Source organism: Coregonus clupeaformis, chromosome 19, assembly GCF_020615455.1.
Source record: "Coregonus clupeaformis isolate EN_2021a chromosome 19, ASM2061545v1, whole genome shotgun sequence".
Taxonomy (NCBI): Eukaryota; Metazoa; Chordata; class Actinopteri; order Salmoniformes; family Salmonidae; genus Coregonus; species Coregonus clupeaformis.
Genome location: NC_059210.1, coordinates 57,850,914 through 57,993,939, shown reverse-complemented (window position 1 = coordinate 57,993,939; position 143,026 = coordinate 57,850,914). Strand labels below are relative to the sequence as shown.

Below are 143,026 nucleotides of genomic sequence, written 5' to 3'. Positions count from 1 at the left end.
CCCCCGCACATTGACTCTTACCGGTACCCCCTGTATATAGCCTCCCTACTGTTATTTTACTTTACTGCTGCTCTTTAGTTATTTGCTTTTATTTATTTTTACTTAACACTTTTTTATTGTACTTTTTTTATTTTAAAAAAAAAACGTCATTGTTGGTTAAGGGCTTGTAAGTAAGCATTTCACTGTATTGTCTACACCTGTTGTATTCGGCGCATGTGGCAAATAAAATTTGATTAGATTTTATATGCCAGTGAAACTGAATTATATGCACTCAAAAATGTAATTCCTCTGCTGGAGGTGTAAAACACAAAAGGGGACGTATTTGCATATGTTATGGTCTTGTGAAGGCTGGCTGAATTCTGGCAAAGAGTATGTTCTTTTATCTCAGCATGTCTACAGATTCTCCCTTCTCCCTGTTTTTGTTTGCTTGGAAATGTTGATACTAGAGACTGTTATCTGAAGAAACTGTGTAACCAAGCATTTATAGCGGCTAAGAAATGCTTTGCCATTCATTGGAAAGTTGGTTATCGTCTCACAATGTCAAGTTATGTATCACTAGATTTGATTTATTTCAAGATTAAGGGTATACTTTCATAAGGTCTGGATTCCTTATATGGAATACAGTACGACTAAAGGAGTCTGTATTGAAAACAAGCCCACGTCAGGGGAGATACCTATTTAGGAAATCCCTAGCTGCTGGGGTGCTCAGTCCTGGCCCTGGGGTTCTGCCGCCCTGTGGGTTGTCACTCTGGCCTTGGCCTAACACACCCGAAACCAATAATGAATGTTTCACTAAGATCCTAAAGCTGAGTGGGGTGTGTTGGGTTGGGGCGCTGCAGGGTGGTGGACCTCTAGGGATAGGACAGGGCGACCCAGCTATATTGTGTGTAAGTAAAATAAAGCTCTACAATAAAGCTCTATTAGTCCTATGAGATTAATTTAATGAAGCATTTTGCTGTTTCTGTGTGTTAATTTGAGGTGTATGTGCTTTTTTTTTGTTTTGTTTTTTTTGTTACCAAACCTTTCCCTTGGGAATTAAAAACATTAAAGGTCTGAACTGGGAAGGAAATTGTGTTGGGAGAGTTGAGTTATTGACTAGACTGGTGGGGGTCGGGCGTGCAGGCGGCTCGGGCTGGCTGGTCAGTCTGGCTAAAATTTGATATAGACGATGTCTTAATAAAGACAATCAAAAGTCTTTGTATTTTTTTCAAGAGTTGTTCATTTGTTAGGCTATTGGTTAAAGGTGCAACACAATATTTATTATTGAATTACCTTCGATCTAGGTCAGTCGTATTAATCACTTAAACATATTTAATAATGATCCCTTACCTAGATGACTGTGGGCATTTTTGCTTACTTTTTGTCTAAATAGAGACGGCATATTGCATTGTGTAAAAATGCAGGAAATTAGCTTTAGATGCCCATAACAATTATTTTCAGGACCCCCAGACTCCCCGCCAGGTTATGTCCCCCCCACTTCTAAAACCAATGTGGTGCTCCTGGAATCTACATTGTAAATTGGAGACACTGAGGTAAGGATAACCTTCATGGAGTTTAACTTACATTTCACTTGGGCCGGAATTCAAAACTGACATATTTTCTGGAATATTTATGTTGTGTATCTTTTCTCCTTAGGTTTCCTCAGGCTATCAGGCTGCAGCATCTCAGAAGAAGGCTGTGCATCTCGTTTGAGCTCTGAGGTCCCTCACAGTGTCAAGGTGATGTCGAGGTGAACAGATGTTAATTTTCCGTTGCAAAACGTTTTGCTTCAGTGTGCCTGTAATGAACGCATAAACAAAGATAAATACTAATTTGCATGATGTTTGATGTGAAACATGATTGTGAGGCGGTTATGCCCTCTGAAAACAACGTTCATCCGGATGGCTGGCAGTGACTTGAGTTTTGTGTTGGCAGATGTTTAGAATAAATATGTCATGGGGGTTGTCTTGTCCTATAACAGTAGAACTGCCCATGCACCTGCCAACTGACAGTTGGATGTTGAAAGACTCCTGTTGAACCTGATCGACTGGGTTTTCATGGGAAAATGTTAAAAACATGAGAAGGGTGTCAATTGCAGACACTAGGTGGAAATGTGCACAACAAAGAAACTCCACCTCCCTATTTATATAATGAATATGAATTCGGAGGACATAAATGATTAAATATTGAAGCATTAGACCTATCACTAAAAGCTTCAGTCATACAAAAGTTATACTTAACTGGTTCTCTAGCAAATTAGTAAGATTGTCTCACCCAATGTTCAAGAATGGCCTTTTTCCCTTTATTTAGATTACAACCTCTCACTTTCAGTTATTTTAAAAGGAAATAACGGATGGACATCATGAAAATGATCGGAGAGGTTGAGGGTAGAGGAAGTTCAGGTGTAAAAACAAACAAAATAGAATTATTGTAAAATTGACTGGGTCCATAAAATGTATATAGTATGTATAAGCTGGAAGTAGAGGCCTAAGCATTGTTGTTCACTAGTTTACTCCAATTAGGGAAGGGGTGGTGGGGTTGGAAAGTAATAAAGATAAATATATATTTTTTAAAGGATATGTATATAAATATATATATGTATGTGTATATGTATAAATGTAAAACATATGGGGGATTGGAAGTGATGCAGACAATTACATTGATGGAAGTTACAATCTGCAATATTAAAGCTGACCTACATTAAAAAAATAATATATGAACTCCACCTCCCTATATAACAGGCTCTGCAAGGGGGTGATAATTTGAGAGGGGAAGCACTCCATCTAGAATGAGTCTCTCTGGGGAGAATGAGGGGGGAAGCACTCCCTCTAGTATCTGTGAAGAGACTGAAGAGAGAGACACTGCTGCTAGAATGAGTTTCTCAGGAAGTGAGGGAGCAATGTCCCCTAAAAATAGTTTACCTGCAGAACAGGACACTGGCAGTGAACTTAAGAGGTAAGATCCCCAAATAGGTAAGTGTGAAGGAGCTGAGATTTTTTAACAACTCTCGTACAAACATGTATTGTTGTGATTTGTCTTTATTTAATGCAATAGATCAAGTGAATCAGACCTTTTGTTGGAGCCGAATTTACTGTATCACTAACCTATACCTAGCTGTTATGTGCATTAAGAGTGATGACAATTATAAGTAACCATAAAAAGCACAGATACAAAAATCTGAAATGTGTGCAAACTCACCGACACTCTTAGAAAAAAAAGGTTATATCTAGAACCTTTAAATGGGTTCTTCAGCTGTCCCCTTAGGAGAACGTTTTGAAGAACCCTTTGCAGTAGCATTGCGTGGGTAAAATCACTGGGGAAGCCAAGCCCTATGTGTTGTGATAATTGCGTTGTTTGCTCTATAACCTGTTAATTCATACAGTGGCTTGCGAAAGTATTCACCCCCCCTTGGCATTTTTCCTATTTTGTTGCCTTACAACCTGGAATTAAAATGGATTTTTTGGGGGTTTGTATCATTTGATTTACACAACATGCCTACCACTTTGAAGATGCAACATATTTTATTTTGTGAAACAAACAAATCAAATCAAATCAAATTGTATTGGTCACATGCGCCGAATACAACAGGTGCAGACATTACAGTGAAATGCTTACTTACAGCCCTTAACCAACAGTGCATTTATTTTAAACAAAAAAGTAAGAATAAAACAACAACAAAAAAGTGTTGAGAAAAAAAGAGCAGAAGTAAAATAAAGTGACAGTAGGGAGGCTATATATACAGTAAAATAAAGTGACAGTAGGGAGGCTATATATACAGGGGGGTACCGTTGCATAGTCAATGTGCGGGGGCACCGGCTAGTTGAGGTAGTTGAGGTAATATGTACATGTGGGTAGAGTTAAAGTGACTATGCATAAATACTTAACAGAGTAGCAGCAGCGTAAAAAGGATGGGGTGGGGGGCAGTGCAAATAGTCCGGGTAGCCATGATTAGCTGTTCAGGAGTCTTATGGCTTGGGGGTAGAAGCTGTTGAGAAGTCTTTTGGACCTAGACTTGGCACTCCGGTACCGCTTGCCGTGCGGTAGCAGAGAGAACAGTCTATGACTAGGGTGGCTGGAGTCTTTGACAATTTTGAGGGCCTTCCTCTGACACCGCCTGGTATAGAGGTCCTGGATGGCAGGGAGCTTTGCCCCAGTGATGTACTGGGCCGTACGCACTACCCTCTGTAGTGCCTTGCGGTCAGAGGCCAAGCAGTTGCCATACCAGGCGGTGATGCAACCAGTCAGGATGCTCTCGATGGTGCAGCTGTAGAATTTTTTGAGGATCTGAGGACCGATGCCAAATCTTTTTAGTCTCCTGAGGGGGAATAGGCTTTGTCGTGCCCTCTTCACGACTGTCTTGGTGTGTTTGGACCATGATAGTTCGTTGGTGATGTGGACACCAAGGAACTTGAAGCTCTCAACCTGTTCCACTACAGCCCCGTCGATGAGAATGGGGGCGTGCTCAGTCCTCTTTTTTTTCCTGTAGTCCACGATCAGCTCCTTTGTCTTGGTCACGTTGAGGGAGAGGTTGTTGTCCTGGCACCACATGGCCAGATCTCTGACCTCCTCCCCTATAGGCTGTCTCATCGTTGTCGGTGATCAGGCCTACCACTGTTGTGTCGTCGGCAAACTTAATGATGGTGTTGGAGTCGTGCCTGGCCATGCAGTCATGGGTGAACAGAGAGTACAGGAGGGGACTGAGCACGCACCCCTGAGGGGCCCCCGTGTTGAGGATCAGTGTGGCAGATGTGTTGTTACCTACCCTTACCACCTGGGGGCGGCCCGTCAGGAAGTCCAGGATCCAGTTGCAGAGGGAGGTGTTTAGTCCCAGGATCACTGTGGGGACGACATCATCGATGCACTTATTGATGAAGCCAGTGACTGATGTGGTGTACTCCTCAATGCTGTCTGAAGAATCCCGGAACATGTTCCAGTCTGTGCTAGCAAAACAGTCCTGTAGCTTAGCATCTGCGTCATCTGACCACTTTTTTATTAGCCGAATCACTGGTGCTTCCTGCTTCAGTTTTTGCTTATAAGCAGGAATCAGGAGGATAGAGTTATGGTCAGATTTGCCAAATGGAGGGCGAGGGAGAGCTTTGTATGCGTCTCTGTGTGTGGAGTAAAGGTGGTCTAGAGTTTTTTCCCCTCTGGTTGCACATTTAACATGCTGGTAGAAATGAGGTAGAACGGATTTAAGTTTCCCTGCATTAAAGTCCCCGGCTACTAGGAGCGCTGCATCTGGATGAGCGTTTTCCTGTTGATTAATGGCCTTGTACAACTCATTCAGTGCAATCTTAATGCCAGCATTGGTTTGTGGTGGTAAATAGACAGCTATGAAAAATATAGATGAAAACTCTCTTGGTAAATAGTGTGGTCTACAGCTTATCATAAGATACTCTACCTCAGGCGAGCAAAACCTCGAGACTTCCTTAGTATTTGATTTTGTGCACCAGCTGTTGTTTACAAATATACACAGACCGCCGCCCCTTGTCTTACCAGAGTCTGCCGTTCTGTCCTGCCGATGTAGCGTATAGCCTGCTAGCTGAATGTTGTCATTGTTGTCGTTCAGCCACGACTCCGTGAAACATAAGATATTACAGTTTTTAATGTCCCGTTGGTAGGATAACCGTAATCTTAAATCGTCCATTTTATTCTCAAAATTACAAATAACGCGGAAAAACACACATAATAGTACAATTGGTTAGAGGGCTGTAAAACGGCAGCCATCTTCTTCCGGCGCTGTTAGTAAAAAAAAATAATAATAAGACAAACAAAAAAAACTTGAGCGAGCATAACTATTCACCCCCCCAAAGTCAATACTATGTAGAGCCACCTTTTGCAGCAATTACAGCTGCAAGTCTCTTGTGCCAAGCTTAGAGAGACATACCCCATCTAGCCACTGGGATTTTTGCCCATTCTTCAAGGCAAAACTGCTCCTGTTCCTTCAAGTTGGATGGGTTCCGCTGGTGTACAGCAATCTTTAAGTCATACCACAGATTCTCAATTGGATTGAGGTCTGGGCTTTGACTAGGCCATTCCAAGACATTTAAATGTTTCCCCTTTAACCACTCGAGTGTTGCTTTAGCAGTATGCTTAGGGTCATTGTAAAATGCATGTAATACATGTAAAATGTATTGTCCTGCTGGAAGGTGAACCTCCGTCCCAGTCTCAAATCTCTGGAAGACTGAAACAGGTTTCCCTCAAGAATTTCCCTGTATTTAGCGCCATCCATCATTCTTTCAATTATGACCAGTTTCCCAGTCCCTGCCGATGGAAAAACATCCCCACAGCATGATGCTACCACCACCATGCTTTACTGTTGGGATGGTGTTCTCGGGGTGATGAGAGGTGTTGGGTTTGCGCCAGACATAGCGTTTTCCTTGATGGCCAAAAAGCTCAATTTTAGTCTCATCTGACCAGAGTACCTTCTTCCATATGTTTGGGGAGTCTCCCACATGCCTTTTGGCAAACACCAAACGTGTTTCCTTATTTTTTTCTTTAAGCAATGGCTTTTTTCTGGCCACTCTTCCGTAAAGCCCAGCTCTGTGGAGTGTACGGCTTAAAGTGGTCCTATGGACAGATACTCCAATCTCCGCTGTGGAGCGTTGCGGCTCCTTCAGGGTTATCATTGTTCTCTTTGTTGCCTATCTGATTAATGCCCTCCTTGCCTGGTCCGTGAGTTTTGGTGGGCGGCCCTCTCTTGGCAGGTTTGTTGTGGTGCCATATTCTTTCCATTTTTTATAATGGATTTAATGGTGCTCCGTGGGATGTTCAAAGTTTCAGATATTTTTTTATAACCCAACCCTGATCTGTACTTCTCCACAACTTTGTCACTGACCTGTTTGGAGAGCTCCCTGGTCTTCATGGTGCTGCTTGCTTGGTGGTGCCCCTTGCTTAGTGGTGTTGCAGACTCTGGGGCCTTTCAGAACAGGTGTATATATATATACTGAGATCATGTGACAGATCATGTGACACTTAGATTGCACACAGGTGGACTTTATTTAACTAATTTTGTGACTTCTGAAGGTAATTGGTTGCACCAGATCTTATTTAGGGGCTTAATAGCAAAGGGGGTGAATAGTTATTTTTTTCATTCCACTTCACCAATTTGGACTATTTTGTGTATGTCAATTACATGAAATCCAAATAAAAATCATTTTAACTTACAGGTTGTAATGCAACAAAATAGGAACAACGCCAAGGGGGATGAATACCTTTGCAAGGCACTGTAGCTTACTGCATAAACCTATTTGCTACAGTACTGTTTTTAATTGGTTAATGTTGCATAGGCTTACGTTTAAAAAAAAAGTCAAGTAAAAAATAAATCTGAGCGGTAGATCTCGGCATGCATTTTGAGAAAAGGTTGGTGACCACTGTTCTAGAGTTTTCCCTGTTAACACTATCAACGTTTTCCTTTTATTGTGGCAATTGTGATCGAATCAACATTAGCCACTTTTAACGAAACAAAGCAAATTATGCAAGAGATTTTGTTGTAGGCAGAATGCATCGGAGTAGGATTCTATTGGCATGACTCAGTCTATTTAGTACTCTACACAGACCAGTGAAGCATAGCCAATCAGAGCTGCAGTAGGCCTATATGCAAACAGACCATTGCCATATATGGATCTGTGCCATTTACTTTGAACTGGACTGTTTTTACAGCATGAGCGGTTATGAGTAGATGCACACGTTTTGAGATCAAAACGAGAGCTGCGTGTAGCCACGTGTGCACATTTTGTTCATATCCTTTGCTAGTTAGTGAGTTATTAGCCCAGTTATAGATCATTTTCTAGTCAGCAATAGGGGAGTGATTGCTTTCCTACAAGAGCACAAAACGTGTACATTTCTAGACATCTTTGAAAAGCGAGTCAGGCAAAGAGCTTTTTTTTGTCTTAAAGGGGCAGTGTTGTGTTTTGAGATAGCTTATTCAAGACTAAGTAGCCAATAAGCAGAGGGTAGAATAATTTGTTGACCCCATAACATTGAACCCAAAAGTGTTCTACCAGGAACCAAAAAGGGTTATCCTATGGGGACAGCCAAAGAACCCTTTTGGAAACCTTTTTTCTAATTGTGTACGTTGTAAACTCACATCCTGCTTTAAACAGGTTCAAGACAGACCGACCAGTCTCACCTGTGCCTAGCTGTGTCTCCATGAAGAGTGACAGGTCTATGCGACCTCCTATTGACTTAAGGGAGGGAGACTTTTCCATTGAGCAAAGGTGAGACATTGTGCTTCAGATATATTATGCTTTTTTCTGGTTTCTTCTGTGCAGGTTCTGAGGGAAGGTTAATTATTTCTGCTCCTATGGCTTTAAACAGGTTCAAGACAGACCGACCAGTCTCACCTGTACCTAGCTGTGTCTCCATGAAGAGTGACAAGTCGAAGGGACTAAATATTTACTTCAGGGATGGAGAAGTATCTACTGGGCAAAGGTGAACTGAGACATAACATATGGTGTTTGATTATGGCATTTCCTTTTATTTACAGTGACGAGTACTGAGTATACGAAGAAGCAGGACGCATACGCAGGAATTAACAAGGTCAAGGTTTACTAAACAATGATCAAGAGAAATAACAACGATAGAGTAAACTACACAAAGCTAAACAATCACAAACAACATCATCCAGAACAGTCCAGGGCTAAATAGGGGTGGTGACGAGATGATGAGGTGCAGGTGCGCTGGAGGTGATTAGGGTGCGTTGGGTTTCCATTCCGGTGTTGCCGAGGTGGTGCGCTCAGACCGGTGGCTCAGTAGACCGGCGAATCAGAGCGCCGGAGGGGAGCAACGGGAGGAGATGTGACAATTTACCATCTTATGTATATATACATAAATACATATACAAATACATATTTACAGATAAAGACTGATGTTATTGCGCTCTGTGCTCATTTTTACCCAGCAGTATCTCTGAGAAGAATGACCAGTCAATGGATCACCAACCCAGAGTCCTTACTGATGACAAAGTGTGAGTGATCGCAGTTTGCACTGCATCCTACCTATTTTCTATTAGTTTTATTCACCAGCCATGTGTCTGATGACATCTAGTTCCTTTACTCTGTGAAGTTCCAGATAATAGCCACCAATTAATCATTCAGGATGTCTAATTCAGCTTGTTAAAGGATTTGAACTGTCTAAAGGACACCGTCATTTACTCTGACATTATACTAGAAATGTAAATAAAGTAGTATGATGACTATAATAGTGAGACTGTACCCAAGGTTTAGTGTAACTATCAGGAGATACAGAGAGCATTGTCTCCCAGGAAAAGCACCACATGCTGTGGCTTAATCTTCACTTAGCCTAGCTAACTCTAGGATGTCAAACTGTTGGACTGTTTCATCATTGATCACATCCAGGTTAGAGTTTATATTTCTGTAATTCAATTCAACAAGGAACATCTTTCTTTTCCACATATAGGTACCAAACTGTTTCCACTAAGACCGAAGTCCAGGATAAAATGAAATCCTACTTGAAGAATAGGGCATATTCTTTATTTGAGGGCATTGAAGATCAAGGAACAACAACACCTCTTAACAACATCTACACAGAGCTCTGCATCATACAAGGTGAAAGTGGAGAGGTCAATTATGAACATGAGGTGAGACAGATTGAGACAGCATGCAGATTTCCAATAGAACAAGATACATCAATCCATCTCAATGACATCTTCAAACCCTTACCTGGACAAGACAAGCCTATCAGAACAGTGCTGACAAAGGGAGTTGCTGGCATCGGAAAAACAGTGTCTGTGCTGAAGTTCATGTTGGACTGGGCTGAAGGAAAAGCAAACCAAGACATCCAGATCATCTTTCCACTTCCTTTTCGGGATCTGAACTTGATGAGAGATAAAAATCAAAGTCTGATAGAACTAATTCATCACTCCTGTTTAGAAACAAAAGAATCAGAAATCTCAGAAAACGAAAATGTTGTGTTTGTTTTTGATGGTCTGGATGAATGTCGCCTTCCTCTGGACTTCCAGAATAATAAGATCTGCTGTGATGTCACAGAGTCAACTTCAGTGGATGTGTTGCTGACAAACCTCATCAAAGGGAATCTGCTTCCCTGTGCTAATATCTGGATAACCACCCGACCTGCAGCAGCCAGTCAGATCCCTCCTGAGTGTGTTGACCAGGTGACAGAGGTACGAGGGTTCAATGACCCACAGAAGGAGGAATACTTCAGGAAGAGAATCGGTGAGGAGGACCTGGCCAGCAGAATCATCTCACACATAAAGACATCAAGGAGCCTCCACATCATGTGCCACATTCCAGTGTTCTGTTGGATTTCAGCCACTGTCCTAGAGAGACTATTGGTTGAAGCAGAGAGTCAAGAGATCCCCAAGAATTTGACTCAAATGTACGCTCACCTCGTGATCTTCCAGTCAAAACTGAGGAGTCAGAACTATCCTGTAGAGCATGCCAACGATTCTCATTGGGATAAAGAGATGATTCTGGCACTGGGAAAACTGGCTTTTCAACAGTTAGAAAAAGGCCATCTGATATTCTATGAGGAAGACCTGAGAGAGTGTGGCATTGATATCAAGGACGCGTCAGTGTACTCTGGAGTGTGCACTCAGATCTTCAGAGAAGAGTCTGGGCTTAACCAGATAAAGGTGTACTGCTTTGTACATCTGAGTATCCAGGAGTTTCTTGCTGCACTATATGTGTTCCTCGTGTTCACAAACGACAACAACAATCTGATGGCTAAAGAGAAATCCCTCCGCAACAAAAACAGTCTATATCAAGATGCAGTGGACAAGGCCTTGCAGTGTGGAAATGGCCATCTGGACCTTTTCCTCCGCTTCCTTCTAGGCATTTCACATGAGTCCAATCAGCATTTCCTACAAGGCCTACTGACACCAACAAGAAGCAGATCACAGAGCAACAAGAAAACAGTCAAGTACATCAAGGAGAAGATCAGAAAGAAACTCCCTCTGGAGAGGTGCATCAATCTGTTCCACTGTCTGAATGAACTGAATGATCATTCTCTAGTGGAGGAAATCCAAAGCTACCTGAGCTCAGGAAGTCTCTCAAAATCTAAACTCTCATTTCGACAGTGGTCAGCTCTGGTCTTCATGTTGCTGACCTCAGAGAAGCTGGATGTGTTTGATCTGAAGAAATACATCAGATCAGATGAATCTCTTCTCAAACTTCTCCCAGTTGTCAGATCCTCTAGAACAGCCTTGTAAGTGCTTAGTCAAATTAAATTAAATTCCAGACAGCATGCTAATGTAACATAATAATGAACATCAAATGTAATTACTAGTTAGGCTGACAACTCAATCCCTAACGGGAGATTTTTTGTTGGCACCTGGGTATCTTGAGATGCACTTTTTTTTTTCACAGGCTGAACGAATGTAAACTCACCAAGAAAAGCTGTGAGGCAATAGCTTCTGTTCTCAAATCAAATTCATGCTGCCTGAGACTGCTGGACATGAGTGGCAATAAACTTCAGGATTCAGGAGTGAAGCTGCTCTCTGCTGGACTGGGGTATCCACACTGTAAACTGGAGAAATTTAAGTGAGTGACTTTGACTGTCTCCACTGGAAAGTGGATGTTGTAAATATAAAGATGTAACTTCTTCATGTTGTAAATGTAGTTATAGATTTGTGTGGATTACTTAGCTGGATCATCTCTTCCCAGGTTGAATGATTGCAACCTTACTGAGAAATGATTTGAGGTGCTGGCTTCAACTCTCTGGGTTCAACACCTCAAGTTTGAGAGAGCTAGACCTGGGAGGAAATACACTTGTAAACTAGGGAAACTGAGATGTGTGACTGTCAGATGTTGTTATTATGAAGATGTAAATTACTACTTAATATTGTCTATAGCATCATTAGCTAGGTTTCCATCCAATTGGCAACCGATCTTCATGCGAATATTCTATAATCAGCATAACTAAAATATGCGCTTTTTCCCACCAGAGATATTTCCACCAAATTCACTTGTTGCAGATAAAAGGCTGTGCGTGATGGTTTCCATGGCATTTTCAACTCTAGGCCTACTGATGGTTTTGTCACTACAAATGTTGCTTTATATAGTGAATGTAGCCACTCTGGTATTGGCACTTGCGCTCTAGCCAGCAGCTGGCAGATACAGTGCAGGATATAGCCTATATGCTGAGATAATTATGGACAAAAGAGGCACAGCAGCTAAGCATCGATCATCATGTCATCAGAATAAGACCCTCGATATTTATTGGAAAGGAGCATCAAGCTCATCACCTTGTGAAGCTCATAACTTATTTCATCTGTAGCCTAATAAACTGCATGCTTTCCCGATTTGTAGTGGGAGGACCACACAAAATGTGACTCCAAATGTACTTCGATATGATCGTTATTATATCAATATTTGCTTGTAAAAGCGTTTCCACCGCCATTTCCTGACTAATTTTACAGACACAAAAAGATCCCACCTTGTCTAGCGTATTTTGTTTAGTTGACATTTGGAAAGGTAACCGACAAAGTTGCTGTTTCCATCAGGCGGGTCGTGACATCTTTTCATCCACATGTAGTTTACGCTCATATAAAGGTTGGATGGAAACCTGGTTAATGTAGTTCTAGATTTGTGTGGATTACTTACTCCTCTCTCTCCAGATTGAAATATTGAAACCTAACTGAGAAATCCTATGAGGTGCTGGCTTCAACCCTCAGCTTAAACACATCAAGTTTGAGAAAGCTAGACTTGGAGGAAATTAACTCCAGGATTCAGGAGTGAGATTCATCTGTGCTGGACTTGAGAATCCACAATGTAAATTGGAGACACTGAGGTAAAACTATCCCTCATCAAATCAAATGAAGTTGTATTCGTTGCATACACATATTTAGCAGATGTTATTGCGGGTGTAGCGACATTCTTGTGTTCCTAGCTCCAACTTAGTTCAGTTTATTAATTCAACCATTAAAAAAAAAAAAAAAGCACACATAACACTTCAAAAAGCCATACATGCACATGAGTAAAATCATGGAGGATATACACACAGTAAAGACTGGGACTTATTTCCATTGTGGTCCTCTTACAGTGCAGTAATATCTAACAATTCACAACAATAAACACAAATCTAAAAGTAAAAGAATGGAATTAAGAAATATTTAAATATTTGGACAAGCAATGTTGGAGTCCGGAGTATAAATAATATATATGCATATACTGTATGTGTATATGTCACAGGAGGTTGGTTGCACCTTAATTGAGGAGGATGGGCTCATGGTAATGGCTGGGGCGCAATTAGTGGAATGGTATCAAATACATCAAACACATGGTTTCCATGGTTTCCATATGTTTGATGCCATTCTATTTGTTCCGTTCCAGACATTATTATGAGCCGTCAGCAGCCTCCACTGGTATATGTGATGGGATTATAGACATCATGGACAGTATGTGGATAGAATATTTAACATATCTGTAGAATACGTAGGATAGAATAGTATATATACAGCAATAGTTGAATAGGATGGTATTGACTAGAATACAGTATATACATATGAAATTAGTAAAACAGTATGTAAACATTAAAGTGACCAGTGTTCCATTAGTAAAGTGGCCAATGAGTCCATGTCTATGTACATAGGGCAGCAGCCTTTAAGCTGCAGGGTTGAGTAACCAGGTGGTAGCCAACTAGTGACAGTGACTAAGTTCAGGGCAGTGTACTGGCTGGAGTCCGGCTAGTGATGGCTATTTAACAGTCTGATGGCCTTGAGATAGATGCTGTTTTTCAGTCTCTCGGTCCCAGCTTTGATGCACCTGTACTGACCTCGTCTTCTGGATGATAGCGGGGTGAACAGGCCGTGGCTCAAGTGGTTGATGTCCTTGATTAATACTTTTGTCCTTCTTGTGACATCGGGTGCTGTAGGTGTCCTGGTGGGCAGGCTGTGTGCCCCGTGTGATGCGTTGGGCAGACCGCACCACCCTCTGGAGAGCCCTGCGGTTGTGGGCAGTGCAGTTGCCGTACCAGGCAGTGATACAGCCCGACAGGATGCTCTCAATTGTGCATCTGTAAAAGTTTGCGAGGGGCCCACTGCGGCCCTGTCGATGTGGATGGGGGCGTGCTCCCTCCACGATCAGCTCCTTCGTTTTGTTGATGTTGAGTGAGAGGTTATATTCCTGGCACCACTCCGCCAGGGCCCTCACCTTCTCCCTGTAGGCGGTCTCATCATTGTTGGTAATCAGGCCTACTACTGTTGTGTCGTCTGCAAACTTGATGATTGAGTTGGAGGCGTGCGTGGCCACGCAGTCATTGGTGAACAGGAAGTACAGGAGGAGGCTGAGCACGCACCCTTGTGGGGCCCCTGTGTTGAGGATCAGCGTAGTGGAGGTGTTGTTTTCTACCTTCACCACCTGGTGGCGGCCCGTCAGGAAGTCCAGGACCCAGTTGCACAGGGCGGGGTTCAGACCCAGGGCCTCGGGCTTAATGATGAGCTTGGAGAGTACTATGGTGTCAATGAGTTTTACTTAGTTTCACTTGGGCCCGGGATTTCATCCAAGGCAGTGCACTGGACAGCCGACAATGTGACTTTTAAAGGTTTATTTATGCTTGAGTGGACATGTTCTACATTTACAGTGAATGGGATCTCCACAAACTTTGGGAAAATATCAGCATTGTCGACTGTCCAGTGCGCTGCTCTGTAACGCGCCTTGGATTGAATTCCTCATGTCACAATTTCTATTTTTTATCTTTAACTCTGCATTGTTGGAAAAGGACCCGTGAGTAAGCATTTTCACTTTTAGTCTACACCTGTTGTTTACGAAGCATGTGACAAATACAATTTTATTTGATCCTGGCCTTGGTCTCTGATGTAGCATAATTGAAGACAATTTGTATCGTTGTCTTTAGAGTATGTACTATTATCACATTAAATTATGAATCGGGGCACCAGTTCGTTATTATTGATCAGTTTAGTTGTGTTCATTTCGATTCAATAAAAGGTTCAACATATGACATTAAAATGACACATCGCTACTGATGCAAAATGTAAATTTTCTGGAATATTTGACATTGTGTAACTTTTCTCCCTCACTTTCCACAGGCTGGCAGACTGCAACATCACAGAGGAAGGCTGTGCTTCTCTTCTTTCAGCTCTGAGGTCAAACCCCTCCCACCTGAAGGAGCTGGACCTGAGAGGAAATACTCCAGGAGACTCTGGAGTGAAGCTGCTCTCTTCTGTACGAGAGGATCCCCTCTATACACTGGAGACACTGCGGTGAGTTTTACTGATCAGTTTCATGAGCACACTGATATAGTGATCAATAAGCCATTGTAGACATCCAGACACCCGGGTCATATTCATTTGTGCAAACTGTAGCAAAACATTTTGCAACACATGCTAGTTTCTTATTGGACATGTTCAGGTAGTCCCTGCCCGTTTTGTTCCGTGTTCTTCTCTTTGATGCCTAGTGAATACGACCCCTATATGTCTATGCTGCTGTATGAGGACTTAGATCCACTTCTTCTTTCTTTCCCAGGTTAAATGACTGAAAGCTCACTGAGTTTCAGTGAAGGAATGGCCTCAGCTCCAAGTCCTTGGTTGTGGGAGTGCGCTGCTTCGAATCAATGATGATAGCTCCTTGAATCTCTCAATCAATCAGAGAGCCCCGGCGAAGTGGTGCCTGGAAAATAACCTCTCCCTCAACATCAACAAACGCATCACCGGGGGCACACTGCCTGCCCTCCAGGACATCTACAGCACCCGGTGTCACAGGAAGGCCAAGAAGATCATCAAGGATGTCAGCCACCCGAGCCACGGCCTGTTCACCTCGCTACCATGTAGAGGCGGAGACAGTACAGGTGCATCAAAGCTGGGACCGAGAGACTGAAAAACAGCTTCTATCTCCAGGCCATCAGACTGTTAAATGGGTGGCAGGGGCTGGTGGTTGGATAAATGGGATGAGAGGTTGAGGCCCACTTTTTTGTTTTCCTGTTTGAATCAAATAAAATAAAATTGTATTTGTCACATACACGTGTTTAGCAGATGTTATAGCGGGTGTAGCGAAATGCTTGTGATTGTAGCTCCGACAGTGCAGTAATATCTAACAAATAATATCTAACAATTTCACAACCAGGGGCGGTGTGTTCATTAGGGCGATATGGGCGACGCACTGCCAAACGGGAAAAGGAAGGGATTTTTTTCCGAATCAATTATATCACGGCAACAGTAGTTATCAGTGTTCTAATCTAGACATCTGATCTGCCACTAAATGTCCAATCAGGCTAAAGTCGTGCTTCAAATGGCCCCGCCCCTTTTGGGGCGATTTCAGTCAGGTTGAAAATCGCCCCAGAAGTCTCTCATAGACTCTCATGTAAAATCTTTTTTTTTCAAATATCAGAGCTTTCAATACAATCTCTATGGGTTTCTGAGGGCTTGCACTTACTCGCTTTCGTCATACGTAACATAACCATGAACGTAACTAAGAAAAGAGCGGGTAGCAGCGTCAATCAATTCACGTACTACTGTCAAGATGGCTAGCGTTCAGTGCAACTCGATTGTCTCTTTGAAAGAAGTTCCTTTTTGTCGGTGAACAAATCAAGATAAATTGGCAACGAAACAATTAGGACCTCCCAGACCAAATGTAATAATTCAACAGGTTTCTACTAAAGGGGGAAAGTCCTACACCCGAGGATTTTCCAAAAATTGGTACGAACGAAAAACCTGGCTAGCAGGCTGCGATGTAGCTAATGCAGTCTTCTGCTACCCCTGCTTACTCTTTCACCCTGAAGGCGGCACGGCAGACAGCACCGCTTGGACAGCGACTGGTGTAACGGACATGCACCATCTTTCAGAAAAGATTAAGAAACATGAGTTGTCAAAGACCCACATGGATAGCTGTTTGAGATTGTCTGCTTTGGGGAGAGTGAACATTGCCACTCAACTGGATGAGGGATACAGGCTAGCTGTCCGCCGCCACAACGATGAGGTTAGCAAGAACCGCCACATCCTCAGCCGGCTAATCCAGTGTGTGAAGTTTTGCGGAGTGTTTGAGTTAGCTTTGCGAGGCAAAGATGAAACTGAGGGCTCCACCAACCCTGGTATTTTTCTTGGACTTGTCAACTTTGTGGCACAATTAGATGAGGTGTTTTATGGAAATGCATATTGTTTATGCAGTGTTGAGGAATGTGAAAGAACACCCTTGATTATTTTTACTGTGATAACTTATTTTGCTTTTGTAAGCCAACACTTTTGAGATCAGTCAATAAATGCTTCTGGTATTGACTTATATGCTGCCCCTGTCTTCATGTTGTTGCTGGACATTTTTAATGTGTGTAGGTCACCTAAATCATCAGAAAAATTGCCCCCCCTGAGAATTTTTTCAGGAGCCGCCACTGTTCACAACATATACCTAAAACACACAAAACTAGTAAGGAATGTGATTTAAGAATATATACATATATGGACAAGCAATGACAGAGCGGCATGGACTAAGATACAGTAGAATATTATAGAATAGAATGCAGTATACAGTGGGGGAAAAAAGTATTTAGTCAGCCACCAATTGTGCAAGTTCTCCCACTTAAAAAGATGAGAGAGGCCTGTAATTTTCATCATAGGTACACGTCAACTATGACAGACAAATTGAGAAAAATAAATCCAGAAAATCACATTGTAGGATTTTTAATGAATTTATTTGCAAATTATGGTGGAAAATAAGTATTTGGTCACCTACAAACAAGCAAGATTTCTGGCTCTCACAGACCTGTAACTTCTTCTTTAAGAGGCTCCTCTGTCCTCCACTCGTTACCTGTATTAATGGCACCTGTTTGAACTTGTTATCAGTATAAAAGACACCTGTCCACAACCTCAAACAGTCACACTCCAAACTCCACTATGGCCAAGACCAAAGAGCTGTCAAAGGACACCAGAAACAAAATTGTAGACCTGCACCAGGCTGGGAAGACTGAATCTGCAATAGGTAAGCAGCTTGGTTTGAAGAAATCAACTGTGGGAGCAATTATTAGGAAATGGAAGACAAACAAGACCACTGATAATCTCCCTCGATCTGGGGCTCCACGCAAGATCTCACCCCGTGGGGTCAAAATGATCACAAGAACGGTGAGCAAAAATCCCAGAACCACACGGGGGGACCTAGTGAATGACCTGCAGAGAGCTGGGACCAAAGTAACAAAGCCTACCATCAGTAACACACTACGCCGCCAGGGACTCAAATCCTGCAGTGCCAGACGTGTCCCCCTGCTTAAGCCAGTACATGTCCAGGCCCGTCTGAAGTTTGCTAGAGTGCATTTGGATGATCCAGAAGAGGATTGGGGAGAATGTCATATGGTCAGATGAAACCAAAATAGAACTTTTTGGTAAAAACTCAACTCGTCGTGTTTGGAGGACAAAGAATGCTGAGTTGCATCCAAAGAACACCATACCTACTGTGAAGCATGGGGGTGGAAACATCATGCTTTGGGGCTGTTTTTCTGCAAAGGGACCAGGACGACTGATCCGTGTAAAGGAAAGAATGAATGGGGCCATGTATCATGAGATTTTGAGTGAAAACCTCCTTCCATCAGCAAGGGCATTGAAGATGAAACGTGGCTGGGTCTTTCAGCATGACAATGATCCCAAACACACCGCCCGGGAAATGAAGGAGTGGCTTCGTAAGAAGCATTTCAAGGTCCTGGAGTGGCCTAGCCAGTCTCCAGATCTCAACCCCATAGAAAATATTTGGAGGGAGTTGAAAGTCCGTGTTGCCCAGCGACAGCCCCAAAACATCACTGCTCTAGAGGAGATATGCATGGAGGAATGGGCCAAAATACCAGCAACAGTGTGTGAAAACCTTGTGAAGACTTACAGAAAACGTTTGACCTGTGTCATTGCCAACAAAGGGTATATAACAAAGTATTGAGAAACTTTTGTTATTGACCAAATACTTATTTTCCACCATAATTTGCAAATAAATTCATAAAAAAAAATGTTCTTCTAGTTTTGTCTGTCATAGTTGATGTGTACCTATGATGAAAATTACAGGCCTCTCTCAACTTTTTAAGTGGGAGAACTTGCACAATTGGTGGCTGACTAAATACTTTTTCCCCCACTGTATACATATGAGATGAGTAGTGCAAGATATGTAAACATTATTAAAGTGACTAGTGTTCCATTTCTTAAAGTGGCCAGTGATTTCAATAGGCGGCAGCAGCAGCCTCTAATGTGCTAGTGAAGGCTATTTAACAGTCTGATGGCCTTGAGATAGAAGCTGTTTTTCATTCTCTCGGTCCCAGCTTTGATGCACCTGTACTAAGTTAGCCTTCTGGATGATAGCGGGGTGAACAGGCAGTGGCTCGGGTGGTTGATGTCCTTGATTATCTTTTTGGCCTTCCTGTGACATCGGGTGCTGTATGTGTCTTGGAGGGCGGGTAGTTTGCCCCCGGTAATGTGTTTGGCAGACCGCACCACCCTCTGGAGTGCCCTGCGGTTGCGGGCGGTGCAGTTGCCGTACCAGCCGGTGATACAGCCCGACAGGATGCTCTCAATTTTGCATCTGTAAAGGTTTGTGGGGCCCCTGTGTTGAGGATCAGCGAAGTGGAGATGTTGTTTCCTACCTTCACCACCTGGGGGCGGCCCTTCAGGAAGTCCAGGACCCAGTTGCACTAGGTGGGGTTCAGACCCAGGGCCTCAAGCTTGATGATGAGCTTGGAGGGTACTATGGTGTTGAATGCTGAGCTATAGTCAATGAACAGCATTCTTACATAGGTATTCCTCTTGTCCAGATGGGATAGGGCAGTGTGCAGTGTGATGGCGATTGCATCATCTGTGGATCTATTGGGGCGGTAAGCAAATTGAAGTGGGTCTAGGGTGACAGGTAAGGTGGAGGTGATATGATCCTTGACTAGTGTCTCAAAGCACTTCATGATGACAGAGGTGAGTGCTATGGGGCAATAGTCATTTAGTTCAGTTACCTTTGCTTTCTTGGGTACAGGAACAATGGTGGCCATCTTGAAGCATGTTGGAACAGCAGACTGGGAAAGGGAGAGATTGAATATGTCCGTAAACACACCAGCCAGCTGGTCTGCGCATGCTCTGAGGACACGGCTAGGGATGCCGTCTGGGCCGGCAGCTCACGTCGGCCACGGAGAAGGAGAGGCCACAGTCCTTGGTAGTGGGCCTCGTCAGTGGCACTGTGTTATCCTCAAAGCGGGCGAAGAAGGTGTTTGTCCGGAAGCAAGACGTCGGTGTCGGCGACGTGGCTAGTTTTCCTTTTGAATCCTGTACCAATATTCTAGAATATTGTACCTGTAACACACTCCCCCCGACGAAAATAAATAAATAATAGTTTTGTTATTCTGTTTGATTACTTTTACTTCACCTCCATTACACTGCAATACAGGGACTGACTGTTACTCCTGGCTGAAATTATGACTTGTCAATCAGTCATTAAGGTGGCGCTATAGAAAATGTAAAAATAAGTAAATGTGGTTTGATGTTCGTTGATGTTTCTGTAGCATGTCAGTGGAGTGTGTGTTCAGTTAGCTTGGGATTGTGGAGGCCAGGTCATCTGATGCAGCACTCCATCACTCTCCTTCTTGGTAAAATAGCCCTTACACAGCATGGAGGTGTGTTGGGTCATTGTCCTGTTGAAAAACAAATTATAGTCCCACTAAGCCCAAACCAGACGGGATGGTGTATCGCTGCAGAATGCTGTGGTAGCCATGCTGGTTAAGTGTGCCTTGAATTCTGAACAAATCACAGAGAGTGTCACCAGCAAATCGCCCCCACACCATAACACCTCCTCCATGCTTTACAGTCGGAACTACACATGCGGAGATCATCCGTTCACCCACACTGCGTCTCTCAAAGACACGGCGGTTGGAACCAAAAATCTCAAATTTGGACTCCAGACCAAAGGACAAATTTCCACCGGTCTAATGTAATTTGCTCGTGTTTCTTGGCCCAAGCAAGTCTCTTCTTATTATTGGTGTCCTTTAGTAGTGATTTCTTTGCAGCAATTCGACCATGAAGGCCTGATTAACACAGTCTCCTCTGAACAGTTGATGTTGAGATGTGTCTGTTACTTGAACTCTGTGAAGCATTTATTTGGGCTGCAATTTCTGAGGCTGGTAACTCTAATTAACTTATCCTCTGCAGCAGAGGTAACTTTGGGTCTTCCATTCCTGTCGTGGTCCTCATGAGAGACAGTTTCATCATAGCGCTTGATGGTTTTTGCGACTGCACTTGAAGAAACTTTCAAAGTTCTTGAAATGTTCCATATTGACTGACCTTCATGTCTTAAAGTAATGATGGACTGTTGTTTCTCTTTGCTTATTTGAGCTATTCTTGCCATAATATGGACTTGGTATTTTACCAAATAGGCCTATCTTCTGTATACCACCCCTACCTTGTCACAACACAACTGATAGGCTCAAACGCATTAAGAAGGAAAGAAATTCCACAAATTAACTTTTAACAAGGCACACCTGAAATGCATTCCAGGTGACTACCTCATGAAGCTGGTTGAGAGAATGCCAAGAGTGTGCAAAGCTGTCATCAAGGCAAAGGGTGGCTACTTTGAAGAATCTCAAATCTCAAATATATTTTGATTTGTTTAACACTTTTTGGTTACTACATGATTCCATATGTGTTATTTCATAGTTTTGATGTCTTCACTATTATTCTACAATGTAGAAAATAGTAAAAAATAAAATAAAGAAAAACCCTTGAATGAGTAGGTATGTCCAAACCTTTGACTGGTACTGCATATAGTGCAGCAGCTTCTTACTGCAGTGTGTGTGTGTGTGTGTGTGTGTAGGGAGTGCTGCGTCATTCGTCAAGGATGACCTGTTTACTGTTGTCTTGTTATAAAGCGTACTGCCTCACACTGCATTTTCATATTGATTTGCCAAATCTACATTTTCTGAATTTCTCATGTTCTTTCATTGTTTGTTCCAAAAGCCAAGTGAAAATGAGACTTGGTAGTGTAAGACTATGATTGGTCATTTCAGCCCTGTTCTTATTCCTTATCAGTGCATCCTTCCTTGAATCACTGATTTGGCATGATTGGACAGGTGAACAAAAGGGCTCCTTTCACTTCTACAGTCAGTTCCAATCAGTGGTCAGGCTACTTAAATGAAGGTAGATGTGATGATGGCACATTTAAAATCATTTGAATAGTGGTGTGTACACCTGTGTGCATTTCCATAGCATAGTTCAGTAACAGGAAAGGTTTTGTAATGTAAAATGGGGGAATAGCCTAGATATGCCTGCCTGAACTTGGCCTACAAGAACTGATGTTCATTTTCCATTGCAAATAGTTTATTTTGAAAGGAAGGTTGTGAGGCAGTTATGCCCTCTGAAAGCAGGTTTAATCCTGATGGCTGGCAGTGACTTGAGTCTTTGTGCTGCCAAATGTTTTCATGGGTGCTGTCCTATAGCAGTAGGGCTACGTGAACAGTTTGGGAAGCACCTTCCCCTGCCCCCCTCTTGGACGGTTGAAAACAATAACCGTGAGAAGTTGGATGTTGAAAGACTTGTTGAACCTGATCACCTGCGTTTTCCGTGGGAAAGAGCACCTAGAAAGCGTTAACTTGAAGATGGAGTAAATTGGGGACTTCAGGTGGAAATGCGCACAACAAAGAAACTTCACCTCGTTATATAACAGGCCCTGAATGTAGTTGTCTGGAAAATGATTCGCTGGAGACAAATGACAGGTAGGCATAGCCACGGGATGCTGCAGCAACCCCTGAAAAATCTGAAACTTTTCACAAAAGTAGTGGACTGGGCTTTTACTAGTCCTGTATTAGGTAACCGATGTAGACGTCTGTAGCATGGGCAAAACAAGTATTTCAGCATCTCCACTTTGGCAAAAAAGGTAGTTGTATAATTAATTAAAATTGTAAGAGTTGTTGCGCTGTCCCTTTCTCTGTGATCACCATTCTAATGGAATCCAGAAAGAACAAAACCCTGTCCTACAAAATGTACATCAAAAGGTGCAAAGTTATGGGCAAAGACCCAACAGATCCACAGATGATGCAATCTCTATTGCACTCCACACTGCCCTTTCCCACCTGGACAAGAGGAACACCTACGTGAGAATGCTATTCATTGACTACAGCTCAGAGTTCAACACCATAGTGCCCTCAAAGCTCATCACTAAGCTAAGGATCCTGGGACTAAACACCTCCCTCTGCAACTGGATCCTGGACTTCCTGACGGGCTGCCCCCAGATGGTAAGGGTAGGTAACAACACATCTGCCACGCTGATCCTCAACACGGGGGCCCCTCAGGGGTGTGTGCTCAGTCCCCTCCTGTACTCCCTGTTCACCCATGACTGCATGTCCAGGCACGACTCCAACACCATCATTAAGTTTGCAGATGACACAACAGTGGTAGGCCTGATCACCGACAACGAAGAGACAGCCTATAGGGAGGAGGTCGGAGACCTGGCCGTGTGGTGCCAGGATAACAACCTCTCCCTCAATGTGATCAAGACAAAGGAGATGATTGTAAACTACAGGAAAAAAAAGAGGACTGAGCACGCTCCCATTCTCATCGACAGGGCTGTAGTGGAACAGGTTGAGAGCTTCAAGTTCCTTGGTGTCCACATCACCAACAAACTATCATGGTCCAAACACACCAAGACAGTTGTGAAGAGGGCACGACAAAGCCTATTCCCCCTCAGGAGACTGAAAAGATTTGGCATGGGTCCTCAGATCCTCAAAAGGTTCTACAGCTGCACCATCGAGAGCATCCTGACTGGTTGCGTCACCGTCTGGTATGGCAACTGCTCGGCCTCCGACCGCAAGGCACTACAGAGGGTAGTGCGTACGGCCCAGTACATCACTGGGGCCAAGCTTCCTGCCATCCAGGACCTCTATACCAGGCGGTGTCAGAGGAAGGCCCTAAAAATTATCAAAGACTCCAGCCACCCTAGTCATAGACTGTTCTCTCTGCTACCGCACTGCAAGCGGTACCAGAGTGCCAAGTCTAGGTCCAAAAGACTTCTCAACAGCTTCTACCCCCAAGCCATAAGACTCCTGAACAGCTAATCATGGCTACCCAGACTATTTGCACTGGAGTAGATGGAGTAAATTGGGGACTTCAGGTGGAAATGCGCACAACAAAGAAACTTCACCTCGTTATATAACAGGCCCTGAATGTAGTTGTCTGGAAAATGATTCGCTGGAGACAAATGACAGGTAGGCATAGCCACGGGATGCTGCAGCAACCCCTGAAAAATCTGAAACTTTTCACAAAAGTAGTGGACTGGGCTTTTACTAGTCCTGTATTAGGTAACCGATGTAGACGTCTGTAGCATGGGCAAAACAAGTATTTCAGCATCTCCACTTTGGCAAAAAAGGTAGTTGTATAATTAATTAAAATTGTAAGAGTTGTTGCGCTGTCCCTTTCTCTGTGATCACCATTCTAATGGAATCCAGAAAGAACAAAACCCTGTCCTACAAAATGTACATCAAAAGGTGCAAAGTTATGGGCAAAGACCCAACAGATCCACAGATGATGCAATCTCTATTGCACTCCACACTGCCCTTTCCCACCTGGACAAGAGGAACACCTACGTGAGAATGCTATTCATTGACTACAGCTCAGAGTTCAACACCATAGTGCCCTCAAAGCTCATCACTAAGCTAAGGATCCTGGGACTAAACACCTCCCTCTGCAACTGGATCCTGGACTTCCTGACGGGCTGCCCCCCAGATGGTAAGGGTAGGTAACAGCACATCTGCCACGCTGATCCTCAACACGGGGGCCCCTCAGGGGTGTGTGCTCAGTCCCCTCCTGTACTCCCTGTTCACCCATGACTGCATGTCCAGGCACGACTCCAACACCATCATTAAGTTTGCAGATGACACAACAGTGGTAGGCCTGATCACCGACAACGAAGAGACAGCCTATAGGGAGGAGGTCGGAGACCTGGCCGTGTGGTGCCAGGATAACAACCTCTCCCTCAATGTGATCAAGACAAAGGAGATGATTGTAAACTACAGGAAAAAAAAGAGGACTGAGCACGCTCCCATTCTCATCGACAGGGCTGTAGTGGAACAGGTTGAGAGCTTCAAGTTCCTTGGTGTCCACATCACCAACAAACTATCATGGTCCAAACACACCAAGACAGTTGTGAAGAGGGCACGACAAAGCCTATTCCCCCTCAGGAGACTGAAAAGATTTGGCATGGGTCCTCAGATCCTCAAAAGGTTCTACAGCTGCACCATCGAGAGCATCCTGACTGGTTGCGTCACCGTCTGGTATGGCAACTGCTCGGCCTCCGACCGCAAGGCACTACAGAGGGTAGTGCGTACGGCCCAGTACATCACTGGGGCCAAGCTTCCTGCCATCCAGGACCTCTATACCAGGCGGTGTCAGAGGAAGGCCCTAAAAATTATCAAAGACTCCAGCCACCCTAGTCATAGACTGTTCTCTCTGCTACCGCACTGCAAGCGGTACCGGAGTGCCAAGTCTAGGTCCAAAAGACTTCTCAACAGCTTCTACCCCCAAGCCATAAGACTCCTGAACAGCTAATCATGGCTACCCAGACTATTTGCACTGCCCCCCCACCCCACCCCATCCCCCTCTTTTACGCTGCTGCTACTCTGTTTATTATTTATGCATAGTCACTTTAACTCTACCCACATGTACATATTACCTCAATTACCTCGACTAGCCGGTGCCCCCGCACATTGACTCTGTACCGGTACCCCCTGTATATAGCCTCCCTACTGTTATTTTACTGCTGCTCTTTAGTTATTTGCTTTTATTTATTTTTACTTAACACTTTTTTATTGTACTTTTTTTTATAAAAAAAAAAAAACGTCATTGTTGGTTAAGGGCTTGTAAGTAAGCATTTCACTGTATTGTCTTCACCTGTTGTATTCGGCGCATGTGGCAAATACAATTTGATATGATTTTATATGCCAGTGAAACTGAATTATATGCACTCAAAAATGTAATTCCTCTGCTGGAGGTGTAAAACACAAAAGGGGACGTATTTGCATATGTTATGGTCTTGTGAAGGCTGGCTGAATTCTGGCAAAGAGGATGTTCTTTTATCTCAGCATGTCTACAGATTCTCCCTTCTCCCTGTTTTTGTTTGCTTGGAAATGTTGATACTAGAGACTGTTATCTGAAGAAACTGTGTAACCAAGCATTTATAGCGGCTAAGAAATGCTTTGCCATTCATTGGAAAGTTGGTTATCGTCTCACAATGTCAAGTTATGTATCACTAGATTTGATTTATTTCAAGATTAAGGGTATACTTTCATAAGGTCTGGATTCCTTATATGGAATACAGTACGACTAAAGGAGTCTGTATTGAAAACAAGCCCACGTCAGGGGAGATACCTATTTAGGAAATCCCTAGCTGCTGGGGTGCTCAGTCCTGGCCCTGGGGGTCTGCCGCCCTGTGGGTTGTCACTCTGGCCTTGGCCTAACACACCCGAAACCAATAATGAATGTTTCACTAAGATCCTAAAGCTGAGTGGGGTGTGTTGGGTTGGGGGGCTGCAGGGTGGTGGACCCCTAGGGACAGGACAGGGCGACCCAGCTATATTGTGTGTAAGTGAAATAAAGCTCTACAGTACTATTAGTCCTATGAGATTAATTTAATGAAGCATTTAGCTGTTTCTGTGTGTTAATTTGAGGTGTATGTGCTGTTTTTTTGTTACCAAACCTTTCCCTTGGGAATTAAAAACATTAAAGGTCTGAACTGGGAAGGAAATTGTGTTGGGAGAGTTGAGTTATTGACTAGACTGGTGGGGGTCGGGCGTGCAGGCGGCTCGCGCTGGCTGGTCAGTCTGGCTAAAATTTGATATAGACGATGTCTTAATAAAGACAATCAAAAGTCTTTGTATTTTTTTCAAGAGTTGTTCATTTGTTAGGCTATTGGTTAAAGGTACAACACAATATTTATTATTGAATTACCTTCGATCTAGGTCAGTCGTATTAATCACTTAAACATATTTAATAATGATCTCTTACCTAGCTTGATGATTGTGGGCATTTTTGCTTACTTTTTGTCTAAATAGAGACGGCATATTGGATTGTGTAAAAATGCAGGAAATTAGCTTTAGATGCCCATAACAATTATTTTCAGGACCCCCAGACTCCCCGCCAGGTTATGTCTGGTCCTCTGTAGCTCAGCTGGTAGAGCACGGCGCTTATAACGCCAAGGTAGTGGGTTCGATCCCCGGGACCACCCATACACAAAAAAAAAAATGTATGCACGCATGACTGTAAGTCGCTTTGGATAAAAGCGTCTGCTAAATGGCATATTATTATTATATTATTATGTCCCCCCCACTTCTAAAACCAATGTGGTGCTCCTGGAATCTACACTGTAAATTGGAGACACTGAGGTAAGGATAACCTTCATGCAGTTTAACTTACATTTCACTTGGGCCGGAATTCAAAACTGACATATTTTCTGGAATATTTATGTTGTGTATCTTTTCTCCTTAGGTTTCCTTAGGCTATCAGGCTGCAGCATCTCAGAAGAAGGCTGTGCATCTCGTTTGAGCTCTGAGTCTGAGGTCCCTCACAGTGTCGAGGTGAACAGATGTTAATTTTCCGTTGCAAAACGTTTTGCTTCAGTGTGCCTGTAATGAACGCATAAACAAAGATAAATACTAATTTGCATGATGTTTGATGTGAAACATGATTGTGAGGCGGTTATGCCCTCTGAAAACAACGTTAATCTGGATTGCTGGCAGTGACTTGAGTTTTGTGTTGGCAGATGTTTAGAAATAAATATGTCATGGGTGTTGTCTTGTCCTATAACAGTAGAACTGCCCATGCACCTGCCAACTGACAGTTGGATGTTGAAAGACTCCTGTTGAACCTGATCGACTGGTTTTCATGGGAAAATGTTAAAAACATGAGAAGGGTGTCAATTGCAGACACTAGGTGGAAATGTGCACAACAAAGAAACTCCACCTCCCTATTTATATAATGAATATGAATTCGGAGGACAAAAATGATTAAATATTGAAGCATTAGACCTATCACTAAAAGCTTCAGTCATACAAAAGTTATACTTAACTGGTTCTCTAGCAAATTAGTAAGATTGTCTCACCCAATGTTCAAGAATGGCCTTTTTCCCTTTATTTAGATTACAACCTCTCACTTTCAGTTATTTTAAAAGGAAATAACGGATGGACATCATGAAAATGATCGGAGAGGTTGAGCGTAGAGGAAGTTTAGGTGTAAAAACAAACAAAATAGAATTATTGTAAAATTGACTGGGTCCATAAAATGTATATAGTATGTATAAGCTGGAAGTAGAGGCCTAAGCATTGTTGTTCACTAGTTTACTCCAATTAGGGAAGGGGTGGTGGGGTTGGAAAGTAATAAAGGGAATAAAATATATATATATATATATATATATATATGTATATGTATAAATGTAAAACATATGGGGGATTGGAAGTGATGCAGACAATTACATTGATGGAAGTTACAATCTGCAATATTAAAGCTGATCTACCCCCTACATTTAAAAAAATTTATGAACTCCACCTCCCTATATAAAACAGGCTCTACAAGGGGGTGATAATTTGATAATTTGAGAGGGGAAGCACTCCATCTAGAATGAGTCTCTCTGGGGAGAATGAGGGGGGAAGCACTCCCTCTAGTATCTGTGAAGAGACTGAAGAGAGAGACACTGCTGCTAGAATGAGTTTGTCAGGAAGTGAGGGAGCAATGTCCCCTAAAAATAGTTTTCCTGCAGAACAGGACACTGGCAGTGAACTTAAGAGGTAAGATCCTCAAATAGGTAAGTGTGAAGGAGCTGAGATTTTTTAACAACTCTCGTACAAACATGTATTGTTGTGATTTTTCTTTATTTCATGCAATAGATCAAGTGAATCAGACCTTTTGTTGGAGCCGAATTTACTGTATCACTAACCTATACCTAGCTGTTATGTGCATTAAGAGTGATGACAATTATAAGTAACCATAAAAAGCACAGATACAAAAATCTGAAATGTGTGCAAACTCACCTACACTCTTAGAAAAAAAGGTTCTATCTAGAACCTTTAAATGGGTTCTTCAGCTGTCCCCTTAGGAGAACGTTTTGAAGAACCCTTTGCAGTAGCGTTGCGTGGGTAAAATCACTGGGGAAGCCAAGCCCTATGTGTTGTGATAATTGCGTTGTTTGCTCTATAACCTGTTAATTCATACAGTGGCTTGCGAAAGTATTCACCCCCCCTTGGCATTTTTCCTATTTTGTTGCCTTACAACCTGGAATTAAAATGGATTTTTTGGGGGTTTGTATCATTTGATTTACACAACATGCCTACCACTTTGAAGATGCAAAATATTTTATTTTGTGAAACAAACAAGAAATAAGACAAAAAAATAACTATTCACCCCCCCAAAGTCAATACTTTGTAGAGCCACCTTTTGCAGCAATTACAGCTGCAAGTCTCTTGGTGTATGTCTGTATAAGCTTAGCACATCTAGCCACGGGATTTTTGCCCATTCTTCAAGGCAAAACTGCTCCTGCTCCTTCAAGTTGGATGGGTTCCGCTGGTGTACAGCAATCTTTAAGTCATACCACAGATTCTCAATTGGATTGAGGTCTGGGCTTTGACTAGGCCATTCCAAGACATTTAAATGTTTCCCCTTTAACCACTCGAGTGTTGCTTTAGCAGTATGCTTAGGGTCATTGTAAAATGCATGTAATACATGTAAAATGTATTGTCCTGCTGGAAGGTGAACCTCCGTCCCAATCTCAAATATCTTGGAAGACTGAAACAGGTTTCCCTCAAGAATTTCCCTGTATTTAGCGCCATCCATCATTCTTTCAATTATGACCAGTTTCCCAGTCCCTGCCGATGGAAAAACATCCCCACAGCATGATGCTACCACCACCATGCTTTACTGTTGGGATGGTGTTCTCGGGGTGATGAGAGGTGTTGGGTTTGCGCCAGACATAGCGTTTTCCTTGATGGCCAAAAAGCTCAATTTTAGTCTCATCTGACCAGAGTACCTTCTTCCATATGTTTGGGGAGTCTCCCACATGCCTTTTGGCGAACACCAAACGTGTTTCCTTATTTTTTTCTTTAAGCAATGGCTTTTTTCTGGCCACTCTTCCGTAAAGCCCAGCTCTGTGGAGTGTACGGCTTAAAGTGGTCCTATGGACAGATACTCCAATCTCCGCTGTGGAGCGTTGCGGCTCCTTCAGGGTTATCATTGTTCTCTTTGTTGCCTATCTGATTAATGCCCTCCTTGCCTGGTCCGTGAGTTTTGGTGGGCGGCCCTCTCTTGGCAGGTTTGTTGTGGTGCCATATTCTTTCCATTTTTTAATAATGGATTTAATGGTGCTCAGTGGGATGTTCAAAGTTTCAGATATTTTTTTATAACCCAACCCTGATCTGTACTTCTCCACAACTTTGTCACTGACCTGTTTGGAGAGCTCCCTGGTCTTCATGGTGCCGCTTGCTTGGTGGTGCCCCTTGCTTAGTGGTGTTGCAGACTCTGGGGCCTTTCAGAACAGGTGTATATATACTGAGATCATGTGACAGATCATGTGACACTTAGATTGCACACAGGTGGACTTTATTTAACTAATTTTGTGACTTCTGAAGGTAATTGGTTGCACCAGATCTTATTTAGGGGCTTAATAGCAAAGGGGGTGAATAGTTATTTTTTTCATTCCACTTCACCAATTTTGACTATTTTGTGTATGTCCATTACATGAAATCCAAATAAAAATCAATTTAACTTACAGGTTGTAATGCAACAAAATAGGAACAACGCCAAGGGGGATGAATACCTTTGCAAGGCACTGTAGCTTACTGCATAAACCTAATTGCTACAGTACTGTTTTTAATTGGTTAATGTTGCATAGGCTTACGTTTTTTAAAAAGTCAAGTAAAAAATAAATCTGAGCGGTAGATCTCGGCATGCATTTTGAGAAAAGGTTGGTGACCACTGTTCTAGAGTTTTCCCTGTTAACACTATCAACGTTTTCCTTTTATTGTGGCAATTGTGATCGAATCAACATTAGCCACTTTTAACGAAACAAAGCAAATTATGCAAGAGATTTTGTTGTAGGCAGAATGCATCAGAGTAGGATTCTATTGGCATGACTCAGTCTATTTAGTACTCTACACAGACCTATGTGGTATAAACAATCAGAGCTGCAGTAGGCCTATATGCAAACAGACCATTGCCATATATGGATCTGTGCCATTTACTTTGAACTGGACTGTTTTTACAGCATGAGCGGTTATGAGTAGATGCACACGTTTTGAGATCAAAACGAGAGCTGCGTGTAGCCACGTGTGCACATTTTGTTCATATCCTTTGCTAGTTAGTGAGTTATTAGCCCAGTTATAGATCATTTCTAGTCAGCAATAGGGGAGTGATTGCTTTCCTACAAGAGCACAAAACGTGTACATTTCTAGACATCTTTGAAAAGCAAGTCAGGTAAAGAGCTTTTTTTTGTCTTAAAGGGGCAGTGTTGTGTTTTGAGATAGCTTATTCAAGACTAAGTAGCCAATAGGCAGAGGGTAGAATAATTTGTCTGATTCTCTGTAATAACGGTATGGGAATAATAATGAACTTTATGTGGTAAAGTGGTCACTTGCATCAAACAACACATTTTCAGTCACCTCCTTGTCTGAAGGACAAGTGGATAATCAGGTTAATGTCGAGCCCTGCATGTTTTTTTTCTCCAAAAGTCTCATTGAATGTAGGCCTACATTAAACACCACACATTGGTGGCTGCTACTGTAGGCTGAATGATAGAACAGCTATTTCTATGTTAAAATGTTATTGGACGCTTTTATAGTAGGTCACTCTGGTAGGCCCACATTATGATCAAATAGCCACAGTAGCCTACTTGGCCACTGTTAAAACTGTAACTTAAAGCGGGTACAGCCTCAGTGTCCACAGTAAATAGGAGCTGGAAGTTGCACAGAATTTTCACAATGTTCAAGTTTGCGCTCAGCAGACTTGAAATTTTCTCAGTGACAAAAGAATTAGAGGGAACATTGGGTAGAAGAACCCTTTTGGGTTCCATGCAGAACACTTTCCACAGAGGGTTCTACATTGAACCCAAAAGTGTTCTACCTGGAACCAAAAAGGGTTCTACCAGGAACCAAAAAGGGTTATCCTATTTGGACAGCCAAAGAACCCTTTTGGAAACCTTTTTTCTAATTGTGTACGTTGTAAACTCACATCCTGCTTTAAACAGGTTCAAGACAGACCGACCAGTCTCACCTGTGCCTAGCTGTGTCTCCATGAAGAGTGACAGGTCTATGCGACCTCCTATTGACTTAAGGGAGGGAGACTTTTCCATTGAGCAAAGGTGAGACATTGTGCTTCAGATATATTATGCTTTTTTCTGGTTTCTTCTGTGCAGGTTCTGAGGGAAGGCTAATTATTTCTGCTCCTATGGCTTTAAACAGGTTCAAGACAGACCGACCAGTCTCACCTGTACCTAGCTGTGTCTCCATGAAGAGTGACAAGTCGAAGGGACTAAATATTTACTTCAGGGATGGAGAAGTATCTACTGGGCAAAGGTGAACTGAGACATAACATATGGTGTTTGATTATGGCATTTCCTTTTATTTACAGTGACGAGTACTGAGTATACGAAGAAGCAGGACGCATACGCAGGAATTAACAAGGTCAAGGTTTACTAAACAATGAACAAGAGAAATAACAACGATAGAGTAAACTACACAAAGCTAAACAATCACAAACAACATCATCCAGAACAGTCCAGGGCTAAATAGGGGTGGTGACGAGATGATGAGGTGCAGGTGCGCTGGAGGTGATTAGGGTGCGTTGGGTTTCCATTCCGGTGTTGCCGAGGTGGTGCGCTCAGACCGGTGGCTCAGTAGACCGGCGAATCAGAGCGCCGGAGGGGAGCAACGGGAGGAGATGTGACAATTTACCATCTTATGTATATATACATAAATACATATACATATACATATTTACAGATAAAGACTGATGTTATTGCGCTCTGTGCTCATTTTTACCCAGCAGTATCTCTGAGAAGAATGACCAGTCAATGGATCACCAACCCAGAGTCCTTACTGATGACAAAGTGTGAGTGATCGCAGTTTGCACTGCATCCTACCTATTTTCTATTCGTTTTATTCACCAGCCATGTGTCTGATGACATCTAGTTCCTTTACTCTGTGAAGTTCCAGATAATAGCCACCAATTCATTTTTACATTTTAGTCATTTAGCAGACGCTCTTATCCAGAGCGACTTACAGTTAGTGAATACATTTTTTTAAATTTATTTTTATTTTTTATACTGTGGGAATCGAACCCACAACCCTGGCATTGCAAATGCCATTCTCTATCAACTGAGCTACATCCCTGCCGGCCATTCCCTCCCCTACCCTGGACGACTTGTGCGCCGCCCATGAGTCTCCCGGTCACGGCCGGCTGCAACAGAGCCTGGATTCGAACCAGGATCTCTAGTGGCACAGTTAGCACTGCGATGCAGTGCCTTAGACCACTGCGCCACTCAGGAGTGTAGAATTCATCATTCAGGATGCCTAATTCAGCTTGTTAAAGGATTTGAACTGTCTAAAGGACACCGTCATTTACTCTGACATTATACTAGAAATGTAAATAAAGTAGTATGATGACTATAATAGTGAGACTGTACCCAAGGTTTAGTGTAACTATCAGGAGATACAGAGAGCATTGTCTCCAAGGAAAAGCACCACATGCTGTGGCTTAATCTTCACTTAGCCTAGCTAACTCTAGGATGTCAAACTGTTGGACTGTTTCATCATTGATCACATCCAGGTTAGAGTTTATATTTGATATTTTTTTACCCAAATAAATGTAATTCAAATCAACAAGGAACATCTTTCTTTTCCACATATAGGTACCAAACTGTTTCCACTAATACCGAAGTCCAGGATAAAATGAAATCCTACTTGAAGAATAGGGCATATTCTTTATTTGAGGGCATTGAAGATCAAGGAACAACAACACCTCTTAACAACATCTACACAGAGCTCTGCATCATACAAGGTGAAAGTGGAGAGGTCAATTATGAACATGAGGTGAGACAGATTGAGACAGCATGCAGATTTCCAATAGAACAAGATACATCAATCCAACTCAATGACATCTTCAAACCCTTACCTGGACAAGACAAGCCTATCAGAACAGTGCTGACAAAGGGAGTTGCTGGCATCGGAAAAACTGTGTCTGTGCTGAAGTTCATGTTGGACTGGGCTGAAGGAAAAGCAAACCAAGACATCCAGATCATCTTTCCACTTCCTTTTCGGGATCTGAACTTGATGAGAGATAAAAATCAAAGTCTGATAGAACTAATTCATCACTCCTGTTTAGAAACAAAAGAATCAGAAATCTCAGAAAACGAAAAGGTTGTGTTTGTTTTTGATGGTCTGGATGAATGTCGCCTTCCTCTGGACTTCCAGAATAATAAGATCTGCTGTGATGTCACAGAGTCAACTTCAGTGGATGTGTTGCTGACAAACCTCATCAAAGGGAATCTGCTTCCCTGTGCTAATATCTGGATAACCACCCGACCTGCAGCAGCCAATCAGATCCCTCTTGGGTGTGTTGACCAGGTGACAGAGGTACGAGGGTTCAATGACCCACAGAAGGAGGAATACTTCAGGAAGAGAATTGCTGAGGAGGTCCTGGCCAGCAGAATCATCTCACACATAAAGACATCAAGGAGCCTCCACATCATGTGCCACATTCCAGTGTTCTGTTTGATTTCAGCCACTGTCCTAGAGAGACTATTGGTTGAAGCAGAGAGTGAAGAGATCCCCAAGAATCTGACTCAAATGTACGCTCACCTCGTGATCTTCCAGTCAAAACTGAGGAGTCAGAACTATCCTGTAGAGCATGCCAACGATTCTCATTGGGATAAAGTGATGATTCTGGCACTGGGAAAACTAGCTTTTCAACAGCTAGAAAAAGGCCATCTGATATTCTATGAGGAAGACCTGAGAGAGTGTGGCATTGATATCAAGGACGCGTCAGTGTACTCTGGAGTGTGCACTCAGATCTTCAGAGAAGAGTCTGGGCTTAACCAGATAAAGGTGTACTGCTTTGTACATCTGAGTATCCAGGAGTTTCTGGCTGCACTATATGTGTTCCTCATGTTCACTAACGACAACAACAATCTGATGGCTAAAGAGAAATCCCTCCGCAATAAAAACAGGCTATATCAAGATGCAGTGGACAAGGCCTTGCAGTGTGGAAATGGCCATCTGGACCTTTTCCTCCGCTTCCTTCTAGGCATTTCACATGAGTCCAATCAGCATCTCCTACAAGGCCTACTGACACCAACAAGAAGCAGATCACAGAGCAACAAGAAAACAGTCAGGTACATCAAGGAGAAGATCAGAAAGAACCTCCCTCTGGAGAGGTGCATCAATCTGTTCCACTGTCTGAATGAACTGAATGATCATTCTCTAGTGGAGGAAATCCAAAGCTACCTGAGCTCAGGAAGTCTCTCAAAATCTAAACTCTCATTTCGACAGTGGTCAGCTCTGGTCTTCATGTTGCTGACCTCAGAGAAGCTGGATGTGTTTGATCTGAAGAAATACATCAGATCAGATGAATCTCTTCTCAAACTTCTCCCAGTTGTCAGATCCTCTAGAACAGCCTTGTAAGTGCTTAGTCAAATTAAATTAAATTCCAGACAGCATGCTAATGTAACATAATAATGAACATCAAATTTAATTACTAGTTAGGCTGACAACTCAATCCCTAACGGGAGATTTTTTGTTGGCACCTGGATATCTTGAGATGCACCTTTTTTTTCACAGGCTGAACGAATGTAAACTCACCAAGAAAAGCTGTGAGGCAATAGCTTCTGTTCTCAAATCAAATTCATGCTGCCTGAGACTGCTGGACATGAGTGGCAATAAACTTCAGGATTCAGGAGTGAAGCTGCTCTCTGCTGGACTGGGGTATCCACACTGTAAACTGGATAAATTTAAGTGAGTGACTTTGACTGTCTCCACTGGAAAGTGGATGTTGTAAATATAAAGATGTAACTTCTTCATGTTGTAAATGTAGTTATAGATTTGTGTGGATTACTTAGCTGGATCATCTCTTCCCAGGTTGAATGATTGCAACCTTACTGAGAAATAGAAATGATTTGAGGTGCTGGCTTCAACTCTCTGGGTTCAACACCTCAAGTTTGAGAGAGCTAGACCTGGGAGGAAATACACTTGTAAACTAGGGAAACTGAGATGTGTGACTGTCAGATGTTGTTATTATGAAGATGTAAATTACTACTTAATATTGTCTATAGCATCATTAGCTAGGTTTCCATCCAATTGGCAACCGATCTTCATGCGAATATTCTATAATCAGCATAACTAAAATATGCGCTTTTTCCCACCAGAGATATTTCCACCAAATTCACTTGTTGCAGATAAAAGGCTGTGCGTGATGGTTTCCATGGAATTTTCAACTCTAGGCCTACTGATGGTTTTGTCACTACAAATGTTGCTTTATATAGTGAATGTAGCCACTCTGGTATTGGCACTTGCGCTCTAGCCAGCAGCTGGCAGATACAGTGCAGGATATAGCCTATATGCTGAGATAATTATGGACAAAAGAGGCACAGCAGCTAAGCATCGATCATCATGTCATCAGAATAATACCCTCGATATATATTGGAAAGGAGCATCAAGCTCATCACCTTGTGAAGTTCATAACTTATTTCATCTGTAGCCTAATAAACTGCATGCTTTCCCGATTTGTAGTGGGAGGACCACACAAAATGTGACTCCAAATGTACTTCTATATGATCGTTATTATATCAATATTTGCTTGTAAAAGCGTTTCCACCGCCATTTCCTGACTAATTTTACAGACACAAAAAGATCCCACCTTGTCTAGCGTATTTTGTTTAGTTGACATTTGGAAAGGTAACCGACAAAGTTGCTGTTTCCATCAGGCCTGTCGTGACATCTTTTCATCCACATGTAGTTTACGCTCATATAAAGGTTGGATGGAAACCTGGTTAATGTAGTTATAGATTTGTGTGGATTACTTACTCCTCTCTCTCCAGATTGAAATATTGAAACCTAACTGAGAAATCCTATGAGGTGCTGGCTTCAACCGTCAGCTTAAACACATCAAGTTTGAGAAAGCTAGACTTGGAGGAAATTAACTCCAGGATTCAGGAGTGAGATTCATCTGTGCTGGACTTGAGAATCCACAATGTAAATTGGAGACACTGAGGTAAAACTATCCCTCATCAAATCAAATGAAGTTGTATTCGTCGCGTACACATATTTAGCAGATGTTATTGCGGGTGTAGCGACATTCTTGTGTTCCTAGCTCCAACTTAGTTCAGTTTATTAATTCAACCATTAAAAAAAAAAACAAGCACACATAACACTTGAAAAAGCCATACATGCACATGAGTAAAATCATGGAGGATAACACACAGTAAAGACTGGGACTTATTTCCATTATGGTCCTCTTACAGTGCAGTAATATCTAACAATTCACAACAATAAACACAAATCTAAAAGTAAAAGAATGGAATTAAGAAATATTTAAATATTAGGACAAGCAATGTTGGAGTCCGGAGTATAAATAATATATATGCATATACTGTATGTGTATATGTCACAGGAGGTTGGTTGCACCTTAATTGGGGAGGACGGGCTCATGGTAATGGCTGGGGCGCAATTAGTTTTGATGCCATTCTATTTGTTCCGTTCCAGACATTATTATGAGCCCTCAGCAGTCTCCACTGGTATATGTGATGGGATTATAGACATTATGGACAGTATGTGGATAGAATATTTAACATATCTGTAGAATACGTAGGATAGAATAGTATATATACAGCAATAGTTGAATAGGATGGCATTGACTAGAACACAGTATATACATATGAAATGAGTAAAACAGTATGTAAACATTAAAGTGACCAGTGTTCCATTATTAAAGTGGCCAATGAGTCCATGTCTATGTACATAGGGCAGCAGCCTTTAAGCTGCAGGGTTGAGTAACCAGGTGGTAGCCAACTAGTGACAGTGACTAAGTTCAGGGCAGTGTACTGGCTGGAGTCCGGCTAGTGATGGCTATTTAACAGTCTGATGGCCTTGAGATAGAAGCTGTTTTTCAGTCTCTCGGTCCCAGCTTTGATGCACCTGTACTGACCTCGTCTTCTGGATGATAGCGGGGTGAACAGGCCGTGGCTCAAGTGGTTGATGTCCTTGATTAATACTTTTGTCCTTCTTGTGACATCGGGTGCTGTAGGTGTCCTGGAGGGCAGGCAGTGTGCCCCCGGTGATGCGTTGGGCAGACCACACCACCCTCTGGAGAGCCCTGCGGTTGCAGGCAGTGCAGTTGCCATACCAGGCAGTGATACAGCCCGACAGGATGCTCTCAATTGTGCATCTGTAAAAGTTTGCGAGGGGCCCACTGCGGCCCTGTGGATGGGGGCGTGCTCCATCCACGATCAGCTCCTTCGTTTTGTTGATGTTGAGTGAGAGGTTATATTCCTGGCACCACTCCGCCAGGGCCCTCACCTTCTCCCTGTAGGCGGTCTCATCATTGTTGGTAATCAGGCCTACTACTGTTGTGTCGTCTGCAAACTTGATGATTGAGTTGGAGGCGTGCGTGGCCACGCAGTCATTGGTGAACAGGAAGTACAGGAGGAGGCTGAGCACGCACCCTTGTGGGGCCCCTGTGTTGAGGATCAGCGTAGTGGAGGTGTTGTTTTCTACCTTCACCACCTGGTGGCGGCCCGTCAGGAAGTCCAGGACCCAGTTGCACAGGGCGGGGTTCAGACCCAGGGCCTCGGGCTTAATGATGAGCATGGAGAGTACTATGGTTTCAATGAGTTTTACTTAGTTTCACTTGGGCCCGGGATTTCATCCAAGGCAGTGCACTGGACAGCCGACAATGTGACTTTTAAAGGTTTATTTATGCTTGAGTGGACATGTTCTACATTTACAGTGAATGGGATCTCCACAAACTTTGGGAAAATGTCAGCATTGTCGACTGTCCAGTGCGCTGCTCTGTAACGCGCCTTGGATTGAATTCCTCATGTCACTATTTCTATTTTTTATCTTTAACTCTGCATTGTTGGAAAAGGACCCGTGAGTAAGCATTTTCACTTTTATTCTACACCTGTTGTTTACGAAGCATGTGACAAATACAATTTTATTTGATCCTGGCCTTGGTCTCTGATGTAGCATAATTGAAGACAATTTGTATCATTGTCTTTAGAGTATGTACTATTATCACATTAAATTATGAATCGGGGCACCAGTTCGTTATTATTGATCAGTTTAGTTGTGTTCATTTCGATTCAATAAAAGGTTCAACATATGACATTAAAATGACACATCGCTACTGATGCAAAATGTAAATTTTCTGGAATATTTTACATTGTGGAACTTTTCTCCCTCACTTTCCACAGGCTGGCAGGCTGCAACATCACAGAGGAAGGCTGTGCTTCTCTTGTTTCAGCTCTGAGGTCAAACCCCTCCCACCTGAAGGAGCTGGACCTGAGAGGAAATACTCCAGGAGACTCTGGAGTGAAGCTGCTCTCTTCTGTACGAGAGGATCCCCTCTATACACTGGAGACACTGCGGTGAGTTTTACTGATCAGTTTCATGAGCACACTGATATAGTGATCAATAAGCCATTGTAGACATCCAGACACTGGGTCATATTCATTAGTGCAAACTGTAGCGAAACGTTTTGCAACACATGCTAGTTTCTTATTGGACATGTTCAGGTAGTCCCTGCCCGTTTTGTTCCGTGTTCTTCTCTTTGATGCCTAGTGAATACGACCCCTATATGTCTATGCTGCTGTATGAGGACTTAGATCTACTTCTTCTTTCTTTCCCAGGTTAAATGACTGAAAGCTCACTGAGTTTCAGTGAAGGAATGGCCTCAGCTCCAAGTCCTTGGTTGTGGGAGTGCCCTGCAGTTAAATGCTTCTGGGACAGTTACAAAATTCATTTCAAAGTGCATGAATGTAAATATTCGATGCTTCGAATCAACGATGACAGTTCCTTGAATCTCTCAATAAATCAGAGAGCCCTGGTGAAGTGGTGCTAGGAAAATAACCTCTCCCTCAACAAACGCATCACCGGGGGCACACTGCCTGCCCTCCAGGACATCTAAAGCACCCGGTGTCACAGGAAGGCCAAGAAGATCATCAAGGATTTCAGCCACCCGATCCACGGTCTGTTCACCTCGCCACCATCTAGAAGGTCGGAGACAGTACAGGAGCATCAGACTGTTAAATAGGGGGGAGGGGCGGGTGGTTGGACGGGTGTGGTTGGAGAAATGGGGATTGAGGCACACTTTTTTGTTTTCTTGTTTAAATATTGTACCTGTAGAAATTCAGAATGTGTTCATTCAGTTTGATTAATTGTACCTAATCTCCATTACACTACAATACAGGGACTGACTGTTACGATGAATTGTCAATCAGTCAGTAAGGTGGCGCCATAGGAAATGTAAATAGATGTAAATGTGGTTTGATGTTCCTTGATGTATTCTGTTGTGTGTTAGTGTAGTGTGTGTTCTGTTAGCTTAGTAAAAAGCCCTCCTTTTATGACATCATGCTAAATGTATATCCATCATGTCTTTACATATTGACTGTAGTTCAGTGTGTCTACTAGTGTCACTACAGTTAAGCTTCTTAGTCTTGTCTTCCTAGTAACTCTACATCTTACCAGACTGATATCTTTACTCTAGTGTATTAGAGGTCTCTGGATTGGCTTGTACACTGAGGTTTTTATTGTAGCACCTTGAGCTTTAAAACATGTAGCATTTCTTACATTCTATGTAACCCTGTATGTTAATCTATGGAAACTGTATTTCATATTCCTTAAATATATGCAGTAAAGTTGTTATTCCTATTGACGTGTGACATTGTGTCCATCTGTTATTAATTGAATGACTTGGTTTCCAGAGCTATGAATGTTCATACTCACAGTAATGAATAGGTCTACCTGAGTATAATCAAGGCCTTTAAGGTGTTCTCTGCTGGTCCAACTAAAATGTATTTCACAAAAACATTTCACTACTGCACCATATTTTAATAGTTTCAAAATGCTACATCAAGCAGCTAGTTCAGGTGGCTATTGCTACCCAAACCTAAACCTTTATTATACGAAGTCACCAAACAATGAAGTGGATCTGAAAACAGGCAGGATGTTTTACTATTAAATACATTTTATTACACAAGCGGAAAATGACAGTCTGGCCTTTTCACAGAAAGACAACTCTGAACATCTCATTGTGGGTCTTCTGGTTGGTCAGTAAAGCAGAGAGCCATGCAGCCTCGGCAGCTCCTTACTGCTGTGTGTGTGTTTATGTCTAAAGACCGATATATTGGACAGATAGATACTTCCTTCCCTCCCATATTTTCTCCTCTCTCCTTAGCCCCAGTTGTGTTGGTCTTCTTCTGTGGTGGTCAGTATGTCAGTAACCAGGCCGGTGCCAATAGTTTTGTTGCCATCTCTGAGAGTGAACCGTTGACCTTTCTCCAGAATCATAGGCTGGCGCAGCGTGAGGGTCAGCGATGTGTCTTCACCTGGCATCACCATGTCCTGTTAGAGGAGAAGAGGATCAGTCTTTCCTCAAAGAGGGTAAAACACAGCCCTGGACAATGGGGCACACTACATTATAATACACAAATCACATTAGTGAAAAAGATTGACCATTTCAAAGGTGACAGATAGTCACCTACCTTGTCTCCTGCCAGGTGGACCCTGCAGGCCATGTCCCAGGTGAGTGAGAACATGACTGGCATAAAGTTACTGACAAAGGGCTTGTGTCTGCCACCCTCCTCCTTGCTCAGGACATAGACCTGGGATGAAGAGATGTTATGACAGATTGTACATTAATTCCATTGATATTCAATTAAAAGAACATATCATATCCTAACTTTGGACTACTAGAATACACACACACACATATATATATATTTTTTTATATACCACAAATAATATACCATACAGTGGGGAAAAAAAGTATTTAGTCAGCCACCAATTGCGCAAGTTCTCCCACTTAAAAAGATGAGAGAGGCCTGTAATTTTCATCATAGGTACACGTCAACTATGACAGACAAAATGAGAAAAGAAAATCACATTGTAGGATTTTTAATGAATTTATTTGCAAATTATGGTGGAAAATAAGTATTTGGTCAATAACAAAAGTTTCTCAATACTTTGTTATATACTCTTTGTTGGCAATGACACAGGTCAAACGTTTTCTGTAAGTCTTCACAAGGTTTTCACACACTGTTGCTGGTATTTTGGCCCATTCCTCCATGCAGATCTCCTCTAGAGCAGTGATGTTTTGGGGCTGTCGCTGGGCAACACAGACTTTCAACTCCCTCCAAAGATTTTCTATGGGGTTGAGATCTGAGACTGGCTAGGCCACTCCAGGACCGAAATGCTTCTTACGAAGCCACTCATTAGTTCCCGGGCGGTGTGTTTGAGATCATTGTCAAGCTGAAAGACCCAGCCACGTTTCATCTTCAATGCCCTTGCTGATGGAAGGGGTTTTCACTAAAAATCTCACGATACATGGCCCCCATTCATTCTTTCGTTTACACGGATCAGTCGTCCTGGTCCCTTTGCAGAAAAAACAGCCCCCAAAGCATAATGTTTCCACCCCCATGCTTCACAGTAGGTATGGTGTTCTTTGGATGCAACTCAGCATTCTTTGTCCTCCAAACACGACGAGTTGAGTTTTTACCAAAAAGTTCTATTTTGGTTTCATCTGACCATATGACATTCTCCCAATCCTCTTCTGGATCATCCAAATGCACTCTAGCAAACTTCAGACGGGCCTGGACATGTACTGGCTAAGCAGGGGGACACGTCTGGCACTGCAGGATTTGAGTCCCTGGCGGTGTTGTGTGTTACTGATGGTAGGCTTTGTTACTTTGGTCCCAGCTCTCTGCAGGTCATTCACTAGGTCCCCCCATATGGTTCTGGGATTTTTGCTCACCGTTCTTGTGATCATTTTGACCCCACGGGGGTGAGATCTTGCGTGGAGCCCCAGATCGAGGGAGATTATCAGTGGTCTTGTATGTCTTCCATTTCCTAATAATTGCTCCCACAGTTGATTTCTTCAAACCAAGCTGCTTACCTATTGCAGATTCAGTCTTCCCAGCCTGGTGCAGGTCTACAATTTCGTTTCTGGTGTCCTTTGACAGCTCTTTGGTCTTGGCCATAGTGGAGTTTGGAGTGTGACTGTTTGAGGTTGTGGACAGGAATCTTTTATACTGATAACAAGTTCAAACAAGTCACATTAATACAGGTAATGAGTGGAGGACAGAGGAGCCTCTTAAATAAGAAGTTACAGGTCTGTGAGAGCCAGAAATCTTGCTTGTTTGTAGGTGACCAAATACTTATTTTCCACCATAATTTGCAAATAAATTCATTAAAAATCCTACAATGTGATTTTCTGGATTTTTTTCCCTCAATTTGTCTGTCATAGTTGACGTGTACCTATGATGAAAATTACAGGCCTCTCTCATCTTTTTAAGTGGGAGAACTTGCACAATTGGTGGCTGACTAAACACTTTTTTCCCCCACTGTAACTGTAGACAGGCATGGGCCACAAATACTATCCCATAGCTGTAGATAGACATGCATTTAATTTGACCAACTTAATATAGTCAAATGTAAAACGCTGAATAAAATAAAAATTATTTCAGAAAAGTATTTACTGGGACTACTAGACTACAACACTATGGTACACTAGACCTATATACTGGAGTACTAGACTACAACACTATGGTACACTAGACCTATATACTGCAGTACTAGACTACAACACTATGGTATACTAGACCTATATACTGGAGTCCTAGACTACAACACTATGGTACACTAGACCTATATACTGGAGTACTACGGTACACTAGACCTATATACTGGAGTACTAGACTACAACACTATGGTACACTAGACCTATATACTGCAGTACTAGACTACAACACTATGGTATACTAGACCTATATACTGGAGTACTAGACTACAACACTATGGTACACTAGACCTATATAGTAGAGTACTAGACTACAACACTATGGTACACTAGACCTATATAGTAGAGTACTAGACTACAACACTATGGTACACTAGACCTATATACTGCAGTACTAGACTACAACACTATGGTACACTAGACCTATATACTGGAGTACTAGACTACAACACTATGGTACACTAGACCTATATACTGGAGTACTAGACTACAACACTATGGTACACTAGACCTATATACTGCATACTAACTACAACACTATGGTACACTAGACCTATATACTGCATACTAGACTACAACACTATTTATACTAACCTATATCTGGAGTCTAGCTACAACACTATTACCTCTATTCTGATTAGACTACAACACTATGTACACTAACCTTATCTAGTACTACGTTACACTAGACCTATATACTGGAGTACTAACTACACACTATGTTACTAGCCTATATGCTGGGTACTACGTACACTAGACCTATATATGGAGTCTATACACTAACCTATATACTGGAGTACTAACTACAACACTATGGTATACTAACCTATATACTGGATACTAACTACAACACTATGGTATACTAGACCTATATACTGGTACTACGGTACACTACTATATACTGGAGTATATCTTTGGTACACTAACCTATATACTGGAGTACTAACTACAACACTTGGTACACTAACCTATATTGAGTCTACTACAACACTATGTCACTAATATATCTATCTAACTACCACTATATCGGTACACCAACAGTTCACACTCCTCTAGAGCTGCTAGCTGAAGATACAACCTGACTTTATTTATTACATGATACAACCTGGACATTATTTATTCCATATACAAACCTGACTTTATTTATGATATGATACACCTGGGCCTGACTTTCTGGTCAGGCTGATAACTGGTTTCTCATCACCATCCCTCTCCTAATTCCTCCCTCTTCAGCCCTCGGACCAGAGCACCCAGGTTATCTCCTGCCTCCGCTCTGTCCAGAGACTGGTGGAACATCTCAATGCCTGGGGAGGAGAGAGGGGGAGCGAGGGAAAGAAAGAGATGGTGAAGGGAAGTTAAGTTAAGGGAGAACAATTAGACTCAGAATGGAGTTGTGTATGGAGGTTTTAGGTGGAGTTGAGGGGTTACTAGAGGGCTATTTTGGGTAACTCTGTCCAGTGTCTTATTGTGTGGTTGGTGCTAGAAGAAGTGCATGGACTACTGTTTAGTTTTAACTTGGTGTTAGGGGGTAGTTCTGTCACTACACTGTCTAGGGGTTAGGGATAGTACTGTCAGAACACTGTACTAGGGGTTGGGGGTAGTACTGTCAGAGGCTTCTGTACTAGGGGGTAGTACTGTCAGATTACTGTACTAGGGTTAGGGTTATTCTGTCACCTGTTAGGGGTTAGGTTCTTCCTTACTAGGGGTTGGGGGTTACTGTCAACACTGTACTAGGGGGTTGGGGTAGTTCTGTCCTATTCTGTGACAATGAATAATAGCAATTATAGTGTTAAACTGGACTTACAGGAATAATTACAGTAATATGAACACAGTTTTACAGCATCTATTACCTGTGTGCTACATCTCTAAAATGTGAAGAATGAAAGCTCTATGAATGATAAAATTATTGTTTAAATGAATTGAAATCACCTTTCTATAGTGGTGTGCCTCCACATTCACGTATCCAGTGACCACAACTTGAGGGCACGGTTGTGCCCCACAAACTCACAGTCTCTCCCTTCTTAATGACGCCCCTCTCCAAAGTGCCAGTCACCACCGTTCCCCTCCTGAAAGACATATTACATGTTTAATATTTTTATACCCAGAGGGAGGCGTGGTTGGGGCACCAGCAGACAGATCAGAACAGAGACATGATGGCTGACGACTAACTACATCATACGTGCATCAATAAAATAAAAGGTGAAACAGAGAGGTACAAGAAACTGATACAAGTGCTTCCAAAGGTCCTCTTCCACTAAGTCACACAAAAACAGGAAGAAAACTGCATGTTATAATACACTGTTTATTCCTACACAATTACAAAAACAGGCATGTTGTTCCATCACAAACACATGCTGCACAAACATAGCAGCTACTAATTTCAAGATTTTTTATGAAGATGCTCAGTGGCCTGCGAGACCGTTGTCAAACACTGGATAGCCTAAAGGAGGCAGGGACAGTGGGATCCTATTCGCTTTTAACATCTATTTCATGTTTTCACTAGGAAACACCTATCTGAGATTACAGTGCAAGAGCTTGAATTTATCCCTGCACTGCTTCTGATATTCATTTAAATTTAACAATGAGTCAGTCGATGACCTACATAAGGAGAGGAGCCACCTAGTGGCAACACAGCTTTTAACTTAATGAGAAATCTAGTTTCTCTTTACAATTTGAGCTACTTCTCAGTCACCTGGATAGAGTGAGACTCCCTCGATGGGCAGCAGGGGGGTTTCTCCTGCTCTCTCTCTGGGCAGGGGACGTATTCATCCACTATCTCTAGGAGCTTCAGCTCTTCGTTCACACCCCAGGTCAGGCTGTTTGTTCTGGGGGGGGGGTTGGAGCGAGGTGAACACAGTAAGTTTTCCGCTGCACAAATACCAACTATTACGCTGCACTTCTTCTGAGGGATTCCCTTTAGCCAGCGTTGCACAGAACAAATTCAAAAGTGATTGATCACCACAATCAAAAAAAACCACAGTGCTGCATTTTTCAGAAGTAACACAACACTTATCATCTTTCCAGAGAAACATATCTACCAGGACAATGCTATATGACAAGGCAGATAAATATAGAAATGTCAATGTAGACTATTATAAATATAGTAGCCCACTCCACTAATGTTTTGCCAAACCATGCGATGATAAAGATTAGGTACTGCATCAGATTCATAACCGTCTTGATCAGTACTCCCCTCACTTTATTGAACCATCTCGTAATTTAGATGATATGCTTTCACCCAGAATGGAGCGGGTCTGATAAAAGAGCAGAGTTTATTTAGCAGGGTTCGACTCATGTAGCTTTTTTTTGCCATCACTTGTTGTTTCTGTTGTCTACTCTTCATCATTTTTATCTTTATTCTTTCCACTTACGTTTTCATACAAAATCATCATCATCATACTGGCTTCCCAGTGAGAATCGAACCCACAACCCTGGCGTTGCAAGCGCCATGCTCTACCAACTGAGCTACACGGGACTAAACCACTCCCATAGTTCATCAGAGGATGCTGATTAGTCCAAAGCAACAGTGAGAGTCGTGGCTCATCATCACAGCCCTACCAACTATTTGCATTTAATCTGCGGATCAGCGGATTCTTGAGAGTCTACCTAAAAGGACCACATTGAAATAGTCAGTTGACTTTTTGGTTTTAAAATTGAAATGATTTTTGTATGTCTGTATAATATCACTGCTGAAGCAACATATGTATTTTAAAAACTGTCAAATAAATAAAATCGATCACCTTGCCAGCGGCTATACCTATCCATTGTGAGTTTTCTCCCCACACCTACCTGTACCCCTCCCCTCCGGCCCCCGGTCCCGTGTTCTGCCATTGTCTATCCAAACTCTCTGAGCAGCTCTCTATCTCCACTCAACCCACTCCCATCTCCTTGTCCTCCACTGCATCCGCTTTGTTCCAAACACCACCCCGTGCTCCACGCCTATCTGCCGGGCCAGCAGGAGGTGCTCCCTGGTCTGGGGCATCTGTCCGTCCGTGGCTGCCACCACCAGGATGCACCGTCCAGCTGAGCCTCCTGTATCTGTTCACCACAAAGTAAACATGTCACCTTGTGTGACAATCATACTGTCATTCTCTATCTCGTTACCTTTCATACTGAACACTGCACTGTTGAGGAAGAGCCTGTTAGTCAGCATCTCTCTGTACTGTTTACACCTGCTGTATCCCGTGACTAATCAACGTGCTCCTAGCCTCCAACCCCCATTACAATTCTAGTCCCAGAATCCCAAAGAGTCTCAGTAGGAATGGAGATCTAGGATTGGTTTACAGACCTGCCAACCACTTCAGCACGGCAGCAGCACCCCCGGCCCCACAGATTTTAAAATATTTGTTTGTCATTTAGCAGACGCTCTTATCCAGAGCGACTTACAGGCGCAATTAGGGTTAAGTGCCTTGCTCAGCGGCCCAGACAGATTTTTCACCTAGTCAGCTCTGGGATTTGAACCAGCGGCCTTTCGGTTCTGCCCAACCTCTTAACCGGTGAGCTACCTGCCACCCCCCACAACAGTGCTGCAACACCCACTGCTCAAATCATAACAAAAGCACCTTTTGATGCCTAATAATGATGTTGGCAGAAGAATGTCTCATAAGACCGGTATACTATAACTGTTATTCTTGGTCATTCTGCTCTTCATACTACTAGAAATAAATGTACATGTACAATCAGGGCTCTCCCTAGGTTTTCTGACAAGGTGGTGCTGATGTAGGCCTAAGGTTGGGTAGGGGGAGGTCCGGAGGGGTTTCTACAAGGGTGGTGCTGATTAGGCCTGGTTGGTAGGGGGGTCTTTCTACAATTTTTTTTTTGTGTGTATGTCCTAGGTTGGGTGGGGGAGGTCGGAGGGTTTTCTGTGGTGCTGATGTAGGCCTAAGGTTGGGTAGGGGGGGGTCGGCGTTTCTGACAAGGTGGTGCTGATGTAGGCCTAAGGTTGGGTAGGGGGGTTCGGGCGGTTTCTACAAGGTGGTGCTGATTAGGCCTAGGGTTGGGTAGGGGGTCTTTCTTTGCTGATGTAGGCCTAAGGTTTGGGTGGGGGGTCCGGACCGGTTTCTGACAAGGCTGGTGCTCAGTGTAGGCCTAAGGTTGGGTAGGGGGGTCGGCGTTTCTGACAAGGTGGTGCTGATGTAGGCCTAGGTTGGGTAGGGGGGGTCCGGACGGTTTCTACAAGTGGTGCTATGTAGTATTGGGTGGGGGGGGTCGGAGGCGGTTTCTGACAAGGTGGTGCTGATGTAGGCCTAAGGTTGGGTAGGGGGAGGTCCGGAGCGGTTTCTGACAAGGTGGTGCTGATGTAGGCCTAAGGTTGGGTAGGGGGGAGGTCCGGAGCGGTTTCTGACAAGGTGGTGCTGATGTAGGCCTAAGGTTGGGTAGGGGGGTTCCGGTTTCTGACAAGGTGGTGCTGATGTAGGCCTAGTTGGGTGGGGAGGGTCGGGGCGGTTTCTGACAAGGTGGTGCTGATGTAGGCCTAAGGTTGGGTAGGGGGGGGGTCACGGTTTCTGACAGGTGGTGCTGATGTAGGCTAGGTTGTGGGGTCTTGTCTTTAGGCTTTGTGGGTCGAGCGGTTTCTGACAAGGTGGTGCTGATGTAGGCCCTAAGGTTGGGTAGGGGAGGTCCGGAGGTTTCTGACAGGGTGGTGCTATTAGGCCTAAGGTTGGTAGGGGAGGTCTTTCTAGGTGGTGCTGATGTAGCCTAAGGTTGGTAGGGGAGGGTCGGACGGTTTCTGACAAGGTGGTGCTGGTGTAGGCCTAAGGTTGGGTAGGGGGTCGTTTCTCTGGTGCTGATTGGCCTAGGTTTGGGTAGGGGGTTCCGGCGTTTCTGACAAGGTGGTGCTGATTAGGGCTAAGGTTGGGTGGGGGGGGGTCCGGGCGGTTTCTGACAGGTGGTGCTGATGTAGGCCTAAGGTTGGGTAGGGGAGGTCCACGGTTTCTACAGGTGGTGCTGATGTAGGCCTAAGGTTGGGTAGGGGGAGGTCCGAGCGGTTTCTGACAGGTGGTGCTGATGTAGGCTAGGTTGGGTGGGGGGGGTCCGGAGCGGTTTTCTGACAAGGTGGTGCTGATGTAGGCTAAGGGTTGGGTGAGGGGAGGTCGGACCGGTTTCTGACAAGGTGGTGCTGATGTAGGCTGGTTGGGTGTCGCGTTTCTGACTAAGGTGGTGCTGATGTAGGCCTAAGGTTGGTAGGGGGGTCGGAGCGGTTTCTGACAAGGTGGTGCTGATGTAGCCTAAGGTTGGGTAGGGGGAGGTCCGGAGGTTTCTACAGGTGGTGCTGATTAGGCCTGGTTGGTAGGGGGTCCGAGCGGTTTCTGAAAGGTGGTGCTGATGTAGCCCTAGGTTGGGTAGGGGGAGTCGTTTCTGACAAGGTGGTGCTGATGTAGCCTAAGGTTGGTAGGGGGGGTCGGGCGGTTTCTGACAAGGTGGTGCTGATGTAGGCCTAAGGTTGGGTAGGGGGGTCCGTTTCTGAAAGGTGGTGCTGATGTAGGCCTAGGTTGGGTGGGGGGGGTCCGCGGTTTCTAAAGGTGTGCTGATGTCTAGGTTGGGTAGGGGGGGTCCGGGGGTTTCTGACAGGTGGTGCTGATGTAGGCCTAAGGTTGGGTAGGGGGGTCCGGAGCGGTTTCTGACAAGGTGGTGCTGATGTGGGCCTAAGGTTGGGTAGGAGGTCGGAGCGGTTTCTACCGGTGGTGCTGATGTAGGCCTAGGTTGGGTGGGGTCGCTTTCTACAAGTGTGGTGCTGATGTAGGCCTAAGGTTGGGTAGGGGGGAGGTCGGAGCGGTTTCTGACAGGGTGGTGCTGATGTAGGCCTAAGGTTGGGTAGGGGGAGGTCGGGGGGTTTCTACAGGTGGTGCTATTAGCCTAAGGTTGGGTAGGGGGGTTCGACGGTTTCTAGGTGGTGCTGATGTAGGCCTGGTTGGGTAGGGGGGTGAGCGGTTTCTGAAAGGTGGTGCTATTACCTAGGTTGGTAGGGGAGTCGTTTCTGACAGGTGGTGCTGATGTACCTAAGGTTGGTAGGGGGTCGGGCGGTTTCTGACAAGGTGGTGCTGATGTGCCTAGGTTGGGTAGGGGGATCTTTCTGACAAGGTGGTGCTGATTAGGCCTAAGGTTGGGTGGGGGGGTCGGGCGGTTTCTGACAAGGTGGTGCTGATGTAGGCCTAGGGTTGGGTGGGGGGGGGGTCGGAGGCGGTTTCTGACAAGGTGGTGCTGATGTAGGCCTAAGGTTGGGTAGGGGAGGTCGGAGCGGTTTCTGACAAGGTGGTGCTGATTAGGCCTAAGGTTGTAGGGGGAGTCCGGAGTTTCTGACAAAGGTGGTGCTGATGTAGCGCCTAGGTTGTAGGGAGGAGGTCGGGCCGGTTTCTGACAAAGTGGTGCTGATGTAGGCCTGGGTTGGTAGGGGGGGGGGTCGGAGCGGTTTCTGACAAGGTGGTGCTGATGTAGGCCTAAGGTTGGGTGGGGGGAGGTCGGAGCGGTTTCTGACAAGGTGGTGCTGATGTAGGCCTAAGGTTGGTAGGGGGGGGGGTCGGAGCGGTTTCTGACAAGGTGGTGCTGATGTAGGCCTAAGGTTGGGTAGGGGGTCGGCGGTTTCTGACAAGGTGTGCTGATGTAGGCCTAAGGTTTGTGGGGAGGTCGGCGGTTTCTAAAGTGTTATTTGTTGGGTGGTCTTGTGTCTGATGTAGGCCTAGTTTCGGGGGGTCCGGGCGGTTTCTGACAGGGTGGTGCTGATGTAGGCCTAAGGTTGGTAGGGGGGGGTCCGGCCGGTTTCTGACGGTGGTTGATTAGCCTAGGTTGGGTAGGGAGTCTTTCTGACCAGGTGGTGCTGATTGGCCCTAAGGTTGGGTTGTGGGGGTCCGAGCGGTTTCTGACAAGGTGGTGCTGATTAGGCCTGGTTTAGGGGATCCGGAGCGGTTTCTGACAGGTGGTGCTGATGTAGGCCCTAAGGTTGGGTAGGGGGGAGGTCGGGCGGTTTCTACAGGTGGTGCTGATGTAGCCTAAAGTTGGTAGGGGGAGGTCCGGTTTCTGACAAGTGGTGCTGATGTAGGCCTAAGGTTGGGTAGGGGGGGTCCGGGCGGTTTCTGACAGGGTGGTGCTGATGTAGGCCCTAGGTTGTGGGGGGTCCGGCGGTTTCTGACTGGTGCTGATGTAGGCCTGGGTTGTAGGGTCGGGCGGTTTCTGACAAGGTGGTGCTGATGTAGGCCCTAGGTTGGGTGGGGGAGTTCCGGTTTCTGACAGTGGTGCTGATGTAGGCCTAAGGTTGGGTGGGGGGTCCGGGTTTCTGACAAGGTGGTGCTATTAGCCTAAGGTTGGTAGAGAGGTCGGGCGTTTCTGACGGTGGTGCTATGTAGCCTGAGGTTGGGTGGGGGGGTTCATTTCTACAGGTGGTGCTGATCTACCTAAGGTTGGTAGGGTCGCGTTTCTGACAAGGTGGTGCTATTGCCTAGGTTGGGTAGGGGGAGGTCCGAGTTTCTGACAAGGTGGTGCTGATGTAGGCCTGGTTGGGTGGGGGGGGTCCACGGTTTAGTCAACTTCCCCCTCAGGAAGTTGGAGCATTTAGCTGCTTCTTTTTTTTATTATTATTTTTTTATTTTTTTTAACCTGTAACTGCCATTTCCTGAAACCTAGAGTCTTAAATTATATCAAACAATATAGCCAACACAGAAGTCTCGTTTGAGCCTAAATGAAATAGATGTGGTCTCAATGACACTTTCAACTTTTCCTAGGTTACATTTTTGGGGTAAATAATGTTTTATGTCTGTATAATTGTACCAACATGACTGAAGCAACAGTTTGTATTTTAAAACGGTCAAATAAAATACAAATCAATCAACCTTGCCAGCGCTAATAGCCTATCCGAAGTCGAGGTTATTCAAATTAATAGGCGTCTTTATGTGTATAGTCTAGTGAAAATGTAAACTGTCTTAATTTTGTTTGGGGAGACAATTCTGAATAATTAAATTACTGGATGCAATGTAGTAGTCTAGCTTACTGTAGTGTCTTTTATGTAGTAGTCCTTACTGTGTGGTCTGTTTACTGTATTAGTCTTTTACTTGTAGTCTGCTTACTGTAGTAGTCTAGCTTACTGTATAGTCTCTTACTGTAGTGTCTACTTTGTAGTAGTCTGCTTATGTGTAGTCTGGTTTCTGTAGTAGTCTGGTTTACTGTAGTTCGCTTACTGTAGTAGTCTAGCTTACTGTAGTAGTCTAGCTTACTGTAGTAGTCTGGTTTACTGTTTCTGCTTACTGTAGTAGTCTACTTACTGTAGTAGTCTGGTTTACTGTAGTAGTCTTTCTTAGTAGTCTGGTTTACTGTAGTAGTCTGGTTTACTGTAGTAGTCTAGCTTACTGTAGTAGTCTGGTTTACTGTAGTAGTCTGGTTTACTGTAGTAGTCTGGTTTACTGTAGTAGTCTGGTTTACTGTAGTAGTCTGGTTTACTGTAGTAGTCTAGTTTACTGTATTAGTCTAGCTTACTGTAGTAGTCTAGCTTACTGTAGTAGTCTGGTTTACTGTAGTAGCCTAGTTTACTGTAGTAGTCTAGTTTACTGTAGTAGTCTAGTTTACTGTAGTAGTCTGGTTTACTGTAGTAGTCTAGCTTACTGTAGTAGTCTAGCTTACTGTAGTAGTCTGGTTTACTGTAGTAGTCTGGTTTACTGTAGTAGTCTGGTTTACTGTAGTAGTCTAGCTTGCTGTATTAGTCTAGTTTACTGTAGTAGTCTAGCTTACTGTAGTAGTCTAGCTTACTGTAGTAGTCTGGCTTACTGTAGTAGTCCTGCTTACTGTAGTGTCTGGCTTACTGTAGTCTGGTTTACTGTATTAGTCTAGCTTACTGTAGTAGTCTTTACTGTAGTAGTCTGTTACTGTAGTAGTCAGGTTTACTGTAGTAGTCTGGTTTACTTAGTAGTCTAGTTTACTGTTCCGTCTATTTACTGTATTAGTCTGCTTACTGTGTGTCTAGCTTATGTATAGTCTACTTCTGTTTCTGGTTCTGTATAGTCTTTACTGTGTAGTCTTCTGTGTGTCTGTTTTTTTCTGTTTTGTTTCTGGTTTCTCTGTAGTAGTCTAGTTTACTGTAGTAGTCTAGCTTACTGTAGGCTATTTGGAATTTACACTAACTAGGCCTATTGAGCTTGTTTCAACCTCTATCCTGACCTCATCCATCCAGTTGGGTCTGACTACTAGGCTGCCATTCATTCAACATGCCTTGTTGTCATTGGTGACCTACTATTTCACATCATTAGTAGCCTACTGTTACCTACACTATATGAAGAGACAGATCAACAACTGATTAATTAACATAGCCTACTCATTTTTAACAGTGAAAGCTATTAGCGGGACATCTCTCACAGCCATGTCCGTTTCCATCCATGCAGCGACGTGCACTGAACTACCCCTGCACCGCACGTTTCCTTGCTCGTCAATGCGCTCGTGCTTATTACGGTTGCGGAGATCAAAGCATCTGTGCCGCGCGGGCAAAGACATTGTTCTCGCTTAGTTGCCTAAACACTGTAGCTAACTACCTTCGTCGTAATGACGCCTTAGCAAACTACGAAATAATAATGGTTATGTGCTTGACTAACACATACATTTCCCTATTCCTCCCACATCAGTTATCAACAGGCGAAGTGGGAGCTGCCATCCAGCTGGAGGAGGAAAATAATACTACCGGGGGCCGGGCCTGGGCGGAGAGCTAGAGATATTCTCTCCTCGCCCAATTCCTCCGATTGGCTCAGCTCCAACTTCAGATGGTTGAGTCAAAAACCACAACGTGTTCTGCGTATTTTAGGGTAGTTTTTCTAACCAGAATACTTTTATCTCAAATTGCGTGCAGGTTGGCAGGTCTAAAATGATAGTGAATAAGAGAGGAACTGATCCTAGATCAGCACTCCTACTAAGACCCGTTGTGAAAACAGGCCTCAGGGACTGGATAAACAATATACCGAACATCCCCCGTGCCACCTTACACCCATCCAATCCTGTAAGATAATCTGAAGCCCACCGAGGGGTTTGCCTGACGACAAACTGAATTCTTCCGCTGCTCTATGTTAGCTACATACTTCTGTCTGAGACTGCCATATTGAAGTCGTTTGTGGTGATGTCAAAATGAGGGGTGTTATACAAAACAATGTCATCGCGATTGGATCATCTCTACCATTCAGAGTATCAAAGCCAATGACACATTTTCAAAACACCACTTTAACCATGTTGTTTGATCAACCCACGGTTTCTGACCAATCGGTTAGAATGTGTTTGCATTCGGTAGTTACTCATTGCGGAGAAGAAACTCACGTCCGTGGCGTAGTGTTTGGCGGGGGCAAGGACTTTGGGTAGCCAGGCAGCAGAGGGGTCGGGTTTGAGGTGGATTTTAGAATGGGTGTTCAACGCTTGTGTTACCTTGACGTAGTCAGCACTGGCCCGGGCGTCTGTGTGTGCATAGTGTCTGTTGGCTGTGGTGTACTCCGTGGGATGCTTGATGGTGATCCCCTGGCCTTCTCCTCGGGGGCATTGTCAATGTCCTCATACTTCTTATAGCGGGCGCCTCCACCTCAGCCAGCACTGGGAACCACAAAGGCTCATTTAGAAACATATACAATATCTTAATCTAGAGAACAAACAGCATCTACAGAAATTTTTATTCTGCTGGCAGATGCTTTATTGATTAACAGTCCACATAACTCAATGGGTTTCAAATACGCCTGTTATCTGTTTAGTTTGACTTCACTAATCCAGATATAAACTGAGAAAATTCTGGTGACATCAGTTACCTTTGTGATGGCAGCCGTTAGAGTTGTCTTGCCATGGTCGACATGCCAATTCGTGCCAATGTTCACATGGGGCTTGTCTCTGGCGTATGTTTTCTTGGCCTTGGCCTCTGCTGCAAAGTTCCGCCGTGTAAATGGAACTGCACACTGGGAGAAAAAAATGAAGAGTTTTTGTAATGGACAGCAGGGCCAGAAGACACGTATGAGCAGGTGATCAGTCAAAAAAAAGGAAGGCAAATGCAACTTGAATCCACTTTTCCACCCAATCATTACTAAAACCAGCAAACATTACTGCCCCCTAGACTGCGATTTTATATCCCTATTGTTTCCTTGTGTGTGAATACTGCATACTCATAGCTCTGCACTCACCATTTTAGGAGCTGTCTGGAGACCGGTGAGGAAGCTGAGAGCTAGAATGATAACATGTATTTAGTAATCAGGTGGGCTCCGAGACAGTTGAGTGTCAAGAGAAGTCGCTAGCTAAATATCACAAGGTGTACAGACATGGCTTAGGGCTATCTAGCTTCGTCCCGCAACATAAGGGATTATGTTGAGACATTGGGCTTATTATATAAAACCCATAAGACCAATGTCCCAACAAAACCCCTTAGCTATGTTGCGGAACGAAGCTAGGTCATACCTAACGTTAATGTGCATAGGCTTGTTATCTGTCATAACCTAGGCTACTTCTATACACATTACTGTTCCCTGTATGTCATTCTTTCAAAATGCAAATGTTTCTGACGCTAGCTACAACGTTAGAAAAATAATTTCGTTTTCAACTGTATCTGACACGTTTTTGATAGGCCTAACGTTTTCACAACGCAAGAGATAGCTAGTTTAACTAATATTATTTAACGTGACCTTGCTCTGCCTGCGGAACGAGCCGAGCGGCTAGCCTGCTACAGCATCCATGCTCACTAAGGTTCATTTAAACCCCACATACGTTTCTTCGCGATTAAAAGGCAAAAAATTACAATGGAAAATAAAGGTTATTAATAATTGAACGCAGTAAATTACAATATTGGTTGTGAATACGTTGTATAACTTTAACTAACCGGAGAAACATGCACGAAGCCCAACGAGCGCCGCCATCTTGGACTGACAAGCGGATGAACGTTACGTTACTACATGGTGACCATTTCTTCTTCTTCTGTGGGTTTTATGGCGGACTACAATCCCAAAAGGTGTATTGCCCCCACCAACTGGACGGGTTGAAACCAAAACAAGGTAAAAAGAAAATCCATACTTAATAGGGAAACTATCTTAATCAAACCAAATAAAAATAGTACATTTACAAAAATAGTACATTCCTGTACTGACTTGTGACATATTCCATTACTCCTTGGCAAGAAATTTTTCCGCCCCAGAACCGCTCCACCGCATCCACACTGATTTCTATCCTCCTGACCTTCTCTCCGCCTTGGCAGTGCCATTAATTACCATAGCTATAAAGTACCCAAAGTCCACCTTCTTAACCTTTAAAATTTTCAGGATCTTGCTGGTGAAAGGCAACCCCTGCAGCCTGCAGTGAAGGCCTATCCACCACCATGGACTCTTCAGGTACACCATTCAAACCCTCAACCCTTTTAACAGCTGCTGCATATGAAATGCTCTGGACAGCCCTGACTTTGGCCACATCGTTCTCTTTCACCCTTGTTGGGCATTCGAAAGACGTGTCTTCATGGTTCCCACCACAATTGCAACATGTCACATTTTCATCACTTTTGTAACACATTATATGATATTTTCCACAACTTGGACATCTCGGCTTCTCCCCTCTGCAAACACTTGAAACATGACCAAAAGCTTTACAATGATCACACTGCATTGGTCTTGGGATAAATGCACTGACTCTGTAGTTAATATACCCTAACTTCATCATCTGCTTCCTTCATCTTTTTCACAACCCTAATTTAAGTAATATGAGGTGTTCAAACCATAGACATAGAATCTCATTCTAGTTATGTGGTTCAAATTGCAACTATCAACACAGCAATTGAACAAAAACATGAATCCATATCTACAGTATCCTACTTTATATGAAGTAAATAGAGCAGTGATGAAAATGGAACGAGTTCTATGGTGCATTACAGGCTTTACCAAATACATTTTCTCTTTAATTAATGGCTTTACGGTAACTGCAAAATTCAGCATGGCTGCCCCCTGAAGAAGAAAAAAGATGGCGGAAGCGGACGATGAAGTGGATTCTGAATCTAATGGAGGTAGAATATTGTCCAAAAGAAAGGAAAAGGGAGTGATGAGAATGTCACTTCGTATCTTGTAGGAGTACAGTTTGTAAATGAGGAGCAGCTGATCCAATTACCCAATCTTGAGGAATCCATTTGGGATATCCAAACTGGTGGAGAGAGTGCTGGGTAGAGTGAAGGCTGTGAGGATCACGAGAGGCAGGCTGGTTTAGATTTGTTGTGCTTCTGAGGATCAAGAATTTACATCTCACCCGATTTATACTTTGAGTGTCGTGTGTGTCTCTTAGGAACGGGGCACCCCACAATGGGGTTATATCTGGACCTTGTGGGAAGTAGATGTTGAAGAGATGAAATATTCCTGGAGTGATATCACGTCGTAATCGTGTGGTGAATGAAGAAAAAGTGAGAGTCTATCTGTTCTTTTGTTTTTTGATGTGGAGTCTCTCCCTTTCTTGCAAGGAGTTACATGAATATTGTCTCAAGCCTACCACCCTCTCGGCCCTAGAGCCTGAGAAGGGAGGTATGGAGAGTTGACAGAAGGAAGAGTGGGTTTTTTGTTTTTTTTTAAATGTACTATTTTTTATTTGGGTGGATTAAGTTTGTTTCCCTATCACTATGATTTTATTTTTTCACATTGTTTTGGTTTCAACCGTCCAGTTGGTGGCGGCAATACCCGTTTTGAGTTGTAGTCCACCATAAAACCCACAGAAGAAGAAGAATGGCTGCCCCTGAAACGCATGATGATTCAACGCTCTGCAATGCTTGCCACTCAACTAGCTAGAATGTTCTGTACCTTACGTTCTTGTATATATTAAAGGGCAGCGAAATAAGAACCAACTTTAACGTTGTGACAGTCGGCGTCTTTAACAAACGGGCAAGTGTATGAGACACAAAAGTAAAAAGAGCAGCCCAGCTAAGTCAAACTGTCAGACTTGTTTACTGAGCTAACAGTAGCTAGGAGCATAGCCTTCTCTCTGGCTTTGTAGCCTACCCAATACCTTTGCTGTAGCTCTCAAAATAGCTCAACCTACCCACCTAACGTTATTCTGTATGTGCTTGATATTTATGTGACAACTTTAATAGCCAACAACTTGCTCGCAGTTAGTTAGGCCTAGTATCCGGGATAAAAAAAATCATATTTTTAATCACTTAGCTAGCTAGTTACAGCCACTTTAATACCAAATCGGGCTATGGTTAGTTGGATTCATTTGAGAATGGAATGTGTCAGGGGTCAGGAACCTGCAGCTCTTTACATGCCCCTTAGCTGCTTCCTGGAGATCTAGCTACAATTACAATTAGTAATTCAAAGTTAGCAATAGACTATAGCATAATACTGATCTATGTCAGAACTTAATATTACTTTACTAGTGCATAGTTGATTTTGCTTTCTGCCCACAATTCAGTGCCAAATTTGGGTAGTAATACATTACAAACAGGTTCTGGAATAATTTCACCCATTTTTCTCATCAGCACAGAGCATCATGGCAAAACCAACGCAACAGGAGACATCCCCAAAACCTCCAGGGTGTCCTTCGATTGGCTGTGGAGGCTGGCTCTGCTGCGATGGACCCGCCCTCTCTGAACCCTGTCAGGGGTTTTCCTTCTTATTCACCTTCAGTCTTCTTAATTGCAGATGCGCTGTGTAGATTAGCAGATCTCACAGCAACTTTTACATTGACAACCAATTGTACATTGACCGTAATGTCACTCTTTTTGTTACGAAAAAGAATGGTTGAAAGAGCTCTTGCAGAAGTGGCTAAAGGACAGAACAGCGAGGGTGGAACGATGGGGAGTGTATGCTGTCCTGCTGAGAGATGGAGGGTGTGCGAGGGGAGAGGGGAGAGGGAGGGGTGGGGGGGACAAGGGGCACTATTTCTCTCAGAGCTGTGTGAGAACCTGGACAATCCAGGTAGCATCCAACAACGGAAGTGATTAACCTTTTTGTTTACAACTTGGCACCCTGTATGTGGGGAGTTTCTACCATTCTTCTCTGCAGATCCTTTCACGCTCTTGTCGGTTGATGGGGATGTTCTGCTCAGCTATTTTCGGTCTCTCCAGCATTTAATCGCTTCAGTGGGGCTCTGGCTGGGCCACTCAAGGACATTCAGAGACTTGTCCTGAAGCCACTCTTGCGTTGTCTTGGCTGTGTGCTTAGGTTGTTTCCTGTTGGAAGGTGAACCTTCGCCCCAGTCTGAGGTCCTAGCGCTCTGAGCAGGTTTTCATCAAAGGATCTCTCTGTACCTTTGCTCCGTTAATCTTTCCCTCGACCCTCTGTCTCCCAGTCCCTGCCTCTAAAAACATCCCCACACATAATGCTGCCACCACTCACCTGTTGCCGTTTCCTCCAGGCGTCGCTTGGCATTCGGCCAAAGGTTCAATCTTGGTTTCATCAGACCAGCTAGTCTTACTTCTCATGGTCTGAGAGTCTTTAGGTGCCTTTTGGCAAACTCCAAGCGGGCCTTCACTCCTTATACTGAGAAGTGGCTTCTGTCTGGCCACTCTACCATAAAGGCCTGATTGGTGGAGTGCTTCAGAGATGGTTGTCCTTCTGGAAGATTCTTCCATCTCCACAGAGAACTCTGGAGCTCTGTCAGATTGACTATCGGGTTCTTGGTCACCTCCCTGACCAAGCCCTTCTCCCCCAATTGCTCGTTTGGCCGGCGGCCCACGGGAACAGTCTTGGTGGTTCCAAACTTCTTCCATTTAAGAATGATGGAGGCCACTGTGTTCTTGGGGACCTTCAATGTTGCAGACATTTTTTTGGTACCCTTCCCCAGATCTGTGCCTCGACACAATCCTGTATCGGAGCTCTACGGACAATTCCTTTGACCTCATGGCTTGGTTTTCGCTCTGACATGCACTGTCAACTGTGGGACCTTATATAGACAGGTGTGTGTCTTTCCAAATCATGTCCAATCAATTGAATTTACCACAGGTGGACTCCAATCAAGTTGTAGAAATATCTCAAGGATGATCAATGGAAACAGGATGCACCTGAGCTCAATTTTCGAGTCTCATAGCAAAGGGTCTGAATACTTATGTAAATAAGGTATTCGTGTTTTTTATTTTTAATACGTTTGCAGACATTTCTAAAAGACCTGTTGTCTTTGTCATTATGGGTTATTGTGTGTAGATTGATTAGGAAAAACAAATATTTAAACAATTTTAGAATAAGGCTGTAACATAACAAAAGGTGAAAAAGTCAAGGGGTCTGAATACTTTCTGAATGCACTGTATATTACTGATATTCCAGTAAATACAGACAGATCAACATGGACATGAATGACACAAGTTATATTCATTAATAATAAAACTGTGTCCATTGTAATCTGTCTTTGTCTGTGTCTGTCTGTGTGTGTCAGACCTGATGACCCTGGGTGGACTGGACCTGTGTATGTCACAGTGCTTGAACCATCCTCAGGGCAGCGTGAGGTGGCGTGGTGCCCAGCTCATTGCCTCCTGTGCCCAGAACATGCCCGAAGTGCAGTGCCACTTACTCAGCAAGGGCGCGCTACCCAAACTCCTACAGCTGACCGACTCCGATCCCCACCCCACAGTTCGAGTGAAGGCCCTCTACGCTGTTTCCTGTAAGTGTTGCCCCTTGGATAGTATGGGGAACACATTCCACCATTGCACAATTCCTGAATCAGTGAGAGATTACTCTAGCCTATCAAAGGGCAAGTTTACAATATTGCTAATATCGCCTGATCCTCTCAGATCTAAATGAAGTGCCACTGGCCGGAGTGTAGTTGATAGGAGGTCATTTAGATTTGAGCATCAGTGAAGTACCACACAGTAACTCTTTCTGTCTTCTCTCTTTCTCTCTCTCTCTCCATCAGGTCTGGTGCGTGAGCAGGAAGTAGGTCTCGGGGCCTTCCTGTCCCACGATGGCTTCTCTGTGCTGATGAGAGGCATGCAGTCTGACAACGAGAAACTGAGGACCAAGTCGTCTTTCTTACTCCTCAACCTGCTCACAGTCCACCCAGAGCATAAAGGTGACTCTGTTATGGACACCCTCTTTCTCAGTCTTGACAGCGAGACTCATTTGGAGACTGTCTCTGTTTGCTTCTGTGTGTTGCTATTTGTAGCTGTGCTCTACCAGCTGTAGCTCAGCTGGTAGAGCACGGCGCTTGTAACGCCAGGGTAGTGGGTTCAATCCCCGGGACCACCCATACACCCAAAAAAAAAATTGATGCACGCATGACTAAGTCGCTTTGGATAAAAGCGTCTGCTAAATGGCATATTATATTATTTATGAGAGTATCATGCTTTGTAAAAAATGAATTTAACAGTATTATTTGTATCATAACTAAAGAAATATGTGTCCTTGTGTGGCAATGTAATATCTCTCCCTCTCCCTCTCTCAGAGACAGTTCTCTCCATGGGTATGGTGCAACAGCTGGTGTCCGTTCTTCGCACGCCTCACTCCTCCTTCCACGAGCATGTGCTCGGCGCCCTCTGCTGGTAATACATGTGAACACACAAAGGGAAAATGGCTTGAAAATCGACTTGCCATGTCTTCTCAATGGCGCTTCAATAAAACAACTCTCTCTGTCTCTAGCCTGGTGGAGGAGAGTCCTCTGGGTCTGAGGGACTGTCAGAGCTCTACCTTGGGGCTGGAGGAGATGCTCAACCAGCGGGCTAAAGATCTGCAGGGGAGAGAGGAGTGTCAGGTTGGTACCCCTACACATGTTTCTCCACTCCTCTCCATCATCTCTAATACCATTCCTTTTTCACTTACCATGTTACCCATGAACCTCTCCATCTCTCTAAAGGCTTCTGCATGCTTCCCATCCGGAACAGTTCGGGTATTTATTATGACAACATTGTGTGACGTTTCTTGTCTTCGGCAAGGGTTTTTTCGGCTGTTCATGCACACAACAGTTTTTTCTCGAGGCAAGCCGAATTTCGGTAGTGGAAGTCTAGACCCCTTCGTCGGTCATTGGTCAACAGTAGGGATTCTTAAATGAAGTGTTTATCATTCAACAACAGACGACTCGTTCACGTGCACATTTTTTCACTTAACAAATACTGCACCAAACATCCTAGTTAATGAAAAATTACGCTACTAAGGTATTCTCTGCAAAAACTTCAAAAGTAATGACAGATTTCTTGAGTTATCTTAGATTAATTCGGACTATTTTGAGGACGTGTATACTGGCTACGGCATCTCAACATGGACAAACGGTACTGTTGCCACTTTTTTCTCGTTTTTGAAGCGAAGGTCTTTTAAGGCACACTCGTTCGGTTCGGCTAGGCGCCAGCCAAAGCATGCGGAAGCCTTAATATTATCCCTCTGTCACTCCCCATGTTACCCATTAACCTAAATCTCTCTAATACCGCCCCTCTGTCACTCCCCATGTTACCCATTAACCTAAATCTCTCTAATACCGTCCCTCTGTCACTCCCCATGTTACCCATTAACCTAAATCTCTCTAATACCATCCCTCTGTCACTCCCCATGTTATCCCCATTAACCTAAATCTCTCTAATCACCATCCCTCTGTCACTCCCATGTCTCCCACCTAAATCTCTCTAATACCGCCCCTCTGTCACTCCCCATGTTACCCATTAACCTAAATCTCTCTAATACCGCCCCTCTGTCACTCCCCATGTCTCCCTATATCTCTCTAATACCACCCCTCTGTCACTCCCCATGTCTCCCTATATCTCTCTAATACCGCCCCTCTGTCACTCCCCATGTCTCCCTATATCTCTCTAATACCATCCCTCTGTCACTCCCCATGTCTCCCTATATCTCTCTAATACCGCCCCTCTATCTCTCTAATACCATCCCTCTGTCACTCCCCATGTCTCCCTATATCTCTCTAATACCATCCCTCTGTCACTCCCCATGTATTTCTCCTCTCTCCAGATGCATCACTAATGACATTGAATAATGTATTATGATTCCCCCCCATCTTTTGCTAGGCATATTTTTTTGACTTATTTGCCACTAGGCTAGAAACTTGTCCTATTTCCTTCACAGTTTTCTCCCCCTCTTATCTCCTCCTTTATAGGAAGAGTTGGAGTTCTGCAAACGCTTGCGTTCTGCTTGTTTTTGCGGGCGGCAACCTGACGACAGTGGAATGGATCGCTAGAATCCATCTGGTCCTCCTTCTCCTGTAGTGCCGTCATTGGATAGGAGACATAGGACATACATTTGAAAGAAATTAACTCTCCTTGAGGAAAATATGCTGATGTCGCTGTCCATCAAGACCCATGTTACAGGGTGGCTGGATCCAAGAGTGTAGCAGGCTTTCGAGAGCAGAGCGTGCTTCACAAAGCACTGTCACCAGGTTAGCCAGCTGACGTAGATAAACTTCAGATATATCTCTTGTGTCGAGTCACTTATACCATGTCCAGTCTATATATATATATACATATACAATATATCATTATGTATTGTATCTACACCCTAACTACTTCCTGCTGACTTCTTGCCAGGCCCCCCTTGCAAAAGAGGTTTCTAACTTCAAAGGTGTTTTCCTGGTTAAATAAAGATACAATATTTTATTTTCCGATAGTACCGTAAGTCATTTCTGAACATTTAGGAATGTTAGCTGATCCTGCTTCGTGACATACTCCCATAGGTTGCTTTTATGCTGGTGGAGAAAAGAGATTAGAGAAGCCTTGGCCTTTTGGATTCTGAGTGTGCCCAACAAAACCTCAGATTCCATACATATTCTTTAAAATATCAGATGTAACATTTAGTGATAACGCTATTTTACAGCCCTGTCACCATTTCTTGATCTGGCATATTGTGACGTTACTTGGTAATAATTGGTATCCTCTTGTATTCGTAAAAATTATTTAAGTAACTGAACTAGTTATTGGGTAATATAAAGTAATTACACTGTTAAACTACATAAAATAAGTTTTTTTTCTAAATATATTTATATACCAGGTAATTAGGCTGTAAAATAGTGTTACCCATTTAGCATCATTTGTCGGATGTTTTATTAGAATCGATTTTTATCTCGTTTAACTCCCAATTTATTATTTTTATTGGCTTCTTGTGTTTGGCTTTGTTAATGACTTTCTTTCATTCAGAATATCTACCATTTGTCAATGTTTTGTTGAGATGTTTCTGTCTTATGTGTCTATGAACATAATGGATGACTTTTGCAGAGTTCTTACGTCTGAAATAACATGAAGGATGTAACAGTGAGAAACATCAACTTTGTTTATTTTACATCCCCATTTTCATCATGAATAAATACACATTTTCTTTTTTCATGCGTGACTTCATTTCTGAGAGTAATCTCTTCATATCAACAGACCGTTATACTGAATGTGTTTGATATATCACAACTAAGACAAGGGAAGTGTATCACATCTCAAATGTTTTCTTTAAGACCATAGGACTGAGTTCACAGACAGAAAAATCATTCTTGACTAAATTGAACTTTATTCTGGACTATTGAAAATACTATTGTGTCGATCTCATGTCAGTCCTTGTAGCTGTCTATGAATTTTGAGAGTGATTACGTTTCCCATCCCTGAGCTTTCTGAACAAACGGACAGGGTCAGACTGTCCTGATACTCTGAGGTTTTATTTAATAAAGCAGATTTTCTTTAGGGGGAATCTTCCTTTTTTAACTTATTTTCTTCCTCAGTCTCCTCTCTACAGACAGCCTGAAGTTCCTAAAGCTGCCAACTAGTCAGAGAGCAGTAGTCCCAACTTTGCCTTCCATGGCAACGTCCCGATTTTCCACCCCTTTCCAGAAATGTGCACTTGAACATTCCCTGTCATTTAAAAGCATGGGATTAGTATAAGTAAGCATTGGCTGAAGGGAGTTTCCACCATTGTAAAATCCATGTGAGAAAGTGTGCAGTTATTTGAACACTTGGGGAGAAGGGTGGAGAATTGGGACCTAGCCCATATCTGGGATGACCCCTTAACTAAGATTTCTTCCATTTGGCAAACTCGACCCCGCCCTCCACGGCCTTGATGTCGCCCACGGCGATCAGCAGCTGTGCCAGGTAGTACGTCGTCATGACGATGTGCCTGCCATGCTCCAGGGGCTCTGTCACTTTGAAGGTCTGCAGCGCCAGCGTCAGGTCAGAGGTCATGAAGATCAAACTGCCCATCATGATCAGCGGGCGGCGGGTGCGAACCGCCAACGTAGCCATCAGAACTATCAGAGCCACGTACACCCCGACACCGGGAGTCAGGGCGGCCGCGTCCGGCGTCTTCTGCAGGAAAGGGAAGATGTAGGCGTAGATGCCTCCCCCCAGCAGCCACAGGAGCAGGTAGAAGAAGTAGGACAGGGAAGAGGAGGGGCTGAGGGAGGAGTAACGAGTGGAGAGGAAGGTGAGGGAGTAGAGCAGGTGGGCCAAGGCGAAGGAGGCCATTCCTGATTGGAGGATTAGAGAGAGAACAAAATTACTTTATTGTCCATATTCCACCTGGCTTGCCCTCTCTAACCTCTAGGCTATCTGCCATGTCTGCAGGACTTTATCAGTAGCAGTAGAAAAAGCTCTTGTTACCATGGAGAAACAGCTCGGGCCATATAAGACAATAGTCGCCGCCTGCCGAGAAGATAAGGCCCCCCGCAACGCCGAGGAGACTCCTGCCCCCTTTGTAGCTCAGCACCAGGAGAGCCAATGAGATGACAGGGGCGGCCTTAATAGCTGCAGCGAGGACGGAGGGGGAGGAGTCAGGGATCCACAGATAGAAGTAGGCAGCGATGGCCAGGAAGAATGGAGAAAGAGAGAGAAACAGAACACAGTACTGAGAGAGAGAGGGAGAGAGGGAGAGAGAGAGAGGGGTGAGAGAGAGAGAGAGAGAGGGGAGAGAGAGAGAGAGAGGGGGAGAGAGAGAGAGAGAGGGGGAGAGAGAGGGAGAGAGGGAGAGAGAGAGAGAGAGAGGGGGAGAGAGAGAGAGAGGGAGAGAGAGAGGGGAGAAGAAGAAGGGAGGTAGGTGATATTACAGATTTACATGATGGTTTTAAATGCAAACACAAAAATGTGTATGTGTGTGTGTGTTGTGTGTATGTGTGTGAGAGTGTCTATGCGTGTGTGTGTGATTAGAGGGTACGATCATACCGTGTTCCTGCGCTGTCTTCGGTCATAGGCGGCTGTTTCAAGGATGTCCATCTCTCTCACAACACAGAACCAAGGCCTGTATGTATCTGGGCTGTTTCCTTTCCTCAGTCCTGCCTCCTTCCAGAGTATTTCATGTGTTTCTATTTTCCTCTGTACTTCTCTCTCTCTTTCCCACCCTCCACTCCACTCTGGGTCAGTCCGTCTGAGTGTGTCCCCTGTCTCTTGGTGCCGGTCGACATTGAACTTTGGACCAATCACAGTGACACGTTATCTGTCAGATTGCTCAGTCATAATCAATGCCCAGTGTCTCCTCCTCCTCTCAGTTTTCATTTTCAACTCTGCCAGTAGTGACCCTTTGCCCATCCAACTAGACCAGATAACTGGAGGGTGAAGTTGAACTGGGCCAGAGCCATGTATTAAGACATGACTCTGAACCAGGCTGTGTTCAGTAGGACACATGACTCTGAACCAGGCTGTGTTCAGTAGGACACATGACTCTGAACCAGGCTGTGTTCAGTAGGACACATGACTCTGAACCAGGTTGTGTTCAGTAGGACACATGGCTCTGAACCGGGCTGTGTTCAGTAGGACACACGGCTCTGATCCAGGCTGTGTTCAGTAGGACACATGACTCTGAACTGGGCTGTGTTCAGTAGGACACATGGCTCTGAACTGGGCTGTGTTCAGTAGGGCACATGACTCTGAACCAGGCTGTGTTCAGTAGGACACATGACTCTGAACTGGGGCCCTGGGTCTGAACCCCACCCTGTGCAACTGGGTCCTGGGCTTACTGACGGGTCGCCCCCAGGTGGTGAAGGTAGGAAACAATATCTCCACTTCGCTGATCCTCAACACTGGGGCCCCACAAGGGTGCTTGCTCAGCCCCCTCCTGTACTCCCTGTTCACCCATGACTGCGTGGCCAAGCACGCCTCCAACTCAATCATCAAGTTTGCAGACGACACAACAGTAGTAGGCTTGATTACCAACAATGACGAGACAGCCTACAGGGAGGAGGTGAGGGCTCTGGGAGTGTGGTGCCAGGAAAATAACCTCTCACTCAACGTCAACAAAAACAAAGGAGATGATCGTGGACTTCAGGAAACAGCAGAGGGTGCACCCCTCTATCCACATCGACGGGACCGCAGTGGAGAAGGTGGAAAGCTTAAAGTTCCTTGGCGTACACATCACCGACAAACTGAAATGGTCCACCCATGCAGACAGTGTGGTGAAGAAGGCGCAACAGCGCCTCTTCAACCTCAGGAGGCTGAAGAAATTTGGCTTGGCACCTAAAACCCTCACAAACTTTTACAGATGCACAATTGAGAGCATCCTGTCGGGCTATATCACCACCTGGTACGGCAACTGCACCGCCCGCAACCGCAGGGCTCTCCAGAGGGTGGTGCGGTCTGCCGAACGCATTATCGGGGGCAAACTATCTTGCACTACTCATCTCATATGTATATACTGCATTCTATTCTATAATATTCTACTGTATCTTAGTCCATGCCGCTCTGTCATTGCTTGTCCAAATATGTATATTTTCTTAAATTCCATTCCTTACTAGTTTTGTGTGTATTAGGTATATGTTGTGAAATTGTTAGATATTACTGCACTGTCAGCGCTAGAAGCACAAGCATTTCGCAACACCCGCAATAACATCTGCTAAACACGTGTATGTGACAAATACAATTTGTCACATACACGTGACAAATACAATTTGATTTGATTTGTTCAGTAGGGCACAACGCTGTGGAACGTTCAGATATTTAGAAAAATATATATTATGTAGAACAAATATGCTAGCCTGGGTGGCAGTCTGTCTTGGCTCTACTGCCAACTCCTAATGGAATTGAGTAGGCAAAAGCACAAACAGCTCCAGGACCAGGCTACAAATATGTCCCTCTGACATTCAGAATAAGGAGTTGTGTCAGTAGCCCAGGTCAGATAGCATGGCTATTACTATGGGTACAACAATCCCTGTACAATAAACAATACCTATCAGTATCTCATCAAACGCATTCTTCTCATCGTCACCTGTGTCTCAAGGTTGTAAATAATGAGAAGTATTAGTTGGTATGTGATACATTTTGAGAAATAGAGCGACTCAACTAAAAGTGTATCTATCCACCGAATGCAAGCGTCACCAGCAGTACTTAGTTTGTCCACACAGTGGCAGTAGATACATTCAGTCACACCAAAACTAAGGGTTCTAACCCTAGTTCTATGAATGATAGCGAACCTGTAGTGAACCCAGAACCTACCACCAAGAGTGTCAACTGGCCTTTCGGGTCAGGTGATCTAAGAGCAGAATAGGACATTAACTAGTAGGACGCCGGTATGACGTCACACACAGACAACGTTGTAGTAGCACTCGTTTGATACTTCTACGATTGTGTTGCCACTGGAGACAGCATGCGAGGTAGGCTACTGTGTACATTGTACTGGGTACATTACGTTGTCCCACATTCAGTTGTAATCATTTCCGTGGTGTGGCGCAGCTCATAGGCTTTGCTGTGTCCATTACAGGACCAACAGAAATTCAGTTGATCAAAATATAGATCAAACCCATACAATATATTAGCAGTCAGATAACGGTAGTGTAGTTATCATTTGGTTTGTCCATAATCTATGATTTGTTCAGGTAGTTTCCTTTCACTGTTAGCTCTTCCTTTCACGGCTGCTAAACTGTGTGAAAATGGGTGAGTTCAAAAACAAAATCCACAACAATTTCACTGATACAGGGACTAATAATTAACATATTCTCTTCAAGTCGGACTTTGACCCCTAACCTTCCCACAATCCTCTGAGTAGGGGGGTCAGTTGGAATGTAGATTGCTAAGGAGAAGGTTTGGAGAGAAATAGAGCAGGGAGAGGAATTCACCGGTGAGTAGCAGTAAATGTTGTTAAAAGGAGAGTTTTGAGGACCACCAGAGTAGATAGGGTCTAGGTACAAAGTGAAGGCCTTGAAAAGGTGGGCTGTGAGAGAGAGAGAGAGAGAGAGAGAGAGAGAGAGAGAGAGAGAGACAGAGACAGAGAGAGAAAATAGAAACGATGATTAAGCTGTAAATAATACAATAGCTGAAAGCCCAACGAGAGAAGGAAGTACTGTATAAATCTATGGCCCAATGAGAGAAGGAAGAACTGTATAAATCTATGGCCCAATGAGAGAAGGAAGGACTGTATAAATATATGGCCCAATGAGAGAAGGAAGGACTGTATAAATATATGGCCCAATGAGAGAAGGAAGTACTGTATAAATCTATGGCCCAATGAGAGAAGGAAGGACTGTATACATCTATGGCCCAATGAGAGAAGGAAGGACTGTATAAATCTATGGCCCAATGAGAGAAGGAAGTACTGTATAAATCTATGGCCCAATGAGAGAAGGAAGGACTGTATAAATATATGGCCCAATGAGAGAAGGAAGGACTGTATAAATATATAGTGAGGCTCTGACCTGCGTAGGCAGTGAGGATGATCAGGTGTCAAGCCTCCTAACAACCTGACTCCTAGCAACCAATCATTGGCCTGGTCAGAGGGATCATGGATAATTTGAAGAGCCAGTCTCTCTGGCACCATTGGGAGATGGGTGGAGTGAGGTGTGAGATCATGAGAGAAGGAGAGCACCATTGGTAGTGGGAATTATCAACACCTAGACTTGTCTTCTCTTGTCTTCTTTCTCACCAGGAACCATGACTGACACGTTGCCAATGATGAGAATTGGAGTTGTGGGATATGGACATTTAGGTTAGTGCTGTAGTCCCCTCACTTCCTCTTCTCTTCCTCCCTCCTCGCCACATCTCAGATGTTCTTACTGTGGAATGGATTCATTTACTTTACTTAATTAAATGTAAATCTTCGTAAATGATACCACTTTACAACAGGGTCATTCATTTACAGGCCCTCGAGGGCCTAAGTACTGCTGGGTTTCTTCTCTATCTGATTGTTAATTGATCAACTAATGTAGTGATTGGCCAGAGAGTTCACCAGGTTCATGTTCTGTTTGACCTTTTATCTACAGATGTAGGACCTTAATTTGAGCCGGTTTTCTACAGCAGGAAAATAATCCTGCAGCAACAGGAAATGTGCATTATTATATGGATTATAATTAATGGACATTTTTGTGGGGGTTGATACATTTTTTCATTAGGGAAAATCAAGTCTGAAATTTCAAAGTGGAAATTGCAAACTTCAGAAGCCTTTTAAAAACTGAACTACACTACAAGTTCTCCTGCAAGAGGGTGATCAAATTAATATCCTACATCTGTACTTACCGGTATTCATAATGTTGATTGTGTTTTTATGATAGGCCTTTTGTTTTTCATGGTTTTCAATTTGTATTGACTACTACTGAATGTGGGTATCTAATGCTGCGTTTACCCAGGAGGCTGCTGAGGGGAGAACGGCTCATAATAATGGCCGGAATGGAGCAAATGGAATGGCATAGAACACCTGGAAACCATGTTTGATATGTTTGTTACCATTCCACTAATTCCATTCCAGGCATTACCACGAGCCCGTTCTCCCCAATTAAGGTGCCACCAACATCCTGTGGTTACACAGGCAGCCCAATTCCGATATTTCTTTAACTAATTGGTCTTTTGACACAGCCAATAAAGTTAAACTTGAAGTTGTTGAACTTCCAGGGCAGTACCTTGTGGAGCGGCTCCAGAGAGAAGGGGCCCATGTGGGCCTGACATTGGTCTTTGTGTGGAACAGAAACACTGACAAACTCCGAGAATCAGTGGCTGAGGAGCTGATTCTACACAACCTCCCAGACTTTACAGACAGGTAGAGAGCCACGTGATACACACACTGTAAAAGCACACACTCACACACACACTGTAATATATGTGTTATGTCATGTGCACAAGTAAAGTGTGTGTGTGTGTGTGTGTGTGTTGTAGGGGTGCTGATGTGATTGTGGAGGTGTGTCATCCCAAAATTGTAAAAGACTTTGGAATCCAGTTCCTCTCTAAGGCCCATTTTCTGGTAAGATCCCTCTCTCTCTGTTTCCATTTTCTGGTAAGATCCCTCTCTCTCTGTGTTTCCATTTTATGGTAAGATCCCTCTCTCTCTCTGTTTCCATTTTCTGGTAAGATCACTCTTTCTCTGTATCTATTGATAGTGTTTAAAAACATATAATTTAACACTATCTCTTTTTGAACATTCTTTAGCTAGCATCGATAACCTGGCATAACATGCCTTTATAATTAAATACTAACAGTATATGCTAATGACAACAGGATAAAAGGAGGATTTCCCCCACACACTAATCTGAAACACGCCAATCCAAGTTCCAATACGGAGGTTGTCCTTGAAAAAAATATGTCACTTTAAGTCACTTTGTTACGCTAAAATCAGCTTTTGAGAATCCAGGAAGTGTTCCAATCCATGTGCGCACCAGAAATTAAGTAACTACTACACCCTCCCTCCCTCTCTGTCTGTCTGTCTGTCCCTCTGTTTTAGGTGGGCTCTCCCTCAGCCCTCTCAGACCCACAGTTGAACCAGAAAATGCGCCAGGCTGCAGAGCATCATGGGAGGACCCTTTATGTCCCCAGTGGTGCATTGTGGGGAGGCCAGGACATCCTGAGACTCAATGATAGTGGATCTTTAAAGGTGCATGGAAGGAGGGAAGAGGGTGGATGAAAGAGGACTTAACAAGTAAAATATGTTAATTTATAAGGGATAGCTTAGTTAATAGTTAACTTAAATTGGTTAAGTTATGTAGATAACTAACTTATATTAACTTAACTAAGTTAGATAGTTAAGTTAATATATGTTAAGTTAGATAGTTAAGTGAATGAGTTAGTTAAGTTAGATAGTTAAGTTAATATATAAGTTAGTCAAGTTAGATTAGATAGTCAAGTTAGTTAAGTTAGTTAAGTTAGATAGTGAAGTTAATATATAAGTTAGTCAAGTTAGATTAGATAGTCAAGTTAGTTAAGTTGGTACAGAATGGTTGTACTGGACAGAATGCTGTTACATAGAGCATACAGAATGGTTGTACTGGACATAATTATGTTACATAGAGCAGACAGAATGGTTGTACTGGACAGAATAATGTTACATAGAGCATACATAATGTTTGTACTGGACAGAATGCTGTTACATAGAGCAGACAGAATGTTTGTACTGGACAGAATGCTGTTACATAGAGCAGACATAATGGTTGTACTGGACAGAATGCTGTTACATAGAGCAGACAGAATGGTTGTACTGGACAGAATTATGTTACATAGAGCATACAGAATGGTTGTACTGGACAGAATGCTGTTACATAGAGCATACAGAATGGTTGTACTGGACAGAATGCTGTTACATAGAGCATACAGAATGTTTGTACTGGACAGAATGCTGTTACATAGAGCAGACAGAATGGTTGTACTGGACAGAATGCTGTTACATAGAGCTCGACAGCTTGTAGTCTTAAAACCCGGAAATGAGTTACCTCTGGTTGGTTCAGCCATCCCTATGGGGAAAATGAATGGATAAAGAATAGGGTTTTGGGATAAACGCCGAAAATAAGGTCTGAGGTTAACACAGGCTTAGGAGATGTTATACATTTTGTTCTATGAGATAATATCAGTCAGTTAACATGACCTTTATGAATTATGAAGCATTTATGTGCTTTTTAAAATGACTTTAACGCTTCAAAATTCACAAAAGACGTTAGCTGATGAAGAATATCTCATAGAACAAAATGTATAAGGTCTCCTAAGCCTGTGTTAAAGAGCTTTAAATCTGATCTTTTCTGTTGTAACATCTGAAGTACAAAACACAGGTTTTCTAATCAGCCCTCTGCCTCTGTTCCTCTTCTCTTTACTAATCTCAAGCCCCTCCTCTCTTTTCTTCCCTGAAGGCACTGTTCATCCGGATGTCCAAGCACCCGTCATGTTTCCGTCTGACAGGAGACGTGCTGTCTGATTGGACAGAGGATGAGGGGAGGCGGGTCTTATTCAGTGGCTCCGTGGCAGAGCTCTGTCCCGTCGCTCCTAACAACGTCAACACCATGGCAGCAGCGGCCATCGCAGCGGGGACCCTGGGTTTCGCTTGCGTCCAGGGAGAGATTGTGTCGGACACGGCGTAAGCAAAGATTCTTAAATAACCCAAGATTGTAAAAGCGCCATCTGAACTATGACAATCACTGTCACACTATGGGCCGAACAAGCAAGGAGGTGGGCAAAGCTAAGCAAGAGGCATTAAGAGGCACATTTCAGCATGTATTTGCATAGCCTATTTCAATTAGGGAACCCCCACTCTCTGAAGCGCACCTGTGCAAGAACTACACAACATGATTTTTTAGAAAGGTTGGCTCTGAGTCAAGTGGACAAACGTAGAGGACTCTGTTCTTAACACATTGTAGAAAACTCTATAGAGATCAGAGATATTAAGCAGAATGTAGACCCAGTTCCATCTTGCTCCATCTGTCTTGCCACTGGACTCTCCTAGACTAAGTGATTACCATGAAGTGGAGGTTACTGGTGCTAATGGTTTCTCTTCCTCTCCTAGACTAAGTGATTACCATGTGGTGGAGGTGGAGGTCACTGGTGCCAATGGCTTCACAGTGCATACAGTGAGGAGGAACCCAGCCAAACTGGGAGCTGTAACTGGGAGTGCTACCTACAACTCCTTCTGGAGCAGCTTACTGGGTGGGTTCTGCTGTAGAAGGATGTGTGCGTCTGTAGCATGAATCAGTGTGAGAACATGAAGGGTTGTGTTGTGTCTAACGTCCGGTCGCATCTGCTCCTTTTGTCCTCTTTCCTCTCAGTTTGCAAGGGGCATGGTGGCCGGGTTTACTTGTGTTGAAGAGGGAGGGATTTCAGAAGACAATTCCCTCTACCAACCAAACACACACTATACAACAATATGGTACTGAAACACACTACACAACACTATGGTACTGAAACACACTACACAACAATATGGTACTGAAACACACACTATACAACAATATGGTACTGAAACACACTACACAACAATATGGTACTGAAACACACTACACAACAATATGGTACTGAAAAGTCTGCCGTGGCTGTCTGTAGATGCTGATCATGTGTGTGAGCAAAGTTCGGCTTGCTTCATATAATATGGTGTGTAACTGTATCAGGATTTACAAAGGTGGGCTTGCTTCATATAATATGGTGTAACTGTATCAGGATTTACAAAGATGGGCTTGCTTCATATAATATGGAGTAACTGTATCAGGATTTACAAAGATGGGCTTGCTTCATATAATATGGTGTAGCTATCAGGATTTACAAAACCTTCAAGTATGTACAGTTGAAGTCGGAAGTTTAGTTTACATACACCTTCGTCAAATACAGTTAAACTCAGTTTTTCACAATTCCTGACATTTAATCCTAGTAAGAATTCCCTGTCTTAGATCAGTTAGGATCACCACTTTATTTTAAGAATGTGAAATGTCAGAATAATAGTAGAGAGAATGATTTATTTCAGCTTTTATTTCTTTCATCAAATTCCCAGTGTGTCAGAAGTTTACATACACTCAATTAGTATGTGGTAGCATTGCCTTTAAATTGTTTAACTTGGGTCAAATGTTTTGGGTAGCCTTCCACAAGCTTCCCACAATAAGTTGGGTGAATTTTGGCCCATTCCTCCTGACAGAGCTGGTGTAACTGAGTCAGGTTTGTTGGCCTCCTTGCTCGCACACACTTTTTCAGTTCTGCCCACAAATGTTCTATAGGATTGAGGTCAGGGCTTTGTGATGGCCACTCCAATACCTTGACTTTGTTGTCCTTAAGCCATTTTGCCACAACTTTGGAAGTATGCTTGGGGTCATTGTCCATTTGGAAGACCCATTTGCGACCAAGCTTTAACTTCCTGACTGATGTCTTGAGATGTTGCTTCAATATATCCACATAATTTTCCTTCCTCATGATGCCATCTATTTTGTGAAGTACACCAGTCCCTCCTGCAGCAAAGCACCCCCACAGCATGATGCTGCCACCCCCGTGCTTCACGGTTGGGATGGTGTTCTTCGGCTTGCAAGCCCCCCATTTTTCCTACAAACATAACGATGGTCATTATGGCCAAACAGTTATATTTTTGTTTCATCAGACCAGAGGACATTTCTCCAAAAAGTACGATCTTTGTCCTCATGTGCAGTTGCAAACTGTAGTCTGGCTTTTTTATGGCGGTTTTGGAGCAGTGGCTTCTTCCTTGCTGAGCGGCCTTTCAGGTTATGTCGATATAGGACTTGTTTTACTGTAGATAGTTTTGTACCTGTGTCCTCCAGCATCTTCACAAGTTCCTTTGCTGTTGTTCTGGGATTGATTTGCACTTTTTGCACCAAAGTACGTTCATCTCTAGGAGACAAAACACGTCTCCTTCCTGAGCAGTATTTTACATTTACATTTACGTCATTTAGCAGACGCTCTTATCATTATTATGTCTTACTGGCCCCGTGAAGCTGCTTGCGCCAGCCCCTGACGGTGCGTGGTCCCATGGTGTTTATACTTGCGTACTATTGTTTGTACAGATAAACGAGGTACCTTCAGGCGTTTGGAAATTGCTCCCAAGGATGAACCAGACTTGTGGAGGTCTACAATATTTTTTCTGAGTTCTTGGCTGATTTCTTTTGATTTTCCCATGATGTCAAGAAAGAGGCACTGAGTTTGAAGGTAGGCCTTGAAATACATCCACAGGTACACCTCCAATTGACTCAAATTATGTCAATTAACCTATAAGAAGCTTTCTGGAATTTTCCAAGCTGTTTAAAGGCACAGTCAACTTAGTGTATGTAAACTTCTGACCCACTGGAATTGTGATACAGTGAATTATAAATTAAATAATCTGTCTAAACAATTGTTTGTGTCATGCACAAAGTAGATGTCCTAACCGACTTGACAAAACTATAGTTTGTTAAAAATAAATTTGTGGAGTGTTTTAATGACTCCAAGTGTATGTAAACTTCCGACTTCAACTGTATCTACAATTCTGGGCATTCAAATGTTGCACCTTCAACCTACCAAGTCCTACTACTGTATCCCAGCAGTACCTCCCTCCCTCCATTTTCTCTATACATTTAAAATATTACTTTTTGAAGTAACATTTTAAATGTGACAAACTCTTTCACAGGGTGATGGCAGGCACCACATTCATTAGAAATCATCTTGCAATAACTCACATAACTGAAATGGCTCTAATGATGCAGTTACATCCACTTTGAAGCAAATGTTTTTTACTGTGCTGCAATACATGTTAAGAGTTTAATGCCCAGTAACGTAACAGTTTAATGGCCAGTAACGTATGATGATCTTAATGTAGTGCCTTGATGTTGTGACACCACACACACCATTGTGACCTCACAACTAGAAGGTTCTAGCCGCAAAAATAAGGTTCTGAGATAATTGGCTTTACATTTCTGAACCTTCATTGGTTTTAATGTATTTTTATCTTGTATCCTTATGAACTTAACATGAATTGGAGTATTTAGAGTACTACATAGGTAGAGAACATTGAACAGAACAAGGCTATGTCAATAACTCCATTTTGACAAATGCAGATAGAACCTTATAAATGCCAAGCTCTCAGTATTTCCTGTTGTAGTAAACCCCAACAAAGAGAAGAGTCCAGTGTTTCATCATTAATACAGAGAATATACTTTATTTTCTCATCATCTGGTGTGTGATTGTAACACAAACAAACTGACACAGGCAGTGTGGGCTCTGGATCAACTCATCTCCTGTTTTCTGGCTGTGCACAGCTGGGAATGGGATACACCCAAAACTGTGACCCCCGCCATTATCTGTGACCCTTTCCCTTTGCTCCTCTAATACAGTCTGTCATCTAAAAACACGACTAGCTTCTCAGGACGGACGCCCACCTTTTACCTAAACCTCAAAGAGTGCAGGCAGAATCAGTGTTCCATCTCTATACGTCACAAACATACATACTGCCCACACACACACACAAAGAAAAACACTCAAACACTGGCTCACTGACTGAAAGGTTAAAAGGTGACCTATCGACAGTTTTTACACACAGGCTTGCCGGTTCAAGTACAGTACAACGCTCAGAGACAAACACACCCACAGAAAGGTCTGAATCTCTGAACGAATGGGAGCCTGTTTCAGCAGGAGGCTTTTCAGCAGGACGTTCTGAGGCTCAGCCATAGAGTTAGATAGAGGACTCATCTTTGTATCTGTGGTGGAAGCCATCAATGGCATTGTCCATGCAAATAAAACGGGTTATTTAACATCTAGTCTCACTCTATGGGCCCAGCTCTAAGTGTCGCTTATCTGTTTCCTAGCACAGGGAAGTGCTGCTGGTGTTTGGGTTTATATTACTGCTACAGCGCGACAGGAAAAGTGCTGCTGCTGTTTAAACAGGTTTCTGTTCCTGCTACAGTGCGACAGGAAAAGTGCTGCTGCTGTTTAAACAGGTTTCTGTTCCTGCTACAGCGCGACAGGAAAAGTGCTGCTGTTGGGTTGGTTGTGTGACTATGACATAGTGGGTCAATGCCTTTGCCCTTGTTAGCAAGACTAATTAGCCCTACTTTCTTTATCCACTGGTTATCATATGATTATCTTAGCCTTAGTTACAACTAATGTTAGTCTACACTAGCAATGTTGGCTGGATTTAATAAATTCCTAGATTTAAGGACCAGCGCACAGGAGGTTGGTGGCACCTTAATTGGGAAGGAAGGGCTCGTGGTAAATGCTGGAGCAGAATACCTGGAATGGTATTAAAATGCATCAAACACATGGTTTCAGCCATTATTCCATCTGTTCCTCCCCTCAGCAGCCTCCTGTGGACCAGAGGTAACCTAGATTATTGACCAGAGGTAACCTAGATTATTGACCAGAGGTAACCTAGATTATTGACCAGAGGTAACCGTCCTATATACTCAAAGTTACCCCACTTTGTTATCTCAATGCTGGGCTTTTTAACTCAAGGAAATGTCGCCCCGTTAGCCATCTATTTCCTTTCCCTCTCTTCCTCCATTTCAGTACAGGTTGCTCACACAGGCTGAGGTGCACGGAGGTTTGGAAGACCTTCGGGGTGCTGGATTAATAACATATACTGGAATACTGTAATAGCTCATCTCTTCAGCAGTTGTCGGATCTATATTATGTAAGTGGAGACAGTCAAGATAAGAGTGGTGTGTTTGTAACATGTATGTTGTGTAACAGTTCTTGTAGTGAGTGTCGGCATGTGTACGTTTGTGTGTGTATGTGAGAGAGAGACTCAGTTTTTCACACTGGTGGCTCCGTTTTTCTCTCCATTGACACCTGGGAGGGTGTAAGGCAAGGCTGGACCCTTTTTACTAGGCAGGGTGAAGGGCTGGCGGATGTTCAAGCGGTCTTTCTCTGCCTCCGCATCTTCATCATAGCGGTCATCCTCTTCTTCTGCCTCGCTGTGGCGGGGGGAGGAGTGGCGCGACAGAGACGGAGATGGGGGCACAGAGGCTGGTCTAGGGTAACGGAAACCTTGGGCCTGAAAATAAATGTTGGTGGGGTTTAGAGGGTAAGACACAGACAACACACAATGCTGTGTTTAGACAGGCATACACATTCTGATATGTTTTTCACCAATTGATCTTTTGAACAATCACATCAGATCTATTTCAGAGATGATCTGATTGGCCAAAAGACTAATTCGTTTAAAAAGATCCGAATTGGCTGCCTGTCTAAACGCAGCCAGAGTAGCATAGCAGTATGCGTCATCTCTGACACACTTTCTCATAAAATGTACTAATCCAGATGTACATCTTATTTTACAGATGAAATAAACCAGGGATGTCCAACTGAATCCCTTCAGGGCCGTGTCTGCTGGTTTTTGTTAGTTCCTTTCAAATAGTATCCAATTAGGACCGAGACAACCAGGTGAGGGGAGTGCCTAATTAATCTATGACCTTAACTGATCAATCAAGTACAAGGGAAGAGGGAAAACCCGCAGACACTCAGCCCTCCAGGCAATTGAGTAGACACCACTGTTATAACCCTCAGGCCTCCAGGTAATTGAGTAGACACCACTGTTATAACCCTCAGGCCTCCAGGTAATTGAGTAGACACCACTGTTATAACCCTCAGGCCTCCAGGTAATTGAGTAGACACCACTGTTATAACCCTCAGGCCTCCAGGTAATTGAGGAGACACCACTGTTATAACCCTCAGGCCTCCAGGTAATTGAGTAGACACCACTGTTATAACCCTCAGGCCTCCAGGTAATTGAGTAGACACCACTGTTATAACCCTCAGGCCTCCAGGTAATTGAGTAAACACCACTGTTATAACCCTCAGGCCTCCAGGTAATTGAGTAAACACCACTGTTATAACCCTCAGGCCTCCAGGTAATTGAGTAGAAACCACTGTTATAACCCTCAGGCCTCAAGGTAATTGAGTAAACACCACTGTTATAACCCTCAGGCCTCCAGGTAATTGAGTAGACACCACTGTTATAACCCTCAGGCCTCCAGGTAATTGAGTAAACACCACTGTTATAACCCTCAGGCCTCCAGGTAATTGAGTAGAAACCACTGTTATAACAACAGTCCAACTAAAAGGTACACTACAGCAAATTCCTAGCGAATGGGTAAAGAACAATTTTTTTACTAATCCCCCCCGGGCACCATTAGGTACTAGGTAGTTTCCAATGGTGTAGAATTATTTAAACTAAGTACCCATTGTTACCCAAAAGGAGGAAACAGCATCTCCTCACCATACAGACAGACAGACAGACACACTCATAGACTTACAGTCTCAGAGTCATGAGGTTGGTAGAAGTAGGTATCCGGGAAGGCTTTAGCCAGGGCCATGTGACGAGCTGATATATAATACTGAGAGAAAGAGCAGAGAGAGAGATAAGATGATAGTTGTAGTAGAACGGTTGACATTTCTCCTCTTGGCAAAGGTGAAAGGTCTCACCCTGCCCAGATATCTCCAGTCCAGAAGGTCACTCAGGCGCTCGGTGCGGTTCCGCTGGATGATCCTGGCACGCCGGCTCTGCTGGCAAAACTGGAACAGGTACGATGTGAGCTGATTACACGACTCATCAACCCCTCTGTACCGTCGATCAAGGATGTAGATTCCTGAGGTAGAGTACAACAGCATTAGTCAAATCTACTGGAGATCAGTTGGTAGAGAATGGTGTTTCTAAACGCAAAAGGTTGTGGGTTCAAATTCCCGCTGGAACCACCCATTCGTACAATGTATACATGTATGACTGTATGTCGCTTTGGATAAAAGCCTCAGCTAAATGGCATATTATAAACCGAGTAGTTCGAGTCCTGAATGCTGATTGGCTGAAATCTGTGGTATATCAGACCGTATACCACTGGTATGACAAAACATTTATTTTTACTGCTCTAATTACGTTGATAACCAGTTTATAATAGCAATAAGGCACCTCGGGGGTTAGTGATATGGCCAATATACCACGGCTAAGGGCTGTGTCCAGGTGCTCCGCGTTGCGTCGTGCATAAGAACAGCCCTCAGCCGTGGTATATTGTCCATATACCACACCCTCTCAGGCCTTATTGGTTAATAATTTTTTATTGGGACCATTACTTTTCTAAATGTAGAATGTTTTTATCAGCCCCTTGGAAGACAGTAAATAACTTTGGCTTGGACGCATACTGTATATTCTGAACACACAGGGAACACACCGTATGCTGAGGGGTCAGCTATGTGTTCTTCCATGAAGCAGCCGAACCCAGAAAGGTTGGTAGAGATCGAGGGGATCCCCATGACTGTACACTCAGCTGAGAGAGACAGAGACAGAGATTGAAGTAAATATACTTGTATATACAGCCAATGTTCAAGACAACCATATCTCATAGCATCTTTAAGAGTCTACCTGGTGTACAGTGGCTTGCGAAAGTATTCACCCCCTTGGCATTTTTCCTATTTTGTTGCCTTACAACCTGGAATTAAAATAGATTTTTGGGGGGTTTGTATCATTTCATTTACACAACATGCCCACCACTTTGAAGATGCAAAATATGTTTTATTGTGAAACAAACAAGAAATAAGACAAGAAAACAGAAAACTTGAGCATTCATAACTATTCACCCCCCCAAAGTCAATACTTTGTAGAGCCACCTTTTGCAGCAATTACAGCTGCATGTCTCTATAAGCTTGGCCACTGGGATTTTTGCCCATTCTTCAAGGCAAAACTGCTCCAGCTCCTTCAAGTTGGATGGGTTCCGCTGGTGTACAGCAATCTATAAATCATACCACAGATTCTCAATTGGATTGAGGTCTGGGCTTTGACTAGGCCATTCCAAGACATTTAAATGTTTCCCCTTAAACCACTCGAGTGTTGCTTTAGCAGTATGCTTAGGGTCATTGTCCTGCTGGAAGGTGAACCTCTGTCCCAGTCTCAAATCTCTGGAAGACTGAAATTTCCCTCAACAATTTCCCTGTATTTAGCGCCATCCATCATTCCTTCAATTCTGACCAGTTTCCCAGTCCCTGCCAATGAAAAACATCCCCACAGCATGATCCTGCCACCACCATGCTTCACTGTGGGGATGGTGTTCTCGGGTTTGCCCCAGACATAGCGTTTTCCTTGATGGCCAAAAAGCTCAATTTTAGTCTCATCTGAACAGAGTACCTTCTTCCATATGTTTGGGGAGTCTCCCACATGGCTTTTGGCAAACACCAAATGTGTTTGCTTATTTTTTTGGCCACTCTTCCGTAAAGCCCAGCTCTGTGGAGTGTACGGCTTAAAGTGGTCCTATGGACAGATACTCCAATCTCCGCTGTGGAGCTTTGTAGCTCCTTCAGGGTTATCTTTGGTCTCTTTGTTGCCTCTCTGATTATTGCCCTCCTTGCCTGGTCCGTGAGTTTTGGTGGGCGGTCCTCTCTTGGCAGGTTTGTTGTGGTGCCATATTCTTTCCATTTTTTTTATAATGGATTTAAAATGGTGCTCCGTGGGATGTTCAAAGTTTCTGATATTTTTTTATAACCCAACCCCGATCTGTACTTCTCCACAACTTTGTCCTTGACCTGTTTGGAGAGCTCCTTGGTCTTCATGATGCCGCTTGCTTGGTGGTGCCCCTTGCTTAGTGGTGTTGCAGACTCTGGGGCCTTTCAGAACAGGTGTATATATACTGAGATCATGTGACACTTAGATTGCACACAGGTGGACTTTATTAACTAATTATGTGACTTCTAAAGGTAATTGGTTGCACCAGATCTTATTTAGGGGCTTCATAGCAAAGGGGGTGAATACATATGCACGCACCACTTTTCCGTTATTTATTTTTTAGATTCTTAATTTTTTTTTCACCAATTTGGACTATTTTGTGTATGTCCATTACATGAAATCCAAATAAAAATCAATTTAAATTACAAGTTGCAATGCAACAAAATAGGAAAAACGCCAAGGGGGTGTGAATACTTTTGCAAGGCACTGTATATCTCCATGGTTCATAGCATCTTTAAGAGTCTACCTGGTGTATATCCCCATGGTTCGTAGTAAGAGGGGAACACTCCAAGATGGCAGCCTCTTACAAACTCTTCATAATCCATCGGCAGGAGGGAGAGGTGGAGGAGAGGAACTCTGGGTGGAAGATCACCTAAAAGGATTATGGGAAGCACGAAGCAGGGGATGAGGATGGAGTTCACAAGATGAAAGATAGATGGGCTTCCACCATATTATTTACACCAGTTTTACAAGTCTTCCAATCACTGCAGAATAATAATTATTTCTAAGCAATTGAACCCATTTGACCCACAGCTATGCAGTGGGCCAGGGCCCATGGTTTCTAGTCCAGACTGGTGTCACGTGTCACAAATGTCATTCCTATAACACTATCCTACTACTGATGCACAGGCCAGTCTGGACTAGAAACCATGGGCCCCGGCCCACTGCATAGCTGTGGGTCAAACGGTATGACGGTTATGTATTTGAAATACCTGTTGTTTTTAATTGCACTGAATGCATGTAAAGTGTCAGTCTAGCCCACCTGCCATCTCACTGCCAAATCAGGACACAATGAAAAATGCCTTTGTGTTTTTATCCTGGATAATTTTTACGTAGGCTACGTAAAGTAGTCTGGCTGGAGCAGTCTACTACTTCTAATGATCTAATCAATTCAAATCAATCAATCTACCTTGACGCGGTCGGCAGAGCTGTTGAACAGACCAATGCGGCGAATGCAAGTGAGGATGGGGTCGTTGCTGTCCTCCAGCATGTTGTGGGTACAGATGGGAGGCTGGCACTGCCTCTGGGTGGCAAAGATGGCACGCTTCATCATGGTGAAGTCATCCTTGTCCAGCATCTTGGACACATCCGGCAACTGCCCACTAATCCAGGACAGAGGTAGATTTTACTAAGGGGTAAAATACAAACTAGCACAAAAGCTCTGATGAAGGCCAAGAGGCAGACACGTAAGCTTGAATAAAATGTGTGTGGGTTTCCCTTCTCTTTAACTAAGAAAAAGTCATTCATACATACTGTAGTGTATAGAAGTTCTCTTAGAGTAATAATGGTTCAAGTGCAGTGATTCATATGGGTTTACAGTACAGTGAATCATATGGGTTTACAGTACAGTGATTCATATGGGTTTACAGTACAGTGAATCATATGGGTTTACAGTACAGTGATTCATATGGGTTTACAGTACAGTGAATCACATGGGTTTACAGTACAGTGAATCATATGGGTTTACAGTACAGTGAATCATATGGGTTTACAGTACAGTGAATCATATGGGTTTACAGTACAGTGAATCATATGGGTTTACAGTACAGTGAATCATATGGGTTTACAGTACAGTGAATCATATGGGTTTACAGTACAGTGAATCATATGGGTTTACAGTACAGTGAATCATATGGGTTTACAGTACAGTGAATCATATGGGTTTACAGTATAGTTATTGTACTGGTAGTTCAACAGCACAAATGGGGATTCATAGAGGTCCACTTACACCAGCAGTGATTCATAAAGTTTCTTTCCGAAGCGTTCTTTCACTGTATGAGCTGTATCCCTGCCATGAGGAGGTTAAAACAAAGTCAAGTTATTAGTCACTATAAATACATAAGTTCTTATTTTTTCACATGCAAGTGTCTCTCTCTGTGGCAGGAAACAGCTATGATGATGGTGTTGATCATTACCAGAGCTGCTTCCTGACTGCTTGGCCTTTCAGTGTCTCCACGTTGAAGTTGTTTGTCCGCGCAGGCATGATGAAGAACGCAACGACAGTCACATCGCTGTGGTTGACCTGAGAGAGAGAGAGAGAGAGAGAGAGACAAAAAGAAAGTGAGGGAGTAAATACCTACATCTAACTAACCGACCGACCGACAGACAAGCTGGTAGAGTGAATGGGTATGTACACACACACAGGCACATACAGTGCATTCGGAAAGTATTCAGACCCCTTGACTTTTTCCACTTTGTTACGTTACAGCCTTATTCTAAAATTGATTTTTTAAAATTCCCTCATCAATCTACAGACAATAACCCATAATGACAAAGTGCTAACAGGTTTGTAGAAATTTTAGCAAATGTATTAAAAATAAAAAACAGAAATACCTTATTTACGTAAGTATTCAGACCCTTTACTATGAGACTCGAAATTGAGCTTAGGTGCATCCTGTTTCCATTGATCATCCTTGAGATGTTTCTACAACTTGATTGGAGTCCACCTGTGATAAATTCAATTGATTGGACATTATTTGGAAAGGCACACACCTGTCTATATAAGGTCCCACAGTTGACAGTGCATGTCTGAGCAAAAACCAAGCCATGAGGTCAAAGGAATTGTCCGTAGAGCTCCAATACAGGATTGTGTCGAGGCACAGATCTGGGGAACGGTACCAAAAATATTCTGCAGCATTGAAGGTCCCCAAGAACACGGTGGCCTCCATCATTCTTAAATGGAAGAAGTTTAGAACCACCAAGACGCTTCCTAGAGCTGGCCGCCCGGCCAAACTGAGCAATCGGGGGAGAAGGGCCCGATGGTCACTCTGACAGAGCTCCAGAGTTCCTCTGTGGGGATGGCAGAACCTTCCAGAAGGACAACCATCTCTGCAGCACTCCACCAATCAGGCCTTTATGGTAGAGTGGCCAGATGGAAACCACTCCTCAGTAAAAGGCACATGACAGCCCGCTTGGAGTTTGCCAAAAGGCACCTAAAGACTCTCAGACCATGAGAAACAAGATTCTCTGTGCTGATGAAACCAAGATTGAACTCTTTGGCCTGAATGCCAAGCGTCACGTCTGGAGGAAACCTGGCACCATCCCTACAGTGAAGCATGGTGGTGGCAGCATCATGCTGTGGGGATGTTTTTCAGCTGCAGGGACTGGGAGACTAGTCAGGATCGAAGGAAAGATTAACAGAGCAAAGTACAGAGAGATCCTTGATGAAAACCTGCTCCAGAGCACTCAGGACCTCAGACTGGGGCGAAGGTTCACCTTCCAACAGGACAACGACCCTAAGCACACAGCCAAGACAACGCAGGAGTGGCTTCAGGACAAGTCTCTGAATGTCCTTAAGTGGCCCAGCCAGAGCCTGGACTTGAACCCAATCAGACATCTCTGGAGAGACCTGAAAATAGCTGTGCAGCGACGCTCCCCATCCAACCTGACAGAGCTTGAGAGGATCTGCAGGGAAGAATGGGAGAAACTCCCCAAATACAAGTGTGCCAAACTTGTAGCGTCATACCCAAGAAGACTTGAGGCTGTAATCGCTGCCAAAGGTGCTTCAACAAAGTACTGAGTAAAGGGTCTGAATACTTATGTAAATGTGATATTTCCGTGGGGGGTTTTGTAATACATTTGCAAAATTTTCTAAAAACCTGTTTTTGCTTGGTCATTACGGGGTGTTGTGTCTAGATTAGTGATTTTTTACCATTTGAGAATAAGGCTGTAAAGTAACAAAATGTGTAAAAAGTCAAGGGGTCTGAATACTTTCCGAATGCACTGTTTAGAATAGCACAGACAAACAAACACATCCTCTGATACACGTGTGTACACACACACACACACAGTGCCACGGACACAGTGCCGGACACGGACACACACAAACACAGCTTACTCTCAGTAGATAGTTGAGTCTGGCCAAAGCCTCCAAGAAGATATCAGCCCCTTTGTTGCTGAACTCATACCTCCCAGCGATGAACAGGAACAGACACTTGTCCAGGTTAAAGTCCAGGTGCCTGTCAGGTGGGACAACAAAAACCATTCAAGATGAGACCAAATGATGCAATGATGCAAACCTGACATCACCTGACCACATTTCCAGACCAGGGTTGGAGTCAATTTCATTTAAATTCAGTCAATTCAGAAAGTAAACTGACATTCCAATTTTCCACAATGCTTCTCTATGAGAATTGGAATTGGAATTCAGGTTATTTCCTGAATTGAAATGGAATTGACCCCAACCCTGGTACAACCACATCATTCATTTATTCACTTGTGCGCCATACTGAAGATTTAAAGCATTAAAATGAGGGTTGGGGTATCTAGAATTAGATAACGAGATTGAGAATCTTACCTAATTAAAGGAAAATACCACTCAAAAACTATATTTTTGTCATTTCATTAATTAGTTCACTGTTGATACAGTCCCAAAATGTCAGCAATTAAGTTTAAGATCTAGAAAATGCATCACACTGTGACACGTTCTGTTTTCTGAAAGTTCTATATCTTGAAAACTTTATTGCTGACATGCAAAACATTTTGGGACTGTATCAACAGTGGACTAATGAAACAAATACCAAAAGATAGCTTTTGAGTGGAATTTTCCTTTAAAGGCCATTGGAAACTTCTGACAGAAGGCCATGCACACAGCCCGGGGCCAAGCTACCCATCACTGCTAGGGCCCTAGCCAGTCAGTAATTGATAGTGACCGGTCCTGTGTCCCATAATGTGTCTGCATTCCATACAGAACCAGGATAATAATGACTAGCCATCTTTTAAATTAGTATGCCCTTGTGTTCTTACAATCGTTTGGATAGATTTACTGCAATAGCAAAGAAAATAGACTTAAAATAATGTGTAAAATGTATTTATTGCAGATTTCAAAGTGCCATGTGTACTTTCTGCAAAATCCTTTAGAGGGCAGAATTAGAAAAACAATACTTGATCTAAAACAAACGTTACCACGAAAATGTTTTACATTAATAAAGTGGGGAGTAGCATTTACTAGTAGATATCATAACTTGGAATATCTTTCCCCCACGCAACAACCAGCTGTTTGAGAGCTGCGCGATCTCTCTGCCCATCAGATTATCTATAGGCTGTGTGTGCAGCCCGTGTGTGATAAATAATCGACATAACGAATGAAAAGCATTGGGAATACATCTGATTTTTAAATCAATTATATAGCCTAGATTTAAAATGGCATTATTAAAATAAAAAATATGTCACTGGCCCCCACTGACTGGGATGATCGACTGCCCCGGAGGGTTTCCAAAATGTCACATGAATGTTTCAGTAAATCATGATTTAAAAAAAGGAAATTGTGAACTCAAAACTAATGTGACCAGGTAAAATAAATTCACGGGCATCCTTAAGACCAATTAAAAATGTGTTGCACTGCCAAGTCAAAAGGTCGCAAATGCGACTGTTTTGGTCGCAGTATCAAACCCTGCAAATGATAAAGTGCCAGTTAGGTTCTAACAAGAGGCTGTTTCCAGGGTTGTCTATTAATATGATAGGTGAAGAGCCCAAGAGGTAACACTCCCACCACTTGGCAAAAACTGGTTGAATCAACGTTGTTTCCGCTTCATAATTTGTTTTGTTGATGATGTTGAATCAACGTGGAAAAATGCAACAACAAAAAAAATCTACATAAGGGAATTTTGTCTTTCTTTCCCACCCAACTTTTAAGCTAAATCCAATGTTATGGTGACATTTTTTGTTGATTTCACCTTAGTTGACAACTCAACATAATGCCAATCAAAAATAGACATTGAAATGACATCTGTTCCCAGTGGGCCAGCAGTATGCATATATAATATGTTTGTGTTTGGGTGGTGACCCCACTGACCCATAGAAGTGACCTCTGATGAACTCCTGGATCCGGTTCTTGCTCTGGGCGTGCAGGTTCTGGAACTCATGCATGGCAGAGAACTTCTTCACGTTCAGCCCATTAGGGGTGATTATGTCTGTGGGGTGGGGTGGCGGGGGAGAAGGAGAGAGAGAGAGAGGGGCGTGGGAGAGAGGGAGAACGGGAGAGGGAGAGAGAGAGTGAGGGAGAGAGAGAACAGGAGATGGAGAAAGAGAACAGGAGAGGAGAGGTTAGCCAGACAGTCAACTAAGAACAAACAAAGAGGTTAAAAGGTTAAAAAACAGAGACAGACTTGAGAGCAATTACTGTGACAGGCATGTACACCCACGCACACACGCACGTGCACAAACACACCTGGTTTCCTCTTGAGCAGGTGCTCTGCCTCAACGGCTGTGATCTGGGAGACGGTGGTGAAGACATGAGCGCAGCGCGCCGCTGTCCGCTCCAGACAATACCGATGGTAGATCTGTCTATCCCCCGCCTCCTTATCCAAGTTGAACTGAGAGAGAGAGAGAGAGAGAGAGAGAGAGAGAGAGAGAGAGAGAGAGAGAGAGAGAGAGAGAGAGAGAGAGAGAACAAGATTAAGCTATTACCTACCATAAGATAAAGTGAATTGAATAAATAACTTGCAAAATATATATACACTGCTCAAAAAAATAAAGGGAACACTTAAACAACACATCCTAGATCTGAATGAATGAAATAATCTTATTAAATACTTTTTTCTTTACATAGTTGAATGTGCTGACAACAAAATCACACAAAAATTATCAATGGAAATCAAATTTATCAACCCATGGAGGTCTGGATTTGGAGTCACCCTCAAAATTAAAGTGGAAAACCACACTACAGGCTGATCCAACTTTGATGTAATGTCCTTAAAACAAGTCAAAATGAGGCTCAGTAGTGTGTGTGGCCTCCACGTGCCTGTATGACCTCCCTACAACGCCTGGGCATGCTCCTGATGAGGTGGCGGATGGTCTCCTGAGGGATCTCCTCCCAGACCTGGACTAAAGCATCCGCCAACTCCTGGACAGTCTGTGGTGCAACGTGGCGTTGGTGGATGGAGCGAGACATGATGTCCCAGATGTGCTCAATTGGATTCAGGTCTGGGGAATGGGCGGGCCAGTCCATAGCATCAATGCCTTCCTCTTGCAGGAACTGCTGACACACTCCAGCCACATGAGGTCTAGCATTGTCTTGCATTAGGAGGAACCCAGGGCCAACCGCACCAGCATATGGTCTCACAAGGGGTCTGAGGATCTCATCTCGGTACCTAATGGCAGTCACGCTACCTCTGGCGAGCACATGGAGGGCTGTGCGGCCCCCCAAAGAAATGCCACCCCACACCATGACTGACCCACCGCCAAACCAGTCATGCTGGAGGATGTTGCAGGCAGCAGAACATTCTCCACGGTGTCTCCAGACTCTGTCACGTCTGTCACATGTGCTCAGTGTGAACCTGCTTTCATCTGTGAAGAGCACAGGGCACCAGTGGCGAATATGCCAATCTTGGTGTTCTCTGGCAAATGCCAAACGTCCTGCACGGTGTTGGGCTGTAAGCACAACCCCCACCTGTGGACTTCGGGCCCTCATACCACCCTCATGGAGTCTGTTTCTGACCGTTTGAGCAGACACATGCACATTTGTGGCCTCCTGGAGGTAATTTTGCAGGGCTCTGGCAGTGCTCCTCCTGCTCCTCCTTGCACAAAGGCGGAGGTTGCGGTCCTGCTGCTGGGTTGTTGCCCTCCTACGGCCTCCTCCACGTCTCCTGATGTACTGGCCTGTCTCCTGGTAGTGCCTCCATGCTCTGGACACTACGCTGACAGACACAGCAAACCTTCTTGCCACAGCTCGCATTGATGTGCCATCCTGGATGAGCTGCACTACCTGAGCCACTTGTGTGGGTTGTAGACTCCATCTCATGCTACCACTAGAGTGAAAGCACCGCCAGCATTCAAAAGTGACCAAAACATCAGCCAGGAAGCATAGGAACTGAGAAGTGGTCTGTGGTCACCACCTGCAGAACCACTTCTTTATTGGGGGTGTCTTGCTAATTGCCTATAATTTCCACCTGTTGTCTATTCCATTTGCACAACAGCATGTGAAATGTATTGTCAATCAGTGTTGCTTCCTAAGTGGACAGTTTGATTTCACAGAAGTGTGATTGACTTGGAGTTACATTGTGTTGTTTAAGTGTTCCCTTTATTTTTTTGAGCAGTGTATATATACAGTGAGGGAAAAAAGTATTTGATCCCCTGCTGATTTTGTACGTTTGCCCATTGACAAAGAAATGATCAGTCTATAATTTTAATGGTAGGTTTATTTGAACAGTGAGAGACAGAATAAATATAAAAAAATCCAGAAAAATGCATGTCAAAAATGTTATTAATTTATTTGCATTTTAAGGAGGGAAATAAGTATTTGACCACTCTACAAAACATGACTTAGTACTTGGTGGCAAAACCCTTGTTGGCAATCACAGAGGTCAGATGTTTCTTGTAGTTGGTCACCAGGTTTGCACACATCTCAGGAAGGATTTTGTCCCACTCCTCTTTGCAGATCTTCTCCAAGTCATTAAGGTTTCGAACCTGACGTTTGGCAACTCGAACCTTCAGCTCCCTCCACAGATTTTCTATGGGATTATGGTCTGGAGACTGGCTAGGCCACTCCAGGACCTTAATGTGCTTCTTCTTGAGCCACTCCTTTGTTGCCTTGGCCGTGTGTTTTGGGTCATTGTCATGCTGGAATACCCATCCACGACCCATTTTCAATGCCCTGGCTGAGGGAAGGAGGTTCTCACCCAAGATTTGACGGTACATGGCCCCGTCCATCGTCCCTTTGATGTGGTGAAGTTGTCCTGTCCCCTTAACAGAAAAACACCCCCAAAGCATAATGTTTCCACTTCCATGTTTGACGGTGGGGATGGTGTTCTTGGGGTCATAGGCAGCATTCCTCCTCCTCCAAACACGGCGAGTTGAGTTGATGCCAAAGAGCTAGATTTTGGTCTCATCTGCCCACAACACTTTCACCCAGTTCTCCTCTGAATCATTCAGATGTTCATTGGCAAACTTCAGACGGCCCTGTATATGTGCTTTCTTGAGCAGGGGGACCTTGCGGGCGCTGCAGGATTTCAGTCCTTCACGGCGTAGTGTGTTACCAATTGTTTTCTTGGTGACTATGGTCCCAGCTGCCTTGAGATCATTGACAAGATCCTCCCGTGTAGTTCTGGGCTGATTCCTCACCGTTCTCATGATCATTGCAACTCCACGAGGTGAGATCTTGCATGGAGCCCCAGGCCGAGGGAGATTGACAGTTATTTTGTGTTTCTTCCATTTGCGAATAATCGCACCAACTGTTGTCACCTTCTCACCAAGTTGCTTGGCGATGGTCTTGTAGCCCATTCCAGCCTTGTGTAGGTCTACAATCTTGTCCCTGACATCCTTGGAGAGCTCTTTGGTCTTGGCCATGGTGGAGAGTTTGGAATCTGATTGATTGATTGCTTCTGTGGACAGGTGTCTTTTATACAGGTAACAAGCTGAGATTAGGAGCACTCCCTTTAAGAGGGTGCTCCTAATCTCAGCTCGTTACCTGTATAAAAGACACCTGGGAGCCAGAAATCTTTCTGATTGAGAGGGGGTCAAATACTTATTTCCCTCATTAAAATGCAAATCAATTTATAACATTTTTGACATGCGTTTTTCTGGATTTTTTTTGTTGTTATTCTGTCTCGCACTGTTCAAATAAACCTACCATTAAAATTATAGACTGATCATTTCTTTGTCAGTGGGCAAACGTACAAAATCAGCAGGGGATCAAATACTTTTTTCCCTCACTGTATGTATGTATGTATATATATACTAGATTTTTATGATTAAAAAATCCTATCCAAATCTTATCTGATCTAGAGTAGTGCCTAGGGTAACTTTCAGCAGTTATGGGTCAAGTAAATAGCACATAAAATAAGTGCTTTCACTGTTTTAATGGAGCAATCCAGGGTCGATGAAACAGGACACACTAGATGCTAAAACAAACATGCTAAAAATGCTAAGGTCCTGCCCGCCCCACCTTCCACACACTTGCGTAACTCTAGATGGATCAGATTGGTATCATCAGTCTGTTAACAGTTCCCTTTCAGATCTACACTAGTGAATACTAAGTAGGGGACTAGGGGTAAGGGGTTGATTTAGGATCGGGGCAAAGGATACTAGCTAGGGTGATACAGCTGACCTTCAAATAACCTAGAATGACCTACAACACTTACTGTGAGGTCAGTTACCTGTGAATGATGCTGAAGATGCACAAAGACAGAACGATCAGAACATTGTAAACATGACATCCCAACCCTGACCACACACACACACACACACCACAGATCATGACATCACACCACAGATCATGACATCACTCACACCGGCGAGGTTGTTGTAGAAGTCCACGCTGCCGGCACATAGGTAGCGTCCCAGCAGGGTGGCGTGGGTGGTGAAGATGGTTGCCACGGGCAACTGTCTCTGTCGGCATAGCGCCAGGCCAAGGCCTGCCAGCCACTCATGGAAATGGGCCAGGATATGGGGAGGCTCCTCACACTGCGCTGCATACTGGAGGAGGACAATGTGGGGTTAATATAATGGGCCAGGATACTGGAGGAAGACAACGTGGGGTTAATATAATGGGCCAGGATACTGGAGGAAGACAACGTGGGGTTAATATAATGGGCCAGGATACTGGAGGAGGACAACGTGGGGTTAATATAATTGGCCAGGATACTGGAGGAGGACAATGTGGGGTTAATATAATGGGCCAGGATACTGGAGGAAGACAACGTGGGGTTAATATAATGGGCCAGGATACTGGAGGAAGACAACGTGGGGTTAATATAATGGGCCAGGATACTGGAGGAGGACAACGTGGGGTTAATATAATGGGCCAGGATACTGGAGGAGGACAACGTGGGGTTAATATAATGGGCCAGGATACTGGAGGAGGACAACGTGGGGTTAATATAATTGGCCAGGATACTGGAGGAAGACAACGTTACTAATTACATTTACATTTTAGTCATTTAGCAGACGCTCTTATCCAGAGCGACTTACAGTTAGTGAGTGCATACATTTTTATTTTTTATACTGGAATCGAACCCACAACCCTGGCGTTGCAAATGCCATGCTCTACCAACTGAGCTACATCCCTGCCGGCCATTCCCTCCCCTACCCTGGACGACGCTGGGCCAATTGTGCGCCGCCCCATGGGTCTCCCGGTCGCGGCCGGCTATGACAGAGCCTGGATTCGAACCAGGATCTCTAGTGGCACAGCTAGCACTGCGATGCAGTGCCTTAGACCACTGCGCCACTCGGGAGGGACTAATGAACTGCAACCTTGCACTGACACAAGCCATTATTCAACTGGATAGAACCACCTACTTCCCTGTTATAATGGTGAGCAGTGTGTAGGCCACACCCCCCTTAACCCATTATCCCTGACAGCAACCCACCTCTCCTAGTAACCCATTATCCCTGACCCTCCCTGGCAGCAACCCACCTCTCCTAGTAACCCATTATCCCTGACAGCAACCCACCTCTCCTAGTAACCCATTATCCCTGACCCTCCCTGCCAGCAACCCACCTCTCCTAGTAACCAGGCGGTCAAGAAGCCAAAGAGGACGGCGTCGTTGGCCTCACGGTCGAACCAGGGCACCCCGATGGAGAAGTTGTTCCACAATTCTTTCTTCCAATTGTCCAGGTTCCAGGCAGTGAACGCCACATCTATCAGCACCACGTACGGACTCCCCTCAATCAGCCAACGACCAAAGTACACCTAGGGTAAAGAGAGAGAGAGAGAGAGAGAGAGAGAGAGAGAGAGAGAGAGAGAGAGAGAGAGAGAGAGAGAGAGAGAGAGAGAGAGAGAGAGAGAGAGAGAGAGACTGGGATCAGTGTTTTAAAGGTAGCTCGCTAGCCAGGCAAGCTCTGGTGCTGTTAGCCATAGTGTCGCTACACAACTAGCATATTTTCAATGTGGTCACAGTCTGGACCTAGAGTGTATATGTTTATTTGTAGTTGCAGAGTACAGAGAATTAAAATACAATTTCCTGTTGTTTATACCACGAAGAACAGGGAGCTTACACAATGATTTACACAAATGTTCCACAACTTCCAGTCCTCAAGTAAGGACGATTATGATTAGTGCACAGTATCGCTCTCCCCCAATCAAATGATCTGACCTCACCACACAGGGCTTTCCCATGGTGCACTGCACTGCTATGACCCTGCACACCTAGAATGCCAACGACTGACTCAGCATGGCACACACACACATTTGAACTACACACACTAAACACACGCTACATTCTGCCTACCAGAAATAGACAGCAGTGTGTGTGTGACACTGATACAGCCTTTAACCTTTTAACAGAAATACCAGAGATTAGAGTGGCAAGGACAGAGAGAAGTACAGAGTGAAGGAAATACAGAGAGAAAGAGGGACACTGTGTGTGTGTGTGTGTGTGTGTGTGTGTGTGTGTGTTTAACTATACTTGTTGGTCCCCACTAGGTCAAATGCTATTTCTAGGGGGTTTTGGGTTAAGGTTAGAATTAGTGCTAGGGTCCGAATTAGGTTTAGGAGCTAGGGTTAGGTTAGGTTTTCGTGTAAGGGTTAGGGAAAATAGGATTTTGAATGGGACTGACTTGTGTGTCCCCACAAGGTTAGTTATACAAGACTGTGTGTGTGTCCTGGGGAAAGCCACTGCCATGGACCAGTGTTAGGTGGGGTCTTGGGGTGCACAGGGGCTCGTGACGCAAGGTTGAAGTCATGAAGTGACTGTGATCCAACCTTTTTAAAAACTAGCCACTGCTAAGAAATGCTAATGTTAGCATTTGAGGGACAAAAAGCAATGACAATCTCCTCCGTTTAGCATGTTTTACATTTCATGTCCAAATCATCAGATTGACTTTGGTCTGAAAATGCAGACATTAACATGGTTGTTGAAGGACACTGCTTAGAAATGCCTACAATGGCATAGTACTGCTTTTAACCTCATCATTATCTAGAACATTCCAATTGCAAGGATGTGAAGAAGTTATGTATTGCTAATATTTTGTTCTATTGTTGTCAACCTCAACAACGAGAACCAATGGTAATTCAGGAAGTTGTACGTACACACACACATACACAAGGACTGACCATCCTAGATATAAAATTGATAGTTTTAACCATGTTTTAATTTATATGGTGATTGTTTACATTTTCTTTGTTTACAAACATTGGAGTAAAACGAGCTTATATTTTGGGATCTGGTGGGGTATGACAGTTAAGCTAAGCTCATGAGGCATTTATATAAGTTATATTCTTAAAGAATCAAAATGGGTACATATTAATTTAGAAGTCCAAAAATGGATGTAGCAACTGCAGATTGCCCCTTTAAGTCCTTTAATAGGGCCAGCAAACTTGTGTGGGTCTGTACCTTACATCCGCTGGAATTCATCTTGTCTATGGCTCTCTTGAGGGCAGGGTTGGTGGGCTCGATCAGCTCTACCTGGGTGCGGACGTTACTCTCCACATACGGACCAACCAGGAAATAGTTTTCTCCCCATTCCTCCACCGTCAGACGGGCTTTGGTCTGGATCACTGTGTAAATCCCACCAACTGCACAGAGGCACGCACCAAGAGTTATTACTAATATACTAAAGTTACACACAGAACCAAGAGTTATTACTAATATACTGTAGTTACACACAGAACCAAGAGTTATTACTAATATACTGCAGTTACACACAGAACCAAGAGTTATTACTAATATACTGTCGTTCCACACAGAACCAAGAGTTATTACTAATATACTGCAGTTACACACAGAGCCAAGAGTTATTACTAATATACTGCAGTTACACACAGAACCAAGAGTTATTACTAATATACTGTAGTTACACACAGAACCAAGAGTTATTACTAATATACTGCAGTTACACACAGAACCAAGAGTTATTACTAATATACTGTCGTTCCACACAGAACCAAGAGTTATTACTAATATACTGCAGTTACACACAGAACCAAGAGTTATTACTAATACTGTAGTTCCACACAGAACCAAGAGTTATTACTAATATACTGTCGTTACACACAGAACCAAGAGTTATTACTAATATACTGTCGTTCCACACAGAACCAAGAGTTATTACTAATATACTGCAGTTACACACAGAACCAAGAGTTATTACTAATATACTGCAGTTACACACAGAACCAAGAGTTATTACTAATATACTGCAGTTACACACAGAACCAAGAGTTATTACTAATATACTGTAGTTACACACAGAACCAAGAGTTATTACTAATATACTGTCGTTACACACAGAACCAAGAGTTATTACTAATCTACTGCAGTTACACACAGAACCAAGAGTTATTACTAATATACTGTCGTTCCACACAGAACCAAGAGTTATTACTAATATACTGCAGTTACACACAGAACCAAGAGTTATTACTAATATACTGTAGTTACACACAGAACCAAGAGTTATTACTAATATACTGTAGTTACACACAGAACCAAGAGTTATTACTAATATACTGCAGTTACACACAGAACCAAGAGTTATTACTTATATAGTCACACACACTGTTACCTTTGTTGGCCACCTCCCATGCGATCTCGAAGAGGACGGCATCCTCCAGGTCAAACTCCTCATCCCACTCCTCCAACCCCGACAGGGAGGTGATGGACAGGCTGCGAGCCAGTGGCATGCTGGGAAAGAAGAACAACACACAGAGTTTAGACATGTCATGAGACACATTATTATATTCAGTTGGCAGAGCTGAAAATGTACAGCTAGACATAGGGGTCATCGTTGTGGTGGAAATGAAATGGGCTTAGGAATAGTTTGTGAGATTTAGGTTAGAGGAAAGGTTTAAAAGATACCATTGGGTTAATGTGAATGTGTGTGCTCACTTTCCAGCCTTTTTACATATCAGTAACCTCACAAAATAAATGTCCATGTAAATGGACAATAAAGTCATTTCTTATTCTTATCATTAGCGTAGCGCTGTCGGACGGCCTTCAATATCTACCGGTTGAATATACACTATTTTAAAGCATAATTAGACGCTATACACAGCTTGTTTACAATGTCTCCTATGACAAAGGGTATAATGCAGTGGTGAGATAAAAATGCATGACGCAGAAGTAAATGTAACCGTTTGCTGCCCCGAAAATGTACAAGAAGAGTGAACATTTAAACAATGTAGGAAATGACTGACTCAACATCACAACCCAGGTCACTTAAGAGTGTGTGTTTGTGGTGTGTACCAAGTACTGGTCTAAAAATGTCATATTTTTATTATTTAATTTCACTTGGTCCCCCCACCCCCTCAACAGTCTTTACTCTGCCTGCTGTTCCCCCTATGGTCATCCCCCCCCCACCCCCTCAACAGTCTTTACTCTGCCTGCTGTTCCCCCTATGGTCATCCCCCCCACCCCCTCAACAGTCTTTACTCTGCCTGCTGTTCCCCCTATGGTCACCCCCCCACCCCCTCAACAGTCTTTACTCTGCCTGCTGTTCCCCCTATGGTCATCCCTCCCACCCCCTCAACAGTCTTTACTCTGCCTGCTGTTCCCCCTATGGTCATCCCCCCACCCCCTCAACAGTCTTTACTCTGCCTGCTGTTCCCCCTATGGTCATCCCCCCCACCCCCTCAACAGTCTTTACTCTGCCTGCTGTTCCCCCTATGGTCATCCCCCCCACCCCCTCAACAGTCTTTACTCTGCCTCCACCCCAATGGACATTTATTTATTCATCACTGCTACAGTTGTTACGATTGGCCCTGTCCCCATCTATGCTGCAATAGTCTATGTGCCTGGGGGATAGGGTCAATCTGTCCTATTTGGTTTAATTCTCCTGTCTTATCTGGTGTCCTGCGTGACCTCAGGTATGCTCCCTCTAATTCTCCTGTGTCTCTCCCTCTCTCTTCCAGTTTCTGCTGTTCTGCCTGAGGCTATGAAACCCTGACCTCTTCACTGGAAGTGCTAGCTTGTCCCAGACCTGCTGTTTGACACTCTCCCCACCCCCACGACCTATCAACCTCTGAATGCTTGGCTATGAAAAGCCAACTGACATTTACTCCTGTGGTGCTGACCTGCTGCACCCTCTATAACCACTGTGATTATTATTTGACCCTGCTGGTCATCTATGAACGTTTGAACATCTTAATGGCCATGTACTCCAGGCATGACTCCAACACCATCATTAAGTTTGCCGATGACACAACAGTGGTAGGACTGATCACCGACAACGACGAGACAGCCTATAGGGAGGAGGTCAGAGACCTGGCCGTGTGGTGCCATGACAACAATCTCTACCTCAACGTGATCAAGACAAAGGAGATGATTGTGGACTACAGGAAAAAGAAGAGGACCGAGCACACCCCCATTCTCATCGACGGGACTGTAGTGGAGCAGGTTAGAGCTTCAAGTTCCTTGGTGTCCACATCACCAACAAACTATCATGGTCCAAGCACCCCAAGACAGTCGTGAAGAGGGCACGACAAAGCCTATTCCCCCTAAGGAGACTGAAAAGATTTGGCATTGGTCCTCAGATCCTTAAAAGGTTCTACAGCTGCACCATCGAGAGCATCCTGACTGGTTGCATCACTGCCTGGTATGGTAAGTGCTCGGCCTCCGACCGCAAGGCACTACAGAGGGTAGTGCATACGGCCCAGTACATCACTGGGGCCAAGCTTCCTGCCATCCAGGACCTCTATACCAGGCGGTGTCAGAGAAAGGCCCTAAAAATGGTCAAAGACTCCAGCCATAGATTGTTTTCATTTTTTTAAAAATTTTTAGTCATTTAGCAGATGCATACATTTTTTATTTATTAAATTTTTTCATACTGGAATCGAACCCACAACCCTGGCGTTGCAAATGCCATGCTCTACCAACTGAGCTACATCCCTGCCTGCCATTCTCTCCCCCCCTCCCTGGACGACGCTGGGCCATTTGTGCGCCGCCCCATGGGTCTCCCGGTCGCGGCCGGCTACGACAGAGCCTGGATTCGAACCAGGATCTCTAGTGGCACAGCGATGCAGTGCCTTAGACCACTGCGCCACTCGGGAGACTGTTCTCTCTGCTACCACACGGCAAGCGGTACCGGAGTGCCAAGTCTAGGTCCAAGAGGCTTCTAAACAGCTTCTACCCCCAAGCCACAAGACTCCTGAACATCTAATCAAATGGCTACCCAGACTATTTGCATTGCTCCCCCCCCCCCCATTCCTCCATGCAGATCTCCTCTAGAGGAGTGATGTTTTGGGGCTGTCGCTGGGCAACACAGACTTTCAACTCCATCCAAAGATTTTCTATGGGGTTGAGATCTGGAGACTGGCTAGGCCACTCCAGGACCTTGAAATGCTTCTTACGAAGCCACTCCGTTGCCCGGGCGGTGTGTTTGGGATCATTGTCATGCTGAAAGACCCAGCCACGTTTCATCTTCAATGCCCTTGCTGATGGAAGGAGGTTTTCACTCAAAATCTCACGATACATGGCCCCATTCATTCTTTCCTTTACGCGGATCTGTCGTCCTGGTCCCTTTGCAGAAAAACAGCCCCAAAGCATGATGTTTCCACCCCCATGCTTCACAGTAGGTATGGTGTTCTTTGGATGCAACTCAGCATTCTTTGTCCTCCAAACACGACGAGTTGAGTTTTTACCAAAAAGTTCTATTTTGGTTTCATCTGACCATATGACATTTTCCCAATCCTCTTCTGGATAATAATAATATAATATGCCATTTAGCAGACGCTTTTATCCAAAGCGACTTACAGTCATGCGTGCATAATTTTTTTTGTGTATGGGTGGTCCCGGGGATCGAACCCACTACCTTAGCGTTACAAGCGCCGTGCTCTACCAGCTGAGCTACAGAGGACCACGGTGTCATTTGGATCATCCAAATGCACTCTAGCAAACTTCAGACGGGCCTGGACATGTACTGGCTTAAGCAAGGGGACATGTCTGGCACTGCAGGATTTGATTCCCTGGCGGCGTAGTGTGTTACTGATGGTAGGCTTTGTTACTTTGGTCCCAGCTCTCTGCAGGTCATTCACTAGGTCCCCCCGTGTGGTTCTGGGATTTTTGCTCACCGTTCTTATGATCATTTTGACCCCACGGGGTGAGATCTTGCGTGGAGCCCCAGATCGAGGGAGATTATCAGTGGTCTTGTATGTCTTCCATTTCCTAATAATTGCTCCCACAGTTGATTTCTTCAAACCAAGCTGCTTACCTATTGCAGATTCAGTCTTCCCAGCCTGGTGCAGGTCTACAATTTTGTTTCTGGTGTCCTTTGACAGCTCTTTGGTCTTGGCCATAGTGGAGTTTGGAGTGTGACTGTTTGAGGTTGTGGACAGGTGTCTTTTATACTGATAACAAGTTCAAACAGGTGCCATTAATACAGGTAACGAGTGGAGGACAGAGGAGCCTCTTAAAGAAGTTGTTACAGGTCTGTGAGAGCCAGAAATCTTGCTTGTTTGTAGGTGACCAAATACTTATTTTCCACCATAATTTGCAAATAAATTCATTAAAAATCCTACAATGTGATTTTCTGGAATTTCTTTTCTCAATTTGTCTGTCATAGTTGACGTGTACCTATGATGAAAATTACAGGCCTCTCATATTTTTAAGTGGGAGAACTTGCACAATTGGTGGCTGACTAAATACTTTTTTCCCCCACTGTACATATTACCTCAATTACCTCAACTAACCTGTGCCCCCGCACATTGACTCTGTACCGGTACCCCCTGTATATAGCCTCGCTACTGTTATTTTACTGCTGCTCTTTAAAAATCTTTTTTATTTTTTTATTTAGGTATTCTTTCTTAAAACTGCATTGTTGGTTAAGGGCTTGTAAGTAAGCATTTCACTGTAAGGTCTACACCTGTTGTATTCGGCGCATGTGACAAATAAAATTTGATTTGATTTATAAAATTAATTTGATTGATTGAGTCACGACTCTACTCATGAGTCACGTGTCTACTTCACAAACTGAGAAGGCTGGATAAAAATTGTCAGAATGGGAGTGTTGGTTTATGTTCAAATGAGATTTGTTGAGACCAGGATATCGGTTGGAGAGCAGCTGGGGAGCTGAGTGTTTGGCAATCTCCTTCGCGGCCCAAAGAACTGTCAGACTGGCACACACCTTGATTCTCTTGAGAAGTCCATGAGAAGAGGCTGTTGCAAATAGCACCTCTGTGTCTTATGGGGTTCTAGGAATGTATGAACGAGAGACACAGTATGCAGTGTTGTGTGTGTGTGTGCATATGGGTGTGTGTGAGAGAGTGAGAGAGAACGTGATCTGTTTGTGAGTGTGAGTGAGAGAGGCTGTGATCTGTGTGTGTGTGTGAGAAATATTTGTGGAAGTACAGACATCAACTGTAAAGCAGAGTAGTGGAAGAAGAGAGGGAGGAAGGTAGAAGAGGTGGAGGGAGGGAGGGAGGGAGGGAGAGAGGGAAGGTAGAAGAGGTGGAGGGAGGGAGGGAGGGGAAGGTAGAAGAGGTGGAGGGAGGGAGGGAGGGAGAGAGGGGAAGGTAGAAGAGGTGGAGGGAGGGAGAGGAAGAGGGGGGAAAGTAGAAGAGGTGGAGGGAGGGAGGGAGAGAGGGGAAGGTAGAAGAGGTGGAGGGAGGGAGGGAGGGAGAGAGGGGAAGGTAGAAGAGGTGGAGGGAGGGAGAGGAAGAGGGGGGAAGATAGAAGAGGTGGAGGGAGGGAGAGGAAGAGGGGGAAGGTAGAGGTGGAGGGAGGGAGAGGAAGAGGGGGAAAGTAGAAGAGGTGGAGGGAGGGAGAGGGAGGAAGGTAGAAGAGGTGGAGGGAGGGAGAGGGAGAGAGGGGAAGGTAGAGGTGGAGGGAAGGAGAGAGGGGAAAGTAGAAGAGGTGGAGGGAGGAAGAGAGGGGAAGGTAGAAGAGGTGGAGGGAGGGAGGGAGAGGAAGAGGGGGAAGGTAGAAGAGGTGGAGGGAGGAAGAGGAAGAGGGGGAAGGTAGAAGAGGCGGAAGGAGGAAGAGGAAGAGGGGGAAGGTAGAAGAGGCGGAAGGAGGGAGAGAGGGGAAGGTAGAAGAGGTGGAGGGAGGGAGAGAGGGGAAAGTAGAAGAGGTGGAGGGAGAGAGAGGAAGAGAGAGGAAGTAGAAGAGGTGGAGGAAGAGGAAGAAGGTAGAAGAGGAGGAGGAAGAGGAAGAGGGGGGGGGGAGGTAGAAGAGGAGGGAGAGGAAGAGGGGGGAAGGTAGAGGAGGTGGAGGGAGGGAGAGGAAGAGAGAGGTGTAGGTGAGCGGGGAGTAGAGCCTAGGACCAGGAAGTTACTACACTATTTTAGTGACATGTTCTGACGAGACAATCTTGTCATGCCAGAAAAATACAAAATGTGACAACCCCCCTCTCCGTTTTTGCGAAATAGCGATGCTGTTGACATGCAGCACAATGATGAAATATTGCAGGGTGATTTACCACACTATTTGCAGCAACCCAAGTTTGGTTGGCTGTTGGCATGCCGTGGCTCAGGCAACAACCAACTCCCATGGTTTTTGGCAATGTAGAAAGATACATTTCATGTAGAGCGGGTACATAATACTGTAGTGTAACAAACTTGTGATGATGATGGAGTGAATACACTCTTCATCCCTCTTCTCACTCACACACACACACACACACACACACACACACACACACACACACAAGAGCAAATTTGATGAATGATAGCGATGTAAAAGACTGATGTGTATACCTGAAAGAGGAGACCCACTCGGCCCAGGGCAGGGCAATATAAATCACATATGATAGCCTAGGTCACACTGACCATGTCTGAGGCTACTTTCTCTTCCCGACTATGAATGGACTCCATTATACATCCTAAAGAAGCCTGTAAGGCTCTGTGAACTCCGTGAACAGACAGTCATGTCTGTGAGTCCTCCTCTTCACTCATACAGTTCAGTCACACCTCCGACACAGACACACACTATCATTTATAATTATGAAACACTGCATTACTACTAATAATGGTTACAATGTAAAGTGTTTGCTGTCATCTGTTACATTGCGAAGACACACTGTATCAGAAAAGACTGCTTGCCTAGCCAGAACACAGTGTGTCTATGACAGCAAACACATCGCGATCCAGAGGACGCTCTCCTCACCTCGGCAATAATACACGTACTCATAGGCTACACTTTCCAGAAAATATAGCATTATTATCAACCCCACTGAGGTGGTGTAGGCTACTTACCCTAAGACGGTATCGTCCCAATTCGGTGAAGCAAGCTATGGCAACATTGGCATCTGTTTCAATCAATCAACAACAAAAAAACGTCAAAAAGTAGCTAGATAGCAGAGGGGGGCGGAAGTCTCATTCGAATGCTGGAGATCCTCATTGGTTTAATGCACAGTATGTCATTTTGATGGACGAAACGATAAAAACGCCTGTGTGCGGATTGCTGCACGTAAGGGGGCGGGGTTGTACCGCTAAAGTCCCGCCTTCTTTTCACATTATTCATGAATGGCGTTCTTGGCACCTTGATTTCTATAGGCTACAGTCCCCGCCCAGGGGAAAATGGGTCGTTTTCCCAAACCAAAGCCTACAATTGGTTGACTGAGGTCACTTAGCCGGACTGTGGTTGGTGAACTACGTTGTCAATCAAAGGAGAGGGACTCGTGAAAAACGTGAGCAATTGCTCGGTCTTTTTTTTTTTTTCAAAGAAGAGAGAAAAGGGCAAGCAAGTTATTTATAATGCTCGTCGAGTGTCAGATGGGAGTATAGCGGAAAGTACAACCGACAACGTGACTACAGAATGACATTTGACCATGCAGCAAGCCCCTCTCTCAGTTCTTATATGCTTTGAAACCTTACCTAACCTATAGTTTTTCCTCTTGCATGTCTCTCTCTCTATCTCTCTACACACCACAGGAGGTTGGTGGCACCTTAATTGGGGAGGACGGGCTCGTGGTAATGGGTGGAGCGGTATCGTTGGAATGGCATCTCATATACATCAAACACATGGTTTCCATGTGTTTAATGCCAGTCCATTCGCTCCTTCCAGCCATTATTATGAGCCTTCCTCCCCTCAGCAGCCTCCACTGCTACACACACACACACACACACACACACACACACACACACACTAACCCTTTAGTAACCCATAACGATAAATACAGTACAGTGAACCACATTGCTTATAAACAAAAATATATAATAATCTGAATAAAGATCTATTTCATCTATTGGTTTAGGTTATTAGTCTCCCGAGTGGCGCAGTGGTCTAAGGCTGTGCCACTAGAGATCCTGGTTCGAATCCGGGCCGCGACCGGGCGACCCATGGGGCGGCGCACAATTGGCCCAGGGTAGGGGAGGGAATGGCCGGCAGACCACTGCCCAGTGGTATACGTTGGTAGAGCATGGCGTTGTGGGTTCGATTCCCACGGGGGGCCTAACTGTAAGTCTCTCTGGATAAGAGCGTCTGCTAAATGACGAAAATGTAATTAGACCATAGGGATACAATCTAAGTGTTTTATACTTCTGTTTAATATCTATTTTAAAGTCTATTTTCTCTGATTAGACTTCAAATTTAGTGTCACCACGATGTAAACGTCTTGGTATGGTAGCTATCAAACACAACTCACGCAGAGTTTTCTTTCTTTGAGCCACACCAAATATGTCCGCTGCTTCCATCCGTTTGTACAGACACGGTTTCCGCTCTTTTGACCAATCACCATCTGCGCTGTAGAAACGTAATTTTACCGGGAAAACGGAAATCCTCAGCGCTTTCCCGCGGTGAAAGTTCACGAATTGAACACACAAGTGGCGGGAGTTGTTGTCAAATTGAATCTGATCGAAGTCACCAAATTGAACAAAGGTAGCTACAACATTTTATTGCTAAGTAGCTAGAGCTAGCTATGTTACATGTGTCCGTTTGCCAAATACATGCGGATGATAATTAACTAGTATACTCATTTGTTTCTTCGTAGCTAGCTATTCACAATTGAAATAGGGCTAGTTTGTTAGCTAGAGCTAACTTGCTTGCAAGCGTGTTGCTGTTGTTAGTCAACAACGTTGAGAAGTTCACGTTGCAGCAGAAAAACACGTCAACGGCGACATGTAACTATTAATTATTAATACTGGTAGCTAACTACAAATGATGCCTGCTCGTCTTACAAATGTGACCAGTAGTTACCAGTGTTTCAACTTCACCAACAGATAGCTACCTAGGAAGTTAGAAAGTGATATTTGGATTTGGTTATTGTAGCTAGTTAAGTTAGCTGTTAAAGGCACAATCCTTCATTCGTCTTTCAGCCAAACTGCAGCCCTGCCACTTGGTTTGCTATAGTTAGTTCACAGGAATAGCCAGGGCTGGATATTGTAGCTAGTTAGCTAGCTAGGTAACGTTACACTCAACTTCATAGATGGAGCTATGAATGTAACAAGTGACAATCTACATGAGATCAGAATTATATCTAATTTTAAACATATTTTGAAGCTATAGCTACATTGTTTACAAAGACACTTATATTTTGGATTATGGTGGGGTAAGACCGTTCTACTAAGCTCATGAGGCATTTCAAGAATCAATAGGCATTGAAATGCAGTGGCCTAAATATTGAATTGAATTGTGAGGGTAGCTAGCTAGCGAACACAACAACCTTCACTGTCCACCTGAGTGATGCCCAGACAGACACTCTGCGCCTGAAAGCTCACCATAGCTACATTGGCGAGATGACAGTGAATTATATCAATCAGAATGCTGCAATAGTCCTGGCTATATAATATACATGCCATTTAACTGATGTTTTTATCGAAAGTGACTTATAGTACAGTAGTGTGTCCATATTTTTTTTTTGTATGGATGGCAGTAGCGGGAATCAAACCCACGACCTGACGGTGCAACCGCCATGCTCTACCAGCTGTAGCCTATTTGGTTAAATAGAATTACTTAAATTTTCCAGAAGGAACTTCAGTTGTGGCAAGTCAGATAAGAGATATATATATATATATGTGTGTGTGTACAAACATATAAACAGCAACAGTCACACATGACTGATACAAATGCTGACAAGGTATGTAAAGTACTACTCTTTGGTCCATTGGTGTCTCCTGTAGGACACATGGATGCTAAAAGGAGGAATGGCGGCCCACCGATGGGCGGGGCATCCCAGGCCAAGCGGGGTAAAACTGGCGGGGATTGGGAAGACAGCCCGTCAATCTTCGAGGAGGAACTCGCCCTGTTTGAAGAAGCCGATATGGAGGAGAGGGAAGGACAGGCAGGGCATGATGTCATCCCTGTTGGTGAGAGGAGAGCGCATGTTTCTGTGCGTTGTGCCAGCTGGTTTTAGGCTTACCGGAGATTTCTATTGTCAGGAAAGACTGAAATGTTTAGGCTTTCTGCCATTTGACTAGCCTGAAATGCAGAACCTGTTTAACTAACATTCCACTCCATGTAGGCCTACTATGTGTTTAGCATGACAAGGAGTGGAATGATCAAACAGGCTGGTACCCAGGCTACCGTTTGACACTGGTGGAGAGTTTCATTCATTTTTCACCAATCTGCCTCTTTAACATCACACTGACTGACCAATCCCTTGTCTTCTGCATGTGACCCCTGACCCGGTTGCAGGTGAGCTGTTCTCAGCAGACCTCAACCCCCGATGGCGTCGGCCGCAGGCCGCCCCTCTTAACCCGGACTCTGACACCCTGGTCTTCCAACAGATCGACCTCGACTACTATTTAGGTAAGCTATGTCACAGTCAACATCTGTTGCGATAAAGCTCAGGGATGAGGCTGGAGAAATGTAGCCACTCTCAAGATCATAGGTGGATCTATGAAGGCAATGCCTGACGGTCCATGGGACCAACATGATCGTTTTAGTTTAAGCATATTTAGGCTGGGATTCAATCCAACGCAGATTAACGACCTGCTCACTGCCATAGACTTTTAAAGGCCATTTTGTATGTCATGTATAAAGGCAGGAGTGCGAGGCATGACACCGACCTAAACTGTTTGTGATGGTCTGTTCCACAGGGGCTGCTGTGGCTGGCATGCCAGGTCAGTCTCAGGGGAACGTACCAATAATCCGCATGTTCGGGGTGACGGACAGCGGGAACAGTGTGTGCTGCCACGTGCACGGCTTTGCCCCCTATTTCTACACACCTGCCCCCAATGGTGAGTTTTCCCTTTTCTCTGAAAATGAATAATATAATGATACGTTACTCTATATATCAGACCAATTAGTCAAATAAAATGTGTATGTCACATGCGCCGAATACAACAGGTGAAATACAACCTTACCGTGAAATGCTTACTTACAAGCCCTTAACCAACAATGCTGTTCAAGAAATAGTTAAAATATTTACTAAATCAAGTTTAAAAAATAAAGTAACACAATAAAATTACATAACAATAACGAGGCTATATACAGGGGTTACCGGTACCGAGTCAATGTGCGGGGGTACAGGTTAGACGAGGTAATTTGTACATGTAGGTAGGGGTAAAGTGACTATGCATAGATAATAAACAGCGAGTAGCTGGGGGGGTTCAATGTAAATAGTCCAGTAGCCATTTGATTAATTGTTCAGCAGTCTTATAGCTTGGGGGTAGAAGCTGTTAAGGAGCCTTTTGGACCTAGACTTGGCGCTCAGGTACCGCTTGCCGTGGGGTAGCAGAGAGAACAGTCTATGACTAGGGCGGCTGGAGTCTTTGACAATTTTTTGGGCCTTCCTGACACCTGGTATAGAGGTCCTGGATGTCAGGGAGCTTGGCCCCAGTGATGTACTGGGCCGTACGCACTACCCTCTGTAGCGCCTTACGTTCGGAGTTCGAGCTGTTGCCATAGTGTGAGCTAAGCATTGTATGGGTGTGAAATGCATGTTTTCTAGGTGTCACAGTAGTAATGTTGTCGTCCCTTTAAGAAGCAGAATGCTACGTTGTTTAGACCATATCCTGTTGGAATTGTGGATGTCTTTTTGATCACGGTTAATGCAGAATCTAAAATGGAACATTTTGGCATCATGACATGGACCATTTAGGCCAACCATCAAATGACATGAAAATAATGGCTTTAATATTGTCCACTGAGTCGGTGGAATGGAGTAAAAATATCAAATTCATCCCTTTTCCCTCCCTTCCTCTCTCTGTCTCAGGGTTCACCAGTGATCACTTGAGTGAGTTCAAAAGGGAGCTCAACTCTGCTGTGCTGAAGGACATGCGCTCCAACAAGGACAACATATCAGTCACTGTACTGGCGGTGGACATCACACGCAAAGAAAGTAGGTATAGTGGCCATGGCTAGGCTAGTGGGGACACTACTGACTCCTAGATACACTTAGGGTGCGTTCCAATAGGCTAGTCTAGTGGGGACACTACTGACTCCTGGATACACTTAGGGTGCGTTCCAATAGGCTAGTCTAGTGGGGACACTACTGACTCCTGGATACACTTAGGGTGCGTTCCAATAGGCTAGTCTAGTGGGGACACTACTGACTCCTGGATACACTTAGGGTGCGTTCCAATAGGCTAGTCTAGTGGGGACACTACTGACTCCTAGATACACTTAGGGTGCGTTCCAATAGGCTAGTCTAGTGGGGACACTACTGACTCCTGGATACACTTAGGGTGCGTTCCAATAGGCTAGTCTAGTGGGGACACTACTGACTCCTAGATACACTTAGGGTGCGTTCCAATAGGCTAGTCTAGTGGGGACACTACTGACTCCTGGATACACTTAGGGTGCGTTCCAATAGGCTAGTCTAGTGGGGACACTACTGACTCCTAGATACACTTAGGGGTGCGTTCCAATAGGCTAGTCTAGTGGGGACACTACTGACTCCTGGATACACTTAGGGTGCGTTCCAATAGGCTAGTCTAGTGGGGACACTACTGACTCCTAGATACACTTAGGGTGCGTTCCAATAGGCTAGTCTAGTGGGGACACTACTGACTCCTAGATACACTTAGGGTGCGTTCCAATAGGCTAGTCTAGTGGGGACACTACTGACTCCCTGGATACACTTAGGGTGCGTTCCAATAGGCTAGTCTAGTGGGGACACTACTGACTCCTAGATACACTTAGGGTGCGTTCCAATAGGCTAGTCTAGTGGGGACACTACTGACTCCTGGATACACTTAGGGTGCGTTCAATAGGCTAGTCTAGTGGGGACACTACTGACTCCTGGATACACTTAGGGTGCGTTCCAATAGGCTAGTCTAGTGGGGACACTACTGACTCCTAGATACACTTAGGGTGCGTTCCAATAGGCTAGTCTAGTGGGGACACTACTGACTCCTGGATACACTTAGGGTGCGTTCCAATAGGCTAGTCTAGTGGGGACACTACTGACTCCTAGATACACTTAGGGTGCGTTCCAATAGGCTAGTCTAGTGGGGACACTACTGACTCCTGGATACACTTAGGGGTGCGTTCCAATAGGCTAGTCTAGTGGGGACACTACTGACTCCTAGATACACTTAGGGTGCGTTCCAATAGGCTAGTCTAGTGGGGACACTACTGACTCCCTAGATACACTTAGGGTGCGTTCCAATAGGCTAGTCTAGTGGTGACACTACTGACTCCTGGATACACTTAGGGTGCGTTCCAATAGGCTAGTCTAGTGGGGACACTACTGACTCCTGGATACACTTAGGGTGAGTTCCAATAGGCTAGTCTAGTGGGGACACTACTGACTCCTAGATACACTTAGGGTGCGTTCCAATAGGCTAGTCTAGTGGTGACACTACTGACTCCTAGATACACTTAGGGTGCGTTCCAATAGGCTAGTCTAGTGGGGACACTACTGACTCCTGGATACACTTAGGGTGCGTTCCAATAGGCTAGTCTTGTGGGGACACTACTGACTCCTGGATACACTTAGGGTGCGTTCCAATAGGCTAGTCTAGCGGGGACACTACTGACTCCTAGATACACTTAGGGTGCGTTCCAATAGGCTAGTCTAGTGGTGACACTACTGACTCCTGGATACACTTAGGGTGTGTTCTGATAGTCATTTGAGTTAAAGGAAAGTTCAGAATGGTAACATAGATGTTTTTGGACGGGTAGTAAAGAAAGGTGCGTTCGAATTGGTTGAATGAACGAAGGAAAGACGTTCAATCAGTCCTTAACTACCTACTTTTGTCAAGGATGCAGAGGATTATCCTGTGTGTTAAAAGTTGAACTGTTGTTTTTAGTTGTGTGTGTGAAACTTGTAGTGCTATGGTGTTGATTAGGCTGACAGGGTAGTTGATAACTTCCTCCCCATCGCTCCTCCAGGTATGTATGGTTACCATGGGAAACGGATTGTGGACTTCCTCTGCATCACCATGGCAATGCCTCGTCTGATTGCCCCGGCGAAGAGGCTCCTGGAGCAGGGCTTTAAGTTTGGACCCTTCCCCATTCAGAGCTTCTCTTCCTACGAGGCTAACATCGACTTTGAGATCAGGTGTGTGAGAAGTAAAAAAATAAGCGTTCCTGCTTTTCTCTGCCATTTTAGCCCAGTTAATTCCTTAAACTGCCGGGATCTCTTACCCCGCTTACTACCTCAATGAGCAGCTATTTTGACTGCAACATTCTAACAGTCTAATAAATACATTTTATATATGCTATCGAAAAAATAATAACTTGGTTGTGTTTATGGTGGTCTTGAGTAACATTATCATTTATTTCATATTAAAGAACACAATAGCATTTTCATTAGTTTATGTTACTGTAGACGAACGTGTGGAGTGCATGGAACGTGTTTATTCTTGTAAAAAGTTCTACTTTGAAATAGTGCTCATCTTTTACATTTTGAGAGTTAATTTACAATGATAAGTGTGTTGGAAACCTCATCTGCTCTTTCTGATACTGTATAGAAATCAAAACGTCTTACCTGCATGTGACTAGGAGGATTTGAAAAGGTCACTATTTGGCGCTCCGTGAAACAAAATGACATGTCCTCCTAAAACTGCTTATAACACAAATTAAATAGACTTAGGCTAAGTCAAGGAAGGAGCGGAGCATGACGTTAAAAATAGATATTTAACTTTTTAATTGATATGCAGTCAAAATGACTTCCTCAGGGCTTCCAGTGTCAACCTATATACACCAATTATTTTGACCTTTTTAGGGGGAAATGTACTTTCAACCAACTTCACACAGTAAGCAGTGGGTTTTCATGAGAATTAACTAATTCATTTGTACACATGTTGATAAATGAGGTCCACTGTCTCCCGTGGAGCTAGGTTTATGGTGGACAGTGATGTGGTGGGTTGCTGCTGGATTGAGCTGCCCAAAGGGAAGTACCGGGTGAGGGAGGAGAGGAACGTGGGGGAGACTGACACTCACCACCCAGGCAAGGTAAGAGAATGGAGACCTCTGTGCCTTTCCAAACCGAGGGGCTGTTCCAGATACAAGGCCTGTGTAGATATCAGTCCTTTTACAATACCCCACCCTCTCATAGGTGTCTCTGTGTCAGTATGAGGTTGATGTGGGATGGACCCAGCTGATCAGTCACCCAGCGGAGGGAGAGTACCAGAGGATCGCTCCTCTCAGGGTTCTCAGCTTTGACATTGAGTGTGCCGGAAGAAAAGGTGTGTGCTCTGTACTGTATTGTACTGTACTATATTGTACTGTATTTAATTTTACAACTGTGTATTTGTCTAATGATTGTGTACGGTAGTGATTACCGACCAGTGTCAGGGTTCTAAAGTACTATACCATCACATAGTCAGAGTTATTCAGTGTTAGAGGAGGTCAATTTGGGGAAGTCGAGGTTAATATCACTAGTCTTGATTACATAATGAGTTCGCAAGTTATTTGTGATGTAAAGTGATTTGTATATCAGCGATTCTGCGCAGTCTGACTGTAGTTATTGTGCAGATTGTGCTGTACTCTGGTGTCTGTCATTATGTCATGTGATATCTAATTATGCGTTGTGATATTCCTGTATAATGCCAAGAAACATTGTCATCTTCATTTTATTTTAGGAGTGAGTTTTGTAGTCTATGATTGTGGACTGGAGAGACTGTATTGACTTTGGCTTGTCCACTGGCTCCTGTAGACAGAGCCATGCATTAAGAGTTTGTCCAATGAGGTTTCTGCATTATGATGCATTTCCATGACACTAGAACATTCTATGGCAGCCATGTTAGCTCCCCATTAACATTACATGAGGAATATTTAAACTATTCTATGTAACTGAAAGTCTAGAATCAGAACAGTATTTACTATTCTAAAGGTTGGCCCAACTCTTGTCTTCCTCCAGGGATATTCCCAGAGGCAGAGAAAGACCCAGTGATCCAGATAGCCTCCATGGTGCAGCGCCAGGGAGAGAAGGAGCCCTTCATCCGCACAGTCTTCACCCTCCAGTCCTGCTCCAGCATCGTGGGCTCCCAGGTCCTGTGCTTTACTAAAGAGAGTCAGTTACTACAGGTAACACACACACACACACACACACCTGTGTGGAGTTGAGCTTGGCTGCTTTAAGTCCAACTGCAGTAGCAGTGGAGGTTTCCCCCTGATTGGCTCATTCTATTCCCTCTGCAGAGCTGGGCTGAGTTTGTGAGGACAGTGGATGCAGACATCATCACTGGCTACAACATCCAGAACTTTGACCTTCCCTACCTGCTAAACAGAGCAGCTACCCTGAAGGTCAGTACAGACAGACAGACAGGCCATGGTTCTATGGAGCCTTCTAGATTCACAACGTTCAGGTTCTAAGTCTAACCTGCCAGATCAACGTTTGTTGATGCAGTATTTGTTGTATATTGCATTGTTGTATGTGGACCTGTGTAAGTCTAACAACTGGAGCTGTACCTGGCTGTTATAAGATACTAGAGATGGGGTTGTTATAAGATACTAGAGATGAGGCTGTTATAAGATACTAGAGATGAGGCTGTTATAAGATACTAGAGATGAGGTTGTTATAAGATACTAGAGATGAGGTTGTTATAAGATACTAGAGATGGGGCTGTTATAAGATACTAGAGATGAGGTTGTTATAAGATACTAGAGATGAGGTTGTTATAAGATACTAGAGATGGGGCTGTTATAAGATACTAGATATGAGGTTGTTATAAGATACTAGAGATGAGGTTGTTATAAGATACTAGAGATGGGGTTGTTATAAGATACTAGAGATGAGGTTGTTATAAGATACTAGAGATGAGGCTGTTATAAGATACTAGAGATGGGGTTGTTATAAGATACTAGAGATGAGGCTGTTATAAGATACTAGAGATGAGGCTGTTATAAGATACTAGAGATGAGGTTGTTATAAGATACTAGAGATGAGGTTGTTATAAGATACTAGAGATGGGGCTGTTATAAGATACTAGAGATGAGGTTGTTATAAGATACTAGAGATGAGGTTGTTATAAGATACTAGAGATGAGGTTGTTATAAGATACTAGAGATGAGGCTGTTATAAGATACTAGAGATGAGGTTGTTATAAGATACTAGAGATGAGGTTGTTATAAGATACTAGAGATGGGGCTGTTATAAGATACTAGAGATGAGGTTGTTATAAGATACTAGAGATGGGGCTGTTATAAGATACTAGAGATTAGGTTGTTATAAGATACTAGAGATGAGGCTGTTATAAGATACTAGAGATGGGGCTGTTATAAGATACTAGAGATGAGGGTATTTGTATTTATTAGGGACAAGGCAGTAGCTACTCTTCCTGGGGTCCAAACACATTAAGACACTTACATTACATATAAAACAAAAGATAAAACAGTACATCATATAACATTATTACACCTCTAGATATCTACAATACAAAATGTACAATGTATAAAACCACCATACAACAATATTACAATGTATGTGTAAGCGTGTGCCTGTGTGTGTCTCTTCACAGTCCCCGCTGTTCCATAAGGTGTATTTTTACCTGTTTTTTTCAATCTGATTCTACTGCTTGCATCTCTTACTTGATGTGGAATAGAGTTCCATGTAGTCATGGCTCTATGTAGTACTGTGTGCCTCCCATAGTCTGTTCTGGACTTGGGGACTGTGAAGAGACCTCTGGTGGCATGTCTTGTGGGGTATGCATGGCTGTCCGAGCTGTGTGCTAGTATTTTAAATGGACAGCTCGATGCAGTCAGTTTGTCAACACTTCTTACAAAAACAAGTAGTGATGAAGTCAATCTCTCTTCGACTTTGAGCCAGGAGAAATTGACATGCATATCATTAATGTTAGCTCTTTGTGTACTTTTAAGGGCCAGCCATACTGCCTGGTTCTGAGCCAACTGCAATATTCCTTAGTCCCTCTTTGTGGCACCTGACCACACGACTGAACAGTAGTCCAGGTGCAACAAAACTAGGGCCTGTAGGACCTGCCTTGTTGATAGTGCTGTTAAGAATGCAGAGCAGCCCTTTATTATGGACAGACTTCTCCCCATCCTAGCTACTGTTGTATCGTATGTATTGACCATGACAGTTTACAATCCAGGGTTACTCCAAGCAGTTTAGTCTCCTCAACTTGCTCAATTTCCACATTATTCATTACATGATTTAGTTGAGGTTTAGGGTTTAGTTAATGATTTGTCACAAATACAATGCTTTTAGTTTTTTAAATATTTAGGACTAACTTATTCCTTGCCACCCATTCTGAAACTAACTGCAGCTCTTTGATAAGTGTTGCAGTCATTTCAGTTGCTGTAGTAGCTGACATGTATAGTGTTGAGTCATTTCCTCAAGGCCAGTGGCAGGTCGTTACTAAAGATTTAAAAAAGTAAGGGGCTTAAACAGTTACCCTGGGGGCAGTTTAGATACTAGAGATGAGGTTGTTATAAGATACTAGAGATGAGGTTGTGATAAGATACTAGAGATGAGGTTGTGATAAGATACTAGAGATGAGGTTGTTATAAGATACTAGAGATGAGGTTGTTATAAGATACTAGAGATGAGGTTGTTATAAGATACTAGAGATGAGGTTGTGATAAGATACTAGAGATGAGGTTGTTATAAGATACTAGAGATGAGGTTGTTATAAGATACTAGAGATGAGGTTGTTATAAGATACTAGAGATGAGGTTGTTATAAGATACTAGAGATGAGGTTGTTATAAGATACTAGAGATGAGGTTGTTATAAGATACTAGAGATGAGGTTGTTATAAGATACTAGAGATGAGGTTGTTATAAGATACTAGAGATGAGGTTGTGATAAGATACTAGAGATGAGGTTGTTATAAGATACTAGAGATGAGGTTGTTATAAGATACTAGAGATGAGGTTGTTATAAGATACTAGAGATGAGGTTGTTATAAGATACTAGAGATGAGGTTGTTATAAGATACTAGAGATGAGGTTGTTATAAGATACTAGAGATGAGGTTGTTATAAGATACTAGAGATGAGGTTGTTATAAGATACTAGAGATGAGGTTGTTATAAGATACTAGAGATGAGGTTGTTATAAGATACTAGAGATGAGGTTGTTATAAGATACTAGAGATGGGGCTGTTATAAGATACTAGAGATGAGGCTGTTATAAGATACTCGATATCCCCAAAACAGCAATGATTTTGGTCCGACACAAAAAACAACTTGCACACAGAAACTGTTGATGCTAAGAAATGCATTTGTGAATTTGGCCCCAAAATAATGACTACCTTTTGGATCTTCCTCAAATGAAATTCACGAAAAGGTTGTTTTCATAAACAATTACCTTTTTAAAGGCTAATGGAGTAGCGTCGCTCTCCCTCTTACCTGCCCACGTCCGTCCACTTTTAAAATAACGGAAAGCGACATCTGGAGTAATGTCTGTGTCCTTCTGCATCTCTTGCTCTTTGGGGTTTTAGGCTGGATGTCTGTAAAGCACTCTGTGACAACTAATGATGTATAAAAGGCTTTATAAAATACATTTGATTGATTGATTGATATGTCTGATTCCAGGTCCATCTGTTCCCCTACCTGGGCAGAGTACGGGGCATCAAGTCAGTCCTGAGAGACTCCAGCTTCCAGAGCAAACAGATGGGCCGCAGAGAGAACAAGATCCTTAACATGGAGGGGCGAGTTCAGTTTGACTTGTTCCAGGTAACTGGCCGGCTGCTGACCTCTGACCTTTTGTATAGGAAAAGATAACATACACTCATCCAGTGTTGGAACCCAGAACCATATTTTGCAATGCATGCTGGCCAGCTACTAGATTAGCTAGGTTCTGGGAGTAGAGGTTTTCAACTGTAGACCAACGTAGCAGACAAGATGGAGTCAATCTTGTGAGTGTTCTGTATGACTGTCCCTGGACCAGAGTTAGTTAGAGGAGTCATCATGGATAAAAAACGTTTTCGCATGGACATTGCTATTGAGGGCTTCCACCATTTTAAAAGCTGTCAACTGGGGGGGATTCCTATGGGCAGACACCATAATGGAACAGATACAAAGATAGTCCTCTAATGCTGTTCCCTGGATCTGTCCATATGGGTACTTCGGGTGCTGCTGAGGGACTACAAACGGACAGTTCTGTTGTTCTGACTGACAGTTCTGTTGTTCTGACTGACAGTTCTGTTGTTCTGACTGACAGTTCTGTTGTTCTGACTGACAGTTCTGTTGTTCTGACTGACAGTTCTGTTGTTCTGACTGACTGTTCTGTTGTTCTGACTGGCTGTTCTGTATGACTGACTGTTCTGAGGGTTCTGACTGACAGTTCTGAGTGTTCTGTCTGACTGACTCTGGACCTGTCCATGTGGGTCCTTCAGGTGCTGCTGAGGGACTACAAACTGCGCTCGTACACACTCAACGCCGTCAGCTTCCACTTCCTGCAAGAACAGAAGGAGGATGTTCAGCATTCTATCATCACAGATCTGCAGGTACATCTCTCTCCTTTTCTTTTGTTCTTTCTTTCTTTCTTTCAGTGGAGGCCTATTTGTACCCTGACTTTCCCCCAGATACTGATAGCATCTCATTGATGTTTCCTCTCCCTTCTCTGTCTTCCTTCTATCCCAGAATGGTAATGAGCAGACCCGGAGGCGCCTGGCAGTGTACTGTCTCAAAGACGCCTACCTGCCCCTGCGTCTGCTGCAGAAGCTGATGTGTGTGATCAACTACATGGAGATGGCCAGAGTCACCGGGGTTCCCCTCACCTACCTGCTCTCCAGAGGCCAGCAGATCAAAGTGGTGTCGCAGCTACTGCGGCAGGTGAGACACACATACACTTTCTAGAACGCACGTTCTCACCTAAATGTTTGGGACCTAGAAGATGATGTGGTCTGTGTGTGTGTGTGTGTGTGTGTGTGTGTTAGGCAATGAAACAGGGGCTGGTCATGCCAGTGGTGAAGCCTGAGGGAGGTGAAGACTACACTGGAGCTACAGTCATTGAGCCAGAGAAAGGGTGAGTATCACTGCTCTGAAGACTACTGGAGTTAGTCATTGAGCCAGAGAAAGGGTGAGTATCACTTCTCTGAAGACTACTGGAGCTACAGTCATTGAGCCAGAGAAAGGGTGAGTAACACTGCTCTGAAGACTACTGGAGCTACAGTCATTGAGCCAGAGAAAGGGTGAGTAACACTGCTCTGAAGACTACTGGAGCTACAGTCATTGAGCCAGAGAAAGGGTGAGTAACACTGCTCTGAAGACTACTGGAGTTAGTCATTGAGCCAGAGACAGGGTGAGTATCACTTCTCTGAAGACTACTGGAGCTAGTCATTGAGCCAGAGAAAGGGTGAGTAACACTGCTCTGAAGACTACACTGGAGCTACAGTCATTGAGCCAGAGAAAGGGTGAGTAACACTGCTCTGAAGACTACTGGAGCTACAGTCATTGAGCCAGAGAAAGGGTGAGTAACACTTCTCTGAAGACTACTGGAGTTAGTCATTGAGACAGAGACAGGGTGAGTAACACTTCTCTGAAGACTACACTGGAGCTACAGTCATTGAGCCAGAGAAAGGGTGAGTATCACTTCTCTGAAGACTACTGGAGTTAGTCATTGAGCCAGAGAAAGGGTGAGTAACACTTCTCTGAAGACTACACTGGAGCTACAGTCATTGAGCCAGAGAAAGGGTGAGTATCACTGCTCTGAAGACTACTGGAGTTAGTCATTGAGCCAGAGACAGGGTGAGTATCACTGCTCTGAAGACTACTGGAGTTAGTCATTGAGCCAGAGAAAGGGTGAGTAACACTTCTCTGAAGACTACACTGGAGCTACAGTCATTGAGCCAGAGAAAGGGTGAGTATCACTTCTCTGAAGACTACTGGAGTTAGTCATTGAGCCAGAGAAAGGGTGAGTAACACTTCTCTGAAGACTACTGGAGTTAGTCATTGAGCCAGAGAAAGGGTGAGTAACACTTCTCTGAAGACTACACTGGAGCTACAGTCATTGAGCCAGAGAAAGGGTGAGTAACACTTCTCTGAAGACTACACTGGAGCTACAGTCATTGAGCCAGAGAAAGGGTGAGTAACACTTCTCTGAAGACTACTGGAGTTAGTCATTGAGCCAGAGAAAGGGTGAGTAACACTTCTCTGAAGACTACACTGGAGCTACAGTCATTGAGCCAGAGAAAGGGTGAGTATCACTGCTCTGAAGACTACTGGAGTTAGTCATTGAGCCAGAGACAGGGTGAGTAACACTGCTCTGAAGACTACTGGAGTTAGTCATTGAGCCAGAGAAAGGGTGAGTAACACTTCTCTGAAGACTACTGGAGTTAGTCATTGAGCCAGAGAAAGGGTGAGTAACACTTCTCTGAAGACTACCTGGAGCTAAGTCATTGAGCCAGAGAAAGGGTGAGTAACACTTCTCTGAAGACTACTGGAGTTAGTCATTGAGCCAGAGAAAGGGTGAGTAACACTGCTCTGAAGACTACTGGAGTTAGTCATTGAGCCAGAGAAAGGGTGAGTAACACTTCTCTGAAGACTACTGGAGTTAGTCATTGAGACAGAGACAGGGTGAGTAACACTTCTCTGAAGACTACTGGAGTTAGTCATTGAGCCAGAGAAAGGGTGAGTAACACTTCTCTGAAGACTACTGGAGTTAGTCATTGAGCCAGAGACAGGGTGAGTATCACTGCTCTGAAGACTACTGGAGCTACAGTCATTGAGACAGAGACAGGGTGAGTATCACTGCTCTGTGTTTTAGGGAGTATTCTAGCCTCTGGCATGGTTTTTACTTGTGATTTTAGCTTTAATGTTTAATTGTTTGTGTATTAATGTAATCTAATATTTATTGATTTTTATTTGACAGTTAAAGACATACACACAGTACATACATGTTAATACTTGGCAGGGGTAACAGTAAAGTCAATGACTTATTTCCATTGTGGTCCCTTTATGTATTTCAGTATCTATGACTGCTATGTGGGTATAAACATGAACGTGAACTTACTCTTGCTATTTCTCTCTCTCTCTCTCTCTCTGTCTGTCTCTCTCTCTCTCTCTCCAGATACTACAGCGTTCCCATCGCCACCCTGGATTTCTCCTCCCTGTATCCCTCCATCATGATGGCCCACAACCTCTGCTACACCACCCTGCTCCAGAAGGGCTCAGCCGAGAAGCTAGGGTGAGATAGTCACTCTTTTTGTGTGCTTTCTCTAACCAGGGCTCTCCAACCCTGTTCCTGGAGAGCTACCATCATGTAGGTTTTAACTCCAACCCTGTTCCTGGAGAGCTACCATCATGTAGGTTTTAACTCCAACCCTGTTCCTGGAGAGCTACCATCATGTAGGTTTTAACTCCAACCCTGTTCCTGGAGAGCTACCCTCCTGTAGGTTTTAACTCCAACCCTGTTCCTGGAGAGACACCCTCCTGTTGGTTTTCATTCCAACCCTAATCTAGCTATGGCAGGGGTCTGCAACGTAGCTCTGAAAACCTCAACCAGTTCTTTGACTGCATCCTTGATTGGTTGTTTCTGGGCTGTATTTGACCAAAGTTGACCCAGGTTGATTTGTAAGTGACATGGGTGTTTTGTCTCCTTAGTCTGACCCCAGAGGACTTCATCAAGACTCCCACAGGTGACATGTTTGTTAAGAGCTCGGTGAGGAAGGGACTTCTGCCTGATATCCTGGAGGACCTGCTCTCTGCCAGGAAGAAGTAAGCACTGACCCTGAGTCTGCTGAAACGAGGCCCTATGCACATCTCTTAGGTTTCTCAATCTGATCTAGAATCATTCACACTGATTCCTGACCTGCCATAGAGAATATGAAGACTGTCTATAGCAAACTATTCCTCTTATAGTTATTGTTTGTGTTTCCTGTGCTCCTGTCTTGATTGAACTATTTCTGTTTCCTGTGCTCCTGTCTTGATTGAACTATTTCTGTTTCCTGTGCTCCTGTCTTGATTGAACTATTTCTGTTTCCTGTGCTCCTGTCTTGATTGAGCTATTTCTGTTTCCTGTGCTCCTGTCTTGATTGAACTATTTTTGTTTCCTGTGCTCCTGTCTTGATTGAACTATTTCTGTTTCCTGTGCTCCTGTCTTGATTGAACTATTTCTGTTTCCTGTGCTCCTGTCTTGATTTGAACTATTTCTGTTTCCTGTGCTCCTGTCTTGTTTGAACTATTTCTGTTTCCTGTGCTCCTGTCTTGATTGAACTATTTCTGTTTCCTGTGCTCCTGTCTTGATTGAACTATTTCTGTTTCCTGTGCTCCTGTCTTGATTGAACTATTTGTGTTTGGAACTTAATGTGTAATTGTGTGCTGCTCTTGTGATGCAGGGCTCCCTTGCAAAATATACTTTTGTCTCAATGGGACTCCCTGCTTAAATAAAGGTTAAATAAATATAATGGCGAAAAGATAGCTTGGGGAAGACCGGTGGTTCTTGTGTAATTCTGACATTTAAGTGTGCTCTTAACCTAGGTTCTTAGTAATTTGACTCGCACGAAAGATGATTAAACTCTTGTGCCGTCAAATGACCAAAGCTGAGTTGTGTATGAGCCACTCCATCTGCTCATCCTGGACAAAAGTCAGTCAATGTAGACCTTACCCGAACAGTGTATGAACAGTGCTTAACAAATTAAAGTTGTTGTGGTTATTATTTCTGACCCTCTTTCGATATCTTCAGGGCCAAAGCGGAGCTGAAAAAGGAAACGGATCCTTTCAAGAAACAGGTCCTTGACGGCCGACAGCTCGCTCTCAAAATCAGCGCCAACTCCGTCTATGGCTTTACAGGGGCTCAGGTGGGCAAGCTGCCCTGCCTTGAGATCTCACAGGTGAGCACCCTGCCCAGTTTACTCAAGGTCAGTGGCTCAAAGTGGAAACTGGGACCAGGACCCCAGGCCAGTGGCGCTGTAGGCATCCAGACAATGTCCTGTTTGTATTTACATACCCAGCCATCAGCATGTCTTAAGACATATAAATTAAGATGTCTGGAGATATGTCTTAAAGGCCCAGTGCAGTCAAAAATGTGATTTTTCTTTTTTGTGTGTTTTTAAAAAATATTTCCAAACTGAGGTTAGAATAATATTGTGAAAATGATAATGCCCTTTTAGTGCAAGAGTGGTTCGAAAAGACTGGCTGAAATTTCAGCCTGTTTTGGTTGGATGGTGTTTTAGCCTGCCTGGTGGCAGTAAATTAGTTAATAGACCACAGTTACATTTACGCCATTTAGCAGACGTTCTTATCCAGAGCGACTTACAAATAGGTGCATTCACCTTATAGCCAGTGGGATAACCACTTTACAATTTTTTTTTTTTTTTTTTTTTTTTTGGGGGTGGGGGGTAGAAGGATTACTTTATCCTATCCCAGGTATTCCTTAAAGAGGTGGGGTTTCAAATGTCTCCGGAAGGTGGTGAGTGACTCCGCTGTCCTGGCGTTGTGAGGGAGCTTGTTCCACCATTGGGGTGCCAGGGCAGCGAACAGTTTTGACTGGGCTGAGCGGGAACTATGCTTCCGCAGAGGTAGGGAGCCAGCAGGCCAGAGGTGGATGAACACAGTGCCCTCGTTTGGGTGTAGGGACTGATCAGAGCCTGAAGGTACGAGGTGCCGTTCCCCCTCACAGCTCCGTAGGCAAGCACCATGGTCTTGTAGCAGATGCGAGCTTCAACTGGAAGCCAGTGGAGTGTGCGGAGGAGCGGGGTGACGTGAGAGAACTTGGGAAGGTTGAACACCAGACGGGCTGCGGCATTCTGGATGAGTTGTAGGGGTTTAATGGCACGGGCAGGGAGCCCAGCCAACAGTGAGTTGCAGTAATCCAGACGGGAGATGACAAGTGCCTGGATTAGGACCTGTGCCGCTTCCTGTGTAAGGCAGGGTCGTACTCTCCGAATGTTGTAGAGCATGAACCTACAGGATCGGGTCACCGCCTTGATGTTAGCAGAGAACGACAGGGTGTTGTCCAGGGTCACGCCAAGGCTCTTCGCACTCTGGGAGGAGGACACAACGGAGTTGTCAACCGTGATGGCGAGATCATGGAACAGGCAGTCCTTCCCGGGAGGAAGAGCAGCTCCGTCTTGCCAAGGTTCAGCTTGAGGTGGTGATCCGTCATCCATACTGATATGTCTGCCAGACATGCAGAGATGCGATTCGCCACCTGGTTATCAGAAGGGGGAAAGGAGAAGATTAGTTGTGTGTCGTCAGCGTAGCAATGATAGGGGAGGCCATGTGAGGATATGACAGAGCCAAGTGACTTGGTGTATAGCGAGAATAGGATAGGGCCTAGAACTGAGCCCTGGGGGACACCAGTGGTGAGAGCACGTGGTGCGGAGACAGCTTCTCGCCACGCCACTTGGTAGGAGCGACCGGTCAGGTAGGACGCAATCCAAGAGTGAGCCGCGCCGGAGATGCCCAGCTCGGAGAGGGTGGAGAGGAGGATCTGATGGTTCACAGTATCAAAGGCAGCAGACAGGTCTAGACCAATAAGAGAGTTCCATACCTCTGCCAATAACAGCTAGATTTCATTTTCCCCCCTCCCTACTCAGACCACACCCAGACAGTCCTAGCAAAATTCTTGCTTGAGAAATTACTCTTGACTTAGAAGCTATTTTTGTTTCTTTTGAGAACATTTTTTAAATAACAATCACAGTAAGGTACTTAAATGTTACCAAGAAATGATTTGATATTGAGATAAAAAAAAACAAAAAACAGGTGCATTGGTCTTGGAAATACCAATGTTATTAACCTCTCCCTGTGTTTCCAGAGTGTCACCAATGTTATTAACCTCTCCCTGTGTTTCCAGAGTGTCACCAATGTTATTAACCTCTCCCTGTGTTTCCAGAGTGTCACCAATGTTATTAACCTCTCCCTGTGTTTCCAGAGTGTCACCAATGTTATTAACCTCTCCCTGTGTTTCCAGAGTGTCACTGGGTTTGGCAGACAGATGATTGAGCAGACCAAACAGCTGGTAGAATCCAAGTACACCATCTCCAACGGTTACCAAGCCGATGCCAAGGTGAGAGAGGAGAGCGAGGGCAGTCGTTCCACCATCCTAACCTCTCCTTTCTTTTGGGACCTTCATACCTTTCTTTTTCTTGATCTCCTTTTAGTTCTTCTACTTACAACTCTCCTTGATTGTGTGTTAGGTCATCTACGGGGACACGGACTCTGTCATGGTCAAACTGGGCGTGGACACTGTGAGCAGGGCCATGGAGGTTGGGAGGGAGGCGGCAGAGTGGGTTTCCTCCCACTTCACCCCTCCCATCAAACTGGAGTTTGAGAAGGTACCAGTTCACCATTTAAAACGCTGTTGCTAATAGCCCTGGGTCATGTTCAGTTGGTAGGAAATGTTTTAAAACGGAGTGAACCTCTATTGTCTGAAAACCCTAACTCCTGGTGGTAAAAAACTGTGAAACAGGAAGGTACTACCACAGAGATCCTATTAAACTACTAAATTCTAATATGTAATTATATGGATGCTACCTGGAGTTGACCAATTAGAAAAACTGATTGTAATTGTTTTATTTTGCAACGACAGTGTTCCCAAATGAACACCACCCAGGTCTAGTGCTAGACCAAGCTACCTTGTACTACTTTGTCTTTTGTTTAGTCTGCAATAAAGCTATGTGATTCCTCTCTTGGGTGGTCAAATAACTAACATCCATACTCTCTCCTCTCCCCATGGGACATGACTCAAGGCTACTATGAGCTCCTTCCATGGTCAAATAAAAACAAGTTAAACTCCCTTTATCTCCCTCCTCTATTTCCTATCTCCCCCTCCTCTCCCTCTCCCTCCCTCTTCTCTCCCTCTCTCCCTCTCCTCTCCCTCTCTCCTCACTTCAGGTGTACTACCCCTACCTGTTGATCAACAAAAAGCGCTACGCAGGCCTCTACTTCTCCTCCAGCGCTGACACTCACGACAAGATGGACTGCAAGGGTATCGAGACGGTCCGCCGAGACAACTGCACCCTGGTGGCCAATCTGATCAACACCTGCCTGCAGACCATTCTGATAGACAGGTAGGTACCACCTAGAACATTCTGATAGACAGGTACAGTGGGAAGAACAAGTATTTGATACACTGCCGATTTTGCAGGTTTTCCAACTTACAAACCATGTAGAGGTCTGTAATTTTTATCATAGGTACACTTCAACTGTGAGAGACGGAATCTAAAACAAAAATCCAGAAAATCACATTGTATGATTTTTAAGTAATTAATTTGCATTTTATTGCATGACATAAGTATTTGATACATCAGAAAAGCAGAACTTAATATTTGGTACAGAAACCTTTGTTTGCAATTACAGAGATCATACGTTTCCTGTAGGTCTTGACCAAGTATGCACACACTGCAGCAGGGATTTTGGCCCACTCCTCCATACAGACCTTCTCCAGATCCTTCAGGTTTTGGGGCTGTCGCTGGGCAATACGGACTTTCAGCTCCCTCCAAAAATGTTCTATTGGTTTCAGGTCTGGAGACTGGCTAGGCCACTCCAGGACCTTGAGATGCTTCTTACGGAGCCACTCCTTAGTTGACCTGGCTGTGTGTTTCGGGTCGTTGTCATGCTGGAAGACCCAGCCACGACCCATCTTCAATGCTCTTACTGAGGGAAGGAGGTTGTTGGCCAAGATCTCGCGATACATGGCCCCATCCATCCTCCCCTCAATACGGTGCAGTCGTCCTGTCCCCTTTGCAGAAAAGCATCCCCAAAGAATGATGTTTCCACCTCCATGCTTCACGGTTGGGATGGTGTTCTTGGGGTTGTACTCATCCTTCTTCTTCCTCCAAACACGGCAAGTGGAGTAAAAAAGCTCTATTTTTGTCTCATCAGACCACATGACCTTCTCCCATTCCTCCTCTGGATCATCCAGATGGTGATTGGCAAACTTCAGACGGGCCTGGACATGCGCTGGCTTGAGCAGGGGGCCCTTGCGTGTGCTGCAGGATTTTAATCCATGACGGCGTAGTGTGTTACTAATGGTTTTCTTTGAGACTGTGGTCCCAGCTCTCTTCAGGTCATTGACCAGGTCCTGCCGTGTAGTTCTGGGCTGATCCCTCACCTTCCTCATGATCATTGATGCCCCACAAGGTGAGATCTTGCATGGAGTCCCAGACCGAGGGTGATTGACCGTCATCTTGAACTTCTTCCATTTTCTAATAATTGCGGCAACAGTTGTTGCCTTCTCACCAAGCTGCTTGCCTATTGTCCTGTAGCCCATCCCAGCCTTGTGCAGGTCTACAATTTTATCCCTGATGTCCTTACACAGCTCTCTGGTCTTGGCCATTGTGGAGAGGTTGGAGTCTGTTTGATTGAGTGTGTGGACAGGTGTCTTTTATACAGGTAACGAGTTCAAACAGGTGCAGTTAATACAGGTAATGAGTGGAGAACAGGAGGGCTTCTTAAAGAAAAACTAACAGGTCTGTGAGAGCCAGAATTCTTACTGGTTGGTAGGTGATCAAATACTTATGTCATGCAATAAAATGCAAATTAATTACTTAAAAATCATACAATGTGATTTTCTGGATTTTTGTTTTAGATTCCGTCTCTCACAGTTGAAGTGTACCTATGATAAAAATGACAGACCTCTACATGCTTTGTAAGTAGGAAAACCTGCAAAATCGGCAGTGTATCAAATACTTGTTCTCCCCACTGTAGGTACCACCTAGAACATTCTGATAGACAGGTAGGTACCACCTAGAACATTCTGATAGACAGGTAGGTACCACCTAGAACATTCTGATAGACAGGTAGGTACCACCTAGAACATTCTGATAGACAGGTAGGTACCACCTAGAACATTCTGATAGACAGGTAGGTACCACCTACTGCAGAACATAGAACATTCTCATAAACCAGGTTTCCATCCAACCATTTCATGCGGATGAATTACCTGACGCACAAAAAAGTCACTACTGACTGGGCTGAGGGAAACAGGAAATGCCGCTACAATTTGATAAATGCCGACAGACAATTTGTTCGTTCGACACGGTGGGATCTTTTTGTGTCTAAAATTAATTATGCAATACATTGTGGTGGAAACACATTTATGTGCTAATATTGGTATAATAACCATCATATCAAAGTAAACTTGAAGTCACGCGATGACATGTTGTGTGGTACTCCCACTACGACTCTGGAAAGCATGCAGTTTATTAGGCTACAGATGAAATAAGTTATGCTCCTTTTCACTAAATATCAAGGGTCTTATTCTGGTGACATGATGATCGACGCTTAGCTGCCGTTTGACAAATAATACAAATATTGCTGTTATCCATAATCTCATCATGTAGGTTTATACCAGCACTGTATCTGCCAGCTGCTGGCTAGAGCGCACCTGCCAATACCTGAGTGGAGTAGGCACATTTTTCTATAAAACACAACCGTTTTTGTGACAAAACCATCAGTAGAGTTGAAAATGCGATGGAAACCCATTTAACTTGTATTTTTCATTCTTTACATGGGAATTAAACAGCAAAAGTTATTTTTATGTGCACTATTTCATCACGCACAGACTTATATTAATGTGTGCCGATTTTAGAATATTCTCATGAAAATCTGTCGCAAATTGGATGGAAACATAGCTATAGACCGGTACCTACCTCCTATTGCAGAACATAGAACATTCTCATAGACCGGTACCGTCTACCTACTGCAGACCTTTGTTGTCCTGGGTCCTGTTCAGTAGGTCTGTAACAGTGTTGTTGTCCTGTTCAGTAGGTCTGTAACAGTGTTGTTGTCCTGGGTCCTGTTCAGTAGGTATGTAACAGTGTTGTTGTCCTGGGTCCTGTTCAGTAGGTCTGTAACAGTGTTGTTGTCCTGTTCAGTAGGTATGTAACAGTGTTGTTGTCCTGGGTCCTGTTCAGTAGGTCTGTAACAGTGTTGTTGTCCTGGGTCCTGTTCAGTAGGTCTGTAACAGTGTTGTTGTCCTGGGTCCTGTTCAGTAGGTCTGTAACGTCTCTCTACCCTCCCTCCCTCCTCGTCTCTCTACCCAGGGATCCCCAGGGTGCGGTGGCCCACGCCAAAGAGGTGATCTCTGACCTGCTGTGTAACCGCATCGACATCAGCCAGCTGGTTATCACCAAGGAGCTGACACGTACAGCCCAGGAGTACGCTGGGAAACAGGCGCATGTAGAGCTGGCCGAGAGGTAAGGATGGAGAGAGGCGGAGAGAGAGAGGAGGAACGTTGGAGGCTGGTGCAGGGAGAAATGGGGTGGACAGTATCATTGTAATGGCTGGAATGGAACGGTTTCTGAAAGCCCATCCAAATAAGTTGTTCCTTTTATAAAGGATCGTTCTATCATTGTTACAGTGAGGGAAAAAAGTTTTTGATCCCCTGCTGATTTTGTACGTTTGCCCACTGACAAAGAAATGATCAGTGTATCATTTTAATTGTACGTTTATTTGAACAGTGAGAGACTGAATAACAACAAAAAAATCTCTCCAAGGATGTCAGGGACAAGATTGTAGACCTACACAAGGCTGGAATGGGCTACAAGACCATCGCCAAGCAGCTTGGTGAGAAGGTGACAACAGTTGGTGCGATTATTTGCAAATGGAAGAAACACAAAAGAACTGTCAATCTCCCTCGGCCTAGGGCTCCATGCAAGATCTCACCTCATGGAGTTGCAATGATCATGAGAACGGTGAGGAATCAGCCCAGAACTACACGGGAGGATCTTGTCAATGATCTCAAGGCACCTGGGACCATAGACACCAAGAAAACAATTGGTAACACACTACGCCGTGAAGGACTGAAATCCTGCAGTGCCCGCAAGGTCCCCCTGCTCAAGAAAGCATATATACAGGCCTGTCTGAAGTTTGCCAATGAACATCTGAACGATTCAGAGGAGAACTGGGTGAAAGTGTTGTGGTCAGATGAGACCAAAATTGAGCTCTTTGGCATCAACTCAACTCGCCGTGTTTGGAGGACGAGGAATGCTGCCTATGACCCCAAGAACACCATCCCCACCATCAAACCTGGAGGTGGAAACATTATGCTTTGGGGCTGTTTTTCTGCTAAGGGGACAGGACAACTTCACCGCATCAAAGGGACGATGGACGGGGCCATGTACCGTCAAATCTTGGGTGAGAACCTCCTTCCCTCAGCCAGGGCATTGAAAATGGGTCGTGGATGGGTATTCCAGCATGACAATGACCCAAAACACACGGCCAAGGCAACAAAGGAGTGGCTCAAGAAGAAGCACATTAAGGTCCTGGAGTGGCCTAGCCAGTCTCTAGACCTTAATCCCATAGAAAATCTGTGGAGGGAGCTGAAGGTTCGAGTTGCCAAAAGTCAGCCTCAAAACCTTAATAACTTGGAGAAGATCTGCAAAGAGGCGTGGAACAAATCCCTCCTGAGATGTGTGCAAACCTGGTGGCCAACTACAAGAAACGTCTGACCTCTGTGATTGCCAACAACGGTTTTGCCATCAAGTACTAAGTCATGATTTGCAGAGGGGTCAAATACATATTTCCATCATTAAAATGCAAATCAATTTATAATTTTTTTTACATGTGTTTTTATGGATTTTTTTGTTGTTATTCTGTCTCTCACTGTTCAAATAAACCTACCATTAAATGTATAGACTGATCATGTCTTTGTCAGTGGGCAAACGTACAAAATCAGCAGGGGATCAAATACTTTTTTCCCTCACTGTACCAGTTGATAACATCTGACCCCTCACCTCTGCAGGATGAAGAAGAGAGACGCGGGTAGCGCCCCGCAACTGGGAGACAGAGTTCCCTATGTCATTATCAAAGCTGCCAAAGGAGTAGCAGCATACATGAAGTCTGAGGTTAGAACTTTGTGTGTGTGTGTGGAGGCTATTGTAAATATTCATGTGATTGTTGGTGTGCCTTGTAAAGGTATACATTAATTAACATTCACACAAATAATGAATATTGTGTGTGTAGGACCCAATCTATGTGTTGGAGAACAACATTCCCATTGACACTCAGTACTACCTGGAACAACAGCTCTCCAAGCCACTGCTCCGGATCTTTGAGCCAATCCTGGGAGAGAGCAAAGCAGTGAGTGTCTTACTGAGTGAGTCAGTATGCCACACACACACACAGTCTCTTCCTTTCTCTCGTCACTCTCACTCACACACCCACACATATGCACAAATACACACACACCCACACACACATTCACACTACAAACACACCGTGACTGCTGCTATTATTAGACAAATTGCACAAATAAACTTGATGTGTTTGTGTGTTTCAGAGGGGGATCACACGCGCTGTAAGACAGTGTTGACCTCCAGGGTGGGGGGGCTCATGGCCTTCGCCACCAAGAGGAGCACCTGTATTGGCTGCAGAGCAGTGCTGAAGAACGATGGTGAGAGAGTGTAATAATGTACTGTATGTGTGTGATTTATAATCTCTGCTGTCCTCCCCACAGCGGCTGTGTGTGATTTATAATCTCTGCTGTCCTCCCCCCACAGCGGCTGTGTGTGATTTATAATCTCTGCTGTCCTCCCCACAGAGGCTGTGTGTGATTTATAATCTCTGCTGTCCTCCCCACAGAGGCTGTGTGTGATTTATAATCTCTGCTGTCCTCCCCACAGCGGCTGTGTGTGATTTATAATCTCTGCTGTCCTCCCCACAGCGGCTGTGTGTGATTTATAATCTCTGCTGTCCTCCCCCACAGCGGCTGTGTGTGATTTATAATCTCTGCTGTCCTCCCCACAGCGGCTGTGTGTGATTTATAATCTCTGCTGTCCTCCCCACAGCGGCTGTGTGTGATTTATAATCTCTGCTGTCCTCCCCACAGAGGCTGTCCTCCCCACAGCGGCTGTGTGTGATTTATAATCTCTGCTGTCCTCCCCACAGCGGCTGTGTGTGATTTATAATCTCTGCTGTCCTCCCCACAGCGGCTGTGTGTGATTTCTGTAAGAAGAAGGAGTCGGAGCTGTACCAGAAAGAGGTACAATATATCAACCCTGTTCTGTTAATCTGGGTCCTGTTCATTAGGCACTAATATATCAAACCTGTTCTGTTAATCTGGGTCCTGTTCATTAGGCACTAATATATCAACCCTGTTCTGTTAATCTGGGTCCTGTTCATTAGGCACTAATATATCAACCCTGTTCTGTTAATCTGGGTCCTGTTCATTAGGCACTAATATATCAACCCTGTTCTGTTAATCTGGGTCCTGTTCATTAGGCACTAATATATCAACCCTGTTCTGTTAATCTGGGTCCTGTTCATTAGGCACTAATATATCAAACCTGTACTGTTAATCTGTGTCCTGTTCATTAAACACTAATACAGTTGAAGTCGGAAGTTTACATATACTTAGGTTGGAGTCATTAAAACTCGTTTTTCAACCACTCCACACATTTCTTGTCAACAAACTATAGTTTTGGCAAGTCGGTTAGGACCATTTTTCCAACAATTGTTTACAGACAGATTATTTCACTTATAATTCACTGTATCACAATTCCAGTGGGTCAGAAGTTTACATACACTAAGTTGACTGTGCCTTTAAACAGCTTGGAAAATTCCAGAAAATGATGTCATGGCTTTAGAAGCTTCTGATAGGCTAATTGACATAATTTGAGTCAATTGGAGGTGTACCTGTGGATGTATTTCAAGGCCTACCTTCAAACTCAGTGCCTCTTTGCTTGACATCATGGGAAAATCAAAAGAAATCAGCCAAGACCTCAGAAAAATAATTGTAGACCTCCACAAGTCTGGTTCATCCTTGGGAGCAATTTCCAAATGCCTGAAAGTACCACGTTCATCTGTACAAACAATAGTACGCAAGTATAAACACCATGGGACCACGCAGCCGTCATACCGCTCAGGAAGGAGATGCGTTGTGTCTCCTAGAGATGAACGTACTTTGGTGCGAAAAGTGCATATAAATCCCAGAACAACAGCAAAGAACCTTGTGTTTGCAACTGCACATGGGGACAAAGATTGTACTTTTTGGAGAAATGTCCTCTGGTCTAATGAAACAAAAATATAACTATTTGGCAATAATGACCATCGTTATGTTTGGAGGAAAAAGGGGGTAGCTTGCAAGCCGAAGAACACCATCCCAACCGTGAAGTACGGGGGTGGAAGCATCATGCTGTGGGGGTGCTTTGGTGCAGGATGGACTGGTGCACTTCACAAAATACAGTGGCTTGCGAAAGTATTCATCCCCCTTGGCATTTTTCCTATTTTGTTGCCTTACAACCTGGAATTAACATGGATTTTTGGGGGATTTGTATAATTTGATTTACACAACATGCCTACCACTTTGAAGATGCAAAATATGTTTTATTGTGAAACAAACAAGAAATAAGACAAAAAAAGACAACTTGAGCGTGCATAACTATTCACCCCCCCCAGAGTCAATACTTTGTAGAGCCACCTTTTGCAGCAATTACAGCTGCATGTCTCTTGGGGTATGTCTCTATAAGCTTGGCACAGCTAGCCACTGGGATTTTTGCCCATTCTTCAAGGCAAAACAGCTCCAGCTCCTTCAAGTTGGATGGGTTCCGCTGGTGTACAGAAATCTTTGTCATACCACAGATTCACCATTGAATTGAGGTCTGGGCTTTGACTAGGCCATTCCAAGACATTTAAATGTTTCCCCTTAAACCACTCAAGTGTTGCTTTAGCAGTATGCTTAGGGTCATTGTCCTGCTGGAAGGTGAACCTCTGTCCCAGTCTCAAATCTCTGGAAGACTGAAACAGGATTCCCTCAAGAATTCCCCTGTATTTAGCGCCATCCATCATTCCTTCAATTCTGACCAGTTTCCCAGTCCCTGCCGATTGAAAAACATCAACACAGCATGATGCTGCCACCACCATGCTTCACTGTGGGGATGGTGTTCTCGGGGTGATGAGAGGTGTTGGGTTTGCGCCAGACATGGCGTTTTCCTTGATGGCCAAAAAGCTCAATTTTTGTCTCATCTGACCAGAGTACCTTCTTCCATATGTTTGGGGAGTCTCCCACATGCTTTTGGCGAACACCAAACATATTTGCTTATTTTTTTCTTTAAGCAATGGCTTTTTCTGGCCACTCTTCCGTAAAGTCCAGCTCTGTGGAGTGTACGGCTTAAAGTGGTCCTATGGACAGATACTCCAATCTCCGCTGTGGAGCTTTGCAGCTCCTTCAGGGTTATCTTTGGTCTCTTTGTTGCCTCTCTGATTAATGCCCTCCTTGCCTGGTCCGTGAGTTTTGGTGGGCGGCCCTCTCTTGGCAGGGTTGTTGTGGTGCCATATTCTTTCCATTTTGTAATAATGGATTTAATGGTGCTCTGTGGGATGTTCATAGTTTTGGATATTTTTTTATAACCCAACCCTGATCTGTACTTCTCAACTTTGTCCCTGACCTGTTTGGAGAGCTCCTAGGTTTTCATGGTGCCGCTTGCTTGGTGGTGCCGCTTGCTTGGTGGTGCTGCTTGCTTGGTGGTGCCGCTTGCTTGGTGGTGCCCCTTGCTTAGTGGTGCCCCTTGCTTAGTGGTGTTGCAGACTCTAGGGCCTTTCAGAACAGGTGTGCGTATATATACTGAGATCATGTGACACTTAGATTGCACACAGGTGGACTTTATTTAACTAATTATGTGACTTCTGAAGGTAATTGGTTGCACCAGATCTTATTTAGGGGCTTCATAGCAAAGGGGGTGAATACATATGCCCGCACCACTTTTCCATTATTATTTTTTTTCAATTCAGTTCACCAATTTGGACTATTTTGTGTATGTCCATTACATGAAATCCAAATAAAAATCGATTTAAATTATAGGTTGTAATGCAACAAAATAGGAAAAACGCCAAGGGGGGATGAATACTTTTGCAAGGTACTGTAGATGGTATCATGAGGAAGGAAAATGATGTGGATATATTGAAGCAACATGTCAAGACATCAGTCAGGAAGTTAATGTTTGGTCGCAAATGGGTCTTCCAAATGGACAATGACCCCAAGCATACTTCCAAAGTTGTAGCAAAATTGCTTAAGGACAACAAAGTCAAGGTATTGGAGTGGCCATCCCAAAGCCCTGACCTCAATCCTATAGAACATTTGTGGGCAGAACTGAAAAGGCGTGTGCGAGCAAAGAGTTAGCACACAATTTAAAGGCAATGCTACCAAATACTAATTGAGTGTATGTAAACTTCTGACCCACTGGGAATGTGATGAAATAAATAAAAGCTGAAATAAATCATTCTCTCTACTATTATTCTGACATTTCACATTCTTAAAATAAAGTGGGGATCCTAACTGACCTAAGACAGGGAGTTTTTACTAGGATTAAATGTCAGGAATTGTGAAACTGAGTTTAAATGTATTTGGCGGAGGAGTATTTCTGTCTGTAATAAAGCCCTTTTTGTGGGGAAAACTCATTCTGATTGCCTGGGCCTGGCTCCCCAGTCGGTGGCCCTATGCCCTCCCAGGCCCACACATGGCTGTGCCCCTGCCTAGTCATGTGAAATCCATTGATTAGTGCCTAATGAATTTATTTCAATTGACTGATTTCCTTATATGAACTGTATCTCAGCAAAATATTTTAAATTGTTGCATGTTGCGTTTATTTTTGTTCAGTATACTTACTAATGGTGAATCTCTGATTAGTACTTACTAATGGTGAATCTCTGAATAATTACTAGTGGTGAATCTCTTTTGAATTCTAGATCTTCCACTTAAGTACGCTGGAGGAGCGCTTCTCTCGCCTGTGGACACAGTGTCAACGCTGTCAGGGCTCTCTCCATGAGGATGTGCTCTGTACCAGGTACACACACACACACACACACACAAATGCATACAACTGGTATACAGATGTGTGTGTTTGAAAGTTACTTTGCCGGTACATCGTTAGTGTGACTCTCTAGCAGGGTGATGTCAAGCTCCAAGTTTGTTTACAATCTAACGATAACTTGGGTAAATAAATATGTAGGTGACATTTCTGAAATAGGAGATACTGTATATTAACTTCTGAAATTGGAGATACTATATATTAACTTCTGAAAGGGAATCTTTAATGCACCTAAATGTGCAACGTCTGTACAAGCAGCACAGACTCATGTACTGTTGGATAATTACCACACAGACCCACTCTGAAATACACATCAACATATCTGTTACACACAGACCCACTCTGAAATACACATCAACATATCTGTTACACACAGACCCACTCTGAAATACACATCAACATATCTGTTACACACAGACCCACTCTGAAATACACATCAACATATCTGTTACACACAGACCCACTCTGAAATACACATCAACATATCTGTTACACACAGACCCACTCTGAAATACACATCAACATATCTGTTACACACAGACCCACTCTGAAATATACATCAACATATCTGTTACACACAGACCCACTCTGAAATGCACATCAACATATCTGTTACACACAGACCCACTCAGAAAAAGAAAAAGAAAAGCAGACATTGAATATCCCTTTGAGCATGGTGAAGTTATTAATTACACTTTGGAGGTGTATCAATACACCCAGTCACTCCAAAGATACAGGTGTCCTTCCTAACACAGTTGCCAGCATATTGGCTAACTTTAAAACAGTTACCGAGTTTAATGGCTGTGATAGGAGAAAACTGAGGATGGATCAACATTGTAGTTACTCCACAATACTAACCTAAATGGTCCTCTGTAGCTCAGTTGATAGAGCATGGCGTTTGCAACGCCAGGGTTGTGGGTTCGATTCCCACAGGGGGTATGAAAAAATAATAATAATGTAAGTCGCTCTGGATAAGAGCGTCTGCTAAATGACGTAAAATGTAAATGTGAAATGGATAAAAGCGTCTGCTAAATGGCATATTATTATATTATAAATGACAGCGAAAAGAAGCCTGTACAGAGTAAAAATATTCCAAAACATGCATCCTGTTTGCAGTAAGACACTAAAATAAAACTGCAAAAAATGTGGCAAAGAAATAAAATGTATGTCCTGAATACAGTGTTATGTTTGGAGCAAATACAACACATCACTGAGTACCACTCTACACATTTTCAAGCATGGGAGTGACTGCATCATGTTATTGGTATATTTGCTTGTCAAAAAAGAGACAAAATAGAGATAAGCACAGGCAAAATCCTAAAGCAAAACCTGGTTGTCTGCTTTCAAACAGACACTGGGAGACAAATTCACATTTCAGCAGGACAATAACCTAAAACACAAGGCCAAATATACACTGGAGTTGCTTACCAAGACGACGTTGAATGTTCCTGAGTGGCTTAGTTACAATGTTGACTTAAATCGGCTTGAATATCTATGGCAAGACTTGAAAATGGCTCTCTAGCAATGATCAACAACCAACTTGACAGAGCTTGAAGAATAAATAAAAAGATAATGTGCAAATATTGTACAATCCAGGTGTGCAAAGCTCTTGGAGACTAACCCAGAAAGACTCACTGCTGTAATCGCTGCCAAAGGTGATTCTAACATGTATTGACTGAGGTTAATATAACCACTCTTATATATCAAATTGTATTGGTCACATACACATACAGTGGGGGGGGAAAAGTATTTAGTCAGCCACCAATTGTGCAAGTTCTCCCACTTAAAAAGATGAGAGAGGCCTGTAATTTTCATCATAGGTACACGTCAACTATGACAGACAAATTGAGAGAGAAAAAATCCAGAAAATCACATTGTAGGATTTTTAATGAATTTATTTGCAAATTATGGTGGAAAATAAGTATTTGGTCACCTACAAACAAGCAAGATTTCTGGCTCTCACAGACCTGTAACTTCTTCTTTAAGAGGCTCCTCTGTCCTCCACTCGTTACCTGTATTAATGGCACCTGTTTGAACTTGTTATCAGTATAAAAGACACCTGTCCACAACCTCAAACAGTCACACTCCAAACTCCACTATGGCCAAGACCAAAGAGCTGTCAAAGGACACCAGAAACAAAATTGTAGACCTGCACCAGGCTGGGAAGACTGAATCTGCAATAGGTAAGCAGCTTAGTTTGAAGAAATCAACTGTGGGAGCAATTATTAGGAAATGGAAGACATACAAGACCACTGATAATCTCCCTCGATCTGGGGCTCACGCAAGATCTCACCCCGTGGGGTCAAAATGATCACAAGAACCACACGGGGGGACCTAGTGAATGACCTGCAGAGAGCTGGGACCAAAGTAACAAAGCCTACCATCAGTAACACACTACGCCGCCAGGGACTCAAATCCTGCAGTGAAAGACGTGTCCCCCTGCTTAAGCCAGTACATGTCCAGGCCCGTCTGAAGTTTGCTAGAGTGCATTTGGATGATCCAGAAGAGGATTGGGAGAATGTCATATGGTCAGATGAAACCAAAATAGAACTTTTTTGGTAAAAACTCAACTCGTCGTGTTTGGAGGACAAAGAATGCTGAGTTGCATCCAAAGAACACCATACCTACTGTGAAGCATGGGGGTGGAAACATCATGCTTTGGGGCTGTTTTTATGCAAAGGGACCAGGACGACTGATCCGTGTAAAGGAAAGAATGAATGGGGCCATGTATCGTGAGATTGAGTGAAAACCTCCTTCCATCAGCAAGGGCATTGAAGATGAAATGTGGCTGGGTCTTTCAGCATGACAATGATCCCAAACACACCGCCCGGGCAACGAAGGAGTGGCTTCGTAAGAAGCATTTCAAGGTCCTGGAGTGGCCTAGCCAGTCTCCAGATCTCAACCCCATAGAAAATCTTTGGAGGGAGTTGAAAGTACGTGTTGCCCAGCGACAACCCCAAAACATCACTGCTCTAGAGGAGATCTGCATGGAGGAATGGGCCAAAATACCAGCAACAGTGTGTGAAAACCTTGTGAAGACTTACAGAAAACGTTTGACCTGTGTCATTGCCAACAAAGGGTATATAACAAAGTATTGAGAAACTTTTGTTATTGACCAAATACTTATTTTCCACCATAATTTGCAAATAAAATCATTAAAAATCCTACAATGTGATTTTCAGGATTTTTTTTCTTCTCATTTTGTCTGTCATAGTTGACGTGTACCTATGATGAAAATTACAGGCCTCTCTCATCTTTTTAAGTGGGAGAACTTGCACAATTGGTGGCTGACTAAATACTTTTTTCCCCCACTGTATTTAGCAGATGTAGCGACACGCTTGTGTTCCTAGCTCCAACAGTGCAGTAGTATCTAACAAAATCACAACAATACACACAAATCTAAAAGGAAAATAATGGAATTAAGAAATGTATAAATACATAAATATTAGGAGCAGCAGCCTTCAACCCCCAGTAACCAAACTGTCAGAGCAGCAGTCCCTTAAAAAGCATTGGCTGACGCACACCCAAACATTTTTGTAGGTCCTGACGGAGGTTAAACTGTATGAAAAGAAAGTTGCACACTCTATAGGTTGTATAAAAAAAATTACATAACATCAAAGATCCACCACCATATTTTACAGGAGGTATGGGTTTCTTTTCTGTTCATGCATTCTCATTTCCACTTCAAACCCATTGAAAACCTGTGGTTTGAATTGAAGAGGGCAGTCCATAAGAACAGACGAAGGATATCAATGATCTGGAAGGATTCTGTATGAAGGAATGGTCTAAGATCCCTCCCAATGTGTTTCCAACTCATAAAACCTTTAAGAAAAAGGCTCAGTACCTTAATCCTCACAAGGTGAGGTATTGAAACGGAGGAAAAAAAGTATTACTTAAACAAATTCTCTTTCTCTGTTCAGTTGTATTCGTATAAAAAATATAATTTCCAATTTTTATGGAGCATACAATATAGCTCAGTATTTGTATTTATTTTATAAATTTTTCCTCATCTTTATCAAGATTGTCAATAATTTAGGACCCCACTGTATATATTTTATTATTATTATTATTAAGTAAATGTTGCTGTCCCTCCCTCTGTCCAGCCGGGACTGTCCCATATTCTACATGAGGAAGAAGGTACAGAAAGACCTGGATGATCAGGAGAAGCTGGTGTCTCGCTTTGGATGGTGACAGGCAGACGCAACAGAGACTCCATATTCACCGGCTCCCCTCTCTCTCCCTCTGTCCCCTCTCTCGCTCCCCACTCCCTCTCTCCCTCCTTCTCCTGGAAAGGATTTGTACTGTATTGTCTTCTTGTAAGAATGATAAATGTTACACTATTTTCTTGAAATATGAATCTAAATAAATGTTTTTGTAGAAATGTGTCTTGTCATTGTTGTCTGTCTTCAGTCTAGAAGACCTCAGTTGCATTGAACCAAAAGTATGGTGGTGGATTTTGTAATATGTTGAGTACTAAAAGTTGTGTAGTGGGCATTTGACGATAACCAATGAAAGCAGCAGGTTATTTTTTACTGTGCACTTCTAATAGGTTACAGTTCAGGGTTCCAATGGCATGTGTTAATAGACTAGGGCCTGTATTTATGAACCATCTCAGTAGGAGTTCTGATCTAGGATAGGGTTGGCAAAGGGAGGGTATTTTTTATTTATTTTACCTTTTATTTAACTAGGCAAGTCAGTTAAGAACAAATTCTTATTTTCAATGACGGCCTACCCCGGCCAAACCCGGACGACGCTGGGCCAATTATGCACCGCCCTATGGGACTCCCAATCACAGCTGGATTGTGATACAGCTTGGAATCGAACCAGGGTCTGTAGTGACGCCTCTAGCATTGAGATGCAGTGCCTTTGACCGCTGCACCACTCGGGAGCCCAAGTGCATTCTGAAAGTATTCAGACCCCTAGACCTCTTCCACATTTTGTTACGTTACAGCCTTATTCTAAAATGGATTAGATAGTTTTTTCCCCCCTCAGCAATCTACACACATTACCCCATAATGACAAAGCAAAAACAGGTTTTTAATTTTGGGGGGAAATTTATACAGAATAAGAAACGGAAATATCACATTTACATAAGTATTCAGACCCTTTACTCAGTACTCTGGCAGCGATTACAGCCTTGAGTCTTCTTGGGTAAGAAGCTACAAGCTTTGCACACCTGTATTTGGGGAGTTTCTCCCATTCTTCTGTGCAGATCCTCTTAAGCTCTGTCAGGTTGGATGGGGAGCGTCGAGTTGTAGAAACCTCAAGTATCATCAATGGAAACAGGATGCACCTGAGTTCTCATAGCAAAGGGTCTGAATACTTATGTAAATAAGGTATTTCTGTTATTTGTAATACATTTGCAAAAAAATCTAAAAACCTGTTTTCACTGTCATTATGGGGTATTACAGTGAGGGGGAAAAAAAAGTATTTGATCCCCTGCTGATTTTTGTACGTTTGCCCACTGACAAAGACATGATCAGTCTATAATTTTAATGGTAGGTTTATTTGAACAGTGAGAGACAGAATAACAAAAAAAACGCATGTAAAAGATTTTATAAATTGATTTGCATTTTAATGAGGGAAATAAGTATTTGACCCCTCTGCAAAACATGATTTAGTACTTGGTGGCAAAACCCTTGTTGGCAATCACAGAGGTCAGACGTTTCTTGTAGTTGTCCACCAGGTTTGCACACATCTCAGGATGGATTTTGTTCCACTCCTCTTTGCAGATCTTCTCCAAGTCATTAAGGTTACGAGGCTGACGTTTGGCAACTCGAACCTTCAACTCTCTCCACAGATTTTCTATGGGATTAAGGTCTGGAGACTGGCTAGGCCACTCCAGGACCTTAATGTGCTTCTTCTTGAGCCACTCCTTTGTTGCCTTGGTCGTGTGTTTTGGGTCGTTGTCATGTAGTATCACTGTCCTTGCTAGTGTCACTGCCCTTGCTAGTGTCACTGCCCTTGCTAGTGTCACTGCCCTTTATAGTATCGGCCTTAAGGCCTTCGTCAGAGCTTTTGAGTGTTTTTAATTTGCCCCCTCATGTAGACATTGCTCCACCCACATCTGTTCAATGCATCGAATGGGGTTGGAGTCGAGGGAAAATAAACATGTTACCATATAACAATGTGCTTTTCATAAGTATTCTAATAAAGTGTGTACATAAAACGTATTAAACACGTCTGTAAAACCACAATGAGGACATCGACATATCAAGTAAGTTTTTTTCATAAATCATTGGGTACAGTGCAAGAAAAAACGTCAAGAGTAATCTGAAGTGGTGGCATTAATTCATGTTCACATTTACAACATAACATGCATGGGCATTTCATCATTAAGACCTTTTGTAATGTCTGGAGGGTGAAAATCCAAAAACATTATATTTTGTATTAGTTAGATCACCTCTTGTTAGAGCTGATTTGGACATATTTGTATCAAAGACAGAACATACAGAGCTCCATGTACGTGTGTGTGTAAATATATGAAATATGAGTGTATATGATGAAATATTAGGTACGTACCTTTAGGGTTTATTTACCTGATTTGAGATATATTCCTTTGTTATTAGTGTAACTTAGTTCTTGGCTCCCCCTCTTGCCCATTCATTGTACTGTGGTAAGTGTGTTAGTGATAGGATAAAGGCAGGAAGTTGGGCCTTCGGTGGGAGGGGAGTCCTAGCAAGACACGGGAGCTGTATAGTCTTTTGACCATACAGGCCATATGTATTTTTCATATCAAGTAATCTATGCTTTAAGTTGATTGGAGAATCATGTCTTGTTAGATATGAGAAGAATAAACCTTGTTTGTTGCACCATATCCCTGGATCTCATTTAATGTTTTTGCCGTTTGGGAACTTCGAAAGTGGACTGTATGTGTCCGAAACAACTCCGCTTCAGGCTTGGGCAGTGGCTGTGGTCAATTGGTAAGGAAGCCACTACACCTCTCTTGTCTGATATCTTGACTTTCTCTATGCCACAAAATCTAAAGGTAGAAATGCCATGTTTTTGGTCATTAAAATGTAGTGCAACTGGATAATTCCTGTCGTTTCTCCTGATTGATGTTCACTAATTCTCTATTTGGGAGTGTCGTGGAAATTCTACACAGGGACACACTAAGTCAATGTTAAATGAATCATTCTTTATAATCAGCGCGCTGGAGAGGTTCCAACCAACTCAATGCACCAGGTACACATGGCGATCAGGAGCTCTCCCGGGGCAGTCCCCATTCGTTCTCTTATATACTGCAGACAAGTCATATTTGCATGATTTAGCTTATTCATCATTCATAATTAATTCATCAACGTTTTCTTCATTAATGTGACCAACCAATACTGGGTCATGCATGTGACAGACCAATAACTCACGAGGCTTCTTCTCCAAGCTAAGACCTTGAAACGGAGGTCTTTCGTTCTCAAAACAAGGGTCTGGGCGTACTCCCAATACTGATAGTGAGGATTCATTCAATCATTCACTTGCATGAACACGGAAATTGGTTATTAGAAAAGCACAAACATAACATTTTCCATCACAGGAGAATGAGAGGTTTTACCTACATGTATTTAATTTTTTTAACCTTTATTTAACTAGGCAAGTCAGTTAAGAACAAATTCTTATTTACAATGACTGCCTACCCCCCCGGCCAAACCCTCCCCTAACCCGGACGACACTGGGCTAATTGTGCGCCGCCCTATGGGACTCCCAATCACGGCCGGTTGTGACACAGCCTGGGAACAAACCAGGGTCTGTAGTGATGCCTCTAGCACTACAATACAGTGCCTTAGACCACTAAGCCACTCGGGAGGCAAATAACGCAACCCATATGGACATTTAATCATGTAGATAACATTGGTGGAGGTGCACGTAATAATGTTGTTTTCCTGTATGTGTGTGGCAAAAATATTCACACTTCATCATATTGTTGCACTGTGCGCAGCCTCTGCATTTATAGCTACCATTCGCAAGAGGGTGTAAAAGAGCCTGGCTCATTTTCTTTTGTGTTTGGCATGGGCCTACTTGTTGCATAAATTGCTACCTCTTTTATATACAAAAGTGGTGGGTTCTTAAATTCAGCTGGCAAAGATGTGTCCCATGATAAAACATGCCAGTGTTTCTTGACAGCATCTCCCACTTTGCGCGAGTTGAAAGTATATGTGGTGGTGAACATTACAGTGTTCTTTAGCTGTAGTGACGAAGGCCTTCAGGCCGATACATAAAGCTGAAGCAAGAGCAGTGTGCGGGTTTCTTCTTTGTTCTCATCTTATTCAACTGTTACCATGGCACCTGCAGCAAAGATAGCGCAGATGTGCGACTGCCTTTTGAGTT

The 143,026-nt window shown here is 43.8% G+C and overlaps 8 protein-coding genes across 14 annotated transcripts; 5 read left to right on the top strand and 3 right to left on the bottom strand.

Annotated features, from left to right (window-relative positions):
* The first annotated feature begins 2,744 nt into the window (after positions 1-2,744).
* LOC121551568 (NLR family CARD domain-containing protein 3) lies at positions 2,745-15,665 on the top strand. Of its 4 annotated transcripts, XM_045205180.1 has the most exons (7): positions 2,745-2,934; positions 8,085-8,198; positions 8,299-8,412; positions 8,882-8,947; positions 11,328-11,501; positions 15,008-15,181; positions 15,444-15,665. In XM_045205180.1, exons 1-7 carry the CDS (start codon positions 2,768-2,770, stop codon positions 15,454-15,456), a joined length of 822 nt encoding a protein of 273 aa, XP_045061115.1. In that variant the 5' UTR covers positions 2,745-2,767; the 3' UTR covers positions 15,457-15,665. The 4 variants fall into 4 exon arrangements, with proteins under 4 accessions (XP_045061115.1, XP_045061113.1, XP_045061112.1 ...); XM_045205178.1 differs by lacking the exons at positions 11,328-11,501; positions 15,008-15,181; positions 15,444-15,665 and adding an exon at positions 9,400-11,170 and having other exon boundaries at positions 8,885-8,947; XM_045205177.1 differs by lacking the exons at positions 11,328-11,501; positions 15,008-15,181; positions 15,444-15,665 and adding an exon at positions 9,400-11,170.
* A 12,833-nt stretch (positions 15,666-28,498) lies between these two features.
* Positions 28,499-40,808, top strand: LOC121551581 (NLR family CARD domain-containing protein 3-like). 3 transcript variants are annotated; one of them, XM_045205063.1, is made up of 8 exons: positions 28,499-28,677; positions 32,124-32,237; positions 32,338-32,451; positions 32,924-32,986; positions 33,786-35,552; positions 35,713-35,886; positions 39,342-39,515; positions 39,777-40,808. In XM_045205063.1, the coding sequence occupies exons 1-8, from the start codon at positions 28,511-28,513 to the stop codon at positions 39,787-39,789; spliced, it is 2,586 nt and encodes an 861-aa protein (XP_045060998.1). In that variant the 5' UTR covers positions 28,499-28,510; the 3' UTR covers positions 39,790-40,808. The 3 variants fall into 3 exon arrangements, with proteins under 3 accessions (XP_045060998.1, XP_045060997.1, XP_045060999.1); XM_045205062.1 differs by having other exon boundaries at positions 32,921-32,986; XM_045205064.1 differs by having other exon boundaries at positions 28,499-28,694; positions 32,921-32,986.
* A 282-nt stretch (positions 40,809-41,090) lies between these two features.
* Positions 41,091-54,133, bottom strand: LOC123481378 (elongation factor Tu, mitochondrial-like). The gene is given in 7 exon segments (XM_045205119.1): positions 41,091-41,490; positions 41,631-41,760; positions 44,832-44,967; positions 45,641-45,729; positions 46,345-46,488; positions 47,563-47,701; positions 54,043-54,133. Coding segments are annotated over 7 exon segments (900 nt in total). The 3' UTR covers positions 41,091-41,319.
* Positions 54,134-57,562: 3,429 nt separating this feature from the next.
* On the top strand, positions 57,563-64,858 carry LOC123481001 (hsp70-binding protein 1-like). Its single transcript, XM_045205060.1, has 8 exons — positions 57,563-57,638; positions 59,094-59,209; positions 59,336-59,532; positions 60,986-61,210; positions 61,463-61,618; positions 61,991-62,087; positions 62,185-62,296; positions 63,644-64,858. The coding sequence occupies exons 1-8, from the start codon at positions 57,612-57,614 to the stop codon at positions 63,722-63,724; spliced, it is 1,011 nt and encodes a 336-aa protein (XP_045060995.1). The 5' UTR covers positions 57,563-57,611; the 3' UTR covers positions 63,725-64,858.
* Positions 64,796-66,901, bottom strand: LOC121551580 (lysoplasmalogenase). The gene is made up of 3 exons (XM_045205061.1): positions 66,675-66,901; positions 66,117-66,360; positions 64,796-65,983 (listed from the first exon to the last, which is right to left on the bottom strand). Exons 1-3 carry the CDS (start codon positions 66,723-66,725, stop codon positions 65,529-65,531), a joined length of 750 nt encoding a protein of 249 aa, XP_045060996.1. The 5' UTR covers positions 66,726-66,901; the 3' UTR covers positions 64,796-65,528.
* A 2,044-nt stretch (positions 66,902-68,945) lies between these two features.
* LOC121551577 (putative L-aspartate dehydrogenase) lies at positions 68,946-75,024 on the top strand. Of its 2 annotated transcripts, none has more exons than XM_041864289.2 (8): positions 68,946-69,094; positions 70,363-70,422; positions 71,322-71,466; positions 71,583-71,667; positions 72,145-72,294; positions 73,538-73,761; positions 74,188-74,327; positions 74,447-75,024. In XM_041864289.2, the coding sequence occupies exons 1-8, from the start codon at positions 69,088-69,090 to the stop codon at positions 74,482-74,484; spliced, it is 849 nt and encodes a 282-aa protein (XP_041720223.2). In that variant the 5' UTR covers positions 68,946-69,087; the 3' UTR covers positions 74,485-75,024. The 2 variants fall into 2 exon arrangements, with proteins under 2 accessions (XP_041720223.2, XP_045061111.1); XM_045205176.1 differs by lacking the exon at positions 68,946-69,094 and adding an exon at positions 69,458-69,558.
* Positions 75,025-77,276: 2,252 nt separating this feature from the next.
* Positions 77,277-104,095, bottom strand: LOC121551570 (glycogen [starch] synthase, muscle). The gene is given in 17 exon segments (XM_041864278.2): positions 77,277-79,137; positions 80,399-80,479; positions 80,568-80,731; positions 81,308-81,403; positions 83,099-83,185; positions 83,188-83,224; positions 83,762-83,954; positions 84,581-84,640; positions 84,768-84,874; positions 86,690-86,810; positions 88,646-88,763; positions 89,021-89,165; positions 93,079-93,264; positions 94,289-94,480; positions 96,123-96,304; positions 97,294-97,412; positions 103,916-104,095. Coding segments are annotated over 16 exon segments (2,136 nt in total). The 5' UTR covers position 97,412; positions 103,916-104,095; the 3' UTR covers positions 77,277-78,888.
* A 1,343-nt stretch (positions 104,096-105,438) lies between these two features.
* On the top strand, positions 105,439-139,062 carry LOC121551881 (DNA polymerase delta catalytic subunit). The gene is made up of 27 exons (XM_045205059.1): positions 105,439-105,539; positions 106,781-106,966; positions 107,295-107,408; positions 107,699-107,839; positions 108,817-108,942; positions 110,940-111,108; positions 111,890-112,004; positions 112,108-112,237; positions 112,912-113,078; positions 113,193-113,297; positions 116,547-116,687; positions 117,350-117,460; positions 117,597-117,788; positions 117,893-117,981; positions 120,025-120,141; positions 120,558-120,671; positions 121,639-121,786; positions 123,868-123,963; positions 124,094-124,231; positions 124,791-124,966; positions 127,943-128,095; positions 129,643-129,745; positions 129,864-129,996; positions 130,180-130,293; positions 130,829-130,881; positions 134,583-134,680; positions 138,808-139,062. The coding sequence occupies exons 2-27, from the start codon at positions 106,786-106,788 to the stop codon at positions 138,893-138,895; spliced, it is 3,312 nt and encodes a 1,103-aa protein (XP_045060994.1). The 5' UTR covers positions 105,439-105,539; positions 106,781-106,785; the 3' UTR covers positions 138,896-139,062.
* Positions 139,063-143,026: the final 3,964 nt, after the last annotated feature.

Bases quoted from the DNA above. Each gene is read 5' to 3' on its own strand.
- LOC121551580 (XM_045205061.1), bottom strand. From the start codon at position 66,725: ATGGACATCCTTGAAACAGCCGCCTATGACCGAAGACAGCGCAGGAAC. The intron at 66,361-66,674 runs GTATGATCGTAC...TCTCTCTCTCAG, and splicing joins GAAGACAGCGCAGGAACACG to TACTGTGTTCTGTTTCTCTC. The intron at 65,984-66,116 runs GTAACAAGAGCT...TCCTCCAATCAG, and splicing joins GCCCGAGCTGTTTCTCCATG to GAATGGCCTCCTTCGCCTTG.
- LOC121551568 (XM_045205177.1), top strand. From the start codon at position 2,768: ATGAGTCTCTCTGGGGAGAATGAGGGGGGAAGCACTCCCTCTAGTATC. The intron at 2,935-8,084 runs GTAAGATCCCCA...TGCTTTAAACAG, and splicing joins ACTGGCAGTGAACTTAAGAG to GTTCAAGACAGACCGACCAG. The intron at 8,199-8,298 runs GTGAGACATTGT...GGCTTTAAACAG, and splicing joins GACTTTTCCATTGAGCAAAG to GTTCAAGACAGACCGACCAG.
- LOC123481001 (XM_045205060.1), top strand. From the start codon at position 57,612: ATGAAGTGGATTCTGAATCTAATGGAG. The intron at 59,533-60,985 runs GTAGCATCCAAC...TGTGTGTGTCAG, and splicing joins TGAGAACCTGGACAATCCAG to ACCTGATGACCCTGGGTGGA. The intron at 61,619-61,990 runs GTGACTCTGTTA...TCCCTCTCTCAG, and splicing joins AGTCCACCCAGAGCATAAAG to AGACAGTTCTCTCCATGGGT.
- LOC121551577 (XM_041864289.2), top strand. The intron at 71,467-71,582 runs GTAGAGAGCCAC...TGTGTGTTGTAG, and splicing joins CTCCCAGACTTTACAGACAG to GGGTGCTGATGTGATTGTGG. The intron at 72,295-73,537 runs GTGCATGGAAGG...TCTTCCCTGAAG, and splicing joins ATGATAGTGGATCTTTAAAG to GCACTGTTCATCCGGATGTC.
- LOC121551581 (XM_045205062.1), top strand. From the start codon at position 28,511: ATGAGTCTCTCTGGGGAGAATGAGGGGGGAAGCACTCCCTCTAGTATC. The intron at 28,678-32,123 runs GTAAGATCCTCA...TGCTTTAAACAG, and splicing joins ACTGGCAGTGAACTTAAGAG to GTTCAAGACAGACCGACCAG. The intron at 35,553-35,712 runs GTAAGTGCTTAG...TTTTTTTCACAG, and splicing joins AGATCCTCTAGAACAGCCTT to GCTGAACGAATGTAAACTCA.
- LOC121551881 (XM_045205059.1), top strand. From the start codon at position 106,786: ATGGATGCTAAAAGGAGGAATGGCGGCCCACCGATGGGCGGGGCATCC. The intron at 111,109-111,889 runs GTGTGTGAGAAG...CCGTGGAGCTAG, and splicing joins AACATCGACTTTGAGATCAG to GTTTATGGTGGACAGTGATG. The intron at 124,232-124,790 runs GTACCAGTTCAC...TCCTCACTTCAG, and splicing joins TCAAACTGGAGTTTGAGAAG to GTGTACTACCCCTACCTGTT.